Source organism: Canis aureus, chromosome 9 (genome assembly GCF_053574225.1).
Source record: "Canis aureus isolate CA01 chromosome 9, VMU_Caureus_v.1.0, whole genome shotgun sequence".
Taxonomy (NCBI): domain Eukaryota; kingdom Metazoa; phylum Chordata; class Mammalia; order Carnivora; family Canidae; genus Canis; species Canis aureus.
In genome coordinates, this window is record NC_135619.1 from 9,903,979 (window position 1) to 10,048,157 (window position 144,179).

The following is a 144,179-nucleotide window of genomic DNA, read 5'->3' on the forward strand; positions in this document are numbered from 1 at the left end:
TCTGATAATTAGACAGGTTTGGAAACAATTGGGTTAAATCCCTTCAAACTTTTTTCGTTTCTATTCTGTTGTATGATTAAATAATTTCATAAGTCCTGGTTAGAGAATCAAACAATAAATCATATGCAGTTGTACCTTGTCTTTTTAAGATAGCCTTTTCATATTTTTAACAAGTGATATTTTGAATACTCGTTTGTACAAGGCACAGAGCAAGGTGCATGGGTAGATGCAAATATGGAGCAGACATAGGGTAAATGAGGCATGTCCAAGAGTAAAATGCACTACAAGTTGAAAGTTTGTTGAATATCAATATGCATGGGAGTGCTGTGCTGTGAGAATCAGGAAGGGAGAAAAGACTGAATTTTTAGTGGGGGCGGGGGGATTTAGAAAAATCTCACAGAGGAAATGATACTGGACTAGGCTTTTAAGAATGAATATGATTTTAACAAGGTAAAATAGCATGGAAAACCACACCAGGCTGAAAAAGCACTACAAGCCCACACAGGGAATATATTCAGATTTAACCAAAACATTTTTTGAATAGTAGTAATAAACTAATAGGTTTCTGATGTATTTTAAATATATAAAAAATTTAGCATTAGTAAACACTGTAGATCAAAACTTATCAAAGAGTGAACAAAAGTAGGAATAAAACAAGGTCCTGTGTATACACAGGCCATTGTCTAGTAAGTACAATGCAGTGCAGGAAGTGCTCTATAGAAGTTATCTGTCAACTACTAAAGGACTGTTTTCAGAACCATATTCTATGTAACACGAGAGTCACGGAAATTGTTCTTAGGTGCTAGGGGAGAAAAGCTTCTTGGTTAATAAGTATGGAAATTGCTGGTTTAAACAAATGGTTAGTTTTATTTTTTCCTGTGGAATTCTCCAGAGTCATTAATATATCATGCAGCATTTCTCCATGATTTATTTATATTATTATTATTTACTTATTTATTTTGTAGAGCATCTATTAACATCTTGAGAGCTGATGTTCTAGTGAAAACAGTTTAGAAAACTGTGCTGGAAAACACAGTAAAGGAGTCTGTATCATTTTTTGGGAAAGATTTCATGGAAAACTAAAAAAGGACAGTTAATGATAGACAAATTAAGTTATAAATATGCATTTTAATGGTAGTATATAATTTTAGTTTATACATAAGTTCCATATTATTTAATTTTATCCAATATTATATCTATTAAATAGAAATTAGACTGGTCCCTGTAGAATATTGTCTTTGTATGAGGGTTTCTTCTCAGATGAGAAAAAAAAGCTCTTTACTAGTGCATCTATTTTCTTTTCTTTTCTTTCTTTTCTTTTTTTCTTTTCTTTTCTTTTCTTTTTATTTTTTATTTTTATTTATTTATTTATTCATGAGAGACACAGAGAGAGAGAGAGAGAGAGAGAGAGGCAGAGACACAGGCAAAGGGAGAAACAGGCAGAGGGAGAAGCAGGCTCTATGCAGGGAGCCTGACGTGGGATTTGATTCTGGGTCTCCAGGATCAGGCCTTGGGCCAAAGGCAGGCACCAAACCGCTGAGCCACCCAGGGATCCCCAGTGCATCTATTTTCTACTGTCAAAATTCAAGCACTATATAGTGGGGTACCTGAGTAGCTCAGTCAGTTAGACATCTGCCTTTGGGTCAGGTCATGATCCCAGGTTCTGGGATCCAGCCGGTGTCAGTCTCCTTGTTCAGTGGGAAGTCTATTTCTCACTCTCTTCACTTTTCCCTCCCCTCATGCTGTTTTTCTCTCCTAAATAAATAAATAAATAAATAAATAAATAAATAAAGTCTTTCAAAAAATTTAAGCATTCGTTTTATAGGTTTTTAAAATTTTATTTATTTGAGAGAGAGAGAGTGAGTGAAAACAAGAGCAAGAGAGAGAGTGAGAGAGAGCTTGCACAGGAGTAGGGCCAGGGGTAGAGGGAGAGGGTGAAACAGGCTCCCCACTGAGCAAAGAGGCTGAGTCCTGGAACTCAGTATCATTACCTGAGCCAAATGCAGATGTTTATTTACTGAGCCACCCAGGTGCCCCCCTTTTTAAAATAGGTTTTAAAAAATGTTTATTTATTTGAGAGTGAGAGTGACTGAGAGAGAGAGAGATCAAGCATTCATCTTACTGAAAAGTAATATTCAGCAATATTCAAGAAATCCTGTAGTCCTTATATTATTTTGAACCTCATCTATTTGGATGAATGTCCTCAAATATTTCAAGGGTAGCAAGTCAAAGGAAGACTATATTGAATGCATTTTTAAATTTTTAATTAGATTATTCTTTCATTATTAATTAATAGTGGAGCCCGTACTATATTTTTGAAGTTGTTTTTTTTATTTTCTGTTGTTGCTAAGTCCATGTGGATGAAGGTAATCACGAAAGTGTTCTTTGAACACTAACAGTGCTCCCCTCCTTCCTAGAATTTTCAGTTGTTTACACATTTTCTTGAAGGTTGAGTTAATTTATGTCCCCACAGAATGGCTAACTAAGGTATACCAACTTATGTAAGCTGACAGTTCCCTATTAAATATTTAGCTAAAGAAGATATGTTCATTTTGGTTAGTAGAACAATATTAAACTAAAGATATACGGCCCAGATTCATGAGTTTCTGAAATGGATACCAATATTGCAGTTCACAATAACGTAAACCTGTAAACATTTTAAAATCTAAGTGATCAACAGAATGAAGCTGATTTCCTTTGAATTCTGAAGAATACTAACATTGTATAGCTTTTTTTTTTAATTTTTATTTATTTATGATAGTCACAGAGAGAGAAAGAGAGAGAGGCAGAGACATAGGCAGAGGGAGAAGCAGGCTCCGTGCACCGGGAGCCCGACGTGGGACTCGATCCCGGGTCTCCAGGATCGCGCCCTGGGCCAAAGGCAGGCGCCAAACCGCTGCGCCACCCAGAGATCCCCATGTATATCTTTTTTTGAGCATGTTTTATTGAAGACCAGAGAGCTGAGAATATTGGCCCAAGGTTAACAAATGTGTCCTAGAAAGAGCTAGAACCCAAAGACTAATTTCCCATTCCTGCTCTTTTGATTACATGTATTCTGTCCTCTTTCCTAATACTTTGCTTTTATACAGTTTATCCAATTTTGTTCTATAAATTCTCTTTAGGGCTCCATTATGTCAGAGGCTGTGTTGCTGTTATTTTCTTTCTTTGCTTATCTGAGTTATCAAAAGAAAATAAAAATAAAGCCATCAGTGTTTATTTAGCACTTACTTTGAGCCCTTCAGTTTTTAAGCTGGGTGGGATTGATATATAAGCCATATTCATGTCCATAGTCTTATCCAATGGTAGCACATACACAAGTCAAATAGTTTCACTCCATCCTGAATGTTATGAAGAAAGTTATAATTATTAAATTATTATGAAGGAATTCCAGTCTTCAGTTCTGTTCATTCTGATGGTTTTAAAATCAGCAACATAATGTCCTAACACTTATATCCAACTGTATACTTGATGTCTCTACTTGGATTTTTTTAAAGATTTTTATTTATTTCTATTTATTTATTCATGAGAGACACAGAGAGGCAGAGACACAGGCAGAGGGAGAAGCAGGCTCCCTAAGGGGAGCCTGATGTGAGACTCAATCCCAGGACTCCAGGATCATGCCCTGAGCTGAAGGCAGACGCTCAACCACTGAGGCACCCAGGTGTCCCTCTTTACTTGGATTTTAATCAGCATAACAAAATTAACATGTCCAAAGCCCATTTATCAACTCATCCCTTTCTCAATCTTGCTGACTTCAGTACATGATAACAACATACATTTAGTTTCTCAGGCCAAAAATCTTAGAGTCTTTCTTGATTCTTCCCTTTTTTATACCTCATGTCTAAGCCATCTTTGTTGGCTTTACTGTCAAAATTTATTCTGAATCTGGCATCTACTCATGATCTATCATTACCCTTCTATTCCATTGTCCATACTACTGCAATAACGTCCTAATTGGTTTCTGCTTCTGCTCTTTTGCTACCAAATCCCCCACATGTCAGCTAGAGCAAAACTTTTAAAACTAAAATTGGATCATTACATTCCTGTTTTCAAAACCTTCCTAGCACACTCAAAATAAAATCCAAATTTTAAACTTTTTTTCTTGGCCCGTAATATTTGATATGGTCTTAACACCACTGTGTGTTGTTATCTCATTTCCTACTTGCTCACTCACTTCTAGCATCACTGGTGCTCTGGCTGGATTTTGACCTACCCAGAACACTAGTACCTCAAGGCCTTTGCCCTTATTATTCCTTTGGCTTGGGGTTATTTTGCCCAAATACTTGTGTTATTTTCACCTTCACTTATCTTTGTTATTTGTTCAAATACCCTTTCTGTGGAAATAATTTCCCTGACCATCTTACCTGATATAATAATCTCTACATTCCCTTACCAGTTATCCTTGTTTTATTTTTCTTTTATCTCTCAATACCACTTAGCATTATGATATGTAGTATATTAGTTATTATCTATCTTCTCACTTGAATGTCAGCTCAACAATTGCAATTGTTTATTGCTATATTTCAAGTGTGCAGTATAGTGAATGACTCATAGATGACGTCTAGTAAGTATTAAGTATTTAAATAACTTATGTAATTAAGTAATTAAATGTTTGCAAATGTGAACAAAAGCAGACACACACACATATCAAACTGTAAGTAATTCTAAGTTCTATAAAGGACAATTGGCTGAGTCAAGGAGATCAAGAAAGGCTTCTCAGAGAAAGAGCATCTCCAAGCCTAGAACCAGAGGGGGCAATGCAATTAACTAGGTCAAGAGAGAAATGGAAGTCTTTTGAGTAGTTCAGCAGCATGCCAAGTATGAGAATCTCAAGCAAGAAGGACCATGTGGCTGGAGCAGAGAGAACAGAAGTGAACATGAGCAGAGGAGTGTTATACACAGAGAGATGGAAAAGTAAGTAGGAGCTGGATCCTACAAGGCTACATTGTCTATATTAATCGTGTGCTGTTTTTATTTTAACCACAATAGGAAGTCTTTTTGGCATTTTAAGCAGGGTGATGTCATGATCAGATATGTGTTGTAAAAAGATGTGTATGACTATAGTGTGGAGTTTGAAGTAGGGAAAAGTGATGCTCAAAATGTTCTAAGAGAGGTATTATCAATAATTTACCAAGGAGATGATAGTAGAAGATGTTCTCCTTAGATCTGAGTGATAAAAGAGTATATTGTCTATAGAGAATTTAAAAAGAATAATATAAGCAATAAAAAGTCCAACCATTTTTTATTATCACCATGTGCCAGTAATTCTAAACAACGTTGGTGATTAAAATAGTCTGCTCAGTTGGTATAGCACTGGAGATGGTATATAACAGCTTGGACCAGAGAGTTTGGCATTTATTCATTCAAAAATATTTTTGAGTATCATCTACGTGCCAAGCACTACTGCAGACATGGGAATGCATGGGCAAAATGATAAAAATGTCTGCCCACAAGGAGCCTACATTTTGCAAGGAGATTGACTATAGTAAATACATATCTAGCATGTCTGGTGATGATGAGTTTTGTGTTTTTTTTAAAGATCTTCTAGATTTATCTTTGAGAGAGAGAGAGAGGTGAGAGAGTGCATGTATGTGATCAGGGAGAGGGGCAGAGGGAGAGAGAGGATCCCAAGCAGACTTTGTGCTCAGCATGGAGCCCCATGTGGGGCTTGATCTCACAACTCTGATAGCAAGATCTGAGCTGAAATCAAGAGTCCTGCACTTAACTAATTGAGCCACCCAGGCATACTGGTGATGAGTTTTTTGATATGTACAAGAGAAAGTTTTTTTTTTTTTTAAGATTTTATTTATTTACTCATGAGAGACACAGAAAGAGAGAAGCAGAGACACAGGCAGAGGGAGAAGCAGGCTCCCTGTGGAGAGCCTGATGCAGGACTCGATCCCAGGACCCCGGGTCATGACCTGAGCCAAAGGCAGACGTTCAACTACTGAGCCACCAAGAGAAAATGTTAATTAAACAGTTGGCCATAAGGGCCAAGAGCTCATAGGAAATAGCTGGACTCATAATAGGATTTTGAAGGTCATATGTTGATAGATAGCTATCTGAATTATGAGTATAAAAAGGAGGTTGGGAAGTAACTATGGAGTGAGAAGAACCAGTCTAAATCCTAACATTGAGATGCCCCAACATTTACTATCCAGATAAAGATGATTCTTTAATGGAGACACAGGAGTTGTTAATTAGATACAGGGCATACCAAGGACTGTTGAAGACATTATAAGATGATTAAAAGATCAATAGTCGAGAGAAAGTTGACTATAACACCAGTGCAGCTTCTTTCTTATAAAACTTTGAAATTGTCTGGATTGAATATTTGTATTTTCCCATTACAAAGATGAACAGGCTTCTGGGATAGCTAGGCTAATCTCCCCAAACAACTAATTTCCCTGTCACTCCCCTTCTAAAACATCCTTCAATGGCTTCTTTCTCATGAAATGGAGTAGAAAGTTCAAAGGTCTGACATTCAGTGTGCTCTGTGACTCAGTTCTAACTTTTCAAGTATGACCTCTACTGCTCCCCTACATGAGCCTTTTGCTCCCTTAGGTGAACCTTCCGCTCTTGGCCATCTAGCCATTAAGTGTCCTTTAATAGCCTGGGATATTCTTTTTTTTCCTGCCCTTGTATCATTTCAGGTTTTTGGAATCTCTTCCTCATTCAATCAATGTCAGATCAATTCTTGTCTTTCCTCTTCTAGAAAATCTTCTGATTTTTACTCTGGGAACCATGAGAATAATTTGTTGATACTGTAATATAATCAAGGATGGAGGCTGTTTATTATGTGCTTGTGTCCCTCACAACATCTAGCTCACATCTCTATGTGTTCAATATTAAATAGATACTTATTGAATAGCTATTACGATCCAGGCGCTGGAAAGAGCCAAACAAACAGCTGCTGGTTGAACTATTGTAGTTGTTTTCCTTTTGAGTACTGGGATGAGCCTATCCAACAGAGCACAGAGCTCTGGTATTCAAGGTGGTGTGGTATGGCAGAGATGGTATCTACGCTTTTATGAGTAATTTCAGCTTTTTTTTTTTTTTTCCGGTTGTTTCTTACATGGCTCACATTAGTTTCCACAGTATCAGTGTTTGAAAGGAAAGAACAATTCCTTCTTTCTTTTTAAAATGATGAAACCTTAATATTTAAAAGCCTTTCTGTGCAGAGCTGTTGGTATGAAATATCACAACATCACGTCTGATAGTTCAATTTAAATATTAATGAAAACCTTAAGCTTTATCTGGAATAGTTAATTTGGAATTTCAATTCTTATTCATATTCTTGTGCAAAAAGAAGGGAGAATAAAGGGGGAGCTTGTGTGTTTTAAAGGATTTGTGAATAAGATTCCCCAGCAGACGCACTGTTTGCAGACAAAGCAGCACAGATGTTACTTGTCTGTCATAGAGAATGCCAGTCTATAATGAGGCTCACTTGACTTGGTGTGTGTATGTATGTGCATGAATGTTGTGTGTATGACACAGCTAACTCACTGCAAAACCCAACAGTAAGCACCAGTCAATCTGCCATATGCATAATAGAGTGTTCTGTAGGAGAACAGCAGAAACACAGCACGAAAACAAGGCTCTAGTCTGTGAAATCTAATTTAAAATGGGGCAAAATAAGTGTAGGTTTAAGATTATCTGGAATCTGTGAATCTATTTGCTGATCAATAAATGACATTAAAGTTTAATTATATGACATAAAATACTAGGCATTTACAAAGTATAATTTTATATAATGCCTAGGAAAATTCTTAGGTAGATGGTGTTTGGGGAATGTATTTCTGTGTCCCTGTGGATTCAGGCATAGGAACAGCTTACTGCTTTTCAATCTTTTTATGAATGCCCCCCAGAAAATATTCTTGAATTTGGCTCATTGTGTTATATGAACAGTGATTGATCTTGTCAGGAGAAAGTCAACCACACTTAGCCCCTTGCAAAGCAAACAGCACAGCCAATATCTTAGTCAAGTTCTCTTTGCTGCTGCTTCAGCTGTCAAAGTCACTGGTGCAATGCAGCATTCAAGGTAATTTCCATTTAGTGGTGAAAGCTGTTTTCTTCAATTTCTTGGCTTCTTTGTCTTTTTACTTGCCCCCTATCCATCTAATACCATTCCTGTGTCATTGGCACACTTAGATTTGCCTCACCTCGCTGATTTCTCCCCACCTGCGTGACATGCCTAGAGCCCCAGTGCTGCTGATGCATTATCCATCCAGGGCTTTGTTGCTCGGTGACATTCCAGAGCAGAGCTCAGCCCACGGGCATCTGCCAATGTGTAGGAGCTCTCCTCTCCGGCAATTATTCAGTTTGATTACACACGATGATAAGCTATTAAGAGGCACTCATGCACAGCCCTTTATTTACCAACAGTTGAAATCTCCCGTTTGTTTCCACTGTGTAAGAAACTAATTGTGGTGAAGTAAACAAAAGGGAAGTGCAGTCACCTGTGGTGGGGAATAGTGCTACAAGGTAGTGAGTGTAAGTCTCCCAAATAAAAATGGTGTCAAAAGACCAGTGAGACCCATCTCCCCAACTAATAGGTAGAGCAGCTGAAAAGAAGTCCATCTAGTGAGTATGACCATGTAATCTAGTTTTCAGAACCCCTATCCCTGTTTCTAATCAGTCAGATGAGCATTTTATTAGGCCAGAAGGGGATGATCTTATATACATTCATACCTCATCAACAAAATGCAGATTGGGATTTTGAAACGTGCCTACACGAGAAAAATTCCCTTTAACAAAAACTATAATGAGGGCTATTTAAATTTCCATGTCTCCATTTACAATCTGTAGAGTGCTGCTTTATTAATTTGGTTACAAGTGTATTTTCTGTGTAAATATTCACAGCAAATAATGTTTTGCATAGAAATTCCAATTATTATCATTCTCTAACTCTAAAAAAAAACGCCTAATGGCAGACTTATGTGTTGAGTGCATGTAATTGCCAGTCGTTTGTGAGTCTCTTTCCATTGTGAGATCTAAACAAGCAGTTTTAGAACAGAATCTTTTATTCTGAAAAGAAATCAATCTGTAACTAGGCACTCTTAATTCCCTCAAACCGGTCACCTTAAATAATTACAAACATCCAGTCTAAAAAACTCCATCTATAATCCCTTTTTTCTTCCTTTCCACTGTCCCATCTCTCCCAGCCCCCAAAACAAGCATTTGGAGCCTGGAGGAAGAAAGAGGAAATTAATTTGTTTATCAGGTAGTGTTGGAAAGTAAATGGCTTTCCTTTGAGGGTTTCTTTCCTTCTTTTCAGTGCATTGAATTTAGAGTCCTTCCTCCCCTACCTTTTCTTCCCACTTGTTAATGCACTGCCTCCTCCCAGGGCAGCATCAATAAAGAGACCTAGAGATCCTGTTTTGAGTTTGTTTACTCTCAGTCACAACTGGGAATATGATTTCTAGCAGTATACAATGAAATCTTGTTGTTGCAGGGGAGAAGAAGGAGATGAAAACTGTAATGTCCTGTGGAGTTCACTGCAATAAGAATATATTGTACCCATGTAAATAAATACTACACTTATTTATGTATTTATGTTATTTTCTGTATGTCCGTATGGGAAGTTGGTTCAATAACATGCACAGTCCATGCACTGTAGGTAAGGGTAACTATAGGGATGACAATACTAACATATTTTTGTACACACCCACAACTGCACATAAGTACTAAACTGGTATGTCTATTTCATTTTACGCATGTTTTTCAGTGACTCATCTCTGTAAGTAAGTAAAATAAATGTTTTAAAAAAATTTTTTAAACAAGTATTTTAGGTGTAAATAAAACTAGCTTCTTTAAGCACAGTGAGTTTTTTGGAAAACTAAACAAAAACTTTCTAAACATTCTGAGTATCTTTCCTAAGTAAGAAAATCACATCAAATCGCAACTATTTTTGGTTGGATACAGAAAGATAAGAGCTCTAATTAGAATACACAGAATGTTTAAGGTGCCTAGGAGATGATTTTACTCTGAATCATCTATCTTCACAAACTAATACTCAGAAGATCTAAACATTTCTAAGAGAACTATATTTTAGTTATTTGGATATGAAAACTTTGTGAAGTTAGCAAGTAATTTCTGGAAACCTTAAAACATTAGAATATGAGTATTGCAAAATTTAATACTTGAAAATCTTTTTAGAAACTTTAGAAATATTAAAAAATTACTCTTATGTTTCAAATTTTTATGATGATATAACAATATTACTACTTACTGCTTTATCCCTTCTAAACCAAGTAAAGAAAGATATTCCATTGTCCAAATTCCCCATTTCCCAATCTGGTTGTGGTATTGTATGTTCATAAACAGTATTCACAGGGGCTAGGATTTCTGATCTAAATGTTTTAATATTTTTCATTAGAAATGACCCCAAATTCATTTTAAATAGAATACATATAGCTTTAAAATTAAGTTAATAAGTTTATTTAAATGCTGTAAAATATATATATGTGTATATATATATATATATACACACACATATATATAAGTTCATACACTCTATTTTAAATAAAATTCATAGAAAAAAATTAACCAAGACACTCTGCAGGTATTTTAAGAAAGATGCCAATATTGAGATATAAACTATATATATATAAACATAAAACAATGCTTTTATATTGAATTCCTTATGCGAACTTTGATTTCTTCAGTTACTGACTGAGAAAATATTCTTCTAAGTTTTATTCTAAATAGAAATTTCCCTTGATGATGGCATTTAATAAAGAACAATTCTCATCCTTCAATCTACTAGTACATTGGTTTAGATTGTCATTCCATAGATAGACTATGATAGACTTCCCATAGACTATTTTTCCATATTCCATAGAGCTCATATTATACTGGAAATCTTAAGTTGTTTGGTTTATAGGCTATTTCATTATTTTCAAGATATGTAATCAGAAGGAATGTTTCCTAGTAGAGTTTCCCTGGAAGAGGGTGGGGCAGGGGGGAATAAATTGCAAACATCCACAGGGCAAGGAATTTGCTTTATTTGTGTCTTCTCAGTGTGCAAATACATGTGCTGTCTGAAGTGAGCCTTCAGTGAGTACTATAATGAGTCCTTCAACTTTAAAGCAGGTTGTATTCTCAACTGAAAATAACTTAGGCTGGTCAGTTATAAGCGTTATAATAAAGTACTCTTAATAAGTAAATTCGCTGATGTTAGAAAAGTAATTAAACATTATTAAAAGTGCTTTTGCTATAGATATTCCATAATTAAAGCAACAGATAGATATGCTAACAAAAATATTGTCTCCTTATTGTCTTCAGGACATGCACTCACTCATTTTTATGTCCATTCATTTATTTTCTCATTCATTCAGTGATTGTTTTTTTATTTATAGGCTGTCTAGTGTGTGTACATAGTACTGGTTTTCATGTGGCTTACAGGATGGCATTGAAGACCGATGTTAAAGAAATAATTACACAAATAATAGTAAAATGCAACTGCAAAAAATGCTGGTTGCTCCTAGAAAGGGAATAAGGGAAACTAAACTTGTCAGGGATGGGGGAGGATTCAGAGGATGAAGTAGATTAGGGAAGAAATCTTTGAGGAATCTTTGAGGAAATATCACTTAAACTGAATCCAAATGCAGGAGAGTTTGCCATCAAAGAGCTGAAAATAGGGAAGAGAAAAGTGAGCCTTTAGGGTAGAAGGAATGATGAAGTAATGTTCTAATTCATGAAAGTACATTTTACACAAGGCAAGAATAAGGTGAGTGGGGTGTGACAAGGAAAGAGTCAGGAGATATAAATTGAGAATTAGAAGGAGTCAAAAGAAAACGAATGGCCTTCATGAAGTTGTCAGTTCTTTTAAAGATATTTTTAGTATTCTGAAGATATTTTAGGGAAGTATGAAAAATATCTAATTTCAACCTAGAATAATTTTTTAATAATTATTCTATTCTTTATCTATATGGATTGCCAATAACTTACTTTTAAGGACTTGAAATGGGAAAATACAGGAGCTGGGTATGGGAGTTTATGATTAATTGAATAAGCCTGGCTCTTAGACTAGGAAGAGGAGAGTGGGTGTGATGAAAATTTAAGGAGATAGAGCCAAGCCTAAACAGCTATCCCCAGTGAACTCAATTTTCCAGACAAAAACCACGCCTTAGATTTGCTGCTACGGGAAAAGAATAGCTCAACTAGCTCAGGGCAAGCAGTGGTAAGGAACTGACCTCACCAAAAGGACTCTACAGTAGGGGTCACAAAATAGGATTTCTCAGTGTAAACTCCTATTTCTAGCTTTTCTATGTAAATCACATAGATGACAAGCTATTGTTTTTTATTATACTGAAATGCACAGCCCTTGTGTATCAACAAAATCTAAAGCAAGATATATCACTATAGCAACTGTAACTCCGATCTCAAACCAGAAAATGGACATTCTGTGATGTGCATGGTTTTACTGAGGTAGTGGCCTCATGCAGTTCTTAGGCCTCTGGTAGCAGAGACAAGGTATGAGTAAGAAGTCAATACACAGTGTTATCAATAGGTTGGTTAGTAGGCGGCATCTCTATACAGCTCATTTCCTCTACTTTGTCCTGCCATTATACTCAGAGATTGTTATCTGTCTGAAAGCATGGCTTTGGCATTGTGAGGAAGAGGTTGGCTACTGACAGACGTTTCCTCATGGCTTTGACTTTCTGTATTACCCTGAATTGATTGTAGGTGATTTTATACAGATTACTAGGCAATATCATGTATTTTCTTTTCAATGTTAACCTTGGTACACTTCAGGTAAGAAATTGACATCAAATTTTCACCTAATCATGTTTGTCCATATATTCGCTTATAAATAATATACTGTAAGAAATTTAAAATACCTAGAAAAGAATTGTGGTACATTCTTATGCCATATTAATACATTTGCACTTTTAGATGGATTAATATAAAGAAGATCAATACAGGATTCCTATTTGTAAGTGATATGTTACTAGGAATCTTGTGGGGAAAGGCTTAAAAGATACGAGCTATGTTGCTCATTAAACAGCCTTCTGAAGAAGCTTATTTTTAAAAATATTTTGTAGCATTCAAACAAAGAACTTATGAAAAAGGAAGTTTTCACTTTGAATTAGTGAATTGAATGTATCAAGAGAATCACAACTAGAAAGCAATATTATTTTAAGCCTTTCTTACATTGATAGAAAATGTTAAGTCTTTGTTATAGGAGAGCTTCTAAGTTGAAAAATATGGCTTTTTCATATATTCTTGAAAACTAATAATTTGAAATTAAAAATCTGGAAATTCTGGTCAAGCATATGAAACAGTAAGTGAGGATATTAACAACTTGGTTATTCACAACAATTTAAGCATACCCAGTTTTGTTTCTTTTTTTCTTCACATACATGTACAAACAAAATATCTTCAATATCAATGATTTATTCTCTCAACAACTCTGTTAAGGAGAGAAAGGAGAGTTGACACGAGCAAGTGAATTATGAAGGAAAGATGAGGGAGAAATAAATCACTTTCAAATATTTTTAATGACTAGAAGGCATTCCTTTTATTTACATTCATTTTGCACTTGACTTCTCATTAACATATGCCCTTATTCATCTTTTCATTAGCAGGCATTCATAGCAACCTAGAAAGAGACAGACAGACATTGTAAGCTTTCTTGCATGATAGAGTAGAGGACAAAGTTGTCTTGTTTGTATAACTTTAGCCTTTTTGATATTACTGAGGAGTAATAGAGCAACCACACAAGAGCAACCCTGAATTATAGACATTGGGATGATGAATGAGCAATTCATCCAGAGCTTCCTTTGGGTAGGCAAACAATCTTAGACCTGTGTGTGAGCTACTCTTCAGGCAGCTGGGGAATAGGTCAAGTCAATGTCATTATTTCCCTGAAAGTACTTTCTGTTCTAGGCATGGAGTCTTTTCAAGGCAGCAAGAAGTATCACACAGATGACTCAGCGTCATGCACAGGTGCTAGTTGGATTCAGCCCTTGGACCTGGGATTATAGCCTATTCAGATCATCAGTGAGATGTTAAAGAATTCCAGTCCAGGTTCAAAAACAAAGCAAGCATTCTCCTGTTTTGTTTTCTTTTGTTTTGTTTTCCAGTTGGTTTCCCATGATCCTTTTTACGTGTAAATTCTATTTATTTTCCTAAAATTGATAGTCAAATTACTGCCTTAGATCCTGACTTATTAACTGTTTAATTTCTCTTTGTAACATTACTAAGCTATCTTATTTCAGCTTTACTGTCTTCATCCATAAACATGAGGGTACTATAACCTAATTCACAGTGATATTTCCAGGATTAAAGAGATAACACATAGAAAACTATGGCAAAATCTTTGGGTCAGAGAAAGTCAGCCTTCTTCCAACAAATAAATCAGAGTTTAGCCCTCTAAGCATTTTGTTCTCATTCTTCAACTGTTTCTGGTAGATAGCTTTATTAAAGATAAAAACCAGGGTGCCTGGGTGGCTTAGTTGGTTAAGCATCTGCCTTCAGCTCAGGTCATGATCTAGAGTCCTGGGACTAAACCCCTCACTGGCTCACTGCTCACTGGGGAGCCTACTGTTCTCTCTCCTTCTGTTCCTCCTCCCTCCTTGGGTTAGAGCCTGCTCTCTCTCTCTCTCTCTCTCTCTCTCTCTCTCTCATAAATAAATAAATAAATAAATAATCTTTTTAAAAAAAGATAAAAATGTAAAACCTTTACTAATATGTCTGTATGGAAAACTGAAACTTCATTAAGTAGTTTTATACCAGATTTCATGGTCTGCTCTAGCAGTTTCCTAATACTCTATTATGACCCTGTCTTAGTTTGGAGAGATATACGTAACTTCACAAGAATACATCCGAAATTGGAGAAGGTAGAGGCAAAGTAAAATCTCTGATTCCTTAACATCAGGTAACTTATCTATTGTAGTCTCTCTCTGTCCTGTGTGGTTAAACTAGGCTATTCTGATTCCCTTTGACTTATTGAAGAGAAACAATGACTGGAAATTGAAGTAGTATTTCCAAATTCCTTTATGGTCATGGGGAATCATTTTAAGGTAGAACCAAGTCCTCTTACATGTGTAAACTCATAGCCTGCTTTAATAATCAGTAGGACAAAACATAAAGCAAATGTTCTGATTAGATAGAAGTTGGAATGTATTTGAGATCTTTAAAAAGTGTTTTTTTTATTTTTTTGCATTGTTAGAAATTATAAACAATCAAACTTGTGTACATGAAGCAGAGTGTGGTCAAAAGTCTTTATCTCAAATTTTATCTTAAATAAGTATAGCTAGTAATGCCATTTTAATGTAGAAATAATCCTTTCACTGCTATTAATATATTTATTATTATTATTATTAAGCTTAATGCTTCCTAAAATTCCACTGTATCAGAAAACCCAGGATGACCTAATTTTTTCTTAATGGTTACTAGGGGTCTTGTACAATTCAATGAAATTTCACCTATAAGTGGTCCATTGTAATAAAGTATGTAACAATATGATTTTAGCTAACAATATGATTTTAGCTAACAATATAATTTTAGAATCATCTCCCTCCCAGATCTGCTTTAAGGTTATCCGTATTGAAGGGACCAAAAATATACATAATAATCAAGGTATGCAAAACTTATTTGGTAGAGGTTTGTAGAAACAAATCTTACTTCCATATCCTAATGATTACCCAAATATACTTATGAATCAAATTCTATTCCTTTTTCTAATTTTGTAGTAAGTTTCATAACTTTCTTTACAATTAGTTAACTTACTGCCAAGATTGACTATGGTCATGAAATTATAAATCTTGGGGAAAATATTCTGGTTCTTTACCAAACATTACAATGAAATAAATTATCTTAATTTCCAAGAATACTTTATTATTTTTATTTTTTCTCTAATAATATTCTCAGTTCCTGAGTGCAACATGTTTTGGGGAAGTAACTTTATTTATTTTTTTAAAAGGTTTTATTTATTCATTCATGAGAGACACACGGAGAGAAGAGGCAGAGACACAGGCAGAGGGAGAAGCAGGCTCCATGCAGGGAGCCGATGTGGGATCACACCCTGGGCTGAAGGCGGAGCGAAACTGCTAAGCTACCTGGGCTGCCCATGGTGAAGTAACTTTAGAGTGTACACTCTAAGACTTAACTTTGCGGTTGGTTTACGGTAGAAGCCGAATGAAATTTAACTGATTCAATTTGTCATAACATACAAAGGCCAAAAAAGGATAATTGAGAAAATATTCTGAAAATAGAGTTTAGCTTGGTGATCTCTTATAGTATTTTGCTAAAATTTCGGCTGTCAAGGGATAATGAGCCAATGAAATGAACATAACATTAGCTAGATGTTTCACTCATGTAAAGATTACTATCTTAGTACCTATTATATAGTATTCATTCAACAAATATTCACTGAGCATTATCAGATGCACAGTATATTGTTAAATGTTCAAACATTTGAAGTAAAATTGTTGGACGGGGGTAACCTCAAATTAAAACTCAGATAAACATTTATACAAACTAATCAACAATTCAAATCAAAGCAAACATATTGATAATGATACAGGAGTTCAGAGAAAGGGGAAAATGATTTATGAAGGAAAGCCAATTAAAGATGTGCCACATTAGCAAGTGTTGAGGAGAATGGGCATGATTTGTATACACAGACAGAGGAAGAAGATAACAAACATTCTGAAATAAAGGTAACATAAATAGAAGCCTGAGATTAAAAGAGTATGTAGTATTTAAGAGACAGGAAACTATAAAGGTCTCAATGGAATATTTATTGTAATGCAAAATAAGGTTAGACAGAATTTTGAAAGCCAAGCTGAGATTTGAGAATTTATACAATGAGCACTAAGGAGTTATGAGAAGTTTTGGAAGAAACCCTTCCCTGATGATTGTAGGGAAAATTAGTTCAATATTTCTGAAAAATTTCATATTCTTTTACCCAAACTTGGCAATTCTTGTAATTTATCCTGAGAAGAGAAAATCAGAGGTGACTTAAAAATGAATGTTTTACCTATTAATAACATTGAGAAACTGAATTTTGCCCATTTGTTCAACAACAGGGATATAGTTAAATGAATTATAATACCTCTTGGAACATGACAAACTTATTAAATGCCAACTTTTAAAAGAAAATCTATGACACAAAAAAAATGTAATCTATTTGGTAAATTAGGATAAATCAGGATAAAAACAGATACTGGTAGTATTGAAAAGTACACAAAATTATTAACTCTGGTTATCAATGGCTGAGGAATATTCTGGGTGATTTTTCATCCTTTTATGGATTTATAAACTTTGTACCATGGAGTTTTCATAATTTTGTAGTACATAATATTTTCCAAAAACTAAATAATCATGAAGTAATTTGTGGCAAGATATTGACATAAGGACTTCTATATTTTAAGAAGAACAATGTGTGAGAATATACTGATGAGATATGGGGAAGTAGGAGGCATATATAACTGTATATACTTGAAAGGATGATTAGAACATAAAGAATAGGTGAGGGAAAGAAACATAATCAGGATTTGATATCTGCTTGGAAAGCAGGTATGAAGGAAAAATATTGTCAAAATTTCAAGCCTTAAAATTAATTGAAATGAAAATCAGTACTTTCAGCAATAAAATCAGTGATTATTTTAATATTGAATTATTTTAGGATCATAATAGTTACCCAGAATATGAGGATAGAGCTTATTTGAAAAAGAGGAAGTTAAAAATATGCATTTAAGGATCATCATGTAGTATTTTAAGCTGTTAGAGATGATCAGCTAGAAAATGAAAAGACAGCAGAAAGAATGGAAGCCCAACTTCAGCCTTGGAGAATAAAATCCATAAATGGAGGAGGATAAAACAGCAAATAACCTAGAGAAAGGTGGTCTAGGAGCAGGAAGTTGGAGAACAGAGGAATCTACAATGTCACTGGAAAACAAAAAAAAAAAAAAAAGGAAGGGAATGTTTCAATGTGACAGTTGTTAGTGTTGTCAAATACGGTAGTGTTCTGAAGAAAATGTGTTGCAAAAGAATGTCACCAATATAAAACATTAATGAGGGAATGGGCAGAGGAGAGGCCTGTGTGCATCCTTAGTAACTGCAGACTTGAAGTTGAATTAGAAACTGTTGTTTGAAAATTTGGGACTGCATGGAGAAGTTGTGAATATTTAGGAATTGTCTTTTCCTTCCTACCTGGAGTCCACGTGCACAATGATGTTCATGAATGAAGTGCGTAATACTTTCTCTACTATACTATTTGTATTAGAGGCCAATACCTTAGACAGAACCAAGAATTTCACAAAGTGTTTTCCTAAAACTTCAGTTCCATAGGATTTCACTCTAGTGTGAGAATTACATAAATAAAGTGTTCTGGAGTAAAGAGATTTGGGGAAATACTGAATTATACAAAATTAAGTAAGAAGGTTTCTTTAAAGAAAGACTTCATGTAACTTACTATTTTTATATGTACTGTGGATTTCCATACGGGGCTTTGGAACAAAATCATTTCCAAAATTAATAGAGCATAGAATTCTTTTTCCATGGAGCATCTCCTAAACTAGTTTTCTGTGGACTTGATAGTGGGAAATGACAGACTTACTGTAGTGAGAAGTTTGGCCTCTCCCCACCCCAAGGGACACCTGTTCTACAACTTCAGTTTTGATTTCTTCAAGCTCAGAACAACAGAGATGCTAAATACCGTACATTTATAGAAATTCTCCTTGTCATTCCCAGTTTTTATTTAGAATTATTTAGTAAAATATTCTTCATAAGGTGACTGCAGCCAACATAAGACCACATAGATGCTGTTCTTCTTTAAAAAATAAAATCTGTCTCTCATGAATAAATAAATAACAATCTTTTTAAAAATCTGATTTTTGATCTTTGATGATATTTAGCATTCCAGTGCTTCTCTTTAAGAAGAGCTATCATTTGGATGTAGTAAATAGTTGAACAATAATTTGAGGAAAATAAATTTCAAGACTAAATGATTAACCTCACATTCAGTATTTCCTTTTCTATTATCCCACAAATATGGACTATTTTTCATTCATACGCCTGAACTGGATCAACATTCTCCACTTTCTCTACTTCCTGCCTTTGGTTCCCTAAACATAATCTCATCAAAGGGATGTCTGTGACTCCTAGGCCAAAACCCCCATAGAACTCTGTGCCTACTGCTATCAAATAATTTACCACTTTGTATTGTAGTTGCCTGTTGTCTAGCCTTTGTACTGAACGGGTTTGGAACCACTAAAATTATAGTATCTAGGGTCTAATCATTGCTTAATAAAGGTTCAATAAATGATTAAGAGTTAATTAATGGGTCTTTTGTGCATTTATGAATTCTGAAACTATACATAGTGTTTGGTTATAGGAGATTATTTAGAAATGCAGCATGTTTTTTTTTTTTTTTTTTTTTTTTACTTTTTGAATCACTTCCTTTGGATTTCTCCCACGCTAGTGAGTATTCCAGAATTCAGGGATTTTTATTTAAAGCTATATTTTACAAATATGAAACGAGAAATTTCTCCCAATGCTTCATCTCCCGTCTTCCTCCTTTTTTCTAATTACCTTCTTTTCCTTCATCCTTTAAAATGAACAGATGGGCTGCTCCAAAGTTTTTGCAAATCTACTTGCTAAACATTCTTACAGACTAAGCAACAATTGAAAATGAAATCCAACAGTTGTTTTACTGTTTTCCCATCAACTGGAGCAATAAAATGATTCCATGGGAGCATTTCTGTCACTAGAAGTGTGATAGTGTCGTATTCCATTTCCTTGTACTTTCATAAGTGGTAATAGATGATTTCTTCTTGTTTCTCCCTCTCTCCTTTCTTGTCATCTTCTGCATATGCCAGTGATTTCAAATTCTTTTAGCTGCAGAAACTTTCTTTAAAGATATCTTATGTACATTTCTAGTTATGGAAAAGTAGAACTGCTCTGTATGACAATTGGGGAACTATAGTGTTAGGTGAACTCCCACCTTGTTTTAAGCATCTGTGGTGGCCTCTGTGATGTATCCATGGAACATAAATTCAAAACCAGTGAGCTAAAAGTTTAGCTTTATTCTAAAGAACGCAGGACTCCATAGTTGATATTTTAATCTAAATAAAGTCTGCCTTTCTGTAGCAGGACTCGCTAGACTTCAAAGTTATGGCCAATTCTTTAATATTAATAATCAAGTGATAGAATATGTGAAGTCATTCAATGAACCAAAAACAGTATCATGCTTTGGCTTGTTTGTTTGTTTTATGGAGGACCTATAAGCTGTGTTTTTGTCTGAAAATTAATAAATAAATAGACAAGAGGAAATAATAGGGATCTAAATGATTTGGAGCATTAATACAAATGAGACATAAAGAAATTTACCTCTAGGCTAATAATCTGAATTTTTCAGAACAATAACAACTAAAAATTGTCAACCTCTGACAGCTGTTTGATGGTTGATAGAAAATGTGGTAGGACTCTCCATCTCATTCACATTATGCAGGTGTCCACATTTAAAAAAAATCATAATTGGCACTAATTAAGACTATTGTTGGCAGCTTCAGCAAGAAGGCCAGACACTGAGTGGGCAGGAAGACCTGCCTGGCCTCTCAGCCCCAGACTTCCTGGCAGGTCACTGCTGAATTGCATTAACAAAGCTAAGTTATTCTTGCTCTTCTTATTCTGTAGAAAGAGAAACTCAATTTGCTATTACTAGCAAAATAAACAATTCCAGTACATTTATTACTATACATGTATTACATATATTGGAAAGTCCAGGCTGCTCAGGATTATCTTTGGTAATAAGAAGGGGCACACGTATTATGCATGGTCCCTTATGAGAAGGCAGTGTAGACAGATCACTGGCATGAGATCTGCAGTTAAAATCCACACGATTGACAGGAGAGGTAATTCTTATTAAGTGTGTGATGGACCTGGATCAGCTGATAACCATGAGCTTTGCTTGTAAGTCTTGCTGAAAATGCCTTTGTTATTGCCTTTGTATTTCAGTTGTAATGTGTGACTCATATTTGCCGCTGGACTCATTTGTGACTTTTGTCTTGTTCGCAAATGAGAATAAAGTTGGCAATTAAACTTACTGTCTTGGGATTCTCATCCTGAAAAGTACTTTTATATTTTCAGGGATGATAAGATGGTAGCATAAAAGATTCATTCTCGTTGGTTGAGGAAGAGAGGGAAAAGTGTGTCTGTGTAGGCCAATCAATGTGAAAAAGGTGCCTGGTGTTGGATTTCAGTAAGTGTATTTACAAATCATTCAACCTTACAGACCCACGCTCAGTTTTACATTCAGATGCAGGCCTGGATTGGGGATGGGAGGGAAATAAAGCCCTGAAGTGGGGTACCTAATCATATGAAGGTTTGCAATTTTGTTAGGAATAATAGAGAAGCAATATTGAGAGCTATGGGGTTAATGAACACGGATGTGGCTTTCATGTGCAAATTTCTTTTGATTAGATGGAACAACAATTCCCAGAGTTGAGACTGGTGTCCACACACCCAGGCCTGCATCTGCATGTAAATGGCTTCATTAGAGCCAGATCTGTGTGCACCGATGAACTGTACAAGGCAGTCACAGAGTCTCCGCTTCATGGGCTGCTTTCTTGCTGTGTCTGTTTCCTGTTCAGAAAATAAGTGATATATTCCTCCTCTCTGCCAAGCTGTTGAAGAAAAGGGATAGCTCGAGGACACAAAGGGGTGAGGGCAGTGTACTGTTAACGCATTTGGTCTCTTTTTCTTACTCTTACGGACTGAAGATTGGAAACCTATCCTTTTATATTTCTGAGTAAAACTTCCTCAAATTTACCGTGGCAGTTACCGAGCTTAGAGGTTTTGTGGTTTGCCATTTACTCAGTGCTGACAAGAGAATGGTCCTTGTGTTCAACAACGGTGTCACCGAATATACAAAGAATCCGACTGTCTGCTTATCCTACCTAGGCTGAACGAGACCTCTACTGCTCCCTGGGTTTTTACTTTATGATTCAGGGCTTATTGTTAAGGAGATCAGTCTCTTTTGTGAGAGAAAAGGATGCAAGATGTCTTCAATACTTGGTTAATGAAATTCTGAAGCATCAGTAGTTTGGAATTTCTAGGGAATTTTCATCAATCATAAGTTGCTTTATAAATTGAACTGGTTTGCTTTCAGTGGTAGTACATTTATTTTAGATGGAGTTCATTGGTGCCTGGTTTTGGGGTAGTGCTAACTTGGTGGGCTCTGAAGTAATAAGACATATGATATATAATAAAAATAGTTGCCAGGTTATTTCTGCTCACAGTTTTTAGGAGACCAGTTTTAGTAACTTTAGTGAGGCTTGATTCACAAAGCATAAAAAGCATAGGTTTTTAAGTGCAGTGAAGAATTTTGCTGAGCCTGTATACCATAATCAAGATACAGAACATTTTCTGACCCCAAAAGATTTCCTTGTGCCCTTTCCTAATCAACTTTCCCTACCCTACCCCCGGACTTTGATGACATTGATCTGCTTTCGATCAATGTATTAGATTTCTTCCCTGCAGCTTTAAATAAATAGTATCATGTGCATTCTTTTGCATCTGACTTTTGTTCTCAGCATAATGTTTTAAATATTCATTCATATCATTGTATGTATTTATAGCTTATTTCTTCTTACCGCTGAGTAATCCTCTTTGGGATATACCACGATTTGTTTATCCATTTATCTGCTGATGTTCTTCTGGACCATTTCCAGTTTGGAGCTGTCATGAATAAACTTGCTGTAAACATTTGTGTACAGATCTTTATTTGGACTTAAGTTTTTATTTCTCCTGAGTAAATACTTGTGATTGTTGGTTCATATGGTAAGATAATGCTAAACTTTATTAGAAACTTCCAAACTATGCTAATGTGACTCTACCATTTTGCATTCCCACGAGCAATGTGTAGGAATTCCAGTTGTTCCATATTCTAGCTGACATTCAATATTGACCATCTTTTAAATTTTAGGCCTTCCAGACGACTATTAAACGGTACTTCACCTCAGTTTAAATTTTCATTTCCCTGGGGGTTAATAACATTGAATATTTTTTCCTATATGCATTGGCCTTGTATATGTCTCTTTCTGTGAGATTTTGTTCCTGTTTTTGATACTTTTGCATTCCCCTTATTGGTACATGTGAGTTCCTTAATTATTCAGATCTGGCAAGCTCATTTTCAGAAATATGGATTGCAAATATTTTCTCCCAATTAGCATCATCCTTTTTCATTTTCCTGATCATGTCTTTCAAAGAGAATTTTTTTTTTTAATCATGAAGCTCAATCTATTGTTTCTTTTATGCTACTGCTTTTTTTTAACTCTCTAAAAAATATTTATCTTCTGTAAGGTCACAAAGAGTTATTTCCTAGAAATTATAGCTTCAACTTTTTGTTTAGTCCTTTAAAAATTTTATTTTATTTTATTTATTTGACAGAGAGAGAGTAAGCAGGGAAAGCAGCAGGTAGAGGGAGAGGGAAAAGCAGGCTCCTCACTGAGCAGGGAGCCTGATCCCAGGATCCTGGGATCATGACTGGAGCTGAAGGCAGATGCTTAACTAACTGAGCCACTCAGGCGCCCCTTTTATGTTTAATTCTAGCTCCATTTCAAGTTAATTTTTGTGTGCGGTGTAAGATAAGATTTGAGGGTTTTTTTTTTCTTACAGTGTTATTTTATCACTGTTTTTTGAAAAATGTTTATCTTTTTAGCATTGAATTGCCTTAGCAACTTATTAAAAATCAAGTAAATATATCTTTGTGGGGTTATTTCTGGACTCTTCTGTTTCATTAATCTGCATCTCTATCTTTAAGCCAGTGCCACATTGTTTAAATTATTGTAGCTTTAGAGTAAGTCTTGAAATCAAGTAGTGTAATTCTTTCACTTCTGTTTTTCATCTTCAGTTTCAATTATTCTTGATCCTTTGAATTTTCACATAAACATTAGGGTCAGCTTGTTAATTTCTACCAAATGAAAACCTGCTCAAACTTTTAATGTACTTGAGTAGAATCTGGACCTCAGTTTGGGAAGAATTAAATTTTAAGATATTGAATATTATAATTCATCAACATAGTATATCTCTCCATTTACTTAGATCTTAGATATGTCTCAGAAATCTTTTGTAGTTTTCAGTGGCAGATCTTAAAAACACTAATTTACCCATAATTTTTTTTTAACATTTCATTTGCCCGTTCATAAGTGACACAGAGAGAGGCAGAGACAAAGGCAGAGGGAGAAGCCTGTTGGGGGACTCAATCCCAGAACCCCGGGATCACGACCTGAGCTGAAGGCAGGTACTCTGCCACTGAGACACCCAGGCTCCCCTATCTATAAATATTTTGTGGTTTTGGATGCTGTTCTAAATGTTATTGTTTTAATTTTGGTCTCCATTTTTTTCTAGAATATGGAAATATAAATAACTTTTGCATGTTCACCTAATATCCTGATAACCGGCTAAGGTCATTTATTAGTTATTTTTTATTGGAAGTATTTTATTTATTTTATTCTATTGTGTGATTTTTGAATGATCATCTGTGCCAGTTACTGCGCTAAGCAAAGAACAAACATTGCCTCATTCAATAATTAAACAATTCTTGAGATAGATTCTATTACTATTTTTAACAGCTTTATTGAGGTGTAATTAATGTACAAAGAACTGCACATGTTTATTTTATTTTATTTTATTAAGATTTTACTTATTTATTCATGAGAGACACACACACACACAGAGGCAGAGACACAGGCAGAGAGAGAAACAGGCTCCGTGTAGGGAGCCCAATGTGGGGGACTCGACTCCGGGTCTCCAGGATCATGCCCTGGGCGGAAGGCAGATGCTCAACTGCTGAGCCACCCAGGAGTCCCAAGAACTGCACATGTTTAATGTGTACAATATTGATGAGTTTGTACACATGCAAACACTAATAATACCATCCCCATAATCAAGATAACAGATCTATCCAACACTTCCCAGCGTTTCCTATATCCCATTTTTTGGGGGAGGAGGGGTAAGTAAACCACAATATGACAGCTCCATTTTAAACAAGTCTTGAAGTGCATAATACTGTATTGTTAACTCTAGGTACTACCATGTGGTACAGCAGATCTCTAAAACTTATGTATCTGACATAAGTGAAACTTTATACTCTTTGAATAACATTTCCCCATTTCTCCCATCCCCCAGCCCCTGACAATCAGTACTGTATTCTCTGCTTCCATCAGTTTGACTATTTTAAATACTTCATTTAAGTGGAATCATGCAGTATTTATCCTTCTGTGACTGGCTTATTTCACTGAACATAAGAAATGTTAGAGAGATTGTGGAGAAGTTGGAACCCTGTTGTTAGGAATGTAAAGTGGTGCAGCAATCATGCAAAACAATATGGAGGTCTCTCAAAATATTAAAAGTAGATCTACCATATGATCTAGCAATTCCACTCTGGATATATATAGAAAATAATTTAAATCAAGATCTCAAAGCTCTCTCGTGCTCATTGAAGAAACACTGTTCACAATACCAAAATAGAGAAACAACCCAAGCATTCATCAATAGATAAATGGATATAGAAAATGTGGCATACACATACAGTGGAATATTACTTGATATTTAAAAATTTAAAAATAAGGTAATTCTTGGGGTGCCTGAGTGGCTTAGTTAGGTAAATGTCCAACCATTGATTCCAGCTCAGGTTGTGGTCTGGGAGTCATGGGATTAAGCCCTACATTGGGCTCCACACTCAGTGGTGAGTCTGCTTGAGATTCTCTCCCTCTCCTTGTGCCCCCCACCCTGCTCTTTCTCTCTCTCTCTAAAATAAATAAATAAATCTTTAAAAAATTCTAAAAATATTTAAAAATAAAGAAATTTGTAACATCATTTATTCTTGAACGGTATTCTTACTCTTAAACCAAACTTTACTTCTTGAAATAAGCATCATGATGTAATATCCTTTTTATACATGCTGGTTTTCATTTGCTAATGTTTTGTGAAGGCTTTTTGCATCTATGTCCATGAAGGTATTATTTTCTTGTAGTGTCTGCCTGATTTTGGTATCTAGGTAATGCTTTCTTCATAAAAATCACTGACAACTTTTCCTTTCTTCTCAATTATTTGATAGAGTTTGTGAAAGACTATCATTAATTCTTCCTTAAATGTTTGATGAAATCGTTTAGTATGGACTGTCAGGCCATTTTTTTCTTTGTGGGAAGGTTCTTAACTAAAATCCAACTTCTTTAGTAGATATAAAATACTTAGATTTTCAATTTCTTTCTGAATCAGTTTTGTAATATGTATTTTAGTGAATTAGTCTGTATCATCTGAGTTTTCAAATTTAGCAACAGTTTTCATATAATTCTTTTATTATCCTTTTAATATCTGTAAGATATATGACGTCCTATTTTTAAATTCTAAACATTGTTATTTTTGTCTGCCTTCTCATTTTTTGCTGTTGTTTTTGGTAAATCTAGCAAGTGACTTACAGATGTTGTGGGTCTTTTGCAAGGTTTTATTAATTTTCTCCACTCTTTTCTATTACATTTGCTTTCTTTAATATATTTAATATTTTCTACTTTTGGCTTATTGTATTCTATTTGCTCTTCTTTTTTAGTTTATTCATGCAAAAACTTAGATCAGTGATCTGAGACCCCATTTTTGCTAATCTAAGCATTTAAAATTAAAATCACATTTTTCCTACATACACTGCTTTAGCATCATCTCACATTTTTTGACATATTGTATTTTCATTTTCATTCAGTACAAAATAATTTCTAATTTCTTTTGCAGTTTCTTCTTTGAATCAAGGGTTATTTAAGCTTGTGTTTTAAGCTTTTCAGATACTAGGGATCTCTATATATTTTTCTATTATTGATTTCTATTTTAGCTTCAGTTTGGTCAGAAAATATGCTCTTATGATTTCAGTCTCTTTAAATTTATTGAGTCTTACTTTATGGTCTTTCTTTATGAATGTTTCATATGTTCTTGGAACTAATGTGTATTCTGATGATGTAAACTGGAGTATTCTATAATGTCAATTAGATCAAGTTAGTAGGCAGTGTTGTTCAAATTTTCTATACGATTTCTTATCTTCTGCCAAGAGTATTAAAGGCTTCAACTGCAAGTGGAAATTTATTTCTCCTTAGAGTTCTGTCATATTTTGCTTCGAGTATTTTGAAGATTTGTTACTGGGTATATATATACATAGAGCTTTTAGTTTCTATTAGTGAATTGATTCTTCATTCATTATGAGTTATCCTTTGTTATCATTCATAATATCCCTTGTTTTGAGGTCTGCCTTGCCTAATATTTACAGGACTCCAACTTTCTTATTATTGTTTGCAAGATATATCTATTTTCCAGAATTTATTTTTAACTTAGCTCTTTGTATTAAAAGTGGGTTTCTCATGGAGAACAAATAATAGGTCTTGCTTTTTTATCCAGTGTGTCAAACTCTCCCCTTTCATTGGGGTTACTTAGATCATTTACATTTAATGTAAGTATCAAATTTGTTAGGTTCATATCTACATTATGCTACTACTTGAAAAAAAAATTCCCATCTGTTCTTTGTTATTTTTTTATATATTTAAAAAAGTTTTTTCCCCATCTGTTATTTTCCCCTTTTTTGCTGCTTTATTTTGCATTAATTGAGGAAATTTTTATTTTCCTTATTCTAAATCACTGGTTTATTAACCACATCTTTTAGGAGTTGCTCCACATTTTGCAATATGCATCTTTCACTTATAACACTCTACTTTCAAATGATATTATACCAGTTTATATATAATAACAGTTTTCTAATTTAGGCAATTGAATTAACCTTCACATAAGGAAAATTAATGTGCTTCAGAATCCATATTTCAACCTATTGGTGCTGGCCTATTTTTCATGGGAAACATATTATTGCTATCCTAAATATACATGCTTTTGGTCACAAGGGTACTGGGATAAGGTGGCAAGGATGTAATGACAATCTTTTCATGAAACCTAAGACAGACAATAGGGTAGGTACTTGAAAGTTGTGTTTTATGTATCAGTTTATCCACAGAGCACAGCACAGTGTCAGATCAGTTTCATCTGGAGTTCTAAAAATATATGTAGTCAGAAGATGAATATATGACCCACAGGATGGCTAGCATAATTTGGACAAATAGCCAAGAGCTCTAGTACATTATTAAGTTGTCCATAGTGCCTTTGCTACATCCTTTTAGTCAATCATCAGATTTAGTATAGTTTCGTTTAAATAGTTTCATATATCTGAAAATATTTTTATGAGGAGGGAAGTTAAACTTGTTGGGTAAAGGTCTTTAAAATCTTTTCATGTAAATCTATCAAATGGACTCCTCTGAACTTAGATTATGAATTCTCCTGTGATCCTGTGAAAATTTGGGAAAGACATAATTAAATCAGAATGGTCTCTATCTCTTTGCTTTTTCCTATGGCCCCCAGAAAGCCATGACTAATGAAGAAGGATGCAGTGTTAGAGCAAGGTTTGAAGGTAGGAGAAATCCCAAAGGCAAAAGGATGAATTAGAATATTCGGAGGAAAATTGTCTTGTATTGTGTGTCTATATTACTTTTTAAAGAACGTTACTTTTTAAATTAGATGCTATTTAGATATAATTTTGCTAAAGCCTACTACCTTGTTCTGTTTTTGGTTGTTGTTAAATTTAATGTTAAACTTAACTTTTTTGGAAGGCAATAGGTAAAAATTATTTCCAAGACTTATTTTGGTTAACTTTCACAAGTTATGAATTAAGACATTATTTCCAAGAGTTATGATCATTAGCTATTTCTACTGTCAGAAGAGGAAAAGTGATATGTATTAATTATGTGATGTATCTAAATAACTTCTTTTTAAAAATATTTTATATATTTATTTTGTTTTAGAGAGAAAGAGAGGGGAATTGCAGAGAGAGAAAAAGAGAGAGAGGAGGAATCTCAAGCTGACTCTGTGCTAAGCACAGGGCCTGACATGGGGCTTGATCTCATGACACTAAGATCATGACCTGAGAGGAAACCAAGAGTTAGACACTTAACTGACTGAGACACCCAGGTGCCCCTAAATCACTTCTTTTTATATTCATTTCTTCTCTGCTATAGAAGTCAAAACATCTATTCTCCCCCTAAATTCTTTAAAGATTCTGAAACTGATCCTTATCATTTTCTAGTTAAATATATGTGCTTTATAAATGACATTTTTAAAGTTTTAAAACGGAATTCTCATAAAGATAAATTCTTCTCTCAACATTTTAAAAAATAAATTTGACTCTAGAAATATCTACTTTTCAAGGTATCATTGATGACTGTATTAAATGCCGTGTCTTTAGAGATTTCTTGTACTCTGGAGAAATTCTTTTGCTGAAATAGTTCAAGTCACATAGAAATTTTGTTTCCTCTCTGTGACTGTAAACTGCCAGTAACCCTTAGAACTCTACCACATCAGAGGGTAGGTAAGCTTTCTTCCGGAATTTCATCAAGGCATATTCATCTCATTTGAAACATTTATCGGAAATTTAAATCTCTTATATTATTTAACTTTCATCCCCTATGATTCACTAAATCACTCAATTTATTGACGATCTATAATGAACAAGGTCCAAGGGAGTAAAAGAATGAAAGAAACATGGTTTCTGCCCACTTGACACTTAATTTGAATAGGGGAGCTGCTATAGACAATGTTTTTGTCCCCCCACACACATTCTTTTTTGAACTCCTAATCCCCAATATGGAGTTATTGGGAGATTGGAAGGAACTCTGGGATGCAATTAGGTCATGAGGATGGAGCCCTCATAATGGGATAGTACCCTTATACGAAGGGACACATGACAGCATGACAGCATGAGATACATGAGCGTTCTCTCTCTCTTTCTCTTTCAACCATGTGAGAATACAATGAGAAAATGCCCATCCACAAGCCAGGACATAGGCTCTCAATAGACAGGACATCTGTCAGTACCTTGATCTTGGATTTTTCAGCCTTTAGAATGGCAAGAAATAAATGTTTAAGTTACACTAGCCAATGGCATTACTATAGAAGCCCAAACCTAAGGCAGGAGTTAAGACATAAACATGGAGAATGCAATGGCTTTTGGAAGAGATTTTAGAGGCAAGAGAGAAAGCTTTTGGATGGTAGTTTGAGCGGAATGCTAATGACAGGCAGGATTTTGATGCACACCTTGGTTGGAAGGACAGTTTATGAGTTATGGAATTATGAATACAAACATGTTGGAAGAAAGAAAGCTCATAATCTAGCAATGGCCAGTGATTTTGTTCCTTTTAGTGGTAATAGGTGCCCAGCAGAGAAGTAGAGGGTAAAGCTCTATAACAAAATAGTGATTTCAGAAGGTGATTGCAAGATTATGTAATCTAACCTAATTTTATAGATGAAGAAAATGAAGGGCACAATTGTTTGCTGTCCAGTGTGTAGCTCAGATTTTTTTTTTAATTCCATTTTGCCTCTTCAGAGTGTTCTATCTAGGGGTCATACTTCAGGAAGCCTTGATCACTTTGCTATGTGTTCACATTTGATTTGGTAAAAAATGGTCATCACTTAAGGTTTTTGAGGAGACAAGTAATATGATCAGAGTCGTGTTGAAGAGGATTCCTCTGACATCTATCTGGAGGATGGATTAGGATGGAAAGAGCCTGATGATGGGAAATAAATTATGAGTTGTTTTAGGAGCCCAGAAGAGTAATAAGGGTCTACACTAGAATGATGACAATATTAGTAAGAAAGAGGAGGTGGAGATAGAGAGATATAGATATATGTGCATCTATAAAACACACACACACACAAACACACACACAGACTTTGCTTAGTGTTATCAAATGAATGTTTGTCTTCCACCAAAATTCATATGTTGGAACCCTAATCTCTAATGTGATGGTACTTGAAGTGGAACCTTTGAGGCATAATTAGATCACAAAGGTGAGAACACTCATGAATAAGGCTTAGTGACCTTATGAGAAGACACATGAGAGAGATATGAGGATGCAGCAGGATTACTTCTGTCTGCAAACAAAGAAGAGGGGCCTCACAACATAGAATTTGCAGGCATCTTGATATTGGACTTCCCAGTCTCCGTGATTGTAAGAAATGAATGTGCATTATTTAAGCCACACAGTTAATGGTAATTTGTTATAGCAGCCTGGGCTAAAGCACTTAAGGTAGAAGTGCCTGGATGTATTGTCTGACTGAGTGTGGGATACCAGGGTGAAGAACCAGTGTACAATGACTTGGAAATGTAGAGTCATGGTGATCTGGAGTAAGGCAGCATTATTACCAGAAATAGGCTGTTGATCTAACAAGACTCACATGCATGTGTACACATGTGCCCATGCAGAGACACATGCAGACACAGAATCACTCTGAAACGCTTTATTTCCACTGTAAGGAAGCATCTTTCAAAGAGCTGGGTCAGCTACACAGCCTAAAGATTGGGACACAGAAACAATTCCTGTGGAGCCATGATCCAGAAGGGCCAACTGTGTGATGGTGATATATAAGATGACAGGTCACACACTCAGAGGGTGGAAGCCCGTCTCTCTCTCCTAGGGCATAGCACATAACAAATGGAATGAGGAAGAAAGAACCTAAGATGTATTCAAATGTGCTGGATTATAATTATTTTTTAAATTAGAGCTGAAGAAGACGCCATGGACCAACCTCATATCTTATGTAATGGGAAGCAATACAAATAAACACCTATATATTTTATGTCAAATGACAGAGTTTGATTAGTTGGTCTATAGGTTGAAATAACTTGCTCTAGAACCATGTATCCTGACTCTCACTGCAATTTTCTTTCCATTGCTCTAAGGATTTTGGCTAGAAACACAGAGGCAAAATTGTAAAGAAAATCATATGAAATTATACGAAAGGTCTAGGTTAGGGTAGAGAAATTATGTTAGCTGCTTGAGAACTAAATTTTTCAATCTGCATTGTGAGACATGCAACCCTCTTTTCTGTGGTACAAGCAAATGCTTCCATTTACTCATTTTTGTGACCTCCAGTTACTTTTGCTAAACTTCCTATTCTGTTAATTGAAAGGGAGAAAATAAGGCATTACAGAAGCACCTTGTGTGTTTTCATGCTTCCTACTTGGGAGACCAAAACTTATAAAAGGCTGGTTTTATAGTAAAAACCTTCACTACTGTAATCTTTCCATATGCATCAGTTCAGTTCATTAGTTTAGACCATCTACTGCCCTCTTGTGGCCATATAATCCACCTCCCTATGCCCCAACTCCAAGCTCTTAATGCTTTGTGTCAGTTGAAATGGTTTCATCAGTCAGACAGAAACTGACATCTCAAACTATAATTAACCTCCTTCTTACTATGCTTTATTACACCATTGTATTTTGATTCAGTCTGTCTCTAAAACATGTAGATATTATATAATGCTAGTGATCAGTTTGAAGACAACATACCTTAATACATTGTGGATTATGTCTTCTGGAGAATTTGGAAGTAATGCCTTTCACTTTCTCAAGCAGAATCTTAGATAAGCCATTTTATATTAGCAAATAATGTTTAAATATAGAAATAAACATCACTTACCACACAGTAAAATATATAAAGTTGTAAAAACACTCTAAGAAAGCCATCAGGTAAATTCTTGATTAAAGTGTTTTGATTAAAGCTTATCTTCATATAATATTGCTAATAATAATGGCAAAAAAGAAATTGTTTTAGGTAGAATTATTAATTATGTCTCTTTAATAGGTTTTGAAAAATTGGTTTTCTAAGAGATTTTATATTTCAATACCAAGTAATACATGAACCAATACGTTCATCTCTAAAGTCATTACACTTCACTTTATAGCCTTCTCTTTTATATCAAGATTCCAATGTTCTTTTTTGGTCAAAAGAATAAAGCCAAAGCTAAACCAAGGATAAAGAATCCTTTTATTAAATTTGACGTGTATGTCCCTGGTATTTCTCATTGCACTGCCTCTGATTTTCAGCTTCTCATTACCATTTTAAATTAGGAGCAGAGATATTTAACTTATTCAATATAATGCTTTAATGAAAACTAAAGAGCTAATTCAGAGTAGCACCATATACGCAGCTACTCTGAATACTCAGAAAAGCTGACAATTCCATTTTAAGGGGAACTTTTTTTTTTGGCTGTTGTTTAAAGACTGTATTAGGTAATTCAGATGTTTTTATTAAAATGATTCCTAATTAAAATATCCAAGAATATGGGGAGAAAGGAAACTTTTAAATGTTAAAAGCCTGCTGCTACTACAGGGTTGATAATCGATAATTTGTCACTCTGGAACACCCAAGAAGAGGTCAAGATTGTGCTTAGGGCTCAGCAAACAAAAACACCAGATCTTTTTTGAAAATGATTTTATATGTGATTTAAAAAAATCAAAGTCTCTGAGAAGAATCAGAAACATTGCAATTCCAAATACTTATTTTATGGTTTAGTACTATTCATGGTTTGAATGTGTATAGAGTGCATTCTTCGTAAGTTATTTAGGGTCTCTTAAGGTCTTAAACTAGCTCTTAGAATCATCGCACCAGGGGCATCTGGGTGGCTTAGTCAGTTAAGTGGCCAATTCAATTTCAGCCCAAGTCATGATTTCAGGATCCTGGAATCGAGCCCCACATTAAGCTATGCAATCAGGGGAAAGTCTGCTGGAGGATTCTCTCTCCCTCTGCCCCTTCCACCACTTGCATTCTCTCTCTCTCTCTTTCAAATAAATAAATCTTAAAAAAAAAATCATTACACCAAATAATAAAACTGGTTCTTTGGAGACTGAGAATATAGAAACACAGAATAATGAGTGAATTAGCAAAATATGGGTTGTGCAAATATTTCTAAGTTAATGGCTGAAATGTTTACTTAAGCATAAATCACTGGGAATTAATCATGGCATACAACTGTTTACCAAAGATAAACACCCTTTCCCTATGTACCTTACTATCCTCATCTCTGGAATGGGAAAATGACTGTGAGAATACCTGAAAGTATGAGATTATCTATCTATCCATCTTTATCTATCTCTCTATATATAAAGGTTCTCTCCTTCAGAACTGAGTGCAGCGGGCAGACATTTGTTATCTGGTAAATGTGACTACTTAGCATTTTAAGTTCTCCTATGACCTTTCTTCTTTACTATCATGGGATAATCTAACCTGTAAGACAGAGCCAAAGGGGGTTGTCAGCTTGTTTTACAGAAAAGAATGACTCTCCTAATTACTACTTTAAACACAGAACACTCCTCGTTATTAAATAAATACATTAAGTCTAACCTTAAGTATTCAAAAACTAATTTTTTTCTCATCTGAAAGATGGTTAGTCTGTGGATAGTGTGTAAAATCTGCTCCACTTGTTTAAACAAAATAAACATGATATATCTATTCTAGATCATATTAATTCATTATTTTAGCATTTTGCTAACTGAAACTAAATCTATCCAAACCTAAAAGAAAATATTTTTCTTTGCAGGTATTTGTCTTGAAGAAATAAATAAACAAACAAACATTGAGCAAGGAAAATTCTGGCCTGCAAACTCTAGGCATCCCCAGTCTGAATATGCACGTAATACCAAAAAGTCAAGCTTTGTATTTGTAACAATAAACTGCAGATATTTTTCTTTCAATACAAAAAATAGATGTTATTTCTTACTGCATTTCCTCAGGGTTTCATGGGACAAGGAAATGAGCAGTTAAAAACAATCACGTGTGTAAAGTAGGAGTGGTCTCAGTTTAAACAAGATTCTAAATCATTGAAAGTTGGATTATAAAATTTATTACAAAAGTTGCATTATAAAATTAGAACTTCCTAACCCATTGTATTGCTCATTTTTAAATTTATAAAATAAGAAAGGTGCCTGGCCTTCATTAGAAATTCAGTGTAATCATTTGAGAAATAAAAATTTAAAGTTTGAATTATATGAACCTTTCAACTGCAATATGGGATGGGGCATTTATGAACCAAATCAGAAAGACAATATCTCAAAGGCGAGATTTTTTTTTTAAAGAAAGGTTTTTGTTTTTTTTTTTGTTTTTTTTTGAAGATTGTTATTTATTTATTCATAAGAGACAAAGAGAGAGAGAGAGAGAGGCAGGGACACAGGCAGAGGGAGAAGCAGGCTCCCTGCAGGGGACTTGATCAGGGGACTCCAGTATCACACCCTGAGCCAAAGGCAGACACTCAATGGCTGAGCCACCCAGGCGCTCCACAGAGGCAAGATTTTTAAAGAGCAAGTCATTTGGACCAATTACAAATATATGCCAGTAGGAATAATGGTTACATGTTTATTATTCAGTATGTATTAAAGAAGATGAATTCTTATTCAATTTTCATTAAGCATTACTATTAAATGATAGTATTATTTCTATGTTCGACTGATGCTCTTTTCTGTGAACAAACCATGATTGGTTATTGGAAAGATTTAGCTGTAACTGTGCCATTTTAAGAAAACAAATAAGTCACCTCCCTGTATCCCTCTCTTCCCACTTCTTCCCTTTCTCCTTCTCTTTCTTTCTTCCTCTTTCCTTCCGTTTCTTCCTTCATTCCTTGTCTCATTCTATTTGTCTCCTTTTCTTTTCCTTTCTATATCCCATGAAATGCCCATGTGCACAAGCAGGTTGGATGCCTTATCCTGTGAATAAACTGGCAGTGTTGATCTACAGCTGTATGCAGACCACATCTTTCTTCCAAAGCTGCAAGGCGCACATTTAAACTCAAATCTCAGAGACTGCAGCACCAAGATTGCAGTACAAATTGGTATGACCAACCAGGCCCAGGAACCATCGATCTTCATTCTTCCTGCCACCCTGGAAACTGAAACCTTTTGTAGCAAGAGGTAACTAAAATTCTGAAGTCGACTTGCAATAAAGGGAAGCAACAACTTTAAGATTGGACTGGAATATCTGACAGCTCTCTGAAACAAAACAAAAACAAAATGTACCCAGGTTTCAGTTACGCTCTATTTGGTTTCTTTTCTTGTTAAATAAGCCCTGGCATATAACTCATTAGACACCTTGTGGGCAGCCCCACAAAGATGTGGGCAGTTCAATTTAGAGTAAGTGGGAGGTGTATAATTCAGCATTTATGCTTCTGGATAAATCAGCCTTCAGCATATGAAACTTTTGCCATACACTTCAAATATTCTTATTTCCCAAGCTGCTGGCTCAAATTTGAATTTAAACAGGCATATAAACAATACATGGGGAGGGGAAGAACCCAAGTTTTTCTAAAACAATTTCCATTCATAACGAAACCTTGTTTGAGGCAGTAAACCCAGAGAACTTGTTCCCTAGTTTGGATGTGGACAGGAAGAATGTGCCTAGGAAGCCAAAACCAGAAGATCATGCATTTAATCCATTCCCAGGTGGTTCTAAAATATTTTTCCGTACCCTTGGAAACATTTACTGTTGCTCAGAGAATACGTGTTTAATAGAGAGGGCTTCGGCAGACTCTGCTGGGTATCTCATCACTTCTGTCCTGCTGAGGGCCTTTCCCACCATAGACAATATGCCCAAAGCAATGGTTACAATGTCTCCAAGAATGAATTGACCTAATCTGTTAAATGGGCAAGAGAGGCCTCTAGAGATGGTTGTGGATTTTCCTCCTATCAGGAAAAACAAAACCCAAACTGAATAAAAACTGGAGTGTCTCTTATTTGAGAATCATTCCTTCTCTTCTGAAGACGTTTAGAATGTTGTAGTATGTGATTTCCACAGTTATCAAAGTGAAGTTCATTACTAAGCATCAACAAGCAAAATAAAACAACAACACACTATTATTTCCGAACCAAATTGCCAAATATTTACAAATGAAGAGCTAATTTTTCCAATGCCAGCAATGGTGTTATAATACTACTGTTGCTTCTTGTGGTAGATTATCAGCAAAATATGACAGGACCTTTTCTCCTGTCTGAATATGCACCCCTGGTATCTTTACAATTCGTCTTGTCAAGAGGTGGAGTCTGTTTGCCCTCCTCTTGAGTTTGGGATGGCTTTGTGACCTGCTTTGAGCAGCAGAATGTGGTAGAAGTAGTTTGTGCCAAACATAAATATATTCTTATGTCTGCATAGAAAGTCCTGCAAGATTTTCTTTCTCTTTTGTCCTTGGCATGGTAGAGAATCGCCTTTCACTTTCTCTGCAGATCACTAGTCATTACCTTACTGAGGAAACCCACTCTCATCATTCTGATCCAGGTTAAGAATACTGGATTCTCCTATCTTCCCTCGGAGAGACTGGTCTCTATTGCTTAATTCCGTATGTAGCTTACTTTTAGAATAAACATTTTGATCAAACTCTGTAATTTGTGCAGGGTCAGACTAGGATGGGGTAATAAGTAAGGCAAGGGAAGTACTTGCCTCAGGTGTAAAATTTCAGGGGGCAACAAAAACACAATTATCAAGAGAAACAATAGTTTAATGTTTTTAAGAAATTAAAATGAATGCAAAAATTCATGGTGAGCAAAATATCAAAATTTTAAAGACAGAATGAGTATGAGACCACACATGTGGATTTGGGGCTAAGCATATCTAAATTCCAAGTCTTGATTTTGCTGCTTTTACTTGGGAGCCCTTGGAGGAATTTCCTCTACAAATCTCAATTTTTTTCTCCCATAGAATGGAATTAGTATTTTTATTGGGTTATTTAAAAGATGAAGTAAGATGAGCCCTCAAAATGATTACTGTGTTCTTACCATATATTGTTACTCAGTAAATGTTATTGATTTCTCACTTTTTTTTTTCCTGGGTATGTATTTTTAAACTTGTCCTTCATTGAACAAATACTTTTTTGAGTGCCTATCAATGTTAAGATTGCTCTTAGCAGTGTTTTTGGAATTATGACTATAATTGTAACCAAAATCAGCCTGGCCCTTGACATTGAGGAGCTTACATTCCCATAGGAAAGACAGACATTAATTAAATAATCAGAAGCCTACATCTAAAAACACAATTGTGGTAGGTATATAACAGATGGGCAATGCTTCCCTGTGTAAGTGCCAGTCTGAGATGTGAACATTAAGGATCAGGTGAAATGGAGAGAAAGCATTCCTAGATAGAGAATGGTTTCTTGCAAATGGTTTGATAAAGAAGTGTTTGAAGACATTGGGAGACGTCAGTAGTTCTAAGAATGGCCACTGGATTTAGTGGCATAGAGGTCATTGGTCACCTTAGGGAATATGACCCTAGGTGTCACTTAAATAAAAATAGAAAGAGAGATGACAAAGGGAGCCATGGAGTAGCAGTACTTCTATTATAGAAAGCATCCCCCCCTCCCAAGTTTCTAAATAGAGATAGGATAGAGAACAGAGGAGGATTTTTTTGTTGTTGTCGATTGCTTGCTGATGAAAGACACTTGATAATGTTGAAAAACGCACAGCAGGAAATATTCATTCCAGATGAAGGAAGGAAGGAATTAAATCCACAATGGAAAGGAAAAGTAATCAGTTCAGTCAAGTGCCTATGGAGGCAGAAAGGAATGGGCTTCAAACCGTCATCTCTAGATAGTTGGTGGAGATTGCCATGCAGGGAAGAATAAAATGGGTACAGATGATAGATGATTTGTGTGTTGGTAGGGTGAAGCCAAAGAGCAAATTTCCATCCAGTGTGTCCTTGTGTTACTATCACTATCTTATGATTGTGTAGTTCATCCTTGGTTTCAGTCCCAAGGATACGTAGGGCATCTTCTGTGTACTATTCTGCTAAGTGATGAAGGGCTTCCTTTGCTCTTAGAGTCATCTTGTGTGGAGATACAAAAACAAAAAACAAAACATTCCCCATGAAGTACTCATGGTGGTGGCAAAGGAAAAATTTCTGGCATTTGTATTATATTAGCTTTCTCTTACCACTATAACAACTTACTACAAATGTAGTGGCTCAAACAAGACAAATTTGTTATTTCACTGTTCTGTAGATTAGAAGATTAACACAGATCTCACTAGGCTGAGATCAGGGTGTTGGTGGGTTGCATTCCTTCCCGGAGCCTCTAGGGAAGAATCTTTTTCTATGCCTTCTCTAGTTTCTAGAGGTCTTCTGTTCTCTGTAGTTCATGTTTCCTTTTTTGTATCTTCAAAACCCAGCAGTATTACCTAGGTCCTTCTAACACCACTCTCTCTCTCAGGTTTTCTTCTAATTTTCTTACCTGCTTTTAAGGAATCTTGTGGTGACGTTAGGCCCACCTGCGTAATTCAGGATAATCTTTCTATATATTAAGGATAGCGGATGAATAATCTTAATTATTTAAGCAACCTTAATTCTCCTTTTCTATATAACATAATTTATTCATAGGTCCTGGAGATCAGTATATGAACATCTTTCTTTTTGGGGGTTATTCTCTTATGGGTTATTCTACATAATAGTAGATTGCCTGAGACCTTGGGTTCTAACCATGCAGTGTTCCTTAAGTGAGGTTTTTTTCACACAGGTGCAATGAAGACGGACTGATCAGCTATCCCAAACTCTGACTCAGTATTAAATGGCAATGATTGCAGGGCTCTTTTGCATTACTTATCTAGAACTTCAGAATAGATATACCTCTTCTCAATCCACTTTTCTAACTTGAAATCCTAGTCTCCCACTCCACTACTTGCAGAACTTCTAGCTCCTCTGTATTACTCCAGAAGAACTCTTTGCTTTTTTTTGAAAATCTTATAGATTACAAATCATGCCAAATAGTGCTTCAATTATTAGAATAATCTGTTACTCTTTCTTGAAACCTGGAATGGCTCTGTCTTTTGAAACCCAGTGATTTGGGTGTCCACAACTTGTGAAGGAATAAATAAGGGTAGGACATTGACATTCTGATACTATCTTGGGGAAATCATCATCCCTCACCCCCATACCGTGAATGGGTTGAATGAAATGAGCTCAGTAATTCCTAAAACAGCAAAAACAAACAAAAAGCCCAGTGTAGTCTGATTGATCCTCTGTTAAGGGTCACTCTGTCTTTTCTTTTTGACTTATATATTTAACATTATAACATATTTAAAAATATATGTATACATATATACACATAAATGATTTTTGAGGAAATATTACAGATATCAGGAGGTTACTCAAAGTCATATTCAAGCTAAAATAGTCTGTTTTTTAACACCAAAGACAAATTATAAATAATTGATGCAATGCAGTGCCCTGAAACTTAGACATCTCTTCTAGAAAACAGAACCATTGGCAAATACTCCAGCCTCTTGTGGAGTGTTAGACTAAATTATCCTTAGAAATCATTGATACAGTACATTGAGAGAGAAGGGACATTTGCTCATCTACCTATTAAGCTGTAGGCCTTGGAATAATGTTCCCTCTATCCTGTGATGCAGGACAGAAGGCTTGATATGCTTGACTTTTAAATTAAAGGGCTTCTTTAAAAGGAGGGAATATGTAATGGAAAGCAGTTAGAGTTGAGATTAGGCCATAAAGATGAGCTGTTGGCTTCTGGAAGCAACATCTGGAGACGGTTGGTGCTTAGGATTTGCATAAGCCTCTGTTTAAAGTTTGAGAAGTGGGCAGCCCTGGTGGCCCAGTAGTTTAGCGCTGCCTTCAGCCCAAGGTGTGATCCTCGAGATCTGGGATCGAGTCCCACATCAGGCTCCCTGCATGGAGCCTGCTTCTCCCTCTGCCTATGTCACTGCCTCTCTCTCTCTCTCTCTCTGTCATGAATAAATAAATAAAATCTTTTTAAAAAATTGTCAATAGTTTAAAAAATAAATAAATAAAAAATAAAAATAGTAATCATAAAGTTTGAGAAGCAAACACAGCCAACAGAAATCTTTGGTGAAGCTATTATCCAGAGCTGAAAGACAAGGTTTATTTATAGCTCTAACATATTAAATATTAACTTCTAATATCAAAGAAATAATCAGTCACTTAAAAAACATGTTTTACATTTCTAATCTAATTCAGGCTTTATGGCAATTGCCTAGAGATACAGTAAAAAACTGAAATGTGTCTTTGAAGGTTAGAACTTGGGAGGATAAGCTTGGAAATCGAAAACACCGTTGTAGTTTGGGCCGTCCGTTAAGCATCCAACTCTTCATTTTGGCTCAAGTTGTGATCTCAGGGTCATGAAATTGAGCCCCTACTTGGGCTCTGTGCCTCAGCAAGGAATCTGCTTGAGACTCTCCCCACCTCCCCTCGACTGTGTACACATGTGCTCTCTCTCTCAAATAAATAAAAATCTTTAAAAAAATAAAAGAATAAAACACCATTGCAATAAGATGTATTTTGGTGAATTTTAAAACTTGAGGGGACATTTGTCAGGCAGATAAGTGGGGATGGTGATGATCTATACACCTATGATTAGAGGGGTTAATTTCAAGTGACATTGGGAAAAGCAAGGGGGTGATGCAGTATACTTATGTGCAAGGAATGATTATAATAATGACTGTTGCATACTACTACAGAGGTAGAGACAGGTAAATACTGAAGATAAGAAAATAGCAGAGACCTCTATATAAAGGGTATTCTAAAGCTTGTGACAGGGTTTTTAAATCAGTCATTTGTGTATCAATTTTACAATTATGACTTATGTGCATAATGAATGGGCTGTTTGCTTTGATATTTGCTTTAGTTCAAAGCATTTTTTAATTGCATGAACATACTTTTAAAATCTTATATTAATCCTATAAATAGCAAATTAGTACCTCTTTCTGCAAATTATAAATGGAAAGTAGTATCTCAAAAAAAATTTTAAAAAATGATCATTAATGGCTAATCAAATACAGTTATCTGCTAATCAGACTTTTAGGATTATAGGTGCCATTCACTGATTTAGTTTAGGATAGTAAGAGAAGCCAGTTTAGTGAAGATAAGAAGGTCGACTTTTGGTATGATACCTTTAAAAGGCCTGTGTTTGAGCACTCAGAAAAAAAGTTCAGAATCAGAGACCATTCCGGAAGTTTAGCTCAGAGTCACATGAAGTTACAGGGGGAAGTTGATACTCCAAGAGGGAATGACCACAAAGTTTTGTGAGGGTTTAGTCAGTGAGCAGATTTTTTTTCTTTTAGATTTATTTGAGAGAGAGCATATTCTTGCAGGAGAGGGGGGTGGGGGGCAGAGAGAGAGGGAAAGAGAATCTCAAGCACTCCCTGCTAACAGGGAGCCCAAGGCAGGGCTCAGTCTCACCACCCTGAGATCAAGACTTGAACCAAAATTGTGAGTCTGATGATTAACAGACAGCTTCCCAAGGGCCCGCAGTGAGCAGATTAATAGCAGACTCATCTAAGCGATCAGTATTACCTACACTAGAAAAAAATTAAGAATATTGTTGTTTTGTTGTTGTTTTTGTTTTTTACTTGCTTTCTTTTTTTTCTCTTGTATTCCAATCCAAAAGTAACTAAAATTGTCTTCTATCACCCAAGGGCAGAATTGATAAGAAAGGTAAATTTTATCTTAGGGGCATGCCCTCCTGATTTTCTGAATCAGGAAGAAAGGAGAAGCTGAGACATAGGCAGAGGGAGAAGCAGGCTCCCTGCGGGGAGCCCGACGTGGGACTGGATCCCAGGACCCCGGGATCACGCTCTGAGCCAAAGGCAGACTCTCTTCTACATCATGGTGATAACTTTCTTTTCTCCTTTCCTTTCTTAGATGTCTCCGTGTTTGTGGCTGGACTCTGGCCTGGGACCTTCATGCTCTTACTAAGTTTTCCTATCTTTCCTACATGTTGAAGTTGCCCTACATATGCAGTTCCTACCCCTACAGATTCCTGTAGGAACTGCCCTGTGTCACCTTTGAAATGATGTTTGCCTGTATTTACATTCTTTTAAGGCTTCAGTCCCTCTGATTAATAAATTGATGCTAGATGGAACAAATATTAAAGAATCATGGTAATATTACAATATATTTGTATAAAAGGAATTTCTTAGATCAACAAAAACAGGAATACTTTAACAATAACTTTCTGGAAAGAGTATCTTTACCTTTCTAATCTAACCTACCATTGACACTAAATGTCAGTGAATTTCAATCCAAATATTTAAGAGGGCATGGTCTGCATTTTCAGTCCATGGTGGCTCAACCGATACCCATCTGAGTTGTAAGATTTTTCTCATGACTAAAGTTGGAATTAGTGAGTGTATTGGATTTGTTTGTGATACCCATAAACTATTTGGGACTTGCAACAATACAATGACAATGGAATGAAAGCTTGTTAGATTGAGAGGGACAATTCAGGGAATTAATCTTCAGGCTAAAGTCAGAATTGTCAGAGAATATAGAAACAGTATCATCAGACAGTCCAGAAGGCTTATAGCAGGGTAAACATGTGACACACACAGTATCTAATAAAACACAGACAAGTCTCATGATAATAGAAGAGCTTGGTTCGGTAGGATTAGGCCAGATAAGAGTGCAGTAGTGTATGAACTCTCATATGCACTACATTCTTTCTATACCCTACACTATTTTAATTCTGAATTTGATTTGTTCTCGTTTATAGGCTGTATTGTAAGGGCTCCAAAGCCTTTTCTTCATTGGAATGTCTTTACCTCAAGTCCTAAAAATACTCTTTCCAAAGGCACAACTCTTTCCAAATGTACCTTCTTTTGTTTTTCTCCTCCAGCATTTGATCTGCTGTCTTGCACATAAGACTGTACCCAGTACATTGTTATGGCTGGATGGTGTAAGTAATTTTTTTATATAGTTCTAAAAGGTCTTTAAAAACACAGTAAGTAGGAATGTAGATGTAGAAGAGTTAGTTTGACGATAGCCAAAGCCTGTAATAGACAATGTGCTTTTAAAAAGTGATGCCATTGAGTTTAGAATAAATTGGGAGAAATAATTCACCTTTATGATGGATTAAGACAGTTCTACTAATGAAACATGCAAATGTTGATGACATATCTTCTAAAATGCAATTGGGTAAGGTAATAGAGTTGATCAATAAATCAGCTTTGAACAAAGAAGAACAACCATAAAAATTTAGTATGACATAAATTAAATATATGTTTTTGAAAAAATGAATTCTGAGAGATGATGATTAATATAATTAGTTGTTTGATTTCAAAATAATGGGGAGATTTATCCTCATTATTCTAGGATTAGACAATTAAAATCATAAAATATATTTTTCCCAGTCTATGATACTGCAACATGATATCAAAAGTGGAATGCAGGGTCAGAATTAAACAATAAGAATTTCCAAAGATAAGAGACCTAGAGGGTAGTTTCTCTTCTATTTCCAAGTACTGTAAGGCAAATCATCTTTGGTTAGAGGGGTTTCAGATCTCTCTCTAAACAATTCAAAAAGATTTATTGAACCCCAAATTTATTCCAAGCATTTTTAAGGCCAGTGGCCATCAACCTAAAATGTTTTTTAGCTTTAAAATTCCCTTTCCATATCTAGATTTTATGCTTTTATGACTTAAAACTGTGCTTTGCAATATTTGAACCTGCTAAAGCTGTGTTTTAAACAAATCTGACACAGAATCACAATATATACTCAGATCAGAGCAATGATTCAGATGTGGAGAACTTATTCTCCATCTGCTTGACAATCCCTTCCAAAATTTCTACTACACTACCACCAAAGAACTCTATGCTATAGTCAATTATAATTTAATATGAGCTTGACTGACCTAGACTACACTCATCAATATTAGTTTAATAGAGAAAAAAAGTAAATAAAGTAGATGTAATATGTGAAGATAGACATCTTTCTCTTGCTCTAAATCTATCAATGTTTTCATACTTTGACAACTTCTATTTTTGGCCTTTGAGGTAGTCCTTAATTTAGCCTTACTTTTCCAAGGTTAGTTCAATTTCCTACTACCCCTCAGCACAATGCTGAAATAGTTAGGCTGATTCTCCTTAAGAACTCAGCCCCGATTCTTGCCACAATACATCTATTCAGATGAGTGCATTGTTTCATGAAGTCATCTGCATTCTCTTCCTAATTCTTTTTCAGGATCAAGTATCAGTCCTTGACTGAAATCTTCTGTCCTTATTTATTTAAATTCTAATGAATTAAGCACTAAATTGTATTTCACTTTGTATTACTTCTATTATTTTATGTAGAGCTCCTTTGGCTTCCAAACTTTTCTTTTGATAGCCATGTGTAATCAACATGAGAAAAATCCTTAATTTTTTCTATCTTTCTTTAACAATTTGTCTGCCTAATAAAACCCTTTCAAATTGCCTGAATTTAATTTACGTAGTGCTCAAGGCCTGGCGGTGCTTCCATTTTGAATAATGTAGCTTTTCAAAGGATTTCTGATTGGCCCAAATCATGAAGATAATGAGACATGACTTACAAATATCTGCTTCAGCATTGTTCTGTTGCCTTAAATTCCAGTATTTACTTCTTTCTGGAATATGGGCTATGCTATGGAATCCCTAAGTCTATAGGGATATTACAGTTTTATTAACATTTTGCATACCTTATGCCCAATTTTAGAGATAATTTAGGTCTCCAAATCATGATGTCAAAGGGGGATAATTTTTAACACAATGCTAACAACCAAGAAAGTCAGATTTGATGACTGGGTCCTAAGAATGGGGATTTCTTTTTCTTTTTTTTTTTATAATAAATTTATTTAAAAAAATAAATAAATAAATAAAAAATAAATAAATAAATTTATTTTTTATTGGTGTTCAATTTGCCAACATACAGAATACAGTGCTCATCCTGTCAAGTGCCCCCCTCAGTGCCCATCTCCCCCATTCACCCCCACCCCTCGCCCTCCTCCCCTTCCACCACCCCTAGTTCATTTCCCAGAGTTAGGAGTCTTTCTGTTTGTCTCAGAATGGGGATTTCTAAGTGATGTTGGTGCTCTGAAATCAGAAAGAGAGAAGATGGGAATGATAAGTACCTAAAAAGTCTGGAAGAGATGGTTGAGACCTTAAGAATTAGAAGCTGGCAAGGGCGAGGCAATTGTCTAGGTCTCTAAAAAATAGCAAGGTTTTAGAGGCGTCTGGATGGTATGGTTAGTTAAGTGACTGACTCTTGACTGTGGCTCAGGTCATGATCTCAGGGCTGTGATCTCAGAGTGTGAGATTGAGCCCCAGTTTGGGCTGGGCTCCATGCTCAGCATGGAGTCTGCTTAAGGTTCTTTCTCCCTCTCTCTTTGCCCTTCCCACTATGCTCTCACTCTCTTTCTCTCTCTCTCTCTCTAAAATAAATAAATAAATCTTAAAAAAAAAAAAAAAAAAAACTAGCAAGGTTTTGGCTCCTGAAAAAGAGCTTAAAACCCAACCAGTAATGAAGGCAGAAATCTTATACACTGGACTAGGAAAGGGAGGCAGTAATGATGATGTTAGAAAGGGGTTGTGGATCTAGAGACAAAGGAGAATTCAGTAATCAGACTCAGGAACTTCAATGCTGAGTTTACAGTGAGATAACAATTTAAATCACCAGGAAAAAATGGCTTCCTTATGCATTTTCTGCATGCTACAGTGTTTATGAGCATGTGGTAAGCACTGGATGATAGATGGCATGCAAATGCATTTTTAGTCTTAAGTTAAACCAGCCAATACTATTTTTAATTTTTATCTTTTATATTATGTTTATCTTTTCTATTATGTTTATCTTTTAATAGGATATTTGTGTTTTCATCTTAAACATAGAAAATAGCATCATTATTTTATGTATTTCTTCACAAAACAGAATTTTTTATTTTCAATGTTTAGCAAATAGTGCAGATAATAATTTCAGCACATTTTTCATCCATGAAAGCCCATGTACTGAATGCAATAGAATAAAATCTTATAGGTGATAGGTGAATTTACCTTTTACATGTAAGGAATATTCATGCTAAAATAAATGTAGATTAAAAGACCTTCAGAAGTATATGTGTCACTTATTTAAATTTATTAATAAAAACCTTTAGGTAGGGAGGGGACAATGACTCTGCAGCAATTGTAAGTAATAATATATTAATCTCTCTGTTTTGCTTATACTGATAAAATGTATGATGTATTATTGAAAACACATGTAGAAAATAAGCAGTAATGAAGTAATTTAAAAAAATAGTAGGGCTTTTGTTTCTTAAATAATTGTGAAATATTATGGTTAAGGCATAGTTAAGAAATCTGTTACTAGTGATGTCAATATTATGAAATTTCATTTCAGACCAAGTCTATATAAGTGTTGACAAAATGTGTTCTGTAACACAGAAATGTTTTGAAGGCATAGTTGACCATCTAAGAGTTACAGCACTGATAGAACTGGTGGAAATCCTGTATTTTATAAACAAAAGAATGGTCTGTTTATAGTGTCCTTTAAAATATGTAAGGCACTTTCATTGTGTTTTTGCCACCAAACTTGAGGAAAATCTAAGGTAATGCATTGTACTTATTATATTAATATAGAACCAGAAGTTCAGCCATTTAATTGATTTGTTTCAAGTCATACTGAATTGCAGAGTCTAGACTCAGACTCAAGTTGTCACCTCCTAAGCATTATTGTCTTTCTCTCATAATAGCCTGTGTCCTTCTGTCATAATAGTCTTTGTCAGAAGGTTGCAGATGTAATTGGATGAGGTCTTGTAGTATGGAGGAAGATGCCAACATTTTTCTGGGTTTTTAAATAGATTTTCAGATCAACATTATATTTTAGGTTTACAGAATACACCTTGTCAAAACCATAGATGGTGTTTGCTTCATGGGACCTAAATGGAAATATGAGGAGTGCTTCTGGTATGATGGTTTTACTGGTGCTTTCAATTAGTGAAAAATCCATTGAAATTCACTCTCATATGTGCATTTTATGTATGAGTAATATGATTTAAGAAAACTTTAAAGAGTTATTCAGTTTATTATGTTTGAAATAAAAATAATACAAGTATTATATACAATATCAGAAAGATTTAGAATTGTTCTTGAGAGAGATCATAACTATACATCATAGACAAATCAAGAAGTAAATGCCAAGGAAATTAATGTTAGATAGAAAATTCTCAAGTTGAGTTACAAATAGAAATTGAAAGGACAATGTTGAGTTCCTAATCCTGAGACATGAGATAAAACATTCTGAATAAATGCCTTGAATTTTGTAATCGACACAGCCATTCTATACCACCAAGGATGATTTAAAATGCATTCACATCTTGCTGAGATATTATCTATCATATATAAGAAATTTAAGCCAAAGTACCTTACTTAACAAAAAAATACCTTTTGTGGCAAATGTGAAACCAATGTGAAAATTCAGGGTATCAAGAAGATTTTGCTCGGTAATAAGATAGTTTGATACCATGTATTGGAAGAAAAAAAGGAAAGAAAAGAAACGGCCTCAGGATTTGAAGGCTGATCTTCTTAAGAAAAATATATATAAGATAGGCGAAACTTCTTAGTTGCAGTTCTGATCTGATATTTGACATTGTAATTTTAATATCTATGTTACTGACAACAAAAATTACCTTGCTTGTGTATTGGTTTTGGAAATAGATGTGGTACTTGGGTTGAGATTTTAACACGAAGTAAAATGTAGCATTTTATTTCATATGGGAAGCAATTGTAAGCATATAGCATAACTTCATGCATTTACAAAAAGGGTGATGGGTATTTTGGGTAAATCTGACCTTGTTTAGAGCCATGAGAGAAAAACTTGTGGGCTAAAAGCAAGCAGTGAAAAAAGAAATATAAACAATATGGAAAGATAGACCTCATTGTTTCTGGTTAGTTTGAGGAGAGTGAATCTTTGTGTGAACTCTATGGATGAACGAAGTGGAAAGAAATGTGAAGACCTAGTTATAGTTCTTGGGATCTTTCTTCGGTTATTTGATAAATAAAGGTAACAGATCATAAGGATGTTTTCTTCTACTTAAAACACAGAGGCTGGACAGAAGAGAAATTACAGGATTGACAGAATGTGACCATCCTATTCATTCTTGACTCAATCAAACATACTAAAGACATACTAAATTCAGCTGAAAGTGCTAAGAACTAAAGACATGATTATTGCTATTGATGTTAGATGGGCAATGAGTGCAAAATGTCTGAGTGCTTCCAAACTACAGCATCCAAGGTCACTAGATGATGGAGAGTCTGGGTTCCTTATCACCCTCAGGAAACTGATAAATTTGGACCTTGTTTCAACTTTCACATTATCTGGAGACTAATTATTAAAAGTTATGTTTATTACTAATGTACGATGTTTAAAAAGGAAACTAGATTTAAATCTAAAACTATCTTTAAAAATAAAATCAAGTATAAAAAGTGATGTTAAGACACGTAAAAGGACTGGTATCTAAAATATACATAGAAGAATTAAAACTCAACAGAAGTAAACAACCCAATTAAAAAATATAAAATATCTGAACAGATACTTCATAAGCAAAGATACACAGAAGACAAAGCATATGAAAAGATACTCATTGTAATTTCTCATCAGGGAATTGAAAATTAAAACAATAATAAGATGCCACCGTGTACCTATTAGAATGGCTAAATCTAAATATCTGACAATACAAATGCTAACAAGGATGTGGAGCAATAAGAACTCTCATTCATTATCAGTGAAAATTTGAAATGGTATAGCTCCTTGGTATTTACCCAAATGAGTGGACATCTTACCTCCACATAAAAACTTGCAAGTGCTTATAGCAGCTTTATTCATAATTTCCAACATTTGGAAGCATTCAATAATTCAGAAAGTGAATGCACAAAATATGACCCACTCATCCAATGAAATATTCTTCAGCAATGAAAAGAAATGAGTTATCCAGCCATAGAAAGATATGGAAGGCTCTTAAATACATATTGCTAAGTGAAAGAAGGTAAGATGTTTTTTGGTTTTTGAAAAGGCTACATAGCATATCATTCTAACTAATAATAATATCATTCTAAGTAATATTTCAGAAAAAACAAAGCTGTGGAGACAGCAAAAATATCAATGGTTGCCAGAAGTTTGAGAGAGGGAGGGAGAAATGAAAAGGTGAAACACGGGATTATTATGGCAGAGTAACTACTCTGTATGATACTATAAGGGTAGATACATGTCATCAGTCAAAACTCATAGAATATATACAAAGAGTGAATCCTGATGTAAACTATCGACTTTAATAATAATGCATCAGTATTATCTCGTCAGTTACAACACATTTATCACACTAATGCAACATGTCCATTAGATGGGAAATTGTCTATGTTTTTAGGAGGAGAGGATATATGGGAACTCTGTGTATTTACTGATCAGTTTTTCTATAATCCTAAAATTTCTCCAAAAAACACTATCAATTTTTTAAAAAGTTATTTTTGTTATTAATAATTTGTTTCCACTATCAATTTCCTCTTCAAACACTATTGACTTCACAATTGCATAATGAACCACTCATCTGGGAACTTTTATCAAGTCTTAAGTGGCTTTGGCTGAATATATTAAATATAAGCCTTAGGAAATGAATTGCTGAGGACTATATTCTAAGTTATGAAGAAATATTTTTTGAGTTATGAAGAAATATTTTTTTAAATTAACAAAAGTTAAAGGAATTTCATTTCTCCCTTTTACATGTCTCTCAAAATCATCAGTTCTACAGAAAATAATGTAACAATGCAAATGTAGTTTTTGTATCAACAGCTTTTGAGTCATGTTTATCTTGTGTAAAGGTGAAGAGGTCTTCGTTGTATATCTAGAAATCCCACACTATTGGTACTTTTATGTTTCAGCATGTTGATGAAACCATTTGTACCTCCGTCTAATTATGATCTTGAGGTTGCAAATAAGCCTAATTTCCTCCGACACTTTCCTTCCACCAACACACCGAATAAAACATTTCTTACTTTAGGATGAAGCTGTATAGTCCACTGTACATAGGGACATAGGGAAGATACGGAAGTTTCAGGCATAGATAAAAGATTATTTGCTCCAGGACCTGCAGCTAAGCGATGGCCTCAGCGCTGATATCCAAGAGGGTCTTAACTGCTATGTTGTCAGAGAGGCGGCGTTGGGTCATTACAGAGAGTGCATGGGAAGAACATACAGGAATGAGCTTACAATAAAGTGAGCTTACAATTTCAATAAAGTGGATAAAAAAGGATGAGTACATTCCCATTTCAAAGTGGAGATAAGAATTGTTTTGAAGGACAGCAAGTCTAAGTTAAATGAGTATTAGGAGACAATGTTAGTGTCTGAAAGTTAGGATTGCTCCAGCATTCCCCTGAGTTCTCTTCAGACTGGTTAGCATGCATATTATATTTTCTTCTTCCATCAGCTCTTAGGACTGTAGCAAATAAAAAGGAAGACAGACAGGAGTTGTTAAAAGCCTTTCCAAATTCTCTCTCTGCTCTCATAGGCTCCTTCTTCACCTCTATCCCAAACTCTGTCTAAATCCATATTCAAATGCATTGATTCTTATCTCTTTGGATGACCTCATTTTTTTCCTACAGGTTTTGAATGATCTAGGAAGCACACCCATGCCCAAAGAGCAAGAGTATTAAAAGTCACACAATCGTAGCGATGTTAACATTTATGGAACACTTAGAATTTGCTGAAACTTCTAAGAGTTTTTTTACATGGATAATTTCATTTAATTCTCTTACCTTTTCTTACTCTCATTTAATACTTAAGAGTAAGTTAAAGGAATTTTATGGGGTCTGGAATCATCATATCTCTTGCTGAAGTTACACCTAGTGAGAAAATTAGGATTCAAACCTAGGTATATTAACATAAGGGTTTACATGCTTAACTGATAAATGAAACTGTCTCACTCTAGTACTGTATTTTGTCTGTTTTGTTATTGTTTTTTCTTTTACCTCTTATTTTCTACTCCTGTGCAAAACTTGTGCCTACCAGTGCTGAATCAGTTAAACTAGTGTTATCCAGTCTCCTAACTATGAATGTAGAAGAAAAGTCTGAGGAGAGAACCTGCATTAGTTTTATCGATCTGCTTTTGCAGAATTGAAAACAAAAAGCCATCTTGAAGCACATCAATAGAATTATGGTTTCCCCTGTGAGAATTTACTGCATTGGCGTTCTGATTTGTTCTCTTCTAAAGAAGGAGCACAGAAAAAAAAATTATTAGGTGCTAAAATTGGCTGGCCCTGATGAATTACTGACAGTTCCACATATCTTTCTAGTGTTTTGTTTTCCCCAACTCATGCTAGCATTACTCATCCTACATTTAAACAAATTATAAAGGGTTTATTCAAATTGACTCTTAAAAAAAAAAAAAGATTAAGGCCCTAGGACATCAAAGCAGCACCCAAATTACAAGTCATTAAATGAAGTTCTGCGATTAATATATATTTTACAGTATAGCTTTCCTTTCCTTTTATCTCTTCTATCTTAAATCCATTCTGTTCATGAAGACATTGATAGGGCTATTGCATATCCTACTTATGCGATGATGACATTGAGCTAATAATGGTGAGATGTTACTGCTTCCAGGGAACTTTCTGGGATGTAAAATTCCACACACACAAAATATATACATGTGAATTATGCATAGAATCCTTATATATGTTATATACAAGTTTCCATATATGTATGTGTGTGTTTGCTTATTAAAAACACACACATACACACACAAACATGTACCCTCATGCACACATACATGTGCCCACAAGAGATTTCAGAGCCTAATCTCGTGCCTGCCACATGTCAAGTGTCTTTATGCAAATCAGTTTTAGTCATTTTTTTCCTGCAGATTAGTTTTAAGGAAGATTACAAGTGAAATTCCCACATGTTGAAATCAACTAGATCATCTATAAAATGTACCTTTCTCAGAAAGATTTGAAGAAGAGATATCTTATACATTAAAAGCAGTAACAGCAACAAAGTAGTTGTATCCAAGTGTTCTTCTCTCTTGTGGTCTCCTCAAGAAGGGCACCTTGTAGTTTGTGTGTTACTTGCTCTGTGGAAGAAAAGTTAGAACAGTTGTTTGCAGATAGTTTGGTGTCTCATAAATCACTAGGCTTCAATGATCTCCACAGTGATCTCCTCTGTTCATCTGCATGGCTTGCCCAGCTTTCTGCTTACCTTGGAGCATTAGTTTCCTAGCTAGATTCTGGAAGCTATCATTTCCTTTGGCAACAAAACATTGAGCTCTGGGACAGTGTGGACATTGACTGAGGACCACAGACATTGAAGCCCAACAGCACCCCTTTTCCCACTTGATGGGATACAATATGCCAAAGAGAGGTGGATGAAGTATCGTTGCTTTGCTATGAAGTATTGAGAAGTCATGATTTTTGGAAAGTTTTGTAACACAGGATTTCTTTAAAGTTTGGGCTTCTATTTGAAATGTATTTAAACCTTGATGTGAAGTCAACCATTCCATTGTTAAGCATTAGGATAGAATTGGGAATCTTTCCTTGCTTAACTTTTTCTCTATTCAAAAGTGCCTTATGGACTACAGAGAGTATTTTTGAGAAGAGGCTGTGAAACTACAAGTCCTTCTGAGTTGACCTTTTTGGTGAAGCAGTGATCTAATGCCACTGGGTGAGAGTAAAACGGTTTATGCTTCGTGCTTTTAAAATGGGTTATTAACGACATGAGGCTGCCTTTATTCAATTACCTTTTCTTTTTTAACAAACACCATCTGTTTGGGCTTGGCAAGTCTCCCACAGGAAAAAGAAAAAACAATAATGATGTCCTGAAATAGAATAGAGAGTATAAGTTTTTCCTTCATAATTGACCCTGGTAATTTACAGAGGTTAGGTTATGCTGGTTCAGAAACACAGCTTCTAAGTTAGCCGTACTAATTTAGTCACTTAGGTTTAGTTACTTGGTGCAAAAGTTTGACATATTAAAAATAGATATATACTTAAAAAAGCATTTCACATTGACTTTTATTTATTTTTCCCAACAGAGATGAGGGATGAATGATTTTACAATTCTGTCCTCCCATTTTATAGGTTAGGAAATCAAGGCAGAGATGTTGCAGCTTTTTAAAAGATGATATGGTCAGCCAATGATAGAGCTAAGTCTCAAATTTAAGTTTTCTGGCTACCAATCCCATATTATTTCCATTACACTCTATTGCTAGGCAAGCAGAAATGACATGAGCTTTATTGGACACCACAGAGATATGAACTTTACGACTGTAGTGTAGAGGAAGAAGCATCAACTGCTCTACAGATCTGAGTAGGGCAGCACTTTTTGTACCTCGCTATGGTACAGGTAGGAATGGTGGAGTGGTCACGACTAAGCAGGCTGCCTCCAAATAGAAATTTGCTGAGACTACTTGATGGAAATAGTCCAACCATTTTGGAGTGTTTGACCAATAGCCTGGATAATGGCAGACACAAGAGAGTCAGCCAATGTAAAAGACACAGCTGCTCAGGGTTTTGATGAGATTACTTCTTTCAGCATCATCAATTATTGGGGTTGATCATACTTAAATTCTGAAAGAAATCAGGCTAAAACCAAATGAAATTAAAAGTAGACAAAAGAACAGTTAAGATGAAAGGAATAATCCTTGATGTTATAATGATCTTGGTGGCCGCTTGCTGGATGTATTCTTTTTTAACTTTATAAACAGTATAAAGGAGTTGTCAATGACTCTGCCTGAGGTGCTTACCAAGAGCTATCCCTGTCCAGAGTTCACTACTGTTGACCTGGAGGGTTTCTGTCTATGGGTCTAAAAAAATCTGATGGAGGCACAGTGAGGGTAGCCTCAGGTCGGGGATTCTGTACTTGTGTGGGGTAACTGTTGGACTTCTCCTTTGCCTGCAGTTGGAACTAGAGACTTCAAAGATCCACTGGCATCCTTACTGACATTGTCCTGATTCCTAAGAAATTGTCTCTAAATTTTAACTGTGGCAGTATTTAAAATTAAATGTTTTGTTTGCCTTTCTGAGTGCTGAGCCTGGATTAATTTATATATGACTGAGATCGAAGAGCTGGATGACCAGTGTATGGAGCATTCATAGGGAAGATACATTTTGTGTGAGTCTGCTGTCTTCAGCTGGCTATGGCTAATTCTCGAGAGCATCCATAAAATAATCTTTCTTTAAGTCCTTTGCTCCTTATTCTAAATTCCTTAATGAGCAACACAGAGCTCTGTAATAGTTCTTGAAATAGCTCAAGAGGAAATAAAATGGTTTATATGAGTACAATCCCAGTTTCAAGGACAAAAGTATATTAATTAATAGGAACGTATTTCAAATTCTACTTCTAAAGCTTTCCATTTTATTACTGTCTTGGCCAAAGTACAAAGTGATGATCTTTATTATTTAACTCCAATGGAGCTCCCATACACTGTTTCTGATATTATTTTTTTAAGTAGATTATCTTGCTTTTTTTTTTTAATCTACCCCTTTGAAAGACAATGTGCTACCCTTCTTTTTGCTGTTCATCCTCTGGACCTTCTTTCTCCATCCCCATCCTTCTTTATGTTCTTCCCTTAATCTCCTCTCCTCATACTCTTCTCCACCTCATCTTTTCTCTCCCTCTGACATTCCCTTTCTTCTTTATATCTTTGTGATACTTACTGTGCACCATTTAGGACCTAGAAAAGGAGATGTCATGTTTTTAAATAATGAGAATATGAACTGGTAAACAGAAAGCCACAAAAGAAAAGCATATAGAATGCAATTCATAGTCACAGGAAAAAGCAATTCCCTTTAGCTTGGTGGTGGGGAAAGGATCAGTAAAATTTGGTGGATCAAGGTTCTCTGAGTTGAGTCTTAAAGTACAATAGAATTTGGCCATGTGGTCATGTTAGGGCAAAGGAATGCTCTGATCAAATCAAATACTGAGGGAATATTCCCTTCTCAAGATGAATGATAGATTCCAGACCTCCATTGTTTTGAGTCTGCATTCATTTTAGGCATCTGTTAGGAACAAACTGATATTTTCTCATTCCAAAGCTAATGAATACTTTAGTTCCTTTATGAATTAGGGTCTCCTGGCTTGTTAAATAAAAATAGTTATTTCTCTACTTCTAATATTTTTAGGGTACGTCTTGGTACCCATCATGCATTTCCTAATCTCTGAAGTTAGCACTCATTTGTAAAGTTGTTAGCCGTTGTTGCTAATGCCTATGTGCTTTTGTTTTAAGATATTGCTAAATATTCAAGCTTATTGAATGAATCAGAAAAGTGCAAGAAGAGTCTTGTGCTGGAAATTATTTGAAGACACAAATGAAGGGAAAATATGATTCCTGTGTTCTTAAGTTTATAATATTAATAGATAATATTTACAAAGTTTAATCTAGTCAGGAATAACCACAAAGCAATGTACAATGAGAACTAAGTAATACTGAAAAAGGGGCAGGGAAGCATGAAAAGGAGTGATCAAAGCAATAGTAGTTTATGGAGGAAAGATGTAGTATTTAAAAATAGAGCTTCAAAATTCTTTAACTTTTCTTCCAAGAAAACTGGAGTTTATGTCTTCTTGCTTTGAACATGGACAGGTTTGTGACTACTTTGATGCAAGAGAGCATAGCTAAAGTGACCACTATATTATTTCTGAGGCTATGTCAGAAAAGACCATGTAGCTTCCACACTGTTCTCCTATAACCCTAGTTCCATGGAGGTTCCATTTCAGGAGATTCTCTAACAAAACCCAGCCACTATGCTGTTAGGAGTCTAGGCCACATGGAGAGGCCATGTTTTAATACTCTGGTCAATAGTTCCATTTGATCCATACTTGAAAATTAAGAAGACATCTTGGAAGTGACATCTCTAGATAAATGTTACAGCCCACATCATTTGGGTTTTTCTATTCGAATCTCTGGACCTCTTGAAGCAAAAAAAAAAAGTCAATTCTATTGTACCTTTCTAGATATCCAACCTAATGATTTTCCAAGTACAATTAAATGGGGTTGTTTTATGCCACTAAGTTTGGAGTAACTTGTTAAACAATGAATATAAGGGTAACACAAGACTTTATGAAGAACTTTATTTAAAAAAAAATTATCCTTATTGCGTTCTAAACATTAAGTTGCTTTATTCTGGAAATACACATTTTTAATTTCTGTTTTTCATTGAATAGGTGATTGTGATGGGGTGAGTTACTCAGGCACAATTTCCTTATACTAGTAGACAACAAAAGTGGCAGTTATTATACTTAATCATAAATTTAATGACATAATTTGAAAGTTTCCTTTGTGTCAGGTATTGTGTTAGCTGCCTTATATGAATTTTTAATTTATTTAAAAATATCTTTCTTATTCCTCTAACGTAAGAATGATCATTATATTTTATGTATGAGTATAATAAGCTTTATATATTACATAAGTAATTGGCCCAAGGACGTTCTTACTTTCTATTCGAAGAGAGCTGGGAAGTGATTTAGGCTGGGTTAACACCAAAATCCAAAGTCTTAACTGCAATGAAATAGGGCTTTTGTTCTTGAGATAAGGTAGAAAAATATACAAGAGGAAGAAAGCATAAAATGGTTTCTGGTAATATTTCCCATGTATGGGAAAATAATGAATATACCATAATATCTTAGTATCTTTTTGTGCTTTAATGCAAAATTTGGTACAGAAGACTGTCTTGGACTCTCTTCCATAATATTTAGTAGGAAGAAGATCTTGAATTGCTATAAATGCTGCATAAATTCAAGAGGATGATCTGAAAAGAATTCAACCAGGCATTGGCCCTTGAAGATAAAGATTTCTCATAAAGTAAAATAAATTATTGTCCTTGCCTATTGCACTAAAACTCTAATATGACAGTAACCAGAAAGCTGAAAAAAGTCATTTCAAGTAGGCCCTGTTTTGCGACTCTGGCCCTACAGATTGATTTTATATGCAGGTTTAGCACTCGGCAGCTGCCAAAAGCCATCAGTGCAATAGCCCATTCAAAGAAACACAAAATTTGAAAAGAGGACAGCCAGCAAGGACATGCTGTAAAAGGCAAAGGACAGCTATGAGAAAGATATGCTGGCCCATGCTCTCAATCTGGACATTTACAATATCTATAAAGAGAAAAGAAGACAGAGGAAAGACTAATATCAACTTTGAACATGTGAAATAGAAATCATCTGCTCATTAAATCTTATGTCTTTCCAAGAGAATTTGGAGTTGAAGAGAACTAGCTGAAATTGTATCATTTAAAGTAAGAAATCTCATTTGATGTGGAGACAATGAGATTCTAGGAATGAAGTAAATATGAGAAGTGATGAGATCCCATGATAATTGGAATATAGCCCTCTTTTAGAGATGGCTTGAGTGTGGGAGGGAAGCAGTAGATGATTGAGATGATCACTGGGGATAATTTTAACACTTGTGTCTTGTGTTGAGATGTTATAAAGTCAGGGTATTTGCATCAAGATTTATGAAGTACCAGTATGAAGAGGACACTATAATCTTGGAGTCTAATAGGACTTCTACCATGTGAATCTTTAATTACAGCAGTTTGTCGATTTATGTCTCTTAATTTTCAAGGTAACTATATGTATCTCTAGAAAAGTGTACATTTTTAAAGTGGAATTTACCATGAGATAAACATAGATTTAAATATGAATATAAATTCATATCTAAAATTGAAAGTAATGGAAAATTGAATCCATAATTATTCACACTTTCATTTCTATAATTCAGAAGGAATATGCCCTGATATTGTTGGTTTTATTTAACAAGGGGCCAGTGATAACTTTGAGAAGAGATAATTCAAACCAACTGAAGTTCTAGATAATAAAGGACTTAGTGTGTAACTGAGCAGAATGCCAGTGCACTGACCAGGGCTATGTGATGCTGGAGCACGGACCACTTTCTGCGATGGGTCTGATGTTCACAATATGGCATCCTGGTAGTATACTAAAGTGGCATTAGGAAAGGGAATGTGGAGCCTCTGATATGGCTTGGATCCCCACTGTGCTCTGCAGGCTTCAGTAAAGCTTGACAAAGCATGCTGTCTGCATGCAGGTTCAGATGTGCTTAAAGATCTAAGTAGTGTGAGCTCTGGAGTGACTCTAGCAAGGTGGAATGGAATTACAGATTTCCTTTTAGTAATTTCTTGTTTGGAATTATTTTATGGTATCTATCAGCTTACTGCCAGTAAGTTCACATTCACCTTAGGGGCCAATAAGGCATTCAAATATTTGAATCAATATAGCATATTATTGAATAATTATAGTTTTCTTTTTTTTTTTTTTTGAATAATTATAGTTTTCAAAGAAGATGAACAGTGGGTATTTTGGGTGAAAAATAATGAATTATACTAACTTTAAATAATACATAATACTTGTGGGGTGGTGGCAGGATATTATAAGGGAAGCTTTCAGCAGAAATATTAAGATCAACACATTTATTTTTATTGCCATTCTAGATTAAGGCAACTGAAAAAATCTTATAGTGGAGCAATGCATTCTAAGACTGAGCTTATCAAATATGTGCCAATCTGGCTATTAGTAATGACCCTTTTAAACATTTGGCCACAGGTGGAACTGATTTTCCCCCAGAGCTTTCTTCATTTTAATTTAGCAATAAACAAAACAAAAATGTGCTTGCCCAGTGTCTGACAACTCTGGGAAGTGATAAGCTGAATGATTTAGAGGCTTCTCACCAGTGACAATTTTTTCCTGCCTTTGTTAATACTACAAATAATTGAGATGTTAATTCCTAGTCCACTGAATTGAAGCAGTGTCAATTTAGTATAACTTACTATGCATGGTATTTTAGCTGATTTTAGCATTCAAAAATGCTATTGAACAAGGAAACCATTTTTAACACCCTTATAGATTTCCTTTGGAAAGAGTTGAGTTTATAGGGAATTCACTTCAAGTAGTCACTTCAATCATCCCTTGTTTGTAGTCAGTGCTTTGGAAACAAAGCTTAGTAACATTTCCTTAAAAATTAAAGAGTTCATGATTTACCTTAGTAATCTTTTCTTCTATGTTAAAATTCTGATAGGCAAGATACTTTTTCTGGAAACCTTTGCCTGTAGTTTCAGTCCTTTTATGTCTCTACCTTTCTTTCTTTTTTTATATCCTTAGAAATAGAGAAAAATTTGTCTACCACCACTTATACAAAATCTTATACTCTACCTAAAAAGAAAATATATTTTGGAGGCTAAAGAAGCTGAATTAGAGCTCTAAGTCATAAAACTGTTTCTCAACCTGTATACACTCCTGCTTTCCATATATTCATTTACATGCTTATATTATGAGACTCTTGACAAAATACAACCCACTTAAAGGATTAATCAATATTGGAGAATGTGTTTAGATGATACATTTGATTGTATTTATTCACGTGTCCCCACATTTCCTTAAGTGAAAATCACTTCAAAAATCTCAGTCTTGAAGATATCTATATGCTGACTAGGGTTAGATTTCAGGAATTCTGATATGACATGGCAAGAGGATTCTTAGCTTATGCTTTGGGAATGTCAACACACCCAGCAACTACACAGTTAAGTTCCTTCTCACTGTGTGTCTTCATTCATGCCATCCTTGCTTGGAATATTCTCACCATGTTTTCTTTTTTGCCTTCACAAATCCCACCCAGCCCAATGGGCCAGTTTCTATCTAATTCATTCCCTCCTACAGTGCTTTTCTAACTAGCAAATTATCTATTAACTTTCTCCTCCCCTGAAATTCTGCCGGTAAACCTTTAATTATGCAAGGTGTTTTGTTGTTCTCTTAAGGTGTTTATTTCATATGCATTTCCAAATAAACCCTTATAGTCTTTGAGAGTTAAGACTATGTCTTAAACTTCTCTTGTGTATTCACAGCAATTAGCATAATGTTAAGCACATTATAATAGGTGCTTATGAACACTTGATGGAGTCACACAATCAATTGCTATCCTAAGTCCCACAGTTGATTTTTGCAGTTAAATAGTGTGAGACAGAGTGAGTGTCACTTGGAGTTTCAGAAACTCCTTGTCAGAATTCAGACCAAGTTGTAGTTGGGATCTGGAGGATAGACTCTACCAACCTCAGCTTGTAGCTGTCTGTTTTTACCAAGCAAGCAAACAAACAAGTAAACAAAAGATACTACTATATTTTCAGCCTTTCATACCCAAATTCTGACTATAAAAAGTTAGCAAGCCAAACTTGCTAAACAATTTTACAGAATTATCTTAAAATTTTTATCATTACATTAGCACCTGCAATCTTTGGAAATTGTAATTTCTTTGACACAATAATACTCTTAACCTCCAAACTTTTGTTTTGCTTCTTGTAAGAAGCAAAGATCTTAAAGAACCATATTACTGCTTAAAAATCCTGGTGGTGGGAGAGTCCACGTGAGTTCTTTTTTTTTTTTTTTTTTTCATTTAGTTTTTCTGACTGAAAATAATTTGAATCTGAACAATGCTGATGTACTGAATAAAGGCTGTCCCACTTAACTTCACAAGCACTAGACAAAAGAAATTTTTGACACTTCATGTTTTGATAACTGAATGTAAACTTCAAGGGCAGGGCTCTTAGGTCTACACTGCTCTGTCTCCAGGGCTTAAGCAGTCCCAGGAACAACACAAACACTCATTTCATGAATATGTTTATCTGTATTTCTTTGAGATTGCAATTATGTTCTGACTTTGTGATTTTGTTAAGCAAAAACAGAGCGAATGAATCTTGGGAGGGAACGACCACCTATTCCTTCTTGCTTTGTATTGATCTTAGCAATATTTGTTACTTCTTTCTCTGCCAATCTTGGGTATTGCCTGTGAACCACTAACACTTTTTAAAATAACATAACTTTGAGATCATTTTGAATCTTACACCAACCTAATTTTACATTTTATATTGAAAATAAAGTTGTGGTCTTGACTTACCCACATTGTAGTGCATAATTTTCCACCGATATTACTTTCCTTTTTGTGAACATGTGTGCTATAGGTTGATGGCATTAAAGGCCAACATGTTCCAAATGTTTTACAGTAATGAAACCATAGCAATTAAGAAATACCTTCATTGCTTTTGGTAGAACTTCATAGATCTTAGCAGCTGCCTTTTAACTTGCTCCTCTTCCGAGTTAATGACTTTGCTTTTGAAAGACAGTACATATTTTTTCCTCTACTTTAAACTCTTATTCGAATAAGAAATTCATTACACCCAAGAGGATAATTGCACAATGTCAGTGGAGGAATATCAATATTCCCAATATCCCCTTTTACCCACTGTGGTGAATACATGTCAAATAAAAAGTGTACTCTCAATAAAAGGAGTGCACATACTGTGCAACTGTAGTTTCAAAACACATTTTTTAAAATTCCTCTTACAACTAGATTTCTCTGTCTAAGCTCTTATTTAAAAGTTCTGGAGTTTCCAGTGGGAGGTATGTATTGAGATTGTGCAGTTATTGATTTGTAATAATAATGATAATAATACTTATCTATGTGTGAAATGTTACAAAAAATAGCTAGCATATATCATCACGTTTTAATTTTTAATGGTCACTTTAGAGATTGGTATTATTTTCCCATTTTTAACTGTGTAAGCAGGTTTACAAAGACAAAGTAACTTGCCTTAGGTCATAGAATTATTGCGTCTTAACTAATGGCTAGAATTAGAAGCCAGTCTGTTTTACAGTAATCTGTGCATCTTGTTCAGCAATACCATATTGCCTATCTCTGCTCTGGGCAGTTATTTTACACATCACTAACAAAGAGATCCAAAAAAATATGTATTGCTCAATTTACTTGACTGACGGAAGAAATTAAATAGACAATATTGTTAAAAGAGAATAGACATTTAATACTTTTATCTCCCCCAAAATTTATCCATCTTACAATAAAAGGGATTTGAATAGAATAGATTTAAGAGATTTTAGAAATAGGAAAAATAGTATGTCGTTTATTCAATCATTCAATAAGTAGATAGTTTGAGTGCCTCCTAGGTGCCATCATTGAAATAAGGCACTGGGTATACAGTTGGATATGCTTAAAGCAGACATTTCTTTAATGAAAATTAAGCAGAAGTCATATAGAGCAACACATCAAAGATTTAATTACAGAGACTTTGATGGCAATGCTGCATTAAAGCTCTCACTTCAGTTTAAAGCCACATTACGGAATTCTGTATTTCTAATGAGAGACAACACTGACCATATTATGTATTCTCATTGAACTTACTGTTCTTGCAGTGTAATATCTATATATAGTTTGCTATATGTATTTATTTGTATGCTTTAATTTTTTTTAGATTTTTTTTTTATTTATTCATTGTAGACAGAGAGAGAGAGAGAGGCAGAGACACAGGCAGAGGGAGAAGCAGGCTCCATGCAGGGAGCCCGACGCGGGACTTGATCCCGGGACTGCAGGATCCCGCCCTGGGCCAATGGCAGGCGCCAAACCGCTGAGCCACCCAGGGATCCCCTATTTGTAGACTTTTTGATTGCAGGTCAATCTTCATAAAAACTGTGCTGATCCTACTTATTAATTCTTATAATTTGACTATAGATCATTTTGAATTTTAAAGTATATGACTCTGTTGTCTGATATCATGAGAGTTTTAAGTCCTACATTCAAATTCTTATACCTTTTATTCTTATACTTCTGCAGGGACTAGGACATTCAGCACTATGTTCAATAAAAGGGATAAGAATAGACATTCCTGTCTCATTCCCAATCTCAGAAGTATAACTTTTAATATTTCACCATTAATGAAAATGTTTGCTCTGGGATGTCTGTAGATACCACTTATGAAAACAACAAAGAAGTTCCCATCTATTCCTAATTCACTCAGTTTGAATTGATGAACCATTTTTAATTTATTCTTTTTTTCCTGTTTGTTGTTTTGAGCACATCTTTGTTCTCTATTTTATTAATGTGGATGCCCAGCGACTGGTTTTACCTACTTAGAACATACCAGACTGTTTGTGGTTTTAATTTCCTATTTATTTTGTAGGATTCAATTTGCATTCGATTCATTTTTAAAAATTTCTTTAATTAAAATATATTTGACATATAACATGTAAATTTAAGGTGTACAACATGTTGATTTGATATATTTATATATTTATAATTTCCATTGTAGTGATAATTAACACCTCTATCACATCACGTAATTATCATTTCTTTTTAATGAGTGATTGGAATAATTAAGATCCAGTCTCTTAGAAAGTTTGATGATTATAATATTGTAGTCTTTATTCATTACAGTGTACATTAGAATTGTAGGACTTATTTTTTACTCATTGTAAGTTTGTACCCTCCAACATTTCTCCTATCTTCTCACCTCCCAACCCCTGGTAACCACTATTTATTCTCTTTTTATAAGTTTGAATTTTTTATTTTTTTAAAAGACTTTATTTATCTATTCATGGAAGACACAGAGAGAGAGGCAGAGACACAGGCAGAGGGAGAAGCAGGCTCCCCGCAAGGAGCCTGACACGGGACTCGATCCTGAGTCTCCAGGATCACATCCCGGGCGGAAGGTGGTGCTAAACCGCTGAGCCACGCAAGCTGCCCAAGTTTGGCATTTTTAGATTTCACATATAAGTTTTATCACACAGTATTTGTCTTTGTTTGACTTACCTGACTCAGCATAATGATAATATCTTCAAGGTCAATGTAGGTTGTTGCAAATGGAAGGATGTTCTTTCTCATGACTGAATAATATATGCGTGTGTGTGTGTGTGTGTGTATATATATATATATATATGCGCATATGAATAAGGTATAAATGCACACATGTATATATGTATATATGTCACATATACATGCATATGAATAAGGTGTATATATATTTATATATCACATCTTTTTTGTTTATTCATCCATTGACAGACATTTAGGTTGTTGTTTTCCTATCTTGGCTATGGTGAATAATACTGCAATAAATATGGGAATGCAGATATCTCTTCAATAATCTGTTTTCATTTATTTTGAGTATATACCTAGAAGTGGAACTGCTGGGTCATATGGTAGTTCTATTTTTAATTTTTTGAGGAGCCACCATGTAGTTTTCCATAGTAGTTGAATCAATTTACATTTCCACCAACACTGTATAAGGGTTCCCTTTTCTCTACATCCTTGCCAACGCTTATTGGCATGCAAACTTTTAGGTATAAGATGAATAAGGTCTGAGGATATAATGCAAAACATGGAGGATAGCTGGCTGGTAACATATTATTATATAATTGAAATTTTCTGGGAATAGAACTTAAATGTTTCTTACCAGAAGAAGAAAAAAAAGGTATATGAGGTTATGGCATTTATGTTACTTACATGGTAGGACTCATTTCACAATTATACAAATATGAAATCAGTATAAGCTATATCTTAAATATCTTATAATTTTATTTAATAATGCTGGGGGGACTTCAATAAGTGATTTTATCAGCAAATTAGAGCAGAAAACACAATTAGTGAACTGTAAGAGAGAACAATAGAAAATATCTATCTTAATTGAAAACAGAGAAAATATAATGGGAAATAAAGGAAAGGATTGTAAGACACTTGTGAGAGTTCCACTGTCCAACACAATAGTAATTAGAATCCCAGAGCTAGAGGCATCAGAGAGAGGTACAAAACAATATTTGAGAATATACGAATTTACAAAGCTGATAAAACCTGACTCTTAATATAAGGGTGGCTCAGTCAGTTAAGCATCTGACTCTTGATTTCAGCTCAGGTCATTATCTCAGGGTTGGGAGATTGAGCCCTGCTTCAGGCTCAGCACTGTGTGTGGAGCCTGCTTACGATACTGTTTTTCTCTCTCTCTCTGCCACTCCTTTTGTCTAAAAAAAAGTAGTACTGCACTGTAATACATCAAGGATGCATAAAATATATATGGTAATCATTAAAAATACATAGTTTGAAAATAATTGATAAAGGAAAAACATTGCATAATTGAAAATATTTGACTACTCTAGTGAAGGATGCAAGATAGAAAAAAAACACGAAACAGAATGAATTATATAAAACCTATTTTTGACATTTTATACATATAGATACATAAATGTAAAATTTTACAGTATGTGTATATATATGTGTGTGTATAAAATTTTAGTGTGTGAATGTATATGTGTGTGTACACATACACCTACTTATATATCATATTATTATATTTGTATTTATATATTTGTGTTTAAAGCTTTTATCCCATTCTTTTTTTGTTCTTTTTCTTTTTTTTCTTTTTTTTTAAATTTTTCTGAAAGAGAGAAAGAAAGAGCAGTAGTGGTATCCGGGAGGGACAGAGGGAAAGGGAGAGAATCTTAAGCAGACTGCAGGTTGAGTACGGAGACTGAAGCAGGGCTGAGATCATGACCCTAGCTGAAATCGAGTCAGATGCCCAACCCACGAAACCACCCAAGAGCCTCTATTCTTTATTTTTCTATGGATCCTTCCTTCTTTGGTTGTAATCAACTATTTTCAAATTCCTCTTTCCTTTTTGTTTTACATCTAATATCTTTTTTTTTTTTTTTTGCAGTATAGTTGATAATATAATGTTACATTAGTTTCAGGTCTGGTATTATTCATTCATTAAGTTCTTACAGACTTGAGAAGATTATGTATATTTAGCAATGTAGATAAAATTATGTATAAATTATATATAGTAGAGAAAAATTAATAAAGATGAACCTAAAATAGCAATAAAAATCATTATGTATCTAAGGAAAATGCAGGAAAATCAGTTCTGGAATTCTACACTGGAAACTACAAAACTAAGGGGAATTAAAGATGATCTAAGTAATTGGAGATGACTCAATTTTATAAAGATGTAAGTTTTTTCAAAATGTGTACATGGTTTTACTATAAAACCATTCACAGATTTTTTATCAGCTCTACATTCAAAATGTATAGATATAATCTGCCTTCTTATTACCATGCAGTCTGCTAGTACCTTGATTGAGTGCACCGTCATATTTTTCCAGGGCTGCTGCATTCATTCCTTCAGCTGGTTATATCCCTTCTGCCTTTCTTCTTCTTCATTCTATTCTCATTCTAGGAGCTACAGTGACACATGTCACCCTGTATAAAGCTCTCCAATGCTTACCAAGTTATTCAGAGTAAAAACCAGTATTCATAATGTCTTTCTTGATCTACCCCTATCCCTACTATCTCAGAGCTCATGTCCTACTACCCTCTCTCTGTTTACACTGCAACAGCACATCTGTCCTCTATTTGCATCTCGAACATTCTTGGCACTTGCTATATCCTTTATCTAGGTGTTTTTTCCCCAGTTAGCCACAAGCTTCCACTTTTACTTCTTTAGAGTGTTTAGGGTCTTCAGTCCTGCCTGATAACAACATTTAAAAAAAATGTAGCCTCTCTACACCAGAATCTAGAACAGGGCCGGATACACAGTGAATATTCAATAATATTCATTCTTTAGTGTATTCAGTAAATGATTGGTAAATATATCTGATATACTATGGCTTGAAGAATGCCAACATTGAGAACATTCAATATTTGCATCAAAGAAACTGTCAAGTGGGGTTATAAGTATAACATAATAACTAACATTTATATAGGAGCTGCAATTTACAAAGCACATTTACATATTTCTTTCATTTGAGCCTCACAAACAACACTGTTGTGGAGAGAGCAGGTGTTTCACAGATGTAAACTTGGAGAGGTTAAATAATTTGCCCAAATGGGAAAGCTATGTCTCACAGCCTGGCTTTCTGACTTTGAAACTTTTTTTCCTTTAGTCACACAAGACTGCATTCTCTTTGGACTTTGGGGAATATAATAGAAGAGTAAAATAAAGTCTATGCCTGTAATAAATTTGAAATCTTTGTGGGTCAAAGCTGTGGCACGAGGAACAAAAGGAATCCCATGATGGTCAGTTTCCTCAGGTTAGTTTACAATCTGTAAAATGGAAATCATGCATACACAATTACCTTTGGAGACACAGAAGATTAATGAGGCTATGTTTATGAAAAATCTTTAAGTTATATAGAGAAAAGCATTATCTTAAAAAGTAGTGTGTGATTTAATAGTCTAAATATTGCTTAAGTTCTTTAATAAAAAAAAAAGAAAGAAAAAAACATTTTCCAATGGAGTTCCAATTGTAGACCATCCATCATGCTATTAGGAGACTGAAAAAAATTAAGAAACTAAATTCTTAAACTGTGTGGCAGTTGAATTTTGAAAGAAGAATATAAAAGATATCAGGAAGAAAGTTTAAAATAACTTTGGACAACAGAACTTAAAAAGATCCATTTTTTGGTCACTATTTTTTAAACAAGAGAGAACTATTTCATTTCCAGTCTCAGGTGGATCATTGATATACGAGAAATGGTATTTAATTAACAAAAACTGTATTTTCCTTTTTTGTTTTTTAATTACAAAAACTACAAAGTGACTTAGAAATTAGTTTCCTTAGGAACATAATTTCATTAAGACTATGCTTTTTTTATAGGTAGATTTATAAAAAAGTGACAAAGTAGTAGTTATATAAAAAAGAAAAAAAATTTCTAAAGTATAATCCTGCATAAAGTACTAGGGAAACATTCACCAAAGTAAGTCTTACCAGGGTTTAAAATAATAGTAATTAAACTACAAGCATTGGCTTTGACCTTACTAAAATATCTGGGTTTTATATTTAAAAAATAGATTTAACTACACATTCAAAATACAAACTTCATATATAGCCACTGAAATTTACTGAAAATGTATGAAAAATTAGAATAATGCAAAGATTATAGAATAAATGTTCAGCATCAGGAATTTTTTTTTTTTTTACAAATTTAAATTAGGTTTTGAGGGCGTTTTATAATATATGTAAGTGGATTTACCTCTCCTACAGGAGTTTTATCAAATTTTCAGCTTAGGAAATATTACAAGTCATTTTTCATTTTAATGCTTTTTCTTAAAATAAAGTTTAATAATAATAATGTTCTTAATATTTTAGAAATGAAGTCATACTCAGAATTCACATTTCTCTAAATATTTTCTAGCACTGTATTTTTTATAATAGATAATGATGCAATACAACTCAAGTGAAATAGATTTCTGGTCAAAGGAGTAATTGTAACAAACGAAAATGTGATCGTTAAGTTATGTGTCAACTTGACTAGGCTATGGTGCCCAGTTGTTTGGTCAAAGGCCAGTCTTCATGTTGTTGCTAAGTCATTATTTAGTCATGATTAAAATGTAAATCAGTAGACTTTTGCATAAAGTAGAGTAGCATCCATTATGTGGGTGGGCTTTATACAGTCAGTTGAAGGCCTTAAGAGAAAAAGCTGAGGTCCACCGAAGAGGAAGAAATTCTGTCTCATGATCACTTCGGACTTGGGGCTGAAACATTAGCTCTTACCAGAATGTCGCCTGCCAGGCTGCCCTACAAGTTTCAAACTCGCCAGCTCCCAAAATCTCATAAGTCATTCCTTAAACACATGCACATTTATATACACACATGCATATATCCTACTGGTTCTATTTGGAGAACCCGAATTCAGAAAACACCCACCCATACCCACTCCCTTCCCCAAACAAATAAACTGACTTCTATAGAAACCATGCTAGCATAAGAACAAACAACAAAACCTTAGGGAGAATTAAAGAAACAGTGGAGAAAGGCACACAGCTGTTTTCCATTCTTGAATTTTGTTTTCAACTGGAGTAAAAGCTTTGATATAATATGCCTTGAAATTTTACTTGAAAAATTAATTGGATTTGGCTGGGATGAAAACAACCACATTATCAGTGCTAAAAAAAACTGGCTTAAGACCATAATTCAAAGCAGAAAAAACCCATCACAGTGTATTCTTAATGAGTTAGACATAGAGAATTAGAACGTTTAGAACAGAAAAGAGATTAAAAGTCAGTAATATTTTTATATGTGTAAGATCTGATATTTCTCTCAGGAGAGGAGATAATAAATCCTTTCCACATGATGTCAGAGATAAACAGTTGGAATCCTGGAAATACTTTTGCAAAATGGAAGGTGATGTTCTAAGCAGAATGAATATGGACTGGGTTTTATGATTTGAAGCTTACTGTATGAGAACAGCTTTGCTTAACTAAATATTCTTTACTCTTACACGCTAAGGAGAAACATAAAAGTCTACAAAAAATACGTAAAGAAGATTAAAACTGTAAGTTCTCTAGGTTTCTGCCATGGCATCTCAATATCAGTCTTTTTGTTCATTCTTGAAGATAACTGCTCATGAATGAGCTTGAGAACTACTTACTTAGCTTCTATAGCCAACCAAATAAAATAATAATTAAGATCACCAAATGGACTTTACAATTGGAGAGATACTGTAAAAAAGGATGATGACCAAACCAGTGAACATTAGAAAATGTGATCAGACTACAAATAAAGGATTTTGTTTCTGCATAAGTGCAGACATTTTTCAGAACCATTCCTGGCTATGAATGCTTTGAAACAAGTGAGAGGTTGGATGAGCTAATATTTATGGATTCTTAACATTTTCATTTCTTATAATTCCTGTGCTACTTATTTGACTGTTTGGTTGCTGGTGTCTTTCTCACATTCTCTTGATTTACTCTGCATTACAGATTTTCCTGTCTATTGACTCTTGTTTATATTCAGCAAATTGCAGGTATTGGAGGGTAAAAAAAATAAATCAGGGTATTTCCCCTCCTGCACCCCTTCTCGCCTATAATAGCTTTTCTAGCAGTGACTATGTATCTGTATTAGTTCCTGCTCCTGATAGAAAGCCCTTGTTGCATGTTCCTGTTTCTGGCTGCCAGGCAGGACAATCCTACCTTCCTGTTCTTCTTATACCATTTCCTCTCACTGTTTCTTTTGTCCTAGGAATAGTTGGTGTCTTCCTACTATTGCTAGTATTTGTCATGCTTCATGGCACTCACTCTCAACTTTATCATTTATATAATCAATTATGTTAAAGTTCCTTTGTATGAAAAAACTAAATGGATTTCTGTTCTTAGAGTTCTCAAAAGTGGTCACATAATTATCTTGTAAGAGAGCACAATTTCTCTGAAATCAATTTAGGTATGATCTCATACAAAAACAGAAAATTAAGGTTTTCAGATTTCTCAATGTTTCTCCAAGAATTATCATGACATGTTGCACTTTTCGTTGTTAAATGCAATCTAAGCAACTCATATTTTTACTGTTGTTTATGACATTTTACATTCTATCACTTCTTTAACAAATACCTTGGCACTGATCCTCCTTATTTTTTATATTATTTTAGTTTTAAATAGGAGATTTATTTTTTTTTATTTTATTTATTTATGATAGCCACACAGTGAGAGAGAGAGAGAGGCAGAGACATAGGCAGAGAGAAAAGCAGGCTCCATGCACTGGGAGCCCGATGTGGGATTCGATCCTGGGTCTCCAGGATCGTGCCCTGGGCCAAAGGCAGGCGCTAAACCGCTGCGCCACTCAGGGATCCCTAAATAGGTGATTTAAAAATGTATTGTTGTTGATGAATTAGAATCACAGCTGGGACCTTTCTATTTCCTCTGTGGATCTTAGCTATTTTGAACTAATTGTGGAGGTTTTTTCTGGTGTAACTAATTACTCTGGAAATATCTCTAGACTGAGTGTAAATGCCGGTGTTGAGAAGAAAATTCATAAAGACATTGTATCTTCAATTGAGTTCTATTAAACAATATTTTACTAAACACTAAGTGATTACATTATAGATTCCTTATTACACTGTTCTTGAGATCCCTGCCACAGGCCCACCTTGTAAGCAAGACTGGAAAACATTTACTTCAAGTTATTTAAATGGTTTACTTAAAGGACATACATATAGAAAGCCTTTTTTTTTTTAATTGTGAAGTTTCATGATTTATTCCTTTGATCTATATGTGGCTCATTACTTTACCCATATTTTAAACATTAATGTTTACCCATATTTTAAACACTAATGTAGTCCACAATATCCTCAAGAGTATAAGAAATCTGGCCTCTGTACTGAGCTGGACTTTGAGTGTAACCCAGTTAGACCCTAGGGAGAGAGTGAATATTAGAAGTAGCATGCACTAAAAAAGAAGTCCATTGGGAGAAGAGCAACATTCTGTTCTGCCTGGATCTGAGCTCAGTGACCCAGATGCAGCTGAGTGACCTTAGAGTTCCCAAAACAATTCCTTAACTTCCAGAGTAAATGGCAGCTGGGACTTCAAACTCAGAAAATCATAGTTTACATGTGCGGAAAATGCTGAAATGTTGGCAAGTCACATAAGGACTGGATGCATACTGAGTGCATTTATACATGTATTTGAAGATTTAAATTTAAAACAAATTAACATATAGTAAGAAAAGCAATCATATACATATGTATATATGCATAGATAGATAAATATCCCAATGTTTAAATCATTTACCTATGAGTTAATCTCAATATATTCTCAGCATTTGAGAATTCTCTCAATATTTTTATGATATATAGTCAGATTCTACAACCAAATATAGCATATGTTGGAAAGCCATAAGGTGCTTCAAGGTGAAATTCAAAGGAAATGAAAGATTCTTCTACATGTTTTTCTCCAAATGGTCAGAGCCTTTCTTTTTGGTACTTATGATTGATTCTTTATTCAGCATTAGAATTCTTCTCAATGTAGTAGCTAAGAATCTCCAGACTTTTCATAAAAAAGTTCTTCAGATATGATATTTCTTTTATAACACAAAAAGAATCAATAAGAGTCAGCTTTTTAGGATTAGAAGATTCACCAAATACTAGAGGGATTTAAAGGAGAGGTTTTGTTCCATTCTGCCTGCCAGAAGGTCAGGTTCAATTTGATGCCACACTTTTGTTTTTGTGGTTATCTTAGAGCTTTCACATAGTTGTAACTCAGAAGTGGAATTCCAAACAGCAAAGGAATAGAAGAAAAAAAAGAGTTTCACAGAGTTCTAAAGGCTTCTATGAAGGAAGATTTCTAAAAAAAAATTAAATAAATAAAAATAAATAAATAAAAAGTGAAACTAGGGCAAGAGAGTCTTAGAAGTTTTGGCTTTTGAGTTACAAGCACCACAGGAAAAAATATTTTGTCAATCTTGATCTAAATTTAACAGGCAATATGCAGGTGGTAAAGCATTTTGTCAACTACCTGTGGGTAACGAGGCATCTCTTGACTACATATGAGTTTTCAGATCTCTAATTATATGCCAGAAATTCTGTACTGATTTGAAACTAATATCTGTTATTTTCCTCATTATCAGTGATAGTTCGGTAACTAAAACTTAAGGAGGATTTAACCTACATTTTAAAAAGTGAAATACAATCGTTAAAGTTGTTGTTTTTAATAATTGCCAAGTAATGCATAATCAGATTATTTTCTTGTTACAGGGGTTTATTTAGTGTTCTATTGACCCCTTCGGAATTATATATAGTGTCATATGAAGAGATTTCAATAACAGTGCTTAGATTTGATGTTATTTAAAACTATATTTTTATAACAGCCATATGGCATGACTGTCTCTAGGGAAGTAGCTCTCTCTAATTCTTTTATGAATTGCTATAGTTTAGTGATAATGAAATAATATTATGGTTCTCAGTGCTTTCAGCGAAAGTCAAGATGTCCTATTGACTCAAACAGTAATTTAGTGGTATCTAGATTTATCATTTGTCAGGGTCAACCTTGCTCTACACAGCAGCAATGTTCTGAGATTTTAGTGTAATGATAGCAAAATGCACCACAGAGATACTCTGTTTTAGTTGCTTCAGATCTTACGTGTTCCAAGTAAAAGTTGCTTCCTTTGGGGGTGCCTGGGTGGCTCGGTACTTTTAGTGTCTCATTTTTTATTTCTGCTCAGGTCACGATCTCAGGGTCATGAGATTGAGCCCCACCTGGGGCTCTGTGCTCAATGGGGAGTTGGCTTGAAATTCTGTCTCTCCCTCTCCCCCTCTCTTATTTATTTAGTTGAAAGACACAGAGAGAGTGAAAAAGAGAGAGAGAGAAAGGAGAGAGGGAGCACAAGCGGAGTTAGGGGCAGAGGGAGAAGCAGACTCCTGCTGAGCATTAGTCCCTCCTGATGAGGGACTTGATCCTGGAACTCCAGGATCATGACGTGAGCCCAAAGACAGGCGCTTAACCAACTGAGCCACCCAGGCACCCCATAAATAAATCTTAAGAAAAAAAAAGTTGCTTTCTTCCTCAAATAACTACTCCATCCATAGTGGCTAAGAACACAGCCCCAGAGCCGTACAGCCTGAATTTGAATGCTGGCCCTGCCAAGAGCTAACTAAGTGACCTTTGGCAAATTTCTTGGTGTTTGCAACCTCCGTTTTCTTACTAGTAAACCAGGAATATTGATACAAGCCATCTCCTATTGTTAGGAGGATTAAATTAGTTTATATATTCAAACCAGTATTGCTACTTAGGGAATAATGGTAGTGGTATATACCTTGTCCTCTAAGGCTCTCTACCTCCCTCCCTTATCAAATTATGATCAAGAAGTACTTGTTCTTTTCTTCCTTTCTTTTTTTTTTTCTTTTTAAAAATCTATCAGATTTGTCTTTTTCATGCCTTCCCCCATTAACTTTGAACTTGGGCTATTACACCTGATGTCTCTGTTCCATCTTTTATACTTCTACACTCCTGGTAGTAAAGTATTTGTGAGATTTCCAAGCTTAAATCTGTTCACTGGTTTCCAACTGATTACAGCAATGGCTGTCAAATTATTCAAAAAAGCTTCATTTAAGTATTTTATATAAAGAAACTCTTCCATGGGCATTCAATATATACAAAAAAATGAACACTGAAATCCCCTGGTTGTAGTGGGAAGTGGAGGTGGTAATCTTCCCATTCACTCTATTTTACCTCCTCTTAGTCTTCTAGTGGCCATTCGGCTTTGTAACCTATTCACATCCCCACATGGCTATTCCTGTTGCCAAATAATCTTATTTGTGGATTCACAGAACTCACATTGTATATATAACTTATTCTACTTCAGTTTTATGACATTTATTTGCTGGTATTCTGTATTGCTAGTCTTTACTGGAATCCGGAGGCCATCTCCATGGTGCTCAGTGTTCCTACACTGCACTAGTGATGAGGAGGGGGAAGGCCATTTGAGTTAGACCCCTTATGGCCCTGGGCTGGTTCGCTACCCAGGGCGCCTGTGGGACTCAGGTCTCCCAGGTGCCTCTCACCTGGAGACTTGCCCAGGATGCCAAGGCTGAGGGTTTCCAGGGTTTCCAGGTTCCTGCGAGGTTTTGACCCCGAGATACTGCGAGATCTGGCCTCAGGGGACTTAGCTACTAGGTTTTGGAGCTGGATGCACGCTGGCTGCCTTTCGTTTTTTCTGTGCTGCGCTGCCTGTGGCCCCAAGCAGCACTCAAGGATGATACTCTGGACCAATCAAAGGAAGGACCAATCTGCTGCCTGCAGATTCAGAGAGGCCAGCTTGTGAACACTTCCCTCCTCACCAATGTCCAGCCCCGGGGATTCCAGGACCTCTAGGTGTGTGTGCATCCGGACCACCCGTCCCCCATCAGCCCTCTTCCTGTAGATAGGGGTTACCTGCACTCTAATTATGATGCCGAGAAGAGCAGGAGGTTTGAGTGAGATGGTGAGACCCCCCCATAGCCCTGTGCCTGGGGAAGGTAAGGGAACCTGTGGGATTCAGGTCCCATAGGTATCTCTTATCACTGAACTTCCTAGCCATACTGGGATTGCAAGGCTTAGAAGTATCTGCAAAGGGCACCTGGGTGGCTCAGCAGTTGAACGTATGCCTTTGGCTCAGGTCTTGATTCCAGGGAGCAGGGATCGAGTCCCACATCGAGCTCCCTGCCAGGAGCCTGCTTCTCCCTCTGCCTCTCTCTGTGTGTGTCTCTTATGAATAAATAAATAAAATATTTTTTAAAAAATTAAAAAGGGGGGATCCCTGGATGGCGCAGCGGTTTAGCGCCTGCCTTTGGCCCAGGGCGCGATCCTGGAGACGCAGGATCGAATCCCACGTCGGGCTCCCGGTGCATGGAGCCTGCTTCTCCCTCTGCCTGTGTCTCTGCCTCTCTCTCTCTCTCTCTCTGTGTGTGTGTGTGACTATCATAAATAAATAAATAAATAAATAAATAAATAAATAAATAAATAAATAAATTTTTGAAGATAGATAGATAAATAAATAAATAAATAAATAAATAAATAAATAAATAAATAAATAAAAATTAAAGAGGAGTACCTGCAAGACCTGGCTTTGGAGGAATTGGCAACTTGGGCATTGGGGTGGGAGGAGTGGACCTCCCCAGGAAATGTCCACCAGAGGCCCTGTTCATCCCCAGAATTCCCAGACCTGACAGGTGATGGCACGGTGCCTAGATGTAGAGCCACAGAGGCTCACACATGTACTTTTCACTTTTGTCTCCTGGCCCGTGTTTGGCTCATACCCACTGTGGAATAGGGCCTGCCTTTGCTCACCAAACCATCTCCTGAGGTGGTGTTTCTCATATTGATCCATTGGTGAAGGGATCTGAATGATGGTTATCCTTGGGCCATTTATAGACCTCTTGTTTTTATCAGACTAAGGTCCAGTATCTCAGTCATGATTCCCAGTCCAAGATCCCGGGAGATCTGGCTTTGTTATCTCATGAGATCAGGAGTCAGAGGAATGAACTACACTGTTTTGGAGCAAGATGGACCCTTTTATCCCTGTGTATGTACCACAGGCTCCCACCTATGGCCAAAACTGTCAGTAAACCCCTATGTCCCCAACTGGGAGAGGACCCTGGGGAGCCAGACCATTGATCCAGAACACCAAGCATGCCCTCTTTCCTTCCTGCACATTTCCTACCCTCAGCCTTGTCAGATTCTAGGACTCTGTGTACAGGGTAAGCCCCAGCCAAGCAGGCTATCTTTCTGGAGCTAGCGTTTTCTTGAACTGCACATGTGGTGCAATGAGAGAAAGTGCACTTTGGTTAGTTCCCTTGTGAATCTGTGCTGGGAAGAGACGGCCTCTGTGGGAGATAGGTCCTCCAGGTGTTTCCCATCAGTGGTCTTCCTCGCTAAGTAGTTCCATTTCAGTGGAATAGGAAATGTGTTTGGGGACAGGGCGGTCCTTGGCCAAAAACAAACAAACAAACAAACAAACAAACAAATAAAAAGTGGACTCTGCATTTGAGAACATTCATGGAGTTTACCTTTAATATACTCCTTGAAACTTCTAGCATATAATTATGTATACAATAGATGCTTAATAATATGTGAACAATAGATCAGTCATGCTTCACATCTGTTTTCTGTTCTCACTTAGGCCAAGAGTTGCCCTGTGTCTTTTTCATAACCCATACCCTCCCTTGTGTTTCTTGGCCTTGAAATGCCTTCCCAGAGTTGTAACCCCTCTGGTCTGCCTTTCATTCTTGGATGCTGGGTTCCTAGGAATATCTTCAGTCTGACATTAAACAGTGTAATGCCTGGTATATTAGTTTTCTATGATTGCTGTGACAGATGACTACAGACTTTGGGACTTTAAATAACCCAATCTATTATCTTATAGTTCTGTAGGTTAGAAGTTCAACTTGGGTCTCAGTGGGCTAAAATCAAGGTAATGGCTACATTCCCTCATAGAGGGTCTAGGGGAAAGTCTATATCTGTACCTTTTGTAGCTTTTAGAGGCCATCCACAGATTCATTGACTCATAGCTGACTTTCTCCACCTGAAAGCCAGAATTAGAAGGTGAGTCCCTCTCAGATCTCATCATTCTGATCTCTTCTATTTCCTTTTTCTATTACAAAGGACCCTTACATTGGGCTCACTTAGGTAATCCAGGATAGTCTCCCCATCCCATACTCTTTAATTTAAGCATAACTGCACAGCCCCTTTTATAATGTAGGTGACATATTTACAGGTTCCAGGGATTAGGATGTGGACATCTTTGGGGGCCATTATTTTGCCCACTGCTCCTGGAACTGTTTACTAGAATGATGTTTGACAATAATACTTTGCACTTTCATAATATGTGTACCGTTTTCAAATTCCCTTTTTCTTATTTAATCTACATAATAATTGGCAAGGCTATTTCTCACATTTCTCACATAATTTTCCTTACATTGGTCTTACAAACTTTAACTTCTATATCTAGGATCATATAGATAGTTGTAAATATATATATATATATGAGTCTCCACTATATTATAACTTGAAGGTATAGATTCTATTTCATTAATTTCCAGACAACCTATAGCTTATAGTTTGTTTTCATTAAATTGGTGACTGAAGAAACTGAGGTTCAAAGGGATTATGTGACTTATCCAAACCAGGGTTTAAAATTATTGAAGCTACAGTTAATACTCAGATCTTTTGAATTACATATAAATCAAAATTCCTTCCAATTTACTCAGTGCTAAAAATGTATTGGTTGACCACATATCTTCTTCATGGTGTTTTTATATGGATTCGAAAAGGTATATTTATAAATACATTGGGAATGTATAGTGATATATGTTGCAGATCATTATTATGATCATTTTAATGTAAATTTCCCAGGATTGAAAAATTTCCCAGAAAGAAATGAAGGTGTTTGACAAGGAAAGGTATAGCAAAATCTTCAACACAAAAAACATGTGTGGATTGTTTCAGAATAGATTTCTATTTCTGTCAGCATCAAATGTACCAAAGTAGTATTCATTTATGCATAAAAATATCTGATGTAAGTAAATAAGTAATCAAGAAAATTAAGGATTCAAAAGTTTTTTTTTTGTTGTTGTTCTATCTGCTAATTTGATGATATTGAAGAAACAAATAATGTTAGGGAAGCATGGAGTCTTAAGGAAGAATGTAGATTTAGAAAAATTGAGGATGGGATGGCTTTAATACACTTACTGTAGCTGACAATTGAGAAGAGGGAAACCTTCATATTAAGGATACTATTTCCATTTAGTCTTTGTGTGTACACATCCATGAATTCTGAGCTAAAGAAGGCATAATTTGAGGTGTGAAATTTGTGGAGAAGATCTAGATTAGAATTACGACAACTTTGGTATTAGTGACTTCATGGTCGCTTGGAACCAGCTGGTTACCATACCTTTTATTTTGTCTGTATTTCATTTTTAATCCCACAGAACAGTCACACTCTGAAGAAGTGTATGCTTTTTCTGCAGACAAATAAGACTAGGCTTCATTTGAGGGAGATTTGTCTCTGGAGCTTCAATGAACCTTGTGTTTTTCATCAGGATTCTATGAAGACCTATTAGGGCCTAGGAGACAACAAATTGGCATAATGACTTGAGGCTCTGCTTTTTACAGCAAGGAAATGGCTCAGTGTTCACCTGTTGGGAAGGATAAAATGTCTTTGGTGTTGAAAAGAAAAGGGGAAAAAAAAACCCTCTTAAGTTTGCGTAATATGCCACTAAAACAAGGTGATGGAATATCTTCAATCTTGTATAACACACACACATTCTTTGCTTGACCTGACTTTACTGACTTTCAACTTAACTTGCTTCCTAATTCTGCCAGTGCAAAAGAGTTCATCCTCAGTTAGGTTTTCTAAGTCCCTAAAACTCTTGGGGAATTTTATATCTAATACGTAAGAATATCCATTGGATGTATTTAATGAAAGTCTGTAGTTAGAGTTTGATACATAAAGCACATTTTTCCCCTCCTCAGGAAATGATCCAGTATTGACACAAAGTAGCTCTCCAGGGTTAATCTTCTGGGAAGTTCTGAGAGATTAAGACTTCATCAATGATAGCATGCCATTAGGATATGACTTTAATAGAATAACCATAATTGAAAAGCCATTGTCTTAATATGTTTAGAACAAACCAATGCATTGAAATCTTATTTCTTTTTATTTCTCTCTTATGCCAAGAAATGGCATATAAATCTGCATGGGCCACTGCAAATCATTTTCAAGAGAAACAACATGGAGGGACACCTATCAAGCAGAATTTAAGATCAGGAATGCAACTTTTATGAACTTAGTAATGTCATCATTTGTTTGAAACTAAGTTGTTCATTTTCTGTTGCATAGATTTTATTCTGACCTTAATGAGAAAATAGCATATTCCTCTGTGTGTGTGTGTTTTCTTCTCTGCAGCTGTAATATAAAAAAAGCATAAATCAAAGCTGTTTTGACAGATGAACAACACAATTTTGAAACAGGATAGAAATTAAAAAAAAAAAAAAGACTGACTAGCTGATAAAAGATGAGTCAAACTAGGAGGATTGATGTTAGAGCTGAAGGCACCATTAGAGATTAGATGCTCATTGGCTTTTCAGCAAGCCTGGTGACTCATTCTACATAAATGAAGTTTGTGATATGTAATGAAAAGCTTTCTATCTTCACTGCAAGCAAATTAGCAGGTATTTTGTGGCAGGAATGTTAATGTTATCTTGCATTTGTTTCTGAGCAGGAACACATTAACAGCACAGGTTTGAAAAGAATTTCACTTTTATAACATCGGGTGCCGGCGGTATTAGAACAAGGTCACCTCTGTAAAGTAATGAGGGAAAATTAGGTTATAAACATGCAGTGCCTAAAAATATACTCAGTTTTCTCTGCAGAGTGAATGCCATATAAGATCGCCCCAAATTGCTAATTTTCTTTTACTTCAGATTACACTCAGACCCCAAACCGAATCCAAAGAGTTAAATAATAAAGCAGGATAGAGTGGAGGGCCGTTACTGAGCCTCAAAATAGGCAGTCTATCCAAAACAATGTTCACATTGTTCACATATCTGCATATATACGCAACTTGTTTCACAATTTATAAATCAGGACATTTGGAATGTTTTATGGAATAAACCATAAAGGTCCACATTATTGGGAAAAATAGAAAAAGGAAAATTGAAAAAAGGTAAAACATCTATTTTGGATAACACTATAACTTAAGACAAAGTCGAGTGGTTGCTGAGAATACTATCAAGATTAAGACAGATGAGCTAGAAGACAAAAATGACAAAGTTTGTGAAAAGTAGAGCAATGGGAGTGCAAATAATTCTGTTCCTTTTATGAATGCATATAAAAGTAATGTGTATGCAGAAGGCCCACCAGATCTGGATAATCAGGTTTTGGACAGGATATCATCTTCAAGGGTGGACCATTATGGCACCAATGACCTGAGTTTCAAGACTTGGATAATCAAACTTGCAGCTTTTTTCTGGACTAGAAAGAAACATGCTGATATAGTTCCTCATCTTGCCCTAAATATACACCCGCTTGCCTAACCTCCTATCTCCTGGGCCATGTTTTCTGCCTTATTATTTATTTTTTCAACGAAAAGCTTGTTGCGATCCTCTTCATTTTGCCCAAATATGGTGAGACTATAGGGTGATTAAAATATAAGAAACCAATACTGGCCTCTAACTACAAAAATCCTTCAGAGTAATATAACAACTTAATTAAGCAATTAACTATAAGTAGAAAGGTGAAAGAAAGAGTATTTGGAATAGCAGTTAATAAAATTTTTGTGCAATTAAAATTTTATTTTGGTAAGAATTTAATTGTAAATGAAAATGCACTGCTGGTTATGGTAGCCACTTCTTAAGAAGATATAAATCAGATCAGTTACTGATTGGTACTGACTATACCCAATCTCACTTAGTGTGTCTGGCATCTAGCAGATAAAATTTGTTTGCCTAGTAAAGGATTAAAACATCTCATCTAAACTTTTTATGTTACAGGCAAAAATCTGAGATTTGGAAAGATGAAATGACTTGCCCAAATTCACAAGGTAATTACTGGCAGACTCACTTGAACCTAGTATCTTTAGATTCTTGTTTTGTTAAAAACCAAACCAAGCAGCCAAACAAACAAAAAACAATATTATTGACTAGTGCAGCCTACTTCTCAACCCTGCCTGATTGTTGGTATTACTAATGTCCAGGCACTACCCCAGGACAGTATCTCTGGGGGTAAGTTGCACCATGCATATAACTCTTCTCAAGTGATGTCATGCAAAGCCAGGACTGAGAAATACTGAGCCATTTGGATATTCCATTAGAAAATGTTGCAATTCCTTTAGCCCAGGACTACAGTGCTATTTTGTGCAAGGTAATTTTGAGAGGAAAAACAGGAAGGTCTACTTAATTATTAGCATAGAAAGTACCCTATGTATGTCTTTAATGTTTTTGACATGTATTCAGTTAACAGCAGGGCATGTATCAGGGAAAGAGCCAGTGTTAAGGTAACATAGATCTCATTTTTGAAGCAATCTTTAAAATGAGAGGTCTGGCAAGATGAAACTCAGAAAATAAATCAATGCTTGTCTAAAGGTTATAGAGTAACTTGGGAACTATTTGAGCTCTAGTGATTACAAGATCAGAAGATTAAAAAATAACCCTGAGGGTGTGCTTTAGGAACCATTCCCTCCGAAGATATATGGGAGATTTATGATTGAGTTGAAATAATTTTTGATTGGAAATAATTCCAACCCACGAAGAACATGAGAGTAAAGCCGAAATAGTGGAAGGAACATTGCCAGAATATGTTTATTCACATTGTAAAGTCTGAACCATTTACCATTGAAAGAATAAGAACCACCTAATAAATTAATACAACTAATGGGAAGCCTAGCAATCAAACAACTGCTAACTATAATTAAGACAGTTGTAAGAGATGGGATCAGACTACAAAGAAGATCAAGGTAGTCCTCAAACTCAAGTGTAGATATTACTCAAATATGACAAATGTTTGAAAAGTTACGTAGCAAAAGAAGAAATAATTGACAATCTGATGCTATAATAGGTTGTTAGTTAAAAAGTCTTTATAGGGTCAAATGAATATTTTAAAAAAATAAATACTTTTGGGAGTTCAGAGGTAAAGAAAACAAAGGCAAATAACGGATTACCAGATAAGATCTAAATACCTTAACATGGAGAATATAGGTCCTTATTTACCTTTCCCTTGCCTGCTCTTCTAGTCTTCTTGTTCAGTGCTTCCAACACAGTGTAGCTCTTAATGCTACATTATGGGGAGGTGGGGGGTGAGAAAGGATAATAAGTATTGAAACTGGCCTTTCTCACCTAGCGTTCCCTAGCTTTTTTTTTTTTTTTAATAAATTTATTTTTTATTGGTGTTCAATTTGCCAACATATAGAATAACACCCAGTGCTCATCCCATCAAGTGCCCACCTCAGTGCCTGTCACCCAGTCACCCTCACCTCCCACCCACCTCCCCTTCCCCCACCCACCTCCCCTTCCCCCACCCCTAGTTCGTTTCCCAGAGTTAGGAGTCTTTCATGTTCTGTCTCCTTTTCTGATATTTCCCACTCATTTTTTCTCCTTTCCCCTTTATTCCCTGTCACTATTTTTTATATTCCCCAAATGAATGAGAACATATAATGTTTGTCCTTCTCCGATTGACTTATTTCACTCCGCATACTACCCTCCAGTTCCATCCACGTCGAAGCAAATGGTGGGTATTTGTCGTTTCTAATGGCTGAGGAATATTCCATTGTATACATAGACCACAGCTTCTTTATCCATTCATCTTTCGATGGACACCGAGGCTCCTTCCACAGTTTGGCTATCGTGGCCATTGCTGCTAGAAACATCGGGGTGCAGGGTCCCGGCGTTTCACTGCATCTGTATCTTTGGAGTAAATCCCCAGCAGTGCAATTGCTGGGTCGTAGGGCAGGTCTATTTTTAAGTCTTTGAGGAACCTCCACACAGTTTTCCAGAGTGGCTGCACCAGTTCACATTCCCACCAACAGTGCAAGAGGGTTCCCCTTTCTCCACATCCTCTCCAACATTTGTTGTTTCCTGCCTTGTTAATTTTCCCCATTCTCACTGTGTGAGGTCTTCCCTAGCTTTATATAAGAGAAAAGACGCACATGGCTGGCTGCCTTTCTATTCATTATGTTTAACCAATAAAATTTTGTTGCCCCTCTTGTTTGATTAAAAACTTCCTCTATTAATATGAGATTATGGTTGCTAACTTAACTTATTGTGGTAATCACTTCACAATATATAAAATTATATATATATATATAATATAATGTAATTCAAACTATTATTTAGGTAGTTATTTAAAAAAATTTCAGAATTTGGTCCTTTATTTTTTTATTTTTATTTTAAGATTTTATTTATTTATTCATGAGAGACACAGAGAGAGAGAGAGAGAGAGAGAGAGAGAGGCAGAGGCAGAGGGAGAAGCAGGTTCCCTGCAAGGAGCTCGACATGGGACTCAATCCTGGGACTCCAGGATCATGCCCTGGGCTGAAGGCAGTGCTAAACTGCTGAGCCACCCAGGCTGTCCAGAATTTGGTCCTTTAAAGAGGAATCCTGCAAAACATAATGGTGAATAGAAAGGAATATAATGTGGTAATATAATTTAGGTACTGCAATACATGGCTTTTTATTTGCTAATTCATTAATTTAGTCAGTTCACAAAAGTAAGTGGAACACAATAAATAGGTACTACTATGAGCCAGGCCTCATGATGGCTCTAGGGTAAGATGAAACTCTTAAGATTTGATCTCTCACTGAAAGGGGCAATAATGTGATTGGGAATAATGTAGGCCCAAAACTAAGTAAAATGCAAGCTCTACTATTAGTGTCATAGGAGAGGTAAAAATACTCAGCATTTCTCAAACCTGGTCTTCTTCCAGTGTTCCTTATTAGAGAGTATAGGACTATTCATTCCGTTCGTTAAGTCAGATATATAGGAGGCAATATGGATGTCCCACTGCACTGCAACCTCACTACTTAGCCATTGGCAAGTTATTGACAATTTATATTCAAAGATTATTTCTATTCTTATGACTTTGCTCCATCTCCTGTGTTTCTGCTCAAATTAAACTTAGGTTCATCTCTCACCCACACTGCTGTAGTTTCTACCTAACTAGTTTCCCTACATATGCTTCAATAAGAGAGATCTTTTCTTTTCTTTCTTTAAATATTTTATTTATTTCTTCATGAGAGACACACACAGAGAGGCAAAGACATAGGCAGAGGGAGAAGCAGCCTCCCTGTGAGGATCCTGATTTGGGACTTGGTTCCAGGACCCCAGGATCATGACCTGAGTGAAGGCAGACACTCAACCACTGAGCCACCCAGGTGCTCCAAGAGAGATCTTTTCAAAATGCAGATGGATCATACTAAACTTCACGTAGGCAGAGAATTTGTCACTACAGTTCATTATATCTGTAGTAATTAATGTTGTGTTGGATACAAAGGAGATGCTCAATAAATACTCTCAATAAATAAATAAATTTTAAAGTTGGGGGAAATAGTTTGATGGAAGAGTTCTCAATATTGTGAAATTTTAACTCAACTGAGAGAGGCTAGTCTGCTCATCCTAAAGGGTATTGATCACACAGAGAGGCTTCCAGACCTGAGAAGAGCTGGCAAAATGCCATTAATGGTTCATAATGTCCTAAGTATATATACTTATTTTATAGATATGTGAATTTGTAGAAAAGTCTATGAGGACAATATTTTCTATGTAAATTTTTATGCAAGTTTTTATTAAAATCCACCTAAAGTGAAATGAATGAAATTATGTCACTAAGAATGTAATTGGTACTGCATTAAACCCCTAGTAAAGCAAAAAAAAAAAAAAAAAAAAAAACAGTTTTTTTATATTTATAGCATAGCAGTTCTTTACAACTTGGCCATTTATTATTTATTCCCCTTTTCCCTTCCAAATAGCACCCCTGACTTCCCTCAGTAATCCACTCTTGCTCTACTTTCAGCCCTTGCTTATTTGTTGGTAATTGACTCCTTTCTGACTTTTGAAATTAGACACTACATTCTCTTGGCCAGAATAATTGTTGGGGGGGCGGGGGCATGTCACCTGACACAGTCAGAACTAATGAGTTGTAATCAGAGATCTCCTGGGACTATGGAACTTGCATTCACGAGATATGAAGCTGAAGCCATTGCATCCATTTTGGCACTATAAGGGGAATTCCTATCAAAGAATGAAGCCAACACAAAGATCACAGAGCTAAGTATTTGAGAGAGAGATCAGATCCTGGTAACATTAACATGAGCCCCAGGATCAAGGCAGACGTGAACAAGGGCTATTCTGTAGGTGAGCTAATCGAGTCCTTTTTTGAATAGATTTGTTTGGGTTTTTCAGTCACTGATTAACAAGAGAGAGAGCCCAAACTGGTAATATCAGCAGCTTCTATATTCCCTAGTGGCTGCAATGTAACAGTTCATCTGAGGCAATTGGTTTCCGCCTTGAAATACGAGAGATTGTCTTCTGGCCTGGGACATGGTTTCTTAGTGAGTCAGATAGACTAAAGAAGTGTGAGCTGTAAGCACAGAAAGTAAACTAGCCTCTGCTGTGCAGACTCTGCCGTGGCATGTATCTGGTTTCACTGATAATAGGATGCACCTGTTACTGAGAACCTTTTCACAGCCAAAAAGACGTCCAAAGTGAAGCCCAAGACAAAAAAAGTGACAAAAATCCAAACTGACAAAGCGTAGTGCTGCTTAACAGAAACTGTTGATTTTATGACCTTTACTGAGTAAACACTCAAAGTAGGGCCTCCATGCACATTCAACAACCATGTGGGAAACAGAGAGAGGTTTTACAGCAAAAGGAATATAATATTTTATAATGCATTTTAGGTAGAAATACAACCTCCTTTTTATTCTATAATTATTCTTCCTTTTATTATTTATCCATTGAATATTTTCGTTGCTCCTGTAAGGAAAGAAGGGCCACCTTGGGGCAGTCCATACTGTGACATGAGGACCAGAGGAAGGTAAGAACTTGGCAGCCTATCAGCTAATCCTAGCCAGCTCTCTGCCACTTAAAATGGTGAAAAGATGAACACAGCAGTTTTGTCACCATATCTGCTTGTACATGATTGTTTATGTGTGAAATGGTGTCTAGAGGATGCCTTTTGATCAAAGGAACTTAGGCCACTAGCGGATAAGGAAGAAACATCAGGCTGGTAAAAGAATAGAAGCCAGAAGCTTGGCTGCTTAACTTGTGCATCATGGTGCAATCCTTTCTTTGAGAAGCTCCTGACAATACATCCTCCAGACTGCTATCTGCTCCACCTTTGGAAACCAAATATCTGACCGTGTATTGGGAATGAATGAGGTGGCAGACATTATTGCTGTCCTCAAGGGTCTTATTCTTGAACTATAAATGCTAATCCAAAATAATCTGGGCCAAAGTCCAATGAGAGACCAAAGAAACGCGATATAAAACCAGGAAGGGGGATGTTTCAACTGAGAGATTTTTCATAAAAGAGGTGACATCTAAACTGTGACTTAAAAAAATTTTTTTTAAACTTACCTGTGACTTAAAGGAAGGCTAAGGATTAAATATGTTGAGAAGAGAGAAGAGGGTTTCTGGGTTGAATCCTCGTATAAACAAAGCTCAGGAGAAAATAAGTGAAGTGTTTGTCGATGGAGACGGTAAAGAAAAGAATTTGTGAAATAATACGTCCTTACCAAATCTATTAGGGATCTTTTGGAGAGAATTACATAATGTTTTTCTGTTATAATTTAACCTCATAGCAATAATTTCTTGTAAATATATTACCTGAGGGAAAATATATGTTTTAATTCACACTTGGATATTTTTAGAAATTAAAAAAAATATATGGAGTTAGCTTATCATTTTTGATGATCTGTAAAACTTACTAGACCCAGAGGAATTCCAATTATTCTATTAAATTACTCTATAATTGAAATAACATCTCCACTCTCAATAAAACAGGTTCTAATGTCCAAAGCAGTGTGTGAGCTATTGCTGAGTGTCTTAATGGCTCCTATGTTTGCCTACATACTCTCATACTAGTCTCCAACTAATTACTTTGTAAAGCACTTTGGGATAATTTGGTTGTGAATAGTATTGTATAAAGCAAACACATTTCTTTTCTCAAACAGTGGCTCATGTTGGGAGCTGAAGAACTACAAGTGCTTTTTTTTTCCTTAGCAGTAGATATTTTATGTTATGCATACATGCATTTTCAGGTCCTCTTTTAGAATGACGTGTTTTCAGGATAGGGCATAAAGACTTTATGTAATATAATTAGTGCATCTATTCCTGCTGACATTGCTATGACACAAAATATTTATTGTGTTCTAAAGTGTTTTATTAATGAATATGAATTATTTTATAAATATTTCTCATGAAATACTTGTCCCTTTAATATTTATTACATTTACATGCAACAAACTTTCAAATAAAGGAAAAATCATCTCTCACAAAATAAATATCAACAATCTAAATTTTCTGAAAATTAAAAAAAATTATAACTAGTGAACTGTATCTCGTCATATGCTTTCTTGAAGAATTAGTGGCATTATACCAGATTTAACCATCCCTTTACTGATAATCTTCTTTTCCCAAGTGCTGGAAATTGGATTTAGAATGTGTGCCTGGAATTGGCTGTTGTGCACATGCACTAGGAAATAGTTGTGTCCCTACAACTGTATGGCATCTGTGGAACCTACTCCGGTTCTGGATTAGTTGTGATCTGTTCCAGTCACTTCTGTGTGACTGCTATTTCCTAGAAACCACTCTTTCATTACTACTATTCTGTATTTTGACTTTGACTTCAACTTCCTATGGAAAAATTATGATTCATAATTTGCAAGAAATATGTGCAGCGTTTCCTTAAGTGTAACAGGATCTACTAATAAAGGCCTGGTAATATTATCTATCTACAAACAAACCTAGGCTTTGAGTAGTAAAGAAATAAAAGTAGAATATAAATTGTGCCCTTTAAATGAAATGGTCATTACTTATGTTCACTGATCAAAATGTGTATGCATATACATGTCTTCCTCCTCTGAATGACATATTTGAGAATCTCCATGCACTGTGAGTCCATTTGGAGATGGAATTAACATTTAGTCCCTTTGATAACCACTAACTGCCTAAATGAAGTTTAATGATCCTTTGTGAGTTATTAGTGGATTGTTCCATGGTGCAATATAGTTAGTGAAATCTCACAGTGGTGTAGTAACTGTATCCAAAGGAATCTGGAAATTGATGCATCTCTGTGAAAGGAAGTGATATCTTTATTCTTCCCATTATGTTCTTTTTTTTGTTTTTATATGTACCTACCACTATTTAGAAAATATGACTATATTACCTGAATTTTAAGTGGACTGCTCCATGTGAATTATTTCAGAATATGTTTATATTATTCTGGAGAATAATTATACAGAATTCTTAATTGTCTTGTGTACTTGGTGTTAAAACCCCTTAAGATTAAAATTTTAAAATGCAGTTTCATTTTATGAGGTTTTACATTTGTGGTGGTAAGGGAATTCTCAATGATGTTTCTCCAGCAGCAATCTGTATTTGGGTACATTGCAAATATATGGTAACTGGTATTGAGAGCCATTTGTTGACATCAGATTGTACACAAATCAAGTGCTGACACCAGCCAAATAAGAGCTGTGTACATGGTTTGGGAATGAGGTGTCATCATGAGCCAATGAAATTACATGTCACCATGAACTATGTTCAGAGGGATTCACTTATAATGACTGTGGTTATCCTTGAACATCTTGATTTGGAAACATGAAATTTCAAGGGATGCTTTTATTGCTATGTATTGCTAAAAATTTGGCTATTGATAAATAACAAAACATGCTAAAGTTAGGACAATCAAAGTCAGTGAATTAAAAGAGAAAGTTCAAGGGTTCTCTTCATTCATTATCCAATAGCCTAGAGACTGAACTGCAGTGCTGAGAGGCGAGTTGGGATTTTAACTCAGTATGACAATATGGCAAATGTCCAGACCATGATCACAAAACAGCTGTTTTCCTCCATAACAGGGTGAATTATAGTGCATAGTGGAGCCAAGAAACCTCTCAGCATTTGTGCAAAAGGTTCTTTTGCCAGCCAGGGAGTAAGCATCAACAAGCACTGGCTTTGGAAGTGTTGGCAACTATTTGACTGTTTGCCCATGACAGAAGTTTTCCCCATGAGAAGTTTTTTAAATGTTTCCTTAAGGATTTAAAATGATGAGGAGGAATAGAGCATCATAAGTGAAAACGTGGATGGCATTTTTATAAAAAGCGTTTTTTTGAGGGAGTTCTTATGTGATCTAAATGTGGTACTCAGATAACACATGAGATAATGAGATTAACATCATTAATACGTGAAATATGTTACATTAATATAATCAAATCTGAATACTAGGAAACCATTAGGAGATATCATCATCAAAGTAAAAAAGTCTGGAGCCCACATGAAGTTACACTTCATCTCTGAGAAGGAGACTCAATGGCTTTCCATAAAATAGTAAGATCCAGAGATCATGCTGATCACACTCCAGAAACTTAAAAAAAAAAAAATAGCCAAATCAAAGGATTTGTTTACTTAATTGTAGGAAGTTTCAAAGAATGGGGAAATGGAGACATTTAACTGTGGAGAAAATATTCTTCCTATAGAAAAATCTGAAGGAAAGCTAAGAATATGACTTCAAGTGGAGAGTACTCGAAGGTCAGTATTATGCCTTTCCTTTTGGTAAAGTCTGGACTGAGGTCTCCTGGAGCAGAAGTAGTGGATTGTATTTTGTATCCTCAGTCACAGTGCCCAGTTTACTTGAATTGACTTTTCTAAGAATATATAGTTCTTTCTCATAACTATTTTCAATTTGTAAAATTGACACAGAATCTCAAGGCAAAACTCTAATAAAAATAGAATTAATATGAACAGCATTCTTCTTGATAATCTTTTCTTCTAACCTGTAGTTGTCATCTGTGAAAGTTTTCAAAGGTGTACATGGCTAGTCTTCACCCTCTGGACATTCTAATTCAGAAATTTGGAGATGGGATGAGATTTCTTTATTTTAAAAAGGTTCATGGGGGATCCCTGGGTGGCGCAGCGGTTTGGCGCCTGCCTTTGGCCCAGGGCACGATCCTGGAGACCCGGGATCGAATCCCACGTCGGGCTCCTGGTGCATGGAGCCTGCTTCTCCCTCTGCCTATGTCTCTGCCTCTCTCTCTCTGTGTGTGTGACTATCATAAATAAAAATAAAAAAAATAAATAAAAAAGGTTCATGGGATTTCAAGGTATTAAATGATCACTGAATTGCAAGGATTACGTATTTTCCTTTGAGAACTCAAGCTTCTTATGAGTAACGATGGGTTTTGTGTGCCAGTGCTTTGCCTTCTGTAAGAACATGTTGCAACTCCATCGAAGCCAAGCCACACCTAGCCAAAAACAACTGTAGACAGCCTGTGCTCATTTTATCCCACATTTACAAATGCACTTCAAAACCAGTCTTGACTGCTCTGCTGTACTCTTGCTCTGTTCATCTGACAACCCTTTTCAGTGTAGCCTCTCAGTTCAGCGAAGTTTGCATATCCTGGCTGGTCACTCTATATTCCTCTTGTAGCTATAGTACATTTTATCTTTCCTGGTCAGATAATTCTGGGAATGCTGTCTAAGTAACAGACTCCTTTGTTTAGTTTTCTTGGATGCTTATGGAATTAAGAGCAAGGTGTGTTACTGTTTTTCTCTTGCTGCTTTTAAAATTCTCTCCTTGTTTTTAACTTTTGACATTTTAATTATTATGTGTATTGATATGACCCTCTTTTGGTCCATCTTATTGGGAACTCTTTGAGCTTCCTGGATCTGGATGTCTATTTCCTTCCCAGGTTAGGGAAATGTTCAGCTCTTATTTTCTTAAATAAGCTTTTGGCTCCTATCTTTCATTCTTCTCCTTCTGGGAGCCCTATACTGTGAATGTCAGTCCATTTGATGTTGTCCTCTAAATCCCTTAAGTTATCTTCACTTTTTTATTCTCTTTTCTTTCTGCTGCTCTGATTGGGTCAGTTCCACTGCCTTGTCTTCAAGTTGAAAAATCATTTCTTCTGCTTCATCTAATCTGATGTAAGCCCTGTAGTGTATTTTTCAGCTTGGTTATCCTTTAGCTTTGTGACTTCTGTTTGGTACTGTCTTGTATTTTCCATCTGTATGCTGAACTTCTCACTATTCATCCTTTCTTCTCTCTAGTATAGTAAGCATCATTATGACTATTACTTTAAACTCTTTTTCAGATAAATTACTTACTTCCATTTCATTAATTTTTTTCTGAGGTTTTGTTTTGTTTTGTTTTACTTTTTTTCTGAGGTTTTTATCTTGTTCTTTCATTTGAAACATTCTTCTGTTTCTTCATATTGCTTGACTTTGTTAGTTTCTATACAGTGGATGACACAGCTGCTCTCACACTCTTGAAGAAGTGGCCTCATGAAACTTGCCGTTCAATCCTGCTCAGATCTTTGTCATCTCTCAAATTTTTGTGTTTTTCCAAATAGCCTAATATATTTTTAATAGCTCCCAGTAGTTGAGAATGTGCCAAGACCTATCATTGTCCCTGAGGGGAGGATCTCAGCATCTAGATTGAGTTTGTTTGGAAGCCAGACTCTCACACAGCAGCTTTTAAAAGTATGCCAGTAGGTCCCACAGTGGGACCACAAGCATAAGTCCAGTTGGCCATCAGAGTCACGCAATCTGGCAGTGTCCTCTGGATAGCAGTTGTATAAATCAAGGCTCCAGATAAGTATATGAGCTCTTTTCTAGGAGATACAAGTGAATTAGAACAAGGTAGAGGGATAGCACTAAAATGGTACCCACAGCCTGTATTCTTTAAAGTTGCTCCATAGGCCATTAGATGTACACCAAACCTGAAGCCGGTCCCTCAGGCTGAAGCTCTAGGACTATTACCCAAAAGACAAGAAGTAACAAGTATGGACAGGGATGTGAAGAAAAGGGAACCCTTGTACACTGTTGGTGGGAATATAAATTGGTACAGCCACTATACAAAATAGTATGGAGGTTCCTAAAAAATTAAAAATAGACCTACCATATGATCCAGGAATTCTATTTCTGGTTATTTGTTCAAAGAAAATGAAAACACCCTCTTGAAAAGATATATGTACTCCCACGTTCATTGCAACATTATTTATAATAACCAAGATAAAGAAACAATGTAAGTGTCCAGTGATGATAAATGAATAAAGGAATTGTAATGCATGTGTGTGTGTATGTGTGTGTATGTCGGTGTGTAATGGAATATTAGTCATATTGAAAGAATGAAATCTTGCCATTTGTGACAGTGTGGATGGGCTTTAAGGATATTATTGTGCTAAATGAAATAAGTCAGACAGAAAAAGACAAATATGGTATGATTTCTTACACGTGAAATATTAAAAAAAAAGAAAGAAAAAAAGAAACAAGGTCTTACATACAGAGAATAAATTGGTGGTTGCTAGACATGGGGAGAAAAATAGGTAGACGAATTGAAAAGAAAAAGTAAAACAAAACAAAACAAAAACCCAGAAACTCTCTACAAATTTAAGAGAGGTTCTCGGGCTCCCTGCATGGAGCTTCCTTCTCCCTCTGCCTGTGTCTCTGCCTTTCTCACTCTCTCTGTGTCTGTCATGAATAAATAAATAAAATCTTTAAAAAAAAACAAAAGGGGGATTCCTGGGTGGCTCAGCAGTTTAGCACCTGCCTTTGATCCTGGAGTCCAGGGATCGAGTCCCACATTGGGCTCCCTGCATGGAGCTGAGCCTACTTCTCCCTCTGCCTGTGTCTCTGCCTCTGTGTGTGTGTGTGTGTGTCTCAAAAGAAGAGATGATGACACAGACATGTAGGGAAAGACGAGGTGAAGATAGCAGTAGAGATTGAGGTGATGTGTTTACAAGCTAAGCCATGGTAGGACCTGCAAAAAGGTGATAGTTCAAGGAGTTCTTCTCTGGAGCTTGGGAGCATGGATCTGCTGACTTCTTTATTTCAGACTTACAGATTCCACAACAGAATTGAGAGAGGATACATACCGCTACCTTCTTCAGGAATGCTGTATTTATACTTGACCACTTGTATTTCCTGTGGATTTGAAAATCAGTTTTTTTTTTATTTTCCAAAAAATAAGTAATGAAAATTTTAGTCGATATTCATTTACTCCATTATTTTGCATATGTTTTAATTTTAACATTATTAAGTATTCTAATTCATGAACATAGCACATCTGTCCATTTATTCAGGTTTAATTTTAATAATGTTTTTTATTTTCTAGTGTTAAGGTCTGTTATATTGTGTATTAAATTTATTTCTTATAATTAATATTTTTCAGGATATAATTTAAGATTTAATTTTCTATTTGTTTATTCCTGGCATACAGTAATTAAAATGATTTTGCATATTGAACTTGTATTTTGCAATCTTACAACATGTAGTTTTTTAAATTTACCTATTGATTTCTTGGGTACTTTTATTTCTTCATAATTCTTATATTTTTTATTTGCTTTATTGAGCTGGCTAGTACTTCCCATTACAGTTTTGAATAGAAATATGACAGCAGGCTTCTTTTTCTCATTCTCAATCTCAAAGGTAAAAATGCTAAAAATTTCTCCATTAAGTATGATATTTGATTATTGCTCAAATAACCTTGCCTATTTGTGTCTGTAATTTTTATTTTGTAATAAAAGATGTCTATAAAATAATACTGTGAACTGCAGATGTTATTATCTTCTAAGGGAAAGGGTTATTTATTCATGTTTTGGACAAACAGAGTAATGTTCTGGTCACCTCGGTCCTTTCAAGAAGTAGACAGAGAGATAGCTGGAAAACAGTTTAAATGAGACTAATTATGTATCTGAGTTGTCCTTGTATTCTTGTGTATTTTGATTTAGGAACCTGACAGATCTATCTCTGCTCAGCTCGATATATTAAGTACTGACCTTCAGAGCTTTTTAATTAGCTTTTTAGCTTCCCATTCCATAGGGCTTCATAATTCTGACAATGTTTTGAAGTGAAACCTAATCATGTGTTTGAGGTTCCTGAAGTTGTCAGTTGTATCACTACAGCTTCTGAATGCTAAAATGATTGCTGCTTTCCCTGCCCCCATCAATCACCTGACAGGACCAACTTTGGATTCTTACCCTCAAACTGCAGCCAGCATTGGAACACAGTGTGTGTGCAAATAGCTGTTCGGACTCAGTGTCAGTGCAACTCTCCTGTAGGGCTTTCATCTTTTGCCTATTTTGTTTTAGGCTGTCTTCCTCTGGCAGCTGTTTACTCAGGACCCCCTAGCTGAGAGACATTTCATTCTGCCTTATAAAAGCTTTCAGCCAAACTTCTGAATTCAGTTTGAGGGGAAATCGGGTTGTGCTCTAGAGTCTAAGTCTCTAGTTCAGCAAGGTTCTGGAAACCGTTAAAAGCTTTGCTGGATGTCTCTTCCCCAGAAGCTACCCTCTGCATAGTCAGACTTTGATCTTCAGTCTTCATTCAAAATCATAAATAAGTACCATGAGCCCCAGCCCATTGTCCAACCAAGATGGGGAGAAATTAAAATAAAAAAAGAAACGACAAAAAAAAAACAGTTGCTCAGTATTAACCCACTTCTGACAGGTTTTCCACTTTCTGGGATTTTAATTTATTTGGTTCTCATTATAGTTGACCCTTAAACAACATAGGTTTGAACTACATGTATTCACATATATATGGATTGTTTTCAACAAATACAGTAAAATACTGTAAATGTATTTTCCTTATGGTTTTCTTAATGTTTTCTTTTCTCTAGCTTATTTTATTGAAAGTATGCATATATAATACATATAACATAAAAAAGTGTTAAAAAAAAGTGTTAAAAAGTGTTAATTGACTATGTTAGCAGTAAGACCAAGATAAAAGATCTGTACACTGAAATCTATAAGGCATTGATGAAAGAAATTGAAGAAGACACAAATGATGGAAAGATATCCCATGGTCATGAATTGAAATAAATACTATTGAAATATCCATACAACCCAAAGCAATCTACAGATTCAGTGCTATCTCTATCAAAATTCCAAAGGCATTTTTCAAGGAAACAAGAAAAAAAATTCTGAAATTTGTATAGAATTACAAAAGACCCCAAATAGCCAAACCAATCTTGAAAAAGAACAAAGCTGTCAGGCTCACACTTCCTGATTTCAAAATATATTATAAAACTATAATAATCAAAACAGTATGGTATTGACATAAAAACAGATACATAGATCAATGAAACGTGATAGAGTCCAGAAATAAGCCCATATCAGGTAAAGTTTAACCCAAAGGCTGTAGCAAGAGATGAAGAGGGACACTATATCATACTTAAAGGGTCTATCCAACAAGAAGACCTAACAATCATGAATATATATGCCCCTAATGTGGGAGCTGCCAAGCATATTAATTAATAACCAAAGTAAAGAGATACTTAGATAATAATACACTAATAGTAGGAGACTTCAACACAGCACTTTCAGCTAATGACAGATATTCTAAGCAGAACATCACCAAGGAAACAAGGGCCTTAAATGATACACTGGATCAGATGGATTTCACAGATATATACAGAACTTTCCAACCAAACGTAACTGAATACACATTCTTCTCATGCGCACATGGAACCTTCTCCAGAATAGACCACATACTGGGTCACAAATCAGGTCTCAACTGATACCAAAAGACTGGGATTGTCCCCTGTGTATTTTCAGACCACAATGCTGTGAAACGAGAACTCAATCACAAGAAGAAATTTGGAAGAAACTCAAACACATGAAGGTTAAATAGCATCCTACTAAAAGACGAATGGGGGAGGCCTGGGTGGTTCAGCGGTTAAGCGCCTGCCTTCGGCTCAGGGCCTGATCCTGGATTCCGGGGATCGAGTCCCACATTGGGCTCCCTTCATGGAGCCTGCTTCTCCCTCTGCCTGTGTTCTGCCTCTGTCTCTGTCTCTGTCTCTGTCTCTCTCTCTGTGTGTCTCTCATGAATAAATAACTAGAATCTTAAAAAAAAATGATGAATGGGTCAACCAGGAAATTAGAGAAGAATTAAAAAGATTCATAGAAACTAATGAAAATGAAGATACAACCGTTCAAAATCTTTGGGTTACAGCAAAAGCAGTCCTAAGAGGGAAATACATTGCAATACAAGCCTCCCTCAAAAAATTGGGAAAAAAACTCACGTACACAAGTTAACCTTGAACCTAAAGGAATTGGAGATAGAAGAGCAAGTAAAACCTACACCAAGCAGAAGAAGAGAGATAATAAAGATTTGAGCAGAACTAAATGAAATAGAGTGTATGTAGAACGGATGTACAAAATGTAGAACGGGCTCATTGAACGCGGCGCCAGATCCGCAGGCGGCTGTTGTCTCCACGAGCCGAGCCCGGCCCACACAGAAGCAATTATGTCTAAGGGACCTGCAGTCGGGATCGATCTTGGCACCACCTACTCCTGCGTGGGTGTCTTCCAGCACGGGAAAGTGGAAATAATTGCCAATGATCAGGGAAACCGAACCACCCCAAGTTATGTCGCCTTCAGACACCGAACGATTGATCGGTGATGCTGCGAAGAATCAAGTTGCGATGGACCCCACCAACACGGTTTTCTATGCCAAGCGGCTGATTGGACGTAGATTTGATGATGCTGTCGTCCAATCTGATATGAAGCATTGGCCCTTCATGGTGGTGAATGATGCTGGCAGGCCTAAAGTCCAAGTAGAATACAAGGGGGAGACCAAAAGTTTCTATCCAGAGGAGGTGTCCTCTATGGTCCTGACGAAGATGAAGGAAATTGCAGAGGCCTACCTTGGGAAGACTGTTACCAATGCAGTTGTCACGGTACCTGCATACTTCAATGACTCTCAGCGTCAGGCTACCAAAGATGCTGGAACTATTGCCGGTCTTAACGTACTTCGAATTATCAATGAGCCAACTGCTGCTGCTATTGCTTATGGCTTAGACAAGAAGGTTGGAGCTGAAAGGAATGTGTTGATCTTTGATTTAGGAGGTGGCACTTTTGATGTGTCAATCCTTACTTTTGATGTCAAGTCCACAGCTGGAGACACCCACTTAGGTGGAGAAGACTTTGACAACAGAATGGTCAACCATTTTATTGCAGAATTCAAGCGCAAACACAAGAAGGACATCAGCGAAAACAAGAGGGCTGTCCGCCGTCTCCGTACTGCATGTGAACGGGCTAAGCGTACACTTTCTTCCAGCACCCAGGCCAGTATTGAGATTGATTCTCTGCATGAAGGAATCGACTTCTATACCTCTATTACTCGTGCCCGGTTTGAAGAATTAAATGCTGACCTGTTCCGTGGCACCCTGGACCCTGTAGAGAAAGCTCTTCGAGATGCCAAGCTGGACAAGTCTCAGATCCATGACATTGTCCTGGTGGGTGGTTCTACCCATATCCCCAAGATTCAGAAACTTCTGCAAGATTTCTTCAATGGAAAGGAACTGAATAAGAGCATCAACCCTGATGAGGCCGTTGCTTATGGTGCAGCTGTCCAGGCAGCCATTCTTTCTGGTGACAAATCTGAAAATGTTCAAGATTTGCTGCTATTGGATGTCACCCCACTTTCTCTTGGTATTGAAACTGCTGGAGGAGTCATGACTGTGCTCATCAAGCACAATACTACCATTCCTACTAAACAGACACAAACCTTTACTACCTACTCTGACAACCAACCTGGTGTGCTTATTCAGGTCTATGAAGGTGAGCATGCTATGACCAAGGATAACAACCTACTTGGCAAGTTTGAACTCACAGGCATACCTCCTGCTCCTCGTGGCGTTCCTCAGATTGAAGTCACTTTTGATATTGATGCAAATGGTATCCTCAACGTGTCTGCTGTGGATAAGAGCACAGGAAAAGAGAACAAGATTACCATCACTAATGACAAGGGCCGCTTGAGCAAGGAGGACACTGAGCGCATGGTCCCGGAAGCTGAGTACAAAGCCGAAGATGAGAAGCAGAGAGACAAGGTGTCTTCCAAGAATTCACTTGAGTCTTACGCTTTCAACATGAAAGCAACTGTTGAAGATGAAAAACTTCAGGGCAAAATCAATGATGAAGACAAACAGAAGATTCTTGACAAGTGCAATGAAATCATCAACTGGCTCGATAAGAACCAGACTGCAGAGAAGGAAGATTTTGAACATCAGCAGAAAGAGCTGGAGAAAGTCTGCAATCCCATCATTACGAAGCTATACCAGAGTGCAGGAGGCATGCCAGGAGGAATGCCTGGAGGCTTTCCTGGTGGTGGAGCTCCTCCCTCTGGTGGTGCCTCCTCTGGGCCTACCATTGAAGAGGTTGATTAAGCCAACCTGATGACAGGTCTAGCATTGTTCCACACATTTCAAGGACCCAAATTTGTAGCAAATTCCATGGCAGTTTTAAAGTCAAGCTGCTATAGTAAATATACTGGGCATTCTTGATACTTAAATATGGAATATGTGCACAGGGAAAGGAAATAAACATTGCCCTTTATAAGCACTGTATTGTTAAGTGGAAAATGCAATGTCTTAAATAAAACTGTATTTAAAATTGGCACCAAAACAAAACAAAACAAAACAAAACAAAAACAAAAAAAATAAAATGTAGAACGGATCAACAAAACCAGGAGTTGGTTCTTTGAAAGAATTAGTAAGATGGATAAACCCCTAGACAACCTTATTAAAAAGAAAAGAGAAAAGACGCAAATTAATAAAATCACAAATGAAAGAGGAGAGATCACAACCAATACAAAGGAAATACAAAGAAATTTAAAAACATATTATGAGCAGCTATACGCCAACAAATTAGGCAATCTAGAAGAAATGGGTGCATTTCTAGCTGTATTCTCTGTTTAATGATGATTTTGAGTGTCTTTCTATATATTTTTCTTATAATCTGCATATGTATGTCTTTTATGTGTTTCTTATATATTACTGATATTTTTGTAATTGGCAGATAGGAATTTTTAAACACATATTTTATATTTTAATTTTTTGTCAGAGTAAGTGTGACAAATATCTTATTGAGCTGTCTTTTCATTTTCTTGATATGTTCTTGGTATATACAATTAAATAACTCCAATTCCAGTTTAATCACTCTTTTTTATAGTCTGTGCTTCTGGAACATTTTAAAAAATATTTCCCTGTCCTAAATACTTGAAGATTTGTCACATTGTATCTTCTCAAAGTTTTAAAACCTTACTCCTTACATTGTCCAATTTATCTGATGGGAATTAATTTTTTAAAATATAATTCTAGATAAGTATGGTAGATAATTTCATGTATTAACTTTTTGGGCTAAAGGTTCCCCAGATAGCTAGTAAAACATTTATTTCTGAATGCGTTTGTGAGGGTTTTTTTTTAGAAGATACTAACATTTGATTCAGTAGGCTGAATAAAGAGACACATCCTTACCTATATGGGTAGGCATCATCCAATCCACTAAGGGCCCTGATGGAACAAAAAGGTAGAACAACTTTGCAGTCTCTTGTAGAAAGAGCATTCATCTGTCTTATCATTGGTCCTTGAAGTCGCTGGTTCTAGGGCCTTTGGACTCTGAGACTTAAAACAGCAGTCCCATGTTTCTCAGGCCTTTGGACCTGGACTGAATTATATACTGGCTTTCCTGGTTCTCCAGCTTGTAGGCAGCAACCATACAAGCAAATTTCTATAATAAATCTTTTCTTATATATAGCTATATGTATCCTATTTGTTCTGTTTCTCTGAAGTCAGTTTCATTGACTAATACAGAAAGCATGCGTATTCAGTTTTGTTTTTTTTCCTTCCAGCTATTTTTGAAAAGAATCCATAGAAGAGTTTTGAGTGCAGTATTTTTCTATATGTTCATTAGATTAAACTTGTTAAATTGTATCATTCTAATCATTTATAAATTTATATATTACTTGATTGATCTATTAATTGCTGAAATAGGTTAAAATGTCTCTCTCTAAAGGTAAATTTCTAATTTTATATTTTAAGTTTGGTTGATTTTTTGCTTTATATATTTTGAACTTACGTTATTAGATAAAATGTTAAATTTGTTATGTCTTTCATGTGAATTTAACCTTTCACCTTAACTTCACATACTATAGAAAGCACTTCTTCCTATATTTTATTTTCTTATCCTAACTCAGGACTATAAATATAACTTCTCTGCAGATAGCTTCCCTTATCTGTATTCTAAATTCTGACCTCCTCCTAGAGATATGTTGCTGCACTTCCAACAACTTGCTAGATGTTTTCACTGGTACATCCATTAGAATTTACAGTTTGTACATTCAAGCACAGTCTGTCCCCAAATGTACATTCCATTAGTACATTCCATTAGAATGTGCAATCTACATTCAAGTAAAGTCCATCCCCAAATTAAATAACCATGTTCCTTCTTAAACCTACTCCTCTTTCTATTTTATCTGTTTCTTTTAGTTGTGTCCTTTTGTGTAAAACACTCATGCATAACATGATCTTTTCAGTCTCCTTTGTCTTATATTTGTATTTGCAGTTTAGTTGTCAAGTGGTATTGATTCTACTTCTACAGTAGAATTGTGATCAGTCCATACACTCTGCAACAACAGTTGAAAGCCTTCAGTACTTACTCTTTGATCATGGTAAATCAACCTGATTTCCCTACTTCCAGCATCAACTCCATCCTATGTTTTTTATACATTAGCTTGCAAATCAAATGTTGTGAACAAATACTTATATCGTATGATGTCTTTTTTTAAATGACTTAATAGCATAGTGATTAAATATGTGGCTTTGGAATATGATGGTCTCCTTGTATTAAATGCCTTGTTTGCTTACTGGTCTAATTCAGATCCACTCTCTATTGACTTCCACCTGGTTTTAGCCTACAACAAAGGGCTGAAGTGTCACGAGCTGTCATATTCCTTATATTCCTTCAGCTTCTTGTAAATTGTTTATTTACCTTGCCTTGTCCTTGTAGTCATATGCTGGCTATGTTTTACTGCCAAAAGCCACAGCTCCCATCACCCTCCTTCCAGTTTCTGGTATTGGTTTCTTTCCTGTATGCCTTCAGATGTAGGAATAGAACTCTCTCTCTCTCCATCCTATCACTAGGGCATTGCACTATCCCTAGTAGTTTTCCTACATGATATCTTTATAGATAATTCCTCCATTAAACTCTTGTATAATATATTAATTTTATTGTACTGTCTTTTCCTGATTGGAAATTATTTAAGTCCTGGCCTTGCCACTTACTACTGGATAAACTTGGGGAGTTTATTTAATGTTTTTGACTCTTACTTGGTCATCTGACATGTGCACTAAGCCATTATCTAGAAAAATTGTTGTGTCATATATAATACTCAATGAGTAACATATTATTTATAAAACAAAATAGAAATTCTTTAGCTTTTAACTAAAGATTAGTCAGAGAGAAAGGAAAGGCAAAAAAATATTCTTTCAGTATTTTAGGCAGACCATGCTGGGACACACTCTACAGAGATATACAGAACCTCTCCAGTGAAATCGAGCCACAGTTGTCAACAGTGAAAACCAGCTCAGTAAAGACCCTTGAGCTGGCTTTTCCTCTTTGCCTGTTATCGCTATTCTGTCTTCCCCACTCCTCTATATTTGATTATCTTCCCAAATAAACACTTTGTATTTGAATCCTTACTTCAGGCTCTTTATTTTCAAGGGAATCCCAAACTAACACAAAATTACTGGGATTAATTTTTTGGTAATGTGGTCAAAAGATGTTTTGGTTGTAAGTTTAAGATCAAGCTCTCCTCGCTAATACACAGTGTCTGAGAATTGCAGAAGTTAATATTTTACTTTTCTGCAAGAAGCATTTCTTGTTTCTTAAATTTTTATCACCAACATTTTATCAACATTTATTACCAACATTTGGGACTGGAAGAAAATAAAAACTGTATGTCTATATGTAGTGGTATTGACTCTGTGGTAAAGGTAAAGGTAGTGAAGATATAAAACTCAGCGTGTAAGTTTACCAGGTAAATGATGGAATATTTGGTATTGGATGTTAATATTTAATTCTGTTGACATAAATATAGTTGTTTCATTTGGAAATATCTAATTTGTGGTGGTTTCAAATAAGTTTTATATGATTTCATTTATTATGTGGCACACATTTTCCATTACTTTATGAATTTTTATATACACTAAAAAGCAGAGTGCTCTAAATCACAGCAAAAAATCCATAATAAAATGTTACTCTTTTTGGAATTTATATCTCATTTTTGCTAGTTTTGACTCGATCACAATCTAATCTACATTTGATGTAATTTAACAAATGACAGTGCAGTCTAACTGGATGCCCATACTTAAACAATTCTTTTTTTATGTATAAATTTATTTTTTATTGGTGTTCAATTTGTCAACATATAGAATAACATATAACACCCAGTGCTCATCCCATCAAGTGCCCACCTCAGTGCCCGTCACCCAGTCACCTCCCCTTCCACCACCCCTAGTTCGTTTCCCAGAGTTAGGAGTCTCTCATGTTCTGTCTCCCTTTCTGATATTTCCCACTCATTTTTTCTCCTTTCCCCTTTATTCCCTTTCACTATTTTTTATATTCCCCTGAGCTCAATATCTGATTTATGAAGACTGAGCATCTGATTTAAAAATACCATTGGATATAAGAAAAGCATAAAGCTTGAACAGAGCAGGGCCCAATTTCCTTAAAATCTGTTAATGCAATAACAAGAGAGTATCAGGAAAAAAAAAGATTGATTGCTTGCTTGATTGGTTGATTTAAATATGTCAGGTAGACCTCAAGGACTTACATTTCCCTTCCAAAGCCTAACACTATAAAACACTCTGGAATCCTCCAGTGTGGTAAATATCTTATTCTGCGCAGACTGAACCTCTCATCAAACTATTAGTGCACCTCAATAAGCAACTAGACAGTCAATGAGAAGCTATGTTTATTTACTCACTTATAGCCTGTTCTAGTGTACCTTTGTCACAGCTTGTTTGCTAGTTCAATATCAAATCAGAGTGAAAACAATAAGTAGTATTTCCAACTAGTCATAAGAATGGTATATACCTTTGGAGAAGGAGAGAGGAAAATGTCATGATTGGGAGAAGAATTATTCAGTAGCATGTATAATATTTATTTTGTTAAAAAAAAAAAACCTGAAGTAAAAGTTAATGTTTAACAGTTTAGCATTGAGTTTTAGGGGTAAAAATTAGGATATAAGCTAATTTTGTGGCAAGTGGATCCTAAACACAGAAGCTAAAACACAGGATAAAGCTTATTTTTGTTATACTACATGGTAGTATAGATGTAGGCAGATCTGTTTCACAAACAAGATCAAGAGATAATCTGGCTTTCTTATGTTTTAAGCTCTACTATTCAAATGGGTGTTTGCCTAAATTGGATTGTTGGAGCTGGCACATCAGCAGCACTTCCATCTCTAGCCTAGGAGAAGGCAAATAGAGAGAGGCAGTAGAAAGCAGGCAATTTTCTTTTAGGAAAATTAAGAAGAGATTGTATATATTGCTTTTTAAAAAAAGATTCTCATAGAAAAAAAAGATTAATTTACTTATTTTAGAGAGAGTGCACAAGTGTGAGGGGAAGAGGGAGAAGGAGAGAGAATCTCAAGCAGACTCCATGCTGAATTTGGATCATAGCCTGAGCTGACACCAAGAATCAGATGCTTAACCAACTGGGCCACCCAGGTGCTCTTGTACATATCACTTTTATTCATATTCTATTTGCAAAAACTGAATCCTTGTTCACATGCAATATAAGACTATCATAAAATATGATGTTTAGCTGGGCAACTATATGTGTACTGCTAGAGCTCTGAGAATAGAACTTAGTTGCTATTATTAAAAAGGTCAGAATGAAATCTAGGGCAAAATTAGTTATTCCTATAATGCATGTCTATTACATTATGTGTTGTTAAGTTGTGTTATATGTTATACATTTCTATTTTTCTTAAGCTTGAAATTTAAAATTTGAAAAGATAGTCTGTTAATCATTTAGGGATCTGAATTAATTTAACAAGAACATATCTTGCCATCTAATATACTTCATGATTGTTGCTTTTTATTACTAAAGTGATAGAAGAGGTGAGCAGTTTAGACATAATAAATCTGAATTTCCGTAAGGCATTAAACAATGTATTTAAAACAATATGGGATTCTGTAGACCAAATGAATTATAGGTTGGCATATTAAGAGTTAATCATCATTCCCAAGTATATTATTAATAGATCATAGTGAACTTAGAGGGCAGTTATTGATGGTATTATATAGTGTTTCATCTTGAATTATTCAGTAAATATTGGAGAGGTGAAAATGAGGTAGGGAGAGGAAAGCAAACTGGTAACTATAAAGGGTCTGTAAGCACCGCTGAAATTTAAATGTGGAATGTAACCTATTACATGTGTAATTTTTAAATTTTATTATTAAAGCCAGACAAATGTTATTCTCACAATTTTACAGGTAAAATTGATTGTATAACTTGCGTAAGAGTTAAGTTTACTGAATCTATAAAAGACAAAATTTAGGATAGCCAAAACGTTGAATGTGTAATCAGAATTAGGAACTAAGGGATCCCTGGGTGGCGCAGCGGTTTGGTGCCTGCCTTTGGCCCAGGGCGCGCTCCTAGAGACCCGGGATCGAATCCCACGTCGGGCTCTCGGTGAATGGAGCCTGCTTCTCCCTCTGCCTATGTCTCTGCCTCTCTCTCTCTCTGTGACTATCATAAATAAATAAAAAATTAAAAAAAAAAGAATTAGGAACTGAAAGTAGTATATGAATTTAGGTAGGTAATTACATAAGACATTATGTTTAATAAAAATCTTTATGTAAAAAATCTTATCACAAATTGGATTTTGAGATATTTATTGTGTAAAAAAATGTATATATTTTAAAATCAGTTGATAACTCAGTTGACGGTTGTGGTTGCCAATACCAACAGAAGCTATTGCAAATATTATCTGTAGAAACCCTGATATTATGCAGAACATGGGGGTTAATATCCCTGTGATATTCTGTGCTATTCATGTAGTGTGGCCTATTGCATTCACTTTGAGAGTTTGTGTATTAAGAGATGCACAAACTGCCTACCATGTGTCTGGACTAAAGGGATCAGAATAAAGAGATATTTGGAAATTATGCTGTATGTAGAATGATAGAGAAGACCAAGAATATGAAGTATGTAAAACCTTATTGTCAAAATTTTGAAGAATTTTCCTGGAAAATATGCAATGTATTATTTATATCCTGTGTCACTTGGGTGTCAAAATTAAAATCATTGGTGTATAGGTAAGCAGATAATGACTCATTTAAGAAAACATTTCTAAAAACTTTACAGTTATGGTTGTTCAGAAGTGTAAAGTTACTTCCTCTCAAGAAAAGAGTTCTAACAGAGACTAGACCCCTCTCTAAAGTGTATCTGAATTTAATGATAGGTGAAAATGGTATTAGGTGTGTATCCTTTTACTTTTAAATCATAAGAAATATTCCTATTTCATTCCATTTGTCTGGCATTTTTCAGACACTGTTCATTGTTATCATAAAATAATAATGTATATATAATATATATGTAATAATTGTATTTTATCTTATCTTTTATCTTATCTTATCTTAGACAACTGTATCTTAGATAATTTTGCAGAAAGGAAAATGGCCAAACATGATTACAGAAAATACTATAGCATTTTTCTCATAAAACTGGAAGACACTAAAGCAAAATTTTTTTCCCGCTTTTTTCCCAAGAATATTTAATATGGGAAGAATTCTCAGTCTCCTCATTCCATGGGTCTAAAGTAGGGCGTTTGTAAATGTGGGAAGGTATTTTTGGTTGCACAGTGACCAAAAGATAGCACTAGAATTTGTTGTGTAGGAGCCAGGGATGCTAAATATGCTGTTCGAAATGCTAATGGTGCCTCTAAACTCATTAAGAAACACTGTAGGAGATGTTCCACCTTAAGAAGTGACTTTTGCTTCACTTACTCATTCAGGAAGAATAATAGTGATTAGTTTTGTCCCAGTTACATATAGCGATAAACACATAGCCGGTGCTCATGACAGTTGTAGTAATGGTGGAGAGGACTTAGGAGCAGAACATAAAACCCTTTGGCAGTGGCAAAGCTGGGCTTTTTCACATCCAGCAAAAAGTGTCCTTTTTCAAAGGCTCTGTGCCTTCTTGGGGAACTTTGGGAAGACTGAGCAATTTGTCCTTTCAGATGGTAATATGCTGCATCACCATCTTACCTATTTAATCATCTAAATTTCTTTATACTTTTATTTTAAAAAATGTAAATCCCTTAATTATGTCTTCTTGTGTCTTTCTATTATCATACCACTATTTCTCTGGATAACCTGAATCACTAAGGAAAAGGACTAACTGAATCAATATAAATACATTTCAAAAATCAAAATTTTCTTTAAAAAGACAGTCTGTGAAATTATCACTGGAATTATTAATTGAGTAAATACCAGTTATTACCTTGTTCAGTTGAAGAGCGACCAGGGCTGAGATTCAGGAGAAATGTGGCCTATCAATATCAATTTCATCTCTAAAAAAATATTTAATATATCTTTGACTCAATCATATCATTGGAAGGTAGAGATAATCAATATTTGTTAAATAGTTTTATAAAAAATAAGATGTTTTATGGGATCTTTTAAATGTTACATAAAAGTAAAACTTTTGTTATTAAAGATAGTTTTAGATTCAGAATAACTTAACAGATGTTTTGCTTTCTCATTTCAAGATACCAAATGTGTAACTAAAACTCCTTGGACAATTTTATAATAATTTCAGATATTGTTGTAAAGAAAGACATATCTGTGATAATGCACATAAACCAGTCCAGTAAAGGAAACTAAAGAAGGGTGGATATTATCCCACTAACTTTGGGTTTTCTCCCCTAACAAGCAACACATGCACAACAGAGCTTGTGACACTTCAGAATTCTCATTGAAATTCAGATTATAATAGTAAATAGTACCGAACAAACCACTGAAATCCATTCAGAGCACAGGAAAACAAATAAACAAAACACCAGGCTCCAGCATTGTCAAAACCGTACTGCTGAGTTAAGAAGTCAGGCAAGAAAATCAATTTTCTCTAACACATGAATTAAATGAATAAAAACTCAATATGAAGACAGAGGAAAAATAGCCCAGCATTACTCAGCCAACCTCAAAATGCTCATTTTAAAGTGAAGGAGGAACAATATCCATCTACATGTTTTTTTTTATTTATTTATTCAATAGACATTTATTAAGCACCTATTACAGACTAGAAATAGTGTTAGGCATTTGAAATACATTGCAACTTCCAATTTGTGGCTTCTGTTTTACTGGAAGCGCAAACATATTAGCAAATACGATGTGACAAAGGTCTTGATAAAGGATAAGGTGCATAGGAAACAATTTTAAGAGTCACCTAATCCAGATTGAAGGCCTAGGGAAGAATTCTTGGAAGAGGTGACATCTGTGATAAGCGTGCAAGTTAAGAATGCATTAATCAGATGAAGTGATGTAGGAGCATCAAGCACACAAAGTAACAAGTATACAGATGGGCGGTGAGAACCTTGGCTGGCTTGTAATGCAAAAATGAAATAATTCAACATGGTTAAAGCATAGGATGGAAGCCAAGCAAGAAGTGAAGTTGGAGGTGACCATAGATCATTATGTGTACCTTTCTGACTATTATGAATGGAGAGTCAGACATTTAAGAATCTTTAGCAGGGAGTTGGTATTGTTAGGTAACGCACGGGTGGCCACCACAATTGATGTGAGGATTTTCTAGGTATTATTGCATGCAAATCTTATTTTAATAAGAATAATAGTAAATAGAGGAGTTGAAAGCTGTATATAGTACTTCCTGTGTTTTGGTTAGGAATAATATAAAGTTGGAAATCATGGTCTTCATGTATACTGTACTGCTAACACAAACCATGAGGTAATGGAAAATATCATACTTTGAATCACAAATTCCTTTTCCTAGACCATCTCACTGCCAGAAAAATTTGCAATTCCACTAGTAAAATGTGGAATGTAAAAAGAAGTATAACTGCTTTCTATCAACCCACAGAAGCAGTAAGATTAATATGACAGTTATACATCTCAGAACTGATGGGCAGCTTGTTTACTTAGACGTAGAATATTGATAACCTTACAACTGGATGGATGTTATTAAGTATACAAATATAACCTACTTCCCTTACCTATTAGGGGAAATATGGTAAAGCTTAAGTGTGCCCCTTTTGGAGCCAGTGATTTACAATAAGGATTTGTAAATGTTGCTTTGGAATCCTGAATAAGAATTTCTGACCATGTGTAACAAGATTATTATAGTTAGAGCTAATTATTGAAACTGCATGGATACCTCAAATAATAGAAATTATATTTGAAGATTTTTAAGAGCTAGAGATAAACAACAAAAACAGTCTGTAAATTCACCTCAGCCTATGGAATTCCTGCAAGTATATATTTTCTTTCACATCAGCACCTTTCCGTGTGTTCATTGTGCCTGGCCCACCTGTCTTCGACTTGCTCTTTCTCCTACCTACTTAATCCTCCAGGAAGCTTTGCTTGTCTTCAGACATTGTCAGATGCTCTTTTCTTTGTATCAGCCTTCTTATGGGACCTATTTCTCCTCTGTCTCTAGAGAGTGAGCTGCTTACGAAGCTTGCATACTGTGAAGGAAAGAATATTTGAAAATATTTGTAAAACTGATTAAAACATATATCTCTTTATAACCAAGAATTGCTAGTAATATTCCTCCTTGCCATGTTATTTGACAAACCACAACTTGTCAGTGTTGAAATTACATGAGGAGAGACTTACTCCATGTACTCTCACTACTGTTTTCATAGTGTTAAGGAATATTTTATGCTTTGAGAGAAAGATGTCACATCCAATAAATTATGGTTAACCAGAATATTTAAGGAAGAGTATTTTAGTTACAGGAATTCCTCATTCTTCTTCCATCCTCAAATGATTCACATGCTATTTTTATTTAAAACCTTATTACAAATGATGTAGAATTTTATCTGCCAACTTTCTGGTATCTTCTAGATAAGATACGAATGCTATCACTGTGGAGTGAAGCATTCCTTGTGTATTCACCATCTGGTAAATTTCCTGATCTGTACCTCAAATATTGGGCTAAATCCCACTGAACCTAAGATATACACCCAATCCTTCCTTGTAAGGAGGGCACTGTTGACTTTGCTGCCATTTTTTTTGTTCATGTTAACTTCAGCTTACATTATTCCCCACATTATTTTGAGTATTAATCTATAGTTTTTAAGCATACTTGTTGCTATGCTATATAGATTTGATGCTCAAAATAATAGAAACACAGCTTGCCTTCTTATAGAAGGAATTTAAAGATAGTGTGATAGTCATGTTTCAGAATCACTGACGCCAACCGCTTAAACAGATGGCTTGTTTTCATAGATCTTTGGATGTTAAGAGGTAAATTCCTCCTAAATTTGAGAACTATCTTTTCTTGGTCAGAAGAAGAGTATATCTAGGAAGATCTTTTGTGGATAAGAGAAATTGTTTCCCCTTTAGAAAGGACCATTTTTAAATCAATTACACACTGTTCCTCAGAACTTCCTGTCTAGAGTGTGCTGATGGTAGAGTACAGATCATTTGCATAGCTGTTACCTGAGATTTTCTGGTCTTCCCATGTGATACTGACTTCTGTGTTTGCAAGCATTTGGAGCAAGTTGAATACTTTTTCGTGGAAATGTAGTTTATTTACAATCATTAGCACCAGTGCTGCGATACCTCATGCCATCTTATAACTTTTGCATGCGTATTTTGCCTTATTCTGAATTCCAAACATTAGGATCCAGATTTTCCCATTGCACTACCATTTTACTGTTACTAGTTATTTAACTGAAAAATGGAGTAAATAAAGAAAAGAAAGTGTAGGCCAAATCAAACTAGACTATCTTGCAATCTTAAAGTCTTATAAAAATGCAAGTAGGGATTTTGAGAACAAATTAATTATGATTTGTTTTGTTTTGTTTGCAGATGACTGGTACCTTAAAGATGTTTCTAGATAGAGACATCCCTCACGCATCCCCAACCTGTTAGGAAGATTGCCCTAGTTAATTTAATATGTGGGAATTTGGGGAGCTTATCCATGGACAGATCAAACATCCTCTCCTATAGTGTTTCTTACATATACATATCCTAACTGATACAGTACCATATGTCAAAAGATAATAATACAAATTTAGAGCTCAGCATATATATAATTTAAGTAAGCAATCAAATTTAGTATTTTTTTAAGGAAAGGAGAATCATGCCTCTACCCAAAAACGAGTTCATCATGAAAAATGTGGGCTTTTTTACTTTACTCACATAAACAAATTTTATCATTCATAATAAAATATGCAGAAAATATATGATGAGAGCTGGCCCATTTTGAAAGAGCAATAAGTAACCTAACATTGTGCGGTAAAAAAAAAAAAAATGAGGACAGTTCATCAGGAAGAGGTACTTTCAGCGGCATATTGTAGAAAAACCAAACTTGTTTTCTAAAGCTACTCCACATGTTACAGACTAATTTATTATTACATTATTATTTCCCTCTAAAATTTGAAATAGTGTGGTTGGAAAAGATTTTATACTTATCAGGAGTTCTAAATCCTTAAATTTTCAGTGCTTTGCATTTTCAATTCTTTATATACTAAAAGGAACAAAATGTTCCAAGCTCTCTCTTTATTTTTATTTCTGTTCAGAGATGCTGCAGAAGCTGTCACAAAGAGGATTATCTAAACATGTGCTGAATTTAAAACATGTATATGGATAAAGAGATATATGATTCAAGAGGAAAGAACAATACCTCCTGTATGAAAGTGCTTTTATCACTATAACTGATTCCATGCAATCATTATTATGCAGATAAGTTGAAAGCAGCTAAATATTGCGAGCTTCTAGCACAACATAATTAAATAAACACATTGTCCTTTGTGTTTCCAGGAAAGTGGCTATAGAACTTGCAGCCTTTGGCAGTTCTCCAGGGCTGGTGGGCATCTGTGGCAGGGTATTTTTGTTCTCTGACAAATGAAAACTATAATTAACAAATGGTCTTAAACTCTGAAGTGTGAGGGGGAAAAAAAAAGATATGTTTCAGTGTGTATTAGTTCACATTAGTTCTTTGTTAATTTTTGGTATGTTATCCCAACAATATTTTGTGAAATATCCAGCTGTATAATGAGGTACGTTTGCAGTTGTCACACCATATCTTGGGATACAGCAAGAACACAATACAAGGATGTCCAGATCAAAGTCATTTACTTCACAAAGTAAAGTAAATAAGAAGAGATGACTGTGAGGGAAGTAGAAGGCAGGCTATAAAGTTGGGAAAATTTTGTAGGGAAAGAACAGAGCAAATACTAGAAAGGAACCAACAATATGACCAAAAAAGTTTATCAGTCCTCAGATAAGAGTAGAGAGAGAACATTTTAAAAATGACTAAAAAGGGGATCCCTGGGTGGCTCAGCAGTTTGGCGCCTGTCTTCGGCCCAGGGCTTGATCCTGGAGACCCGTGATGGAGTCCCGTGTAGGGCTCCCTGCATGGAGCCTGCTTCTCCCTCTCTGCCTGTGTCTCTGTCTCTCTCTCTCTGTCTCTCATGAATAAATAAATAAATAAATCTTTAAAAAAAAATGACTAAAAACCCACATGAATACAAGGTTGTTTCTCCATGATTTATCTGAGGACTGCAACATGCATAAGAATAGCCTTGAGGGATCCCTGGGTGGCTCAGCAGTTGGGTGTCTGCTTTCAGCCCAGGGAGTGGTCCTGGAATCCCGAGATTGAGTCCCACATCAGGCTCCCTAAGGGAGCCTGCTTCTCCCTCTACTTGTGTCTCTGCCTCTTTCTCTCTCTGTGTCACTCATGAATAAATAAATAAAACTAAAAAAAAAAAAAAAAAAAAAAAAAAAGGAATAGCCCTGAATATGTAGGAATGGTAAATCCTCTACCCACTCTTCAGTCTTCTACAAGTGTGGCCATTTGGCCATTATTTGAAACAGCGTTCCTCAATCTCCGTGGTACTGACTTTTGATGCCAAATGATTCTTTGTTGTGAGGGGCTACCCTGTTCATTGTAGGATATTCAATAGCATTTATGGGGTCTACCCAGTAGATGCCAATAGCACGTCCCCTAGTTATGACAACAACAACAACAACAAAACATCTGCAGAGATTGAGAAATGTTTCTGGAGGACAGCTGCACTTCCAGTTGAGAACTGCTGATTTAGAGTTTCCATCTCAAATGCTATTACATTTTCTAGGACAGAAAGGCTTAAGGGATTGTATTCAGCATTTTTGGTTTTAGCATCAAATCATGCTTCTTCATAGACTAGTCTTGAGCCTGCATTCAACTTCATGAGACTCAGATCCCAACTTGTGCTTCATTTTTTTTTTTAAAGTGAACTTCTCCAGCATTCCTCATGCCCATGTCTCTATATTGTTAACTTGAAAACAACCCCATCACTCTAGTAAACAGATCACTCCCTTACTCTTATGAAGGTCTGTTCTTTATTTCCAGAAATATAGTAGCTCTTTTCTCCCCTTGTACTCCACTACAATAACTGCATTAAAATGTTCATGATGATTTTTGCTGGTAAAGCTGGCTTGTTCACCTAGGATCCAAAGTAGGACATATATTCCACAGACATGGCTATGAGTAGAGTTTTATGCTTTCTTCAATGAGGAAAACAGATTTATTGTCAAGTACCATGTAAAGAATGAGAACATCCACACCACCCTGGCCAAAGCAAAGGCATAAGGCATTAAAGGCAGAGATTGCATTAGAATGCCAATGCTCCCTTTTGGAACCAGAAATAAAATTATTGAGCAAATTTACTGAGACACATATATTGAGAGTAGTTTGTCATACAATTTTCTTTTGGTAACTTTTTGTTAGAAAGACTAGAGGAGAACTAGAACTTATTCCTTCTGCCCTTCTACACTTGCTGGTCAAAGGGATTTTCAGAGCACTTGTTATCTAACTTGAATGAGAATGGGTACAAGAGAAAGTTTGTTTTACATATGGAGGATTCATAGCTGTGTACTTGTGTAAAACATTCAGTAGGCTTCAAAACAACCATTGATATCATATTATTTCCCCTGTATGTTTTGTTCCTACTCTCCTCTCTGTTTTGCTCTCCATTGATGATCAAACTTTGTACTTAATTAAGAAGCCAGAAATAATCTGAAATAAAAGTCATGTACTTTTTTACCTTCCCATCACAAAACTCTGAACTTACCTGCATCTGGAACCCGCGACACTGTCTGATTTACCCACTGTTACTTTGGATGAAGTATCCCTCTTCCAATTAAACATGTTGGGTGTATCCTGCACTTCACCTTCTCAAAATGTGACCTCTGTAATTACCCACCTCTCTCCTATTCCTTTAGGGAGATAAAAGCAGCCTGAACTAAAAAGTTATTTGTGGGATCAGAAAGAGTATGTAGATGAGAGATGTCGTGGAGTGAAGATTGTAGCATATTTTCTAAACAAGCAGAGATACCATGGATTGGACCAGAAATAAGAGAAGGACATATAATCTTATGATCTTTGATTCACACACACATATGCAAAATTACTTCCTATCTTTCCCAGGTAGAGAAAACTGTAGTAGCTTTCTCTGCACTTAGAAATTTTCTGATGCATCCATGAATTCTTCAGTGTTATTTTTAAAAGTACCCTTTTACTTTTTACCTCCCATTTATGGCAGTATCTTTTTCACATTCTAGTTAAAATTGTGCCCTATGCCAAGCACCTGACTTGTTCAGTAGGTTAAGTCTCTGCCTTTAGCTCATGTTATGACCCCATGGCTCTGGGATCCACCCCCCACTTTAGGCTCCATACTCAATAGGGGAGCCTGCTTCTCCCTCTCTCTCTGCCACTCCCCTCCTTAACTCATGCTCTCTTGTGTGCTCTGCTCTCACAAATAAGTAAAATCTTTTTCAAAATGTGCTTTATGCATAAGGGTGATTCATATATTCACCTCAGTAATGGAATCTCAGTGTTTTCTCTTTGTGATGATAGAGGTTTTTCCTTGTGCTGTATTACCAAAATAACTATAAGGGCCTTGGAGGGAGAAATATAAAAAAGAAATCTAAAATGATGGTTGTGACTAAATTTCACATGTTCCAATGATTATTAATTCTTCCAGTATATAGTTTGATAATATTTATTCCTCTCCCCATTGAGTTGTTATGTCAAAATATTAGACTTGTTTTTCATTTTTCTAAAGCTTTTTTGTTTTGATAAAATTCACTTATCAGTACATAGCTTTTATTTAAGAAATTCAAAGTGTTATAACTGGTATTATTCTACTTGGTTCTTCTCTGAAATTGATAGCCATGATGTCTATTCCAATTTGAAACATATAAGCAGAATTTAAATCTGTGGATTTCTACCGGTTGTCAATATCTATTGATTTAACAATCTTAAACATACAGCATTGCTTCTACACAAACACTGACACACACATACAATTTTTATAAATTTTTATAAACTGTCACAAAATGGAGCAGCCCTGGTGGCGCAGCGGTTTAGCGCCGCCTGCAGCCCGGGGTGTGACCCTGGAGACTGGGGATCGAGTCCCACATCGGGCTTCTTGCATGGAGCCTGCTTCTCCCTCTGCCTGTGTCTCTGCCTCTCTCTCTCTCTCTCTGAATAAACAAATAAATAATTCTTAAAAAAAAAAAAAACTCACAAAATGACAGGCTTTGTAAGGCAAATCCAACAAGATCTTTTCTTTAAGATATAATGAGTTGTGTTTACACACTTCTTTTTGTATCAGCTGTTCATCATAGACTTGGAAGAGAGCAGCAGAAAAAGGACCAATGAACTGAACAAGGGAGGAAAGCCAGTAATATTGCAGTAAGTTACCAGTGTAAAAGAATCTTAAAAATTTAGAATCCACTCTATTTGACTGATCTCTATGGTTGAATGAGCATATATCAATTTCTTGGGATGCTATTGGTTTCAAATTGTGTGTCATTTTCCCCATGAGCACACTTAAATTATTAGTTGAAAGTTTGATTTAGAATATATTTGCTATTTCAAATGAACTCAAACTCAAATTTTAAAAGTTTCTATAATCAAACGTGTTCTGAATCTATGTAAGGTAATTTATGATTACCTGAATCAAGTAGAAGTAAATACTTAAGTAGAAATGCCAAGACATGGTAAGTATGCTATGTTTCTTACATTTCCTTATTATAATATCCATGTATACTATTCTCAATGAAACCTGAATTTAAAAATGTGAATAATTCTCTTTGTAAAAATCATAGAGAAAAGTGAGGTGATCTGAGATTACCAAAAATATTAAGTAAGCAGCATTAGCCTTTAGGTTGGTCTGGAGATAATCACATCATGGCTAGCAAAGTTTTCTAGCTCTTGCACTATGTCTTAACTCTTCATTTAAGCTTTTCATTTACTCCTCACTTCTATGTTGAAGAAAATTAATATACATATATACACAAACACACACACATATATATATGAACTCTTGAAGTTCTAAATTTCCCTAGTTTTTAAAAAGTAATTTTAATTTCTCTTTGAAAGATTCACAATAGCAAAATAATCGTTGTAAAACTATGTTTTGTCTTAAATTTTGGCTCTTGGTTTGACATAAAAACTTCCTGGAATAAGTCCTCTCTAAAACACAGTTTTCTTGAAAGTTTCTTTTTACAATGGATTATATTAATAATTTCAAATCATGCCTTAACCAAAATTTTTTCAGTAATAAAATATCTAGATTAGTTTTAACCACATAAGATTCATAATATGTTGCATCACATACTTTAAAATGTATTTATTTAAAAAAATAAATAAAATAAAATGTATTTATTAAACAGGTCCAAGATTGAATTTTTGTATTTCTTTTGTGGCTGCTAAAGAGGCCTACTGACGTGGCTCTTCGTGTTGATTGTTAAGCAGAGTAATTTCTTAGAACCCCATTTCACATATAAAAAGCATCAAGAATAGAAATCCTTTTCATTTTCATTCTCTCAGTCATCCTGTTAAAATAGCATTAGTTTTCCTTAAAAAAAACTTTGCAAAAAAAAACTTTCAATATAGACTTATTGGTCCAGCAAAGCACCAAAACAGGCATTAGTATGAAGCAGTGACCTGGCAATTAGAAGATCTAGATTTTGTTTCTGCCTTTATCACTTGTTCATTTTGTCACTTGACCATTACTTTTTCTCTATATACCTGAGCTTTTATGTCTACAAAGTGTCTAGTGTTGTACAATATATCCAGGAGATCCTCAGGAAATAGTAAAAGATGACCAATGGTAAACCTGCCTCTTACCTCTTGACAACCATAAAGTATGCTTTGTGATTGCATAAACAAAAGACTGAAATTGTGGATGGATTTTGTTTTTTCCTAGCAGTAGTCTGTGCATTATTCTCTGCTTAATTATGAGTAGGACATAGAAGAAAATATACACAGAGGCAGTGGACTTCTAGATCTTTCTTTGATGTCCTTACCATTTAAAGCAGTTCCTCATCCTCTTCTGGTATTTCCTACACTACCCCAAATGGCAGATATGAAGTTAAATATATTGTAACTTTTCCAGTACTATAAGGTTATTCTAAAGTTGCCTTTCTCTAATAATAATATTCTGTGAACTTTTGAATGACTTTTATTTCCTTTCCCTACAGATGTGTGCCTCATATGTTGCATGTATTTTATGAGCAGATTTTATCTGTTTATTTTGGGCATTACTCTTAACAACACACAAACTAGTATTGTAAATGGGCTGAGAATGATAATGCATCTTCCAAAAACAGAACTAAGTTCATACTTGATGAATATGATTTTTTTTTTCAGTTGTAAAATCATTTCAAAGGTGGGTTGGTAGTTAAGCCCTTAAACTTCTTAGCACCTCTCTAAAATTCGATCTACATTTTCAAATAGATGTACTTACTTTAAAATTGGAAAGGATTTAAATCTCTATTAAATTAGTCATCTGTAGGACTTTCTTTTAAATAATTCTGTTATTTTGCTCTGTTTTATGTAAAGCAATTCTTTCAGCCTTGCTTTATATTCTCAGGTTATCAAGATAATGGGTTTCATCCTTTTAATTTATCTCAATTCTTACTTTTTTATAAGAATTTATTATTTTCATAACAATAAGGGAGAGCCACTCTTTATCAAATTGCAGTTCTCTGGTATTTATGGAAATAAACATGTATTTTTGCTAGTGTTTCCTAGAATCTGAGAAAAAGAGTTGCTATCACTCTGGCTGTTTTTTTGTTTTTGTTTGCGTTTAATTATACTCACTTTGTTTTTGGCATATGATGTGTTTTCTCATTTTTAAATCAGGTTTATGTTTCTTTATTGACTGATAATGCTTGTACACAAAACCAGGACATTGCAGAAATACTTGGCAGATGGTGAAAAGGTCTGAAAATCTTCCTGGAAAGTCAATAGTTGGAATTCAAAAATAGATCCTGCATATAACAGGCATTTTTCCTATTTCTACTATACCTGAGAGGAGATTTCATTTTATATGCATAGAACAAAGTCTATTATATGTATTAAACCAACTTTATGACAATAGGGAATCTTTGTGGGTCTGAAAAATCAATGAAATATTTATAAGAAAAAATAGCTACTGAGAACATTCAGTCCCTGGTCATCATCCTGTGTTATAGGTGGTGGCTTCAGCCATTTTCGAGTTACAAAATAGAATTTATTACTATTAAATCTTCCTCATCACAAAGCTGAACTCTTTCCAAATTGATACAAGTTATTGTCCTGCAAGGAGGTAACGCTCATCTCCACTCAGAGCACAAATAGTTAATGTTCAGCACTTGGGACCAATTTGGCTGACATGAAAGAGCCCAGGAGCAGTAATGGCTCTTTTCTGGTCATCTGTGTTTCACTGCACTTAAGGTTCTAGAATGTCTGGAGTGCTTCAGATGTGGATTTATTTTGTTATTGGGCTTAATGCACCCACTTGAATATTTAGATGAAGCACTTTTCTGTCAAACAAATTTATTTTTTGAATATCAAGTGCTTAAAAATAATACTGATAGATGGCAGTGGATAAAGTTTTTTTCTGCTTAATCAGTTTTTATTTTCTTTTTTTACTTATCCTGGAACCACTAAGATCTGCATAAGGTTTCACATCCATTTTGAACTGGAGCAGGTATAGAAAAATATAACATATAAAGACAAGATGGACAGACAAATTGACTTTCAATTTACATGGCCGAGTTTGCACAGCTGTTATGTGTGGCCATGCAGCTTGGGCATTGCATAACTTTAGAGAGTCCTGGTCACCTCTAGTCTTTGCAGGGGATTCACCCTGTACCTGGAGAGTGCAAAATCGGCACAATATGTGGAGACATTGAAACAGATAGATACAAAGCAAGTCAAGAGTTTGATTAAACCATTATTACAAAATTGCATAACATTTCCATGGTTGGTTACCTGGGTAAATCAGACCCTTGCCTTATCTGAATTGCTTTCTTTTGTTAATGACATTTGATCTTAGGCTACAAAAACCTAAGAGTTCCTCTAGTTTAAACTTCTTACTATATAGAAATAAATACCCTTACCATCCAGGGACTGAACTAAGCCACAAAGCTAGTTAGTGGTTGTCAGAGCTAGATGGAAAATCCAAGTCTGTAGACTTCCTTTCCAGAGATCTGTTTTCAAACTTCTATGCTCTCTTTAGTTTATTAATATGTTGACAGCCACCTCTCACCTGAAGATTATAAAAGACAACACAGGGAAGTGACCTTACAATAATAGAATCCTGGTTTTAGTCTCTCTTCAAGTCCATTCTGCTATAGGGATTCCACAGTTTTGATCTTGGCTTGTTAACCTCATTAGCAGTGATTCTCAACACCTGTGCCTGTGGTTAGTTGGGGACCTAGGGTGTATGACTTCTTTGTACAGAGCCGACAACCAATCATCATTTCTCTTGTGACCTAATAGAATATGAATAGCCAGAAGTAGTGAATCTGGAATCAGTTATGGATGCTGAACAGATTCTAAAAATTTTATGTATTATATACATATATATATTTCATACAATAGATGTTTTGGACAGTAGGTGAAGGCATGGCAAAATAATTTATTTTTCTTTTCTTTTTTTTTTCCTAGTGAGGCTGATGGGGTTTTGTTTACCTTCCTAATGAGATGCTGATTTACATGTTTTGGAGACCACTTTACTGTATTCTCTGTGCATGGTTTCAGCCTTGCAAATCTGAATTGGAGGCATCCATGAGTCCAGAGCAGATGTGTGCAACTGGGCAAACCATTTTGCCATTGCTCTTCTTGGAATGATAATCCACATGCCGGGATTTCAAATGATTTTAATACACATTTTCTTGATTAATAGAAAATGGCAGAGTGTAGGTGACTGAACCAGTTCGTGCTTTGCTTGATTAATTAATAAGGGACTCTCTTTTCCCAGCTTCGACTCATTATGCTAATGAAGTGTCATCAATTAAGGCTTTCCCTTGATTATTGAATCTGTCAGGTAGCGCTCAGTGAAAATGCTGCATTCCTTTGCTGTCTGGGTGGAATTGCCATTACAGCCTCTTATGAACTGCTCCTTCCATTAGCTGCTGTTTGTTCTATTTTCTCATTATTGTGTCTTTTTCTTGACCTTAAGGAAGATGACTATGGAAGACTTGGAATAAACTGGAAAATGTTATTTTTGGGAATATGGATCAAGAAAATATGGTAACACAAAGATATACATCATTCTTCATTCAGAACTCATTTGTAATTAATGATATAGTAAAAAATGAATCAAAAGAATACAGTGAACTTTCTGAAGTAAGTCTTTGATATTAGGTTAGGTAAGCAGTTGCAAAATAAATGGTCATTAACAATTTCTCACCCTATTATTCAAATTAAGTTTTGAGAGGAAGGTTTTTCCTAAGGGAAAATGCTCTGAGAACAAAAGAATATGTATTTAAATGCTTTATTCTCTTCAGGTGAAGTTCTAGTTTGTTGACAAATATTACTTGGATTTGGATCCTAGGTGAATAAGGTAACAAAATGTAAAAAGAATAGAATATATCCAAATACAGTCTCAAGTTAAGTTTAGGAAACATTTTTATGTCTTTGCTCTTCACTGAAGATGAGGCTTTGGTATGGATGAATTCCATCCACTCATGTTTTCAGATCCACTCATTAGGGACCATCTTACTTTAATATTAGATAGTACCCATTAGTGAGAGCCATCCATTAAAGGTTATAAGTAATGGAAGACCTGAGTAATGCACTTACAATCACCTATCCCAACTTGATTTTTGGTAACTCACATCTTAAGGGAGTAACATTAATGCATTTGTTTAGTTTTCTCATTTCATTTAACCTAAAGCCAAAAACAAAGTTTTATAGTTCTATGGAACATATCTGCCTTTAGGGGCAAAAGATTTTAAATCAGTGGTGTCATCTGTTTAATTAATCCATCAATGTCTCGGTTTTCTAACTGTAGAATGAGGAAATAATACTCATTCATGGGTGGTTTTCTAGGTATTTTGGGTATAAATAAGCAGGAAAGAAGGTGGGATACTTTACTACTTGCTTTTAGTGAACACATTTACATACTGGTGCTGTGAGTTTTAAAATTAGAGGAAGACGTTTGATAAAGCTTATAGCTGAGTGTATTGATGCTTAGTTACCCCTATCAGTTATACTAAAGTTTAATTCTCTTGTCAGAGAGCAGTCTTTTTCTGCTTTCAGGAATAATGTTTCCAGTTCAGTGGAACTCTAGATGTGCTATCTACAGGTCACATCTTTAACTTTCTCCTGGATCCCAGGCCTGTGACAGCACTGAGGAAAAACTGATTCATAAAGTGAATGAAGTGTGCTGCTGAGCAGAGGCAGTATTGACTGCCTCAACATGGAATCTCTGTGTTATCTTCTCAGAAGGATTCTGGTAAAAAAAAATATATCTAAATCTAAGGATAGACAAATGGGAGGTTGGTAATCAACAGAACTCAGGTCTCACATTGTAGCAGTGCAACTCCTTTAGAGGACTAGCCCCAAGGAGCAGATTCTCCACATTCTCCCTAGAGAAGGGCCATCCACTCAGCTCTCATGGCCAGTATTCAGCTTGATGGTCATACTTGCATTTGCACATATGGTATGGAGAAATGGCAAAATAACCTTCTAAAGCAGAAACTAATGGAAGATCAAATTACCCAGGTATAGAGAAAACTTGGTTTAAAAATTTAAAGGCAAGCCACGGTGCTTGCATTCATTGTCATAATTTTAATCTTCTATTCATTTTGTTTTGTTTTGAATTCAAAGTCATGATGATTGACTAGGTAGGATAGATGGGCCGAAAGATAACTTTTAGAATACATTACTCTCCATAAGTTTCTTCTTTTTAACAATAAAATTTTATACTTTATTGTAAAAAAAAAAAAACTTAATTTCAACTTTTCAACAAAGGTACATGCTCATGCTGTCATTAAATTTGAAGTTATTTATAACACTTCAGTGTTGGTTGAGTGAGAGAAATAGAAAAGTATCATAGGTTTGAGGATTTGAGATATGACTGTCATTCATAACTAAAGTCACGCTGAGTATATAACATAATCTCCTTGTGTCTTGCCTGATTTGAAATAAACACTAAAATGTGTAGAGAGGATTGCCGTATTTATGAATCTTAATTATTTCTAGCAAAATAGACTTTGGAACCTGAATATATATGAAGTTTGCATAGCATAAGGTAAACAAAAAAATATTTTCAGATGGACAATGTTGTGTGTTTAATCAATAACCAACAGTTAACCAAAAGGAACTAGGATATAATCAGTTTAATAAGCATGTATTATAAGAAATCACCTTACCTGAGATTCCAGTGGGCCACTTAGTCCTCTAATAAAATTCATTTTTGGTGAAAATTGAGCATTATGTGAGACACAGCAAAAAGAAGTAGTTAAATATGTACACCCTGGAGCCAAACAGCTGGGGGATAAATCCTAGCTCTCTCCTCTTTACTGGCTGTATAAAAATGAGCAATCTTTTTAACCTTCCCATGCTTCATTTTATTCTTCCATAATAAAAGTAATACCTACCCAGTCCAGTTGTATGGCTTAAATGAATTAATAGATGTAAAGCTCCTAGAATATGTTAGCACTGATTAAATACTATAAAAGTATTTGCTATTATAACATAGGGCAATGTTATACTGGCAGTTTTTACTGAATTTAAGATCAGATAGATGGGTGTTTATATTTTATCACTATAGATAGTTTTATTATTTTATTTTTTGGTTTTGGATCTTGAGTAAGTACTGGGACTATTGAGCCTCGATTTTCTCATCTGTAAAACAGACACAACGACAGGATCTACTGTATGTTCATGAAGATTGAATAAGCTCTGTTAATTACTGCTTAATAAATATAATCATTATCTTTAATTTTTATGTACACATTGCTGCATTAATATAGTGTATTATCCTTGGCCACATTCAGGATATATTAAAATTCCTTTGTTTCAGATCTATATACTCCAGATTCAATATTAAATATGTACTATTTAGCCTTTATTTTGCAATCCAGTATTCCTTTCCCTTTCTACAACCAAGTCCTGAATTATATCAATAAAACAAACATGACAACTCTAATAGAAATGAGTTATGTAGACACAGAAAATCCTTCCTACTGTTAAAAGATATTGGTTTTCTTAAAAAGGAAAGTAATATTTGCCTTGTGACTGACATAATTGTATCTAAGCCACAGAGTGATCAGAAATTAGAGCTTTATTGAAACTTGAAAGTTTACTTTGTGCCTTTTTTTTTTTTGGCCAGATGCACATTATTCTATGAAACAAAATATAAAACTTCACAGCCTAATAACAATTTCATCATCACTGATATCAAAGCATGTATAAGCAAGGAGACAGTAACTAGGAGAATATATATATATTCATTTAGGAAACTGAAGGAAGAAGTCTTTCCTCTCAGATTATGAATGACATAAATTCAGTGGCTACTGTTACTCCTCTGTTCAACATATTTTACTTTTACTTTTCTTTACCCTCAACACTTTTATATTTGTATCCATACTTGATTCCTCATGAGTTATGCCACTTTTAAGAACTTCAGAAGGGAGGTGAAGACTACTACCTGGTCACCTGCTCTTTTTTTTTCTGGGTGCAAAACTAAGACCCTCTTCTTGATTTCCCTTGTGGGTTGTTGTCAATGTAACCAAGTATCCTCTGGTAAAATGTAAGGAAAGTGATATGCACATTTCTGGGCCCATCTTATAAAAATCACCCATGAGCACTGCTTTATACTTTTCTACCTTTCTTCTACCCTAAATAGAAACTCCAAGAGTGCCCCTACCCTACCCCCAGGATTGGTCATTGACTAGGCATGTCCCTAGACAGTTTGTATGAGAATGATAATATTTTAAGTTACTACATGTTTAGCTCTATTGTCTGGCCCAGCTCACTCAAACTAGCAGAAAAATAATACCGCGATGGGGTGCTGCTGTAAAAAATTAAAATGTGTTATAACATAAAATTTTGCTCTACCAACAAAAAACAAGTGGAGAGGGCAGCCTGGGTGGCTCAGCGGTTTAGCGCCGCCTTCAGCCCAGGACGTGATCCTGGAGACCTTGGATCGAGTCCCATGTCAGGCTCCCTGCATGGAGCCTGCTTCTTCCTCTGCCTGTGTCTCTGCCTCTCTCTCTCTCTCTCTCTCTTTCTCTGTCTCTCTCATGAATAAATAGATAAAATCTAAAAAAAAAAAAAACCCAAGTGGAGGTCATGTGATAGGTGGTGAGAAAAATGTATACAGCAAGTGACAAAGTGGAATCAGGGGTTATGTGGTGGCAAAACATCTTGAAAACTCTCAATTGTAATTATTTGGAAGGTAGAAGAAATGCCTGCTGGACCTGTAGCTCTAGGGTAAGTGATGAGAAAAAGCTAGAAAGTTAATAAATGTGTGACTGTTATTTGCTACACTGAGCCATGTATTACGAGAAAGAGCTGAGCTCAGGCAAGAATTAGCTGGTTTTAAACAGAGATTGAAGGGAATAGACAAAGCTAGATTAAAAGCATCACAAGGTTTGAAAATGCAACTGCTCTGAATCCTGAACTATAAGAGAAAAGACTGAAAAAAGCTCTGAGAACCAAAGGCATGTTAAAACAGTATAGTCAAAGGGCTTCAGCTTGTGCAATAATCAACTTGAGAGGAGCTGTTTTCTCATGCATTCATACTGTTTCAGATGACCTTAAAGTAATCTTAAAGTAATATTGGTAGGAGAAAGAAAACGGCAGAGAGAGAAAGAGAGAGAGAGATGGAGGAAGAGGAAGAACAAAGAAATAAAGCCAACTTAATAGAGCTGACTTTAAAATTATGGCTGGAATAAATTTTGGCAGCATTTCCTGGAATATGGAAATAACTGGAACTTGGAACTTATCAGAGCATATACATTTTTAGTGGAATTATACTGTCTCAGAAACCACAAGCCCATAAAATTATTAATACTTTGGGTATTTTTGTGATGTGGATCCATGGGTATTTTAGCATTAGTCTTTCAACTTTTTTCTAAGCCTGATGTTATGCTAAAAAGCTATAGAGAAGCCCTCATCTCCCTGTAAGGGGTACAAGGTAGAATGTGATTATCACATCTAGGCAATTTCACCAGCAGGAAAATAGCTGTCCAAACTGAAATTTCCAAGTATATACTTCACCGACCCTCTTCAGATGTGGCCATTGAAGACAACAAGGATAGACTTCTCAAAGGCAGAGCCAAGGGCCACAGAGTCAGTGAAGAAGAAGGGAATGTCCACTCTGAGAGCAGACTATGGATATAATCGTAAACTTTCTCCCAGGAGAGGGCTTTCCACAGTACCTAAATTGCAGGATTTTATCCTACCATAAAACTAGGAACTGTGATGTGTTTTTCATTTTTTCCTATATTAAACACTGGAGTTTTCATGCAACAATCCTACTCTTGCCCTGATGTTGAGTGTGGACAGACTTATAACTTCTCTTTCAATTCATAGGTCATTAGAGTACAAGCAACCAAATTCAAACCTAATAGACTTGGGGCAGACTTCCCTAACTAGTGGGTAATTAGGTTGTATCACTTGGGAAGGAATAAGTATGCATGGATGGAGGGACCAACCTGGTTGATGGCTCTTTGCAGGCCTCCAAGAAAACATGTTTTTCTTTCTCCTGAACTACATTTTCCAGCTTCTCTTTCAGACAGATATGTACATGCAACTGTATTCACTCCTGTGAATATCCCTCGCACACCCCAAATCTCTTAAAAATACTCCTCCATGCTCATTTCCGATTCTGACTGACTGGGAATGTGATCTCCAAGGCAACCTTACACACTCCATATTGAAGGTAGAGAATGTGCCCTCAGGTTGGATTCTCAAGTGATTTTGGGGAGGAGACATTCCCTGTACCCTGTAAACTTGGATATTCCATGGAGCAAGAAATAACATCCGACTGTACTGATCATTTATATATCTGGGTCCAATTGATTTTTTAGCCTAGCCTACATAATGAATACAAAGGATAAAATCTATTGGAACTGTAAAGGTCTAAGAAATATCTTAATCTAAAATTATCTAAACTGGTTAGAGTGCTAATTTTAAAAAATCTCAAACTACCTCCAACATGTTTCAAATTTTATATAGTAAGGAAAGATAAAATTAGGCAAAAACACGTTTAAAAATGAAATGTTGTTTAGATTTCCTCACACTCTATTGATGACACTTAAAGCACATCTTGAGTTTATCTTTGTCCTAATTTTGAAAAAGAAAAGCTGAAAGGTATTCACAAGTTAATTTGTAACTGTATCTCGAAAGAGCAGAAAATACCATTACTACTTGTCACCTTACTACTGTATTCTAAGATTCTGAAGTGTTAGGAGTCTATTATCATGTCACTTGAATGTAAGTTTTTTTTTCACTACTGAATCTTCATATCCCTGGAAGCAGAGTTTTGTCACTGTGATTCATAATGTATTTTAGCAAAGTATATTTTTTGCAAACCAAAAAAAAATAGTTTACCATTCATATTTATTCCAACTAGATATTTTCCCTTATAAACTCCATTATAGAAAATGTAACATGAAAAGGAGGTAAGTGTAGCCCTAAATTAGCTATTAATCTAACACAGAAATAAAAATATTTAAAATGAAACTTTACGTCAGAAAATATACTTTTAAAATGTCAATTTATGTTATATTAACATTGTTTTTGTTTTCATGGAGAAACTTTATATTTTAATTATATTTTTAGGTGATCTCATTTGTAGTCTCAGGTGTCAGTTTGTTTTTGGTTTGTTTTTTCTTTTACTCGTATTATTTTTCTTGATATGTCTGGAAAATTGGACAGTAAATTAGGAAACATAATGTTCTGATAAAAAACAACAGGGCTCCTTGTGCTGAGGTAAATGCAAGCAGTAATTCTGCACTGCAGTTATTATTATGGAATCAGTAAGTATAGAACTAGAAAACAAATGTATCTTGTTGGAGGTTTAATCAACTGGCAATCTCCAGTAGTGTCCTTCTGTGAAACAGTCATTTTTATGAAGAATTTATTAACTTACATTTTATTTTTGAATCATTGCATGCAAGAGCAGTGTCATTATTTAGTATAGTCTGCTAATTTCCATATAGATCATGTTCTAAAGGTACATCCAGGAATGAAAGGACAAAATGGAAACGGGGCCAGATTTTCCCAAAATATTTATTAAACTTTATATTTAGAGCCATTACTCTTTTAAGTAATTAAAATGTGATAAATTATGTAATGAAATGAATGTCCTAGAGGTTTACAACATGTTCTTTAAAAACAATAAGATAAAACTAATACATATTCATCCTAGGATGGTAAAAAGAAGAAAAGAAAATTTACCCAAAATTTTACCAAGGTTTGGTCACTTTCTGTATAGCTTCTTCTTCCTATTTATCTATCTATTTATCATCTATCATTTATCTCATCTATATTCTTTCTAAGCTTGTGTGTGTGTGTATATGTGTGTGTATTTATTTTTACCAAACTGGATATGAAATTTATACAATTTTATTTTCTTCTTTATTTACTTCACTATGTTGTGAGCATTTTCATATCATTAAATATTCTCTTTTTTAAGATTTTATTTATTTATTCATGAGAGACACAGAGGGAGAGGCAGAGACATAGGCAGAGGGAGAAGCAGGCTTCCCATTGGGAGCCTGATGCAGGACTCGATCCTAGGACCCCGGGATTACAACCTGAGCTGAAGGCAGTTGCTCAACCACTGAGCCATCCAGATGCCCCTATTTCACTAAGTATTCTTAATAATAGAATTTTAGATAGCTTCATGGAATTCTTTATATTGATGTACTATGTATTCATTTACTTATAGTCATTTACTATTTCTAATTTTTCTCTTACTAATATTATTTCTGTAAACATTTTTTGCGTAATTCTATAGCTCAGTTTTTACCATTTTATAATTGTAGATTTTTAGAGATGAAATTCTTTTGTCACAAAGGAAAAGCTTCTTTTAACTTCTCTTGAATTTAACTGCCAAAGTAAATTCAGACTAGATGTACTAATTTAATTCCAATCTACAGTGTCTAAGAGGACCTATTCATTGTACCCTAGACAACATTAGTATTATTCTCATTATTAAAATATTTGATAGCTGATCATTGAAACTGTATCATTACTTTTAATTGCCTTTTTAACTCAGAGGTTATACTTAACATATGTTTATCTATGTTTATCTGTCATTTGTATTTTTTTTACAATTTATATTTTACATTTACATTAGTAGCATAAACCAGAATGATGTTTACAAATTGAAGTCATACCCAATATACGTTTCCTTTGTTTCTAAATTTAATGGAACTGCTCTAATGGTTTAGCTGTAAAGTGTGATATTGACCAAAATCATGGGATTTTAAACATAGCCGCTAACTAAAGAGCAAAGGGAAAATCATATGGTTACCTGTTTTTCTTTTAGTTGTTTTTCTCTGCTATTTCACTGCCTCATTTGTTTCAAAGGAAAATCTTTCAAAGGATAATTTATATAGAAACTGAAATTGTCTTTTTCTAAGTGTACAGCAGTATGGAATACTTTTCCTTATGAAAACATATGTATTTGGTTTAATATAACAAAAATTATCTAAATTACATCTCAGTGAACTAAAGTGTAGAATTCATTACTCATTTACAGGATAGATCAAGTTTATGTTTCATTTTCAGTTTTAAAGGTCTGGATATGCAAACTGATTTTGTAAATTTTAAAGAGAGTATTCTTAATCTACCTAAAATAAACTATTTCTAAGAATTTTAGAAAGTTTGTAAATTTTAAAGAGAGTACTCTTAATCTACCTAAAATAAACTATTTCTAAGAATTTTAGAAATGCAGTTTGCATGCAAATATGTTATGTGCTAAGTTCAACTATTTCTTTTCTGTTTCATAAGCAAGTCTGACAATAGAGGCCTATCCAGCAACAGTAGTAGTTCTAAATCAGTTATACTTTAAAAACAACTCAGGAAACATGACGGAAAATGTTTTCTATTAAAGAATTCTTAAAGTTTCTATGCTGACTCTAATAATACTATCACTGTATAAAACATTTTAAAATCTCTTCTGACACTGTCTTCACTTGTTCTAAAATGCTCTCTTGAATATCTTTATTAGTTGCAACTATATTTTGATTTTTCAAATCAGAAAACCATTTGAAGCCATGTAACTATCTATATTAGGATATATGGGTATTGTTCCAACACTGTTTCACAAAAGGTGCCACATGAACAAATGACTTTTTGATGAAGAATATCGTCACTAGACATTGATACACTTCATTGATGTGCATCAAATGTAATTTTTCAAAGTCCTCAAAATTTAAATGTTACAATCTTGATGGATCACATGACATTTTTCAGCTTTTTAATGGTATAATTGACAAATAGGAATAGTATATATTTAAGGTGTACAACTTGATGATTTGATATATGCATATTTAGTGAAATGATAATCAAAATCCAGCTAATTAATTTATTCATCACTTCTCTTAGTTTACCCTTTTTTTCCTTTCCATGTTTGTGGTGAGAACATTTGACATTAACCCTCTCAGCAAATTTCAAAAACACAATAAAGCATTATTAACTATATTCACCATGATGTATTAAATATCCAAAACTTATTCAACTTCTATAACTGAAACCGTACACTTGACCAACATCTCCCCATTCCCTGAAAACCCCACCACTGGCAACCACCATTCTATTCCCTGCTTCTATGAGTTTGTTTTAGATGCCACCTATAAGTGAGATTATGTAGTATTTGTCTTTTTGTGTCTGGCTTATTTTACTTAACATTATGTTGTTTGGGTTCTTCCATAATGTCATGAATGGAAAGTTTTTCTTCTTTTTTAAGGTTCAATAATTTTCCATTATAAAATGGAAAATTTTACCCATTTTTTTACCCATTCATATTTTGGATATGTATGTAAAGCTGTTGTGAACATGAGAATGCAGATATCTCTTCATCCCGATTCCAATTCTTTGGAATATGTGTGCAGGAGTGGGACTGCTGGGTCATGTGGTAGTTCCGGTTTTTTTTTTTTTTTTAAGATTTATTTATTTATCTTAGAAAGAGAAAGAGAGAGACAGAGTGTGAGCAGGGGAGGGACAAAGAGTGAAGAAGAAGGAATCTCCAGCAGACTCCAGCTGAGTGTGGAGCCTGACATGGGGCTTGATCCCATGGCCCTGAGATCATGACCTGAGCCTAAGTCAAATGCATAAATGACTGAGGTGCCCCACTGTAATTCTATTTTTAATTTTTTGATAACCATCCACACTGTTTTTCATAGCACCTGTACCGTTTTACATTTCCAACCACAGTGCACTGGGTTCCAATTTCTTCACATCCTCACCAACATTTGTCATCTTTTATGTTTTTAGTAATAGTCATCTTAACAGATGTGAAGTGATATCTCCCTGTAGTTTTGATTTGATACCCAACATATCTTGATCCTTAGAGTTTTTGTTCTGTGTTCAAAATAATATATATCACAATCTTAGAAGACATTGTTCTTATTCAAAGGAATTCATTTCCACATGTTTACATGCTGCCTTTTATGCCAAACTTAATTAAAAAATATAATTGAGCATAATTTGAAAAGTGAAATAAAATGGTATGTAACTTTTTCTAGAGGATATGGGCATATTTGGTTAAAGGGTTTTCTTTATGTGATTCAGTAACTTTAGCAACAACATTGAAAATATACTAATTTTTAAAATGTTTAAGTAACCAGTTAATTACCAATTACCTGCTTAGACATATAGGCAACAGCAAAGATTTGAAAAATAGCCTTAGCTGGATAGCTTTACATAATCATCACTTATCAAGATGATAAAGCCATGATATTATGTCTGGGAGGAATAAGTATTTAGAGTGCTATACTCATATTTATTCAACCCTGACTCTAATAAAAAGATTGGTACTAATACATGTGTAATATCAAATGGAATCCTCAAAGACCACTGATGATGTTGATGATAGGTAGAATAGTGGAGTCTTCAGGGAGAGAAATGAGGTCAAAGTTACCTCCCCTCACCAGCCACTATAAAATAGTATTACTGATTTCAGAGTTTATCTATAGTTAACTTTTCTTTCAAACTCTAGGCTTCTGAATCTAACTTTCTACTAGATATCTTCATAAGAATATTCCACAACCACACTCATAAAATTCAGCATCTTTTTTTTTTTTTTTTTCAAAATATTTTCTACTGCCATTGTCTCTGCCCCAGTTTAGACACTTGTCATCACCCATTTTCCAAAATTTCTCACTGGAATTGTTAGAATTGTCTCTTAACTGGTTGCCATGCTTCTTGCTATCTCATTGTTTTAATATCTATACGGAGTTATACTTCATTTTTTAAAGATTGTATTTATTTATTTGAGGGAGAGAGAGATCACAGATGGAGAAGAAGAAGCCTACTCATCACTGAGCAGGGAGCCTGATGTGAGACTTGATTCCAGGACCTCCTGAGGTCATGATCTGGACCAAAGGTAGAAACCCAACCAACTGAGCTAACCCAGGGGTCCCCTAAGTTGTATTTCTGACACACAAAATTGAGCCATTTTTGTGTTTTATTATTTTTTTTAATTTTTATTTATTTATGATAGTCACAGAGAGAGAGAGAGAGAGGCAGAGACACAGGCAGAGGGAGAAGCAGGCTCCATGCACCAGGAGCCCGACGTGGGATTCGATCCCGGGTCTCCAGGATCACACCCTGGGCCAAAGGCAGGCACTAAACTGCTGTGCCACCCAGGGATCCCCATTTTTGTGTTTTAATTGCTTAAGTGGCCCCTTAGCTCAATATGACAAACTAGATATTCATGACATACTATAAAAGCCTATCTCAGCTAGGCACTCTGCACTCACTTTTTATCAAAATAGTTGCTCTGCTCTAAACTCATGCCACTTTTGCAGATGCCTTTCTCCATGACTGTAGGCTCTCCAACACTTGCCTGAAGAGGAATCCAACAAATACTTTTCAAGTCTCAGTCAAAACTCATCAGGGAGCGCCTAGGTGGCTGAATCAGTTAAGCATCTGACTTGAGCTCAGGTCATGATCTTAGGGTCCAGGAATCAAGCCTTGCTGAGCAAGGAGTATGCTTCTCCCTCTCCCTCTGCCCCTCCCCTTCCTCCTGCACTCTCTCTCTCTCTCTCTCTCTCTCTCTCTCTCTCTCAAATAAATGAAATCTTAAAAAAGAAAAACCCGATTCATCAGTAAAGTCATATCTGACTCCTCAAGGTAAACTTCTGTTCTCCCTCCACACACCAACGGTACCATTAATTGCACTTAAATTTTGTTTCTCAGTTTTCTTCTCTCCATATTTAAACTCTCTTGAAGTAAAAGATCATGTTTTGTTATCTTATATTTACATCAAGGAACAGAGTGGTTAGCCTATAGTAGAATCTTTCACAATGATAGTCTCTTTGGGGTCCACAGTGGAGTTGGGTATATTCACACCATTGGTGGGCTCTGAGTCATCCATCACAAATTAAATTAGAGGAATTGCCCATTCATCTACTTTATATGTTGAAGAACTGAATATTTTATTTTAATTGATTTAAATTTAAACAACCATGTGTGGCTGGTGACTTTCTATTAGACACCTTGATTCTAAGCAACTGTCCTGTTGTGGACAATTACTGCAAGTTACCTGTCATTAGGTGGTATGGATTAGTTTTCCTCGCTTTAATTGAAAGTTGAATCATGCCCCAGTTTTTCTCAGGAACTTTCTATAGTTATATCATTCATCAATTTGATGAAAATTATTTTGAATCTAGTTTAATTTCCTGCCACTGCCACTTCTTGGAACAAATAGTTCTTTAATTTTATTATCCACTATGAATAAGGGCTTCCTGATATTTATTCAAGATAACTTTGCTCAATTTCAGTATTTTACCTCTTATCCACTGTTCAGAATTAGGTAAATAAAGGCATTGATAATTTATTATATTCCTTCCTACATAGATTTTAATCCAATTTTTCTGTACCTTCACCTTTCAATTAAAGGATTACCATCATGTGAATGTATTATGTGATTGGACCTAATGTTCTAAAAAATATCTTTTTAAAAATTTTTATAAATTTATTTCTTATTATTTTCTTCTTTCTAGTACAGAGGAAGGGAACAACAACAGACAATGCCAAAGAAAGAAACAAATCCAACATCTACTCCCATTCTCCCTCCTTAACAACCATCTTATCTCCATTTTACAAAGGCTGTTTTCCCATCTTAGCAAGGTTCATCCATTTAGGAGTTTGAAATATGAGAAATGGCTGCTTTGGTTGTTCATGCTTCATGCTGCTGGCACTGAGCCTTTGAGTGATAATACAGGGGGTCAGAAAGCTGCTCTCTACAACATGAAACTTGTTCTTTAAAAACATTGTTTTATATAGATTCAGGACATCATATTTGGGTTATTTCTACTGCTGTCATTAAAATGTGTAAGAACTTGTTAAATATTTTGGTTGTGCCAACACAGCCTTTTGCCTGAGGGCGAGAGAGACAAACAAAACCAAACAGCAGTGACAGTTAAAGTTGATTACTAATGTCTTTCTTTTGTTTTAGATAAAGACATTTAGATTTGAATTTTGTGCTGTTATAATTTTTTTTTTGAACTTCCCTATCCTGGCTTCCATTTTTCTGCTTATTTTCACTTAACCATTAGATCCTACTTATTTCATTGTGTCTTCACTTATAAAAAAGGTTTTATGTTATTCAGCAATTTTAAGACTTAAAATCTTAAAGACTTTATAAATTAAAAAGATTATGATACACCCTGATCTCCATACATAATCCCAAATAAAAGCAACAGAAACATGTTAAATGGCTCTGCCAAAGTTCAAGTTTCTTTTAATTTTTTTTAGTCATTCCATAATCCTGAGCTTATATAATGTATTTTAAAAACTTTTGAAATATTTTTTTAAAATTAGAAAAATTTAAGTAGGTTATATTGACCCCTTTCAGTGTGATCATTCTTTCTCTTTAATAATAAATTAATTATAAAATAAATTAATGCAACACAATTTACTTCACTTTTGCAAAGGACTAGATACGTTGCTTTCTGTCAGATCCCATAAATATATCTAAAACTCATCTGTGTCTGGTTCTCCCTTTTTTTCTTGGCACATCCCCAACCGCTTGGAGTTAGGCGCCAATAAATGACTCATTATGTTTAAGATGTTTTAGAGTTCAAGTTTTGCTTGCATCTAACAGTTACCTCTCATCTTTGATTTATTAGTAACTTTTGATACTGGGTAACATCTCTGATATTTAGAGACTCATTTAATTATTCTATCCTGTGTGTCATCTCTAAAGTAAAAAGCAGAGTTGAATCTCATGGTCTAAGAATATAGATATGTTCAGCTTTAGTGGATAATGCCAAACAATTTTCCAAAATGGTTATATCAACTCATATCCCCACAAACAGTTCATGAGAGTTCCATTTGTTCTACATCTCAACAACACTAGGTTTTGTTAGTTTAAAAAAAAAAATTAGCCTTTGTAATATATTTACAGTGGTATGGCATTTTGGTTATAATTTTCATTTTTGTAAGCCTATCTATGATTTGAAATATCCTCTTTTGAGAATTGTCTAAGTCATTTTCCTTAAATGACTTTTTTTGCTGACTTTTTCCAATTAATTTTAGAGATTTTTAAAAATATAGATGGATGTTAGTCTATTGTGGGAGGAAGGTATTGAAAGTATCTTCTAATTTGTGGAGTTATCTTTTGATAATTTTAATTAATCTAATTAAATATTTTACCTTTTGGTTAGTGTTTTCAGTGCCCTCTTTAAGAAATCTTCAAATACTGCAAGGTCATGAAGATTTTCTCCTGTAATAAAGTATTCTTTCCTAATATACACATCTAAGTTCTGCTTTAGCTTTATTGGAATTTTGGATATGACTTAGAGTTCATTATCTTTTTTTTTTTTTAATTAATTAATTAATTAATTTATTTATTTTTTTATGATAGTCACAGAGAGAGAGAGGCAGAGACATAGGCAGAGGGAGAAGCAGGCTCCAAGCACCGGAAGCCCGACGTGGGATTCGATCCCGGGTCTACCAGGATCACGCCCTGGGCCAAAGGCAGGCGCTAAACCGCTGCGCCACCCAGGGATCCCTAGAATTCATTATCTTTTATGCAATATCATATCATTACAGTTTAAGTATTAAAGTAATTTAGGGGTTAATATAGCAATTAGAACCCACATGGATATGGGAAGAGATGGGGAAGTATAAGCCCAGAAAGTTGCAATTGAGATATAGAAGAAATAGTCACTAAATAGCTTTCATTGAAATATCTGGGTATATTGGAAAAGCCAAAGCTTAAAAGAAATCGGAAAGGCTTCATATTTAGCTGTTAAGGTACATATAATATGCTTCACCTAGAATCTGCAGAAGCTTCCTTCTTAATGGTAGAATGCATGAATGTCAATAATTTATCTTTTACTTTGGAGAGGTTGTATCAGTATACCACAGACCACCAAACACCTAAAAACTATACTGATATAGTAGGCCCTAGATTTAGTGTAATTTTTTTTCCTGCTACCCTTGGAAGTTTATGTGTCTTACCAAGGCCATTAGATCCACATACTGTCTTTTTCTCTCTTGCTCATCTGGTTTAATTAATATGGTACCCTCAATATATAGTGAATCAATATGAGCCTGTAGTGTGACCCTGTGTTTAGTTATCTTTAAAATTTTGGGTATTCAATTTTTCTGATTCTGAGTAAGAAGCTGTAGGTCCCTTTGAAGGAAAGAATGGGAAAATTAGTATTCTATTTACTTGCCATGATTTTTCAGAGACCTTCCTCCTAGAGACTTAATCTTTCCTGTGTCCATGAGTTTTGACCTTCCTCCTAGAGACTTAATCTTTCCTGTGTCCATGAGTTTCAAGGTTAAAACTGGCTCTAGTCAAAAACTGGGCAAGAGATTCTTTTTTCCTGTTTTGCTTCTTGTTGTTTTTGTAGTGGCTGCAAATTTAAGCATTCTTCTAATTTTAGACATATATATTTTTTTATTTTGATGTAATTTCTATTGAAGTATAATTAACATGCTGTGTTATATTAGTTTCAGGCATACAACATAATGATTCAATAACTTGTACATTATTTGGTGTTCACCATGATAAGTGTAGTCACCTTTGGTCGCCAAATGACATTATTACAATCTTATGAACTGTATTCCCTGTTATACTTTTTCATCCCTTTAAGAGGAAATTTGTAGTTCATAACCCCCTTTATCTGTTTCACCCATCCCACCCAACTCCCCTCTGGTAACCATCAATTTGTTCACAAGAGACTGATTTTTATAGGGGCAGCTGCCTTCAAAGTGTGGCTATCTATCCTTAATTTTTTTGAACATTTAGATTGAGCAGTTTCTTTATTGGCAGCCCATTAATTTGTGCCTAGGGACATACCGATCTGTTAACAATCTCCTTAGTTCTCAAAAGGTCATGTCCCTTTGGCTGCTACTTCAACTTTCACACTCATTTAAGCACTGCCATCTGGCCTATGTTAGTTAGGGCTTCTATCACCCTGGATCCCTGTTCTGAAATAGCATCTCCTATTATGTCCTATACCACTGAGTCACTTCTGAGCTTTTCAGTGATGGTGGTGCCCCTTTCCCTAGAACATTCATTGTTTCTTTTGTTAAAAAAGAAAGTGTCTTTTGAGCTCCCTCTAAAACCTAGACAATTGGTGAGGTTTTTAATCTTGGTAGCTCATCTACTAAAGTATGTCCCTTCTCTGAGAATTTTAATCTCTTCTTCCACTATCTTTTATGGAAATTTTTGACATTTTACTGTTGGCCATCATTTCCTGCAACTTCCAAGAGCCTTCCCACTTCCAAGAACAGGATGTCATTACCATATTCTTGAGGCCTTGCTAAGATGATAAATCTTGTATCATGAGAGTCTCATATCTATAAGCTTTCCATTATCCAACTTTAATTTTTTTCCCTGCTTCCCCAGACTCCCTAGAATCTTGCCAATATTTGATGGCTACATCTTAAAGATTCTTTCAACTATATTCCCTTTCCTCTCTTGGGAGGCCCAACACTTCCCTGTTGTGCTCTGTTGTAGCTTAACTGTATTTATACACCTGGTGGTCCATAGGAATAGGAGTAGTGAGGGTGAATCCTGAGGAAGGGGCATACTTTCTTGAAAGTCAGTGACTTCTATTCCATCTTCAAGCAAGAAGGCACACTCACCTTTAACATGGAGAAATAGACCATTTCTGAGGACCACAGGGTTCAGAAGAATCTGGAGATGCAGAATTTTTTAGAGCATCAATCGAAATATCTCCCATCTCATTTCTTAATGTCCCTCTCTCTCCCAGTCAATGACCTGAACTTGTTATAACATACTAAATGAGGTTGAGAATTCATACCCTTTTCTGGCTATTCTTATAAAGAAATTTATAGATAATTCTGGGGTCAGATCTTTATCTTTTCATGCCCTCTGGCAGCTAAATTTTAGAATCTAGTTACATGTTGCTAAAAAAATCTTTTAGCTTTCCAACTAATACTTTAATTGATTGAATCTCATGGTCTAAGAATGTAGGTATAAGATTTTAATTGATAATCATCTTCAGCCTCTCATTAACTTTCTTCAATGCATTTAGAAGAACCTAGAGAAAGCCACTCATATCCATAAATACTATAATTTACTTAACTGAATTTCTTAAATGCCTATTTATTGTTCCCATCAATATCTTTCCTTCCTTCATATCCCGTATCAAGTCATCATTAATGAAAGTTTTAAAACACTGCACGTTACTGTCTTTTGTTGGCTCTCTATGTTCCATCTACCTACAGTGATGGGCATCTTTCTTGCTAGCTGGTCACACAGCACCAAAATCTCATTTTTGTGTCAACTTTTTCAGGCCACTTCTGACACCATTTGTTTTATGTTGCTTTTCAGAGATTGAGATTAAGGTTTCATTCAGTGAATTAATTGAGTACTACCCCTGGGGCCATTTGTGGAGGAGTGAAGGAAGTAGGATTGAATAGAAGAGAAAATGAATTTTGATTCTATCTCAACAAAGGTTTTAGCTAGTTCTAGAGGTTTAATTTAGAGTTACCAACTTGCAGCAAAATTTATAACTATGCTTTAACTAGTCACTGGATATTGCTTCTAGGAGGAGTTGTGACCTTGGGCAAGGTTGCATACTTACACTGAGAGAAGTTTATGGAAAGTCATTCAGCTGAGAGTTTCTGGCCATAGAAATGTTCAGCAGCTGGAGAATGAGTGTCAGTTCCCAAGAGGGTACTTGAAAAGTACATCATGGCAAGAACTATAAGATATTTAGGAAGACTAATGGAAGTAGGCAAACAGTCGTAGATTTTTGTATCTTTTGTAATTCTCATCAGAGTGTACCCACCTGAGAGGAAGTACTCAAATATTAGATAGAAAGAAAGACTTGTCCGTTGGACATAAGGCAAGTTGTCTCCTTAGCCACTAAATGCTTGCCCAATGAACTTATGAACCGAGTGGACAGTGGTGGCAGAGATGGAAGTTATAGAGGTACCCAGTGGCTTAAGTCCCTCCTTACTAAATTTAATCCACATACTGTCCTTGGTGAGAAATCCTACTTGCTAATAGATAAGAACTTAACTCTTTCCTCTCTCAATAGTACACAATTCCTTAGGGATGACCAGCTGGCTGCTTAGTAGAAAATTAATTTCATGAGTCTCTTTCAAACTTAGAGAGGGTAATGATTCAGACTTAATGGACTATACACCAATTCTGAAAATGGGTTTTTTTCCCAATCCATAAAACTGCTACCAGTACCTTCTGGACTTAGAGAATGCCAGATTTGCTGACCTGGGATTCCCATATAATATTGCCTATAATAAAATAACTACTTTACAGTAAGGGACATGAAATAATGGTTACATGGTAATAAAATGAACAAAGTCTACTTTATAAAGAATTATCCAGGAGCAGCTAATGTAATAATAATTCAGTAGTCTATTAAAAGCTCAATGGATGAGCCAACCCAAGGACATCTATTGAAACAGTCTATTTTTTTTAAAGATTTTATTTATTTATTTGATGGAGAGAGTGAGAATGAGAGCGAGAAAGAGAGCAAGGGGAACAGTAGACAGAAGGAGAGGGAGAAGCAGGCCCTCTGCAGAGCAGGGAGCCTGATGCAGACTTAAGCCCAGGACATTGAGGTCATTACCTGAGCCAAAAGGCAGATGCTTAACTGACTGAGCCACCCAGGCACCCCAGCGCACTATATTATATTTTTTAGTATGATCATTGAATCAATGGCCAATACATAGTATTATGTCTCTGGACATAGTTTCTAGAATAAAGAGTCTATAAATAAAATGACAATAGGATTAAGCCCCTTCATCATCACTCACTTGTGTTATTAGGTTTTCTATCTTTATCACTTTAAGTTTTGATTGATCAGAGATACTGGATAAACACTCTGATCAAGTTACATGCACATGTTCTTCATTCTGGTGTAGAAGAAGTCAAATAAAGAAATTCACATATTCATCAGATTATCTTGATTATCTTGAGGAATAGGGTCGTTTCAAGATTAGAACATATAGAAATGTGTCTGGAAAAGGTGCTCACCACTCCTATTCAATATAATATTAGAAGTACTAGCTAAAGCAATCAGACAAGAAAAAGAAGCAAAAGATATCAGAATTGGAAAAGAAGTAAAATTGTTTCTACTTGCATATGACATAATTTTATATAGGAAAATTCTAAAGACTCAACCAAAAAAAGTGATAAATCTAATAAATAAATCCAGTAAAATTACAGGATGAAAAATTAACATACAAACATCAGTTGCATTTCTATACACTAACAACTAATTTTCTGAAAAAGAAATAAACCCCATTTGCAATAATATCAAACACAATAAAATACTTAGGAATAAATTTAACTAAGGAGGTGAAAGATCTGTACTCTGAAAACTACAAGACATTGACAAAACAACTTGAAGAAGACAAAAATAAAGAGAAAAATATTCTGTGTTCATGATTTGAAATAATTAATATTGTTAAAATGTCAGTATTGCTAAAAGACATCTATAGATTCATTGAAATTGTTGTCAAGATTCCAGTGGCATTTTTTTATATAAGTAGAAAAAAAAGCCACTCCGAAAATGCATATGGAACCACAAAAGATCCCTAATAGCTAAAGAAATCCTGAGAAGGAAAAACAAAGCAGGCAGCATCGTACTTCTGATTTCAAGCTATGTTACAAAACTATAGTCATCAAAACAATATGAGGCTGGCATAAAAACAGACAAATAGAACAAAGGAACAGTATCAAGATCTCAAAAAAAACAAAACAAAACAAAAAAAAAACCCAAGAGTTAACTAATATTTGACAAGGGAGGCAAGGATACTTAATGGAGAAAAGACAATCATTTCAATAAATAGTGCTGGGATAATTAGATATGCATGTGTAGAAGAGTGAAAGTGGACATGTATCTTACACCATTCACAAAAATTAACTCAATGGATTAAGGCTTAAATGTAAGGCCTGAAACCATGAAATTCCTTGAAGAAAACACAGGAATAAAGCTCCTTGATATAGGTCTTGGTAATGATTTTTCTGAATATGATACCTAAAGCACAAGCAACAAAACATAAAATAAATAAGTGGCATTATATTCAACTAATAAGCTTCTGCAAAGCAAAAGAAACCACCAACAAAGTGAAAAGCAAATATATTGAATGGAAAAAATATATATGTAATCATATATCTGATAAGGAGTTAATATACAAAATATATAAAGAACTCATACAACTCAAAAACAAAACAAAACAAAAAAAACAAGAGGCCAGATTGCATAAAAAGTGCTCAACATCACCAGTCAGCGAAATGCAAATTAAAACCGCAATGAGATATCACCTCAGAGCTACTAGAATGACTGTCATGAAAAAGAAAAAAAGATAAAAAATGCTACTGTGGATGTAGAGAAAAGTGAACCCTTCGGCACTATTGGTAGGATTATAAATTGGTGCACCCACCATACAAAACAGTATGGAGGACTCTCAAAAAATTAAAATTAGAACTATTTTATAATCCAGCAATTCCACTTTAGGGAATATCTCCGAAAGTAATGTAAGCATTAACTCAAAAAGATATCTGAACCTTCTGGGGCACCTATGTGGCTCTGTTGGTTGAGCACCTAACTCTTGGTTTTGTCTCAGGTTATGTTAGGCAGCATGGAGTCTGCTTGGGATTCTCTCTCTCTTCTTCTCCCTCCCCCTCTGTCCCTGGCCCTGCTCACTCACTCATTCTCCTTCTAAAATAAATAAGTAAATAAAATCTTTAAAAAAAGATATCTGCACTTTCATATTTATAACACTATTATTTACAGTAGCCTATACATGGAAACATCCTAAGTGTCCCTCAATGGATGAATGGAAAAAGAAACTGTGATATATATTTACAATGGAACATTACTCAGCTGTTAAAAAAAATGAGGAAATCCTACCATTTTTGACAACATGGACAGACCTTGCAGGCATTATGCTAAGTGAAATAAGACAAAGACAAACATTGTATGATTTCACTTATATTTGGGATTTTAAAAAAAAGAATTCATTGAAAAAAAGAGATAAGACTTGTGGTTATGAGAAGCAGAGGGTGAGGGAGGCAGAATTGGAGAAAGTGATCAAAAAGTACAAACTTGCAGTTATGAGATAAATAAGTAGTAGAGATTTAATATACAAAATGATGACTATATCATATGTAGGGAGAATTGATAAGAGCATAAACCCTGAGAGTTCTTATCACAAGGAATTTTTTTCTTTTTATTCTTTATTTTTTTATTATACCTATTTGAGAAAATGGAGATTAGCTGAATGTATTATAATTATTTCACAGTATATGCAAATCATGCATGTGCACCACGCTGTTCTCTTTAACCTTCTACAGTGATGTATGCCAATTATTTCTCAATAAAACTGAAAAAAAATGTGTCTGGAACTCAGGATTTGCTGGTAGATTTTTGTTTCTCTCTCCCTAATGATAACAGTGAATGGGCAATTTTATATAACACACAATGACAGTGAGGATTCACACTACCTAGGAGTGAAGGTATGAACCTTCCTCTCAGGAAAAGCAGGCCACATAAAATTCTGCCCAATGATGAGGGAAATCAGAATTGTTTAAGCACATTATTTATTTTCTATCCTAGGGTTTCTCTGATGACATGAATATCCAAATATTCACTTTTATCTCATTTTGGAAAAGTAAGCATTTCCGGAGGCAGCCCTCAAATACAGGAGAGCCAATGGATACATGCTTTTTAAAATTGATCCTCAGGTGTATAATTTTAAGAGGCATTATATATATGCTATTTGGAAGGTTCCAGATAGAACTAAGTCATAGCTACCCACAATAAGTTTGATAAAATTAAGTTAACTTTGATAAAGCCCTCCTTTATCAACTTTCTCTCCTTATCTCAGTTTCTCTAGCCTTACTTCTACCCCCTTGGTTTACCCTCAAATAAAGTCCTTAAACAGAAAAAATTGTCTTAGTCTAGGATAACAAATTAAAGTAGCCTGGAATAATAAAAAGAAAGGGCTAAATGTGTAGCGAGTTACACTTCCACCATTGGAAAGAAAAGCATATATGATTTCTTTTCACTCTTGGCTCAATAAAATCATAGAAGTAGCTACCTTGGGGCCATGTTGGAAGGAACTTCCTAAGAAGGACATTTTGGGGTCAATGTTGTGTGAAATGGCAAGCATTGAGGTAAAAGGTGTTTTTTATTGGCTATTTTTGGTTACCATTACACGACTAGCTAGTTAAGGATCTTTTTCAGTGGGAACAAAATTATGATTCTGTTCATAATAGAAAGGATTCAATAATTTCAACCTGCCATCAGGTAGGTAGAAGATTTCCTGCTGTTCATGCCATATGTGGAGCTCAGCCTTGATGTCTGCTTAAAACAGAATATAATGAGGAGCATTCTATGCTGAAATACTCAGTGAAGGGAATTCTATGTTATCAAGTTTGTTCATAACCTTCATTCTTCATGAAATTTTATACTTGAGTCTATTAAGCAAGAAACAGGGTGCCTGGTAAGGTGACGGTCTGTCATGTATAGTCTGCTTTGTCTCATCTGCCTGCTTATGGAAAGCTTCCTCTGCAGTGGATGCTCTTTGATGAATATTTATATGAGAGACAAATATTTTCACAGGTGTGCCCATTTTGAGCAGTGTACCATCATACCCCTATTCTAGGCTTTGTAGTCTCAGTGTTAGAAACATTCTCTCCATTTTCCTGAGTAACTTTTTAAAACTTGTTAAACACTACCACAAATCAGATACCTATGCTTTTATTTAATTATCCTTACATTAGAAGAGAACAATCACACATATCACTTCATATTTTGTCCACTTGTAAGATCTTTTCACCACTATCTTTCCTGGTCATACAGAAGGTATATGGAGACAACATATTATATGTAATCAGCTATAAATAAGGCCTGGTCTTTTTTCACTCAATATACTTGTCATAAGGAACTTTCTTTTTTTTTAAATAAATTTATTTTTTATTGGTGTTCAATTTGTCAACATATATTATAACACCCAGTGCTCATCACATCAAGTGCCCACCTCAGTGCCCATCACCCAGTCACCCCCACCCCCCTCCCACCTCCCCTTCCACCACCCCTAGTTCGTTTCCCAGTTAGGAGTCCCTCATGTTCTGTCTCCTTTTCTGATATTTCCCACTTATTTTTTCTCCTTTCCCCTTTATTCCCTTTCACTATTTCTTATATTCCCCAAATGAATGAGACCATATAAAGTTTGTCCTTCTCCGATTGACTTACTTCACTCAGCATAATACCCTCCAGTTCCATCCATTAGAAACGACAAATACCCACCATTTGCTTCGACGTGCATAAGGAACTTTCTATGAGGCCTTTGGGGTAAGATGAAGGCGAAGTGGCAATACAGTGGAGTCTGAACCACGTGAAGTTGGTGTGTTTTCTGGAGATATTGAAGTCTATTCCTGGGGATCCCTGGGTGGCTCAGCGAATTAGCGCCTGCTTTCGGCCCAGGGCGTGATCCTGGAGTCGCGGAATCCAGGCCCACATCAGGCTCCCTGCATGGAGCCTGCTTCTCCCTCTGCCTGTGTCTCTGCCTCTCTCTCTCTGCGTCTCTCATGAATAAATAAATAAATAAGTAAATCTTTAAAAAAAAAAAAAGAAGTCTATTCTCACTTGTACTGTGTTTTCATAATAAGATTGCTTCTATTCACTTCCAGCTTTATGTCTTGGTGGAACAGAAAGTTAGCAGTTCATAATGGATAGCTCATATTTCAAAAAAATGAAAAATCAATTTACTATAAAATGATATTTCAATGTGT

The 144,179-nt window shown here is 35.3% G+C and overlaps 2 long non-coding RNA genes and 1 pseudogene across 4 annotated transcripts; 2 read left to right on the forward strand and 1 right to left on the reverse strand.

Annotated features, from left to right (window-relative positions):
* The first annotated feature begins 30,895 nt into the window (after window positions 1-30,895).
* On the forward strand, window positions 30,896-115,154 carry LOC144320030 (uncharacterized). 3 transcript variants are annotated; one of them, XR_013385626.1, is made up of 6 exons: window positions 30,896-31,040; window positions 35,555-35,773; window positions 43,489-43,548; window positions 81,215-81,264; window positions 86,197-86,250; window positions 115,074-115,154. It is a non-coding gene; the product is annotated as an uncharacterized LOC144320030 (long non-coding RNA). The 3 variants fall into 3 exon arrangements; XR_013385625.1 differs by lacking the exon at window positions 43,489-43,548; XR_013385624.1 differs by lacking the exons at window positions 35,555-35,773; window positions 43,489-43,548; window positions 81,215-81,264; window positions 86,197-86,250; window positions 115,074-115,154 and adding an exon at window positions 34,411-34,573.
* Window positions 52,588-59,746, reverse strand: LOC144320029 (uncharacterized). Its single transcript, XR_013385623.1, has 3 exons — window positions 59,632-59,746; window positions 53,381-53,458; window positions 52,588-52,717 (listed from the first exon to the last, which is right to left on the reverse strand). It is a non-coding gene; the product is annotated as an uncharacterized LOC144320029 (long non-coding RNA).
* LOC144320380 (heat shock cognate 71 kDa protein pseudogene) lies at window positions 96,611-98,834 on the forward strand (annotated as a pseudogene).
* Window positions 115,155-144,179: the final 29,025 nt, after the last annotated feature.